A 132,533-nucleotide genomic window follows, 5' to 3' on the forward strand; every position below is an offset into this window, starting at 1 on the left:
AAGACGGAATATCAGATTAACCTTTTCGCGCTTTAAGGTGGAGGTTTACTCATGAGGTCTTCATCGACGCGGATCACTTCCACCAGAAAACACTTAGATTAATGTTCCAGGTCAGTACCCGGTTAGGATGAGTAATGTTTCTATCATTACAAGTGTAATCTGTGAAAGGGAAGCAGAAATGGATGTATAAATAACAGTATTAGACATTGCTTCCATACCGTATACAGGTATGCCGGGACCAAATTTATTATTATTACTTACAATAACAAGGTAGAAAACAGCTTTAATTGTATGTGTGCTCACATGCAGTGTGCTCAGTGCCAGTCAGCTCCTGCACAGCTCATGTAAGACACAATGCAAATAAAATGTAGATACTTGGTCCAACCCAAGTGAGCTTCTGCAGCCGGAAGACCTTGCCTGGCCCCGTATAATGTTAAATCAGTTAGATTTTCTTTATACATTATGCAGGGCCAACTCAGAACTTTATGTTGGACAAGCTTGTAAGCGATAGACCTTCACAACGAACACTGTAGCGAGTGAGAACCACAGCTCTACCGACGATTGTCCCATTTAGTGAATAAACCCCGCCGCAATTTCTGCAGAACTAGTGCATGTGTCTCCAAAGATAAAGGGTCGCCTTTAATGACAGGCTCGCATTTGTATTGACAGAACATCTTTCACACGGCGCTCCAATTGTGAGCAGGCAAAATATTTACATACCGCGATTCTAATTATGTTTTTACAAAGTGGAAGTCTTCTTTTTATTTTTTCTTTTTTTTCTTCCTTTCTAAGATGGTAATTGGGCATAATAAGCGCGAACACAATAAAACTAGTGATTTGTCCAGTGGAGATTGTGTCAGCAGCTCAGAAAAGACACGCTGTTACAGCAATGAATTACCGCATGAGAATATTTTTACACCGAAAAAAAGCTTATTTTTTTATTTTTTTTTAAAGTAATCCGAGCTTTTAAAGTTTATTTCGTTTGAATAAACGCATCGTTTTTCAGCGTTTTAGTGTTTCCAGTTGTATTTTCAGTTGGACGATCCAAGCAATGTCTTCTCTGTACATCGCAACAAAAATGTTTGTATAGCGTACATTTGTTTCATTCTTTATGTTATGCACATATTTGAGGACCCCCTTCAATTGTAGCATTAATGTTACCTTATTTTAAATTTTCTAGAGAATTACAAGGGTCGTTGGGCTCTAAACATTTTTTTCTAAAAAAAAATCGCACTTTCCACCCTTTACGGTTTACACTATATCCCACTAGTAGACCGGTGAAAGGGTCAAAACCACTCTGTGGTCAACAAAGCTCTGATCCGAGATAAAGTACCAAGCTTAAAACATTTAGGAGCATTGTCAAGCACGTAGAGGTCGGGGCCGGCACCAAAGGCTCATAAATGGTGATGGGAGCCTAAGGCCAGGAACTGAATTCATTGAGGAACACTGAAAGAGAAGGAGGTGGGTAGGGTTTGCAGCATGAACGCACCGATCAGACGTCACTTTTGGGGGATAGAGTAAAGCCTGACGCCATGACGCATGTCATACTCATAGACAACATTTGGCTGCATCTCAGGATAAAGTTATTGGAGAGATTAGCACTGTTGAGACTCTGTACCTACAGGTAGCTATCAGAACCCTCTGGGCTATTCTGGTCATGTAAAGTAGGCACTGGGCAGGCTAAGTAAGGCTGGGAAACGTTGTTCCTATAGCGTATAGTTTCCATTAAACGTCACTTGACTGCTCATGGTGCTTAAAGAAAAGTACCCTACAGCATGGCATCAGTGGGCATAGGACAAGGGTTGCCCCTAGATATGAAACTGAGCATAAAGGAATATTCTTTTAGCATATAACATAAAAAGAAACAAAACAAAAAAAACAAGCAGGGCTCTATCAAGCTTTTTTGTATATGACAAGCTATTATATCAACAGAACTTAATGTTTAACCCTTAGCTGAACACATTCCCAAATTTAATTGCATATATATATATATATATATATATATATAATGCAGTGCTTTCAAGTTTTTTCTTTTTCTTTAAAACATAAATAATTAAATCTTACCTTCCTTAGTTTCATAATTATTGTTTTATTAGTGTTGAAATAGAACAACTATAAATATTTCATTTAGAACCCTAAGAAAACTAGAGCTGTCCCTGGCATTAAGAATTCTCCCCTCGCTCTCCATGGTTGGTAATATTCCATACATGTTCAAATGATTTCTCCAAACCATGTATAAAGCAAAGCCGCTGTGCTTTACAACAGTACAACAACAATCATCCTTTAATAACAGGTTCTCATAAACATTTTGTGATAGTCGTACAGCGCCGGGTACCGCACTTTCTGCGATACGGAGCATCTTTTCAAAGAAGTGCAGTTCACGCAAAATATTAGTCACATAAAAAGATAATTCCATGGCAGTGACAATGACTTTTTCTGCAAGTTTCAATTCCCTTCCCTACCTTCATACAATGACACCTAGCAACTTTGCTTTTCTATGCAGCAAAATAAAAGAACCACTTATAGACTTTTCTGAGTGCCATGTCCTATTCTAGGTACTCAATATAAAGCATCATTTTCTTTAAAGGAACCCACCATTTATATTACTAGAATAACATAAAACAAGACTTTTCCAAAAATATTGCTTTCTGTTTTAAAACGGTCCTGGTTTTTAGCTAATACAACATTTTCAAGCAGTTGGATATTGGCCAACTATACGTGTTCTAGCTCTGCTATCTTAGCCCAATATACCAGACAAGCACCCTGATCTGTTATATTACTGTCTGCGGCAAACAGAATTGCTCGGTTTTAATCACCCAGTCAGACACACAGATTTATGAAGGTTTATGGGGAACAGACTTCATTAGCATTTTCATAAAGAATCAGCACAGTGGGATGTTTGAGTAGGGAAAGTCACCCAAAAATATCACAACTGACAATAAAATCAGATATTGGAGACAAATGAATGAATCAAGTTTTCTCATGCCCTTTAAATTTCCTAAAAGTCCAATTGAAGAGGTTTATACAGTGAAGAGGGAGCTATGTGAAAAAGATGTCACTTTACTGCATCTGTGAGGAACAGCCCAGCGAGAGGGCAGAATCGATCTTCCATAATGCATTATTCATCTGATGAGCTGAAAATTACTACAAATCGACTCGGCGAGTCTGCAGCTCCAAAGGTGCAGGAGGGGGTCTCTAGGTCTCAGAAACCCCCCAGATGTACTGGGCTGGATGAATAAAACCAAGAGGATAAAATGTAAAACGTTACAAAAAAACCCACTTTTGCTGGAATAGAATTTAGTAAAGAAATCACAAGGACCTTTACACTTTCATAGCATACGCTTTGCAACATGTAACTCGTGCAGGGTCTGTCCACTAAGAGCTATTTGACAACTTGAAAGCTGTAAGATAGACATTTAGTACCAGGGAAGTATAAATAACAAGCGCTGGATGCCTTTTGCACTCAAAGGGTTAATGATAATCCCGCCATATCATAAGACAAGGACTTCCGACGTGTGCTGGCCCTATCTGGCGCGAACAGCTGCTTGGCCGCTCGCTCAAGCGTTTCTGCCCGTTGTGACATAGAACGAGCACTTGTGGCATTTTCCGTATCAAAATAATCTACTAAACTCTCGTCCTGAGAACCGTCAGCCAGAAAGCTGCCATTTACAGAGTCACCGGTTCAAGAACAAAATCAGCACTTCTGTGAAACGGCAGATGTGTTATCAAAGATGTGATGCTGCCGTCACCTTGCTTGCTCTGAGAACGTTGTTCAAGTACACAGGACTCGTGGTCTGAATGCAGAGTCTTCATGTTAGCCCAGCATTTACCAATTTCCTTTAAGATTCCATTAAATTGACCACTTCTGGTAACTCATTCACCGTCAGACTACTGATGAGTAGAGTGTTGTTGCACGGTGGTAGGTTTGAGTTGGTAAGTTTTGACGCTACTGTCATAAGGAACACATTTTACATGCACTCACTCACTCACTCACTCACATGCTTGTTCAGCCTCTCTTATGCTCTCTAAATGTTTCCCTACCTTCTCCGACGACCACTTCCACTCCTGCCGACCACTTCTACCTCCGCACATCCCACTCTATGCATCTTCTCTCTGCACTCTGCATCTGGTCTCTGCTATCTTCATCTCTGTGGACACAACCCAGCGGGAACCTCCGCCAAAATGGCAGCGCTTGCGAGGGCATCCGCTTCCTAGGCCAATTGGGGGCATCAAAGACGTCCTTTGTAACCAACCCGTTGAGCTGCGAGACACTGGAGGGAATGTTTACCCAAGAGAGGAATCTGCCCTCCAGGATACTTTACTGGTCTCTAAAAAATACCCAAATAAGCTGTTTTAGGGAAGACATTTTTTTGATGGAGGAGGTACTCATTCTTCTGGTGGTTTGGGTAGACCCAAGATCTTCAAAGAATGTATCTGCTGGTAATTTGGACATTAGGGTAATGAGTTGACCCAACAAACTTACCTTTTTTGTTTCAGAGCTCTGCATTAATTCCCAAGGTTATTTCAAAGGTATCAGATTATACCGCGGGTCTTTAAGGGTAATATAATTTTTATATAAATTGTGCAGTGGCGTTTACCTCTTAATGATATTTTCTAGACAAGAAGGCTATTCATTGTTAGTTGACATGTTAAATATAACTATTTTCTACTAAAACATAATAAATGTAAATTGCTATATGAATATTCGATATGGATATCCATTCTCATCTAATGGGATACATTCGATCACATCTTTTTAAATGAGAAAATATCACTATGTACCTGCATTTTTATCATTTTTAAAAGGTTTTTTTTACTCAATAGTCCACAGGATGGACAGGTATATAATAGTGAAAAATAGGAGTAATTTAACCTTTTATATTAAATTTGTTTCATATGAGCTTCCATCTCGATTTTACTTTTTTGTGTTTGACAGTCTGAAGTAGCTGAATTTTCATAATAGTATTTGCCATGTTTGACCTCAAAGGATATTAAAAAATAATTTCAGATCCTGATGCTCTGAATATTAGATTAAATTATGAATTTTGCTCGGTTATGACAGCTGCAATTATTTTTTATTTCTTTCCTGTTCTCTCATTTTCGGAAAACCGGCTCTGAGCAGATATAGAAGACAAAGAAATGTACCTGAGAGAAACCAGTAATAAAACTGTGGTCAGCATAATAAAAACACAATGAGAGCCTCATTGTCCAGTAGCCAACCGAATTACACCAGGGTACCCCAGTTCACTTACTTAGACATGGGTTACAAAGGGGTCGTCAGGCATGGGAGTTTTTACCGTCATACCCCGCATACAGTACACACATCCATGCTTTACATATTACCCTAAATCACACATTTTTAATAAAATGGCTTGGGGTTTGGGGGGGTAGTGATTTTTTTGTAATTTTTTTAAATGGACACTTTTTAAAATATATTTATTTATTTATTTTAGTATTTCCCCTTTTTTGTCTTTGTGATTTTATTTGTGCGCTGTTTGCAATGCAGTAAGGCTGGAGATCCCTTTGGCTACCTCTCATACATTTTTTATGCCAGTGACATCTTTGGGCTCCCAATAAATTTTTATCTTTTTTTAATTTATTTTATTTCATTTCTCCCCTAATTCTTTTTCTATTTTTTTTCTCTTTGGTTCTCCCTCTGCTCCTCCTGATCTGTCTGTGTTGATCACACTGTGATCAGCCAGCAGGGGGAGCACTGGGAGAGCCCAGCAGGAAGGGCATACCCGATCACGTGATCGGGCATTCCTTGTATGATGGTGTACCAGCGCCCAGTAAAACACTGGGCTATCTCTTTAAAAATAATGAAGCTTTCATGCAGTGGGCAGTCCTTTTGGACACTATTATTGTAATATTTTTGCCATTTTATGTGTATTTAAATCAAGATGTCTAAATGGTTAAGTCTGGTTTACATGTATTTTCTCCGACAATATAAATGTAATAAATATGCAGTAACATGAAAATCCATTCTAGAATGCTTGCCTTGCAATTTTAAAATATAATTAGAGACAACAGAGTCTTGAATTGTGAAGAAACATGAAGCTAGAGAGGATTAAACAATGCCCCACACATGCTTTTAAAGCTCCTTTCTAACATCTGATCATAGATAGATGGTGTCTGGCTTTCAACAAATGATTTCTATACTTTGTCTGAAAGGAGATTGTCAAGGAACAAAGCACCTGTTGAACGCAATTTTGAATGATCATTGTAAACATTTTTATATGAAACACTTTTTTGATAATGAAGATATCACAGCTATCTATATGGGAAAGTAACAAAGTATTATGCCAGAACCAGGCATAAATAGTTATACTAAAAAACAAAAACTGTCTGCGCTTCTTACCCTAATAAAGTTGGCAACAAATATATAAACATAATATAAATGAGAGGTTTTGGTTATATGAATTGGCCAAAGCATAATTAAGCTCACCCGCCACGTCAAGGCACACTCTCAATAGGGTGAGAACCTACTCTCACCTCCTACATAGTGGACACACAAAGCAGTTTATACTGCTACCAAAACCTTAAATAGTTATACTGCAAGACCCTTTTCATACGGATTTTTATGTATATTTTTACTTTTTTTTATCACCGTGGTTTGTGAGGCTACAGTACTAGTACATGTAATGGAGTAAGTGAGTGTTTGTATTCAGGGCTGGTGCAAGGATTTTTGCCACCCTAGGCAAAAAATAATGTTGCCGCCCCTGGCTCCACCCCCACAAGTCCCTCCCCTTTTGCCACACCCACTTATACCCCACTCCTCCCCATAGTGACTGTGAGCCGCTTACTGAATGACCTTGGCTGGCGGTTGGCGGCTGCAGCCTGCACTGCCTGCGCGGCTGCCTGCCTCCCATCAAGTGACTGCGAGCCGCGCCCCCTCCAAGTAGGCGCCCTAGGCAGGCGCCCACTTTTCCTATAGGTGGCGCCGGCCCTGTTTGTATTATAGATCTAGTGTAGCCCCCCAGCCCAATCTAGAGTCACAGCTACTACTTCAATAATAATCAAATAGCAATGCTGCTACGCAACAGTATGGTTGCAGTCAAGAAAAGTTAATGTTGTGTAGTGTAGCTCTGTGACGTCCCACAAACATTCTAAGGTATTGCAAAAAAGAAGCACCTGAAGTGCTGTTGTTGCATTTTTCATGATGTTCATACAACTAAATGTTCCCGCTCCCATTGATTTTAATTGGAACACTTTCGTGCCGCCAATTGCAAGCTTCAAGCAGCCAATCAGTATTGGCTGAACCATGGAGGAAGCATGTTCCAGAGCTGCAGCTTCTACCTAAGTGTAGTGCTTTTACTTACAAAGTTCTCTAACAGGCATTCTTCTTCTTCTAGTGGGTCTGTCAGGGACATTAAACCGTCCCTTTAAGCAGCTTTTTTGCTAATATTTGGCTCGTAGGGTTGGAACGTAGAGTCGAGAATTGTAATGCTAAATTTACAGTGCATTACAATGTTATAAAAGATTTATTTCCCATTCTAATTCCAACCTAATCCACTGATGAACAATTTTATGGGTGAGTGTCCCGGCTTTTGTTTAGCAGATTACACTCTATTGTACTGCAAATGTGATTCATAATGCCTTCTATAAATAATTAAAAACTATATTAAGCAGCACCGTTGAAGGGCCCTATCATTTTATTTCCATAATCCCTTTTTCAATATTTTTGGATTCCTACTTCACAGCCACTACATTCTGAATATTAAATGTACACTTCCATAAAACCACAGTTGTTTGCGTAGTACTATTTGTGCAATAAGCAATGATTGTTATGTCAGCGAACACTGATAACTTTTTTTTCACGTAATACGGAGGGAACGTTTTGCTTTCTCCCGAAACCAGTTGACTCTTCCTATAAAATCATATAATTTGGAATACTAGATTGAAATTCTGTACAACAACAAAAAAAAAAGTGCTATAAATGGTCTAACTTAATTAAGCAATTTCTCCAAAGCCTTTCACTTTTTGTGACTGTTCGTTTCCATTCTGTACAAAATACATTATTTCGCTTGCCAATCAGAGGGAAAAGATTCAAAAAGTAACAATTTTCTAAAGTGTTTGTCACATTAACTTCCTTCCTGCCGCAGCAATTTAGTGATGATGTAAGTTAATGTAACTTACTGTACTCTATAATTTACCTTATACGTGAATTTCATTTCCTTACCGCCTAAAAAAAGAAGTTCTACTACAGAACATTACTTTTTCTTACCTTATTAACTATTTTTCTATGTATATTTCAGACTGTAAACTAATTATTGTAAATAATTGGGATGTATGTAATAATAATAAAAATAAAAATAATTTATGAGGTGATATAAATAATATCTAATATTATCTAGTTCTCCTGGCTAATGGTTGCGTTTAAAATGTTATAATAATTCTAGAATAAATGCTAGATATGCGCAAATGGGCAATTCAGACAAATCTTCGTTTCGGTTTTTTGAGTGAATGTGGACCAAAATTCTGAATTCTTAATTTTTGTCTGATTTGTGTGGGGGTCTGGCCTCGTTTTCGTGGGCACAAGTTTAATAATTACATGCTTTGGTTGCTGTGAGACTTTAACAGAGTATGATGTCATCACCTAGCAACCTTAACCTCTAGGAGTATACCTGGAGCTCTCAGTCTTCTAGCAGAGTGGCTTCATCAAGGGGCGGGGCTAGTCCTATGAAGGGGCAGGCCTTGTCATGTGTAGGGGTGGGGTTGTCCCATATAGCTTTTAGTGGGAAGGAAGTGGGCGGGGAGTAGTTGGAACAGGCAGGAAGTGGACACCTCCAAATGCCACTCCTCTCCCTGGAGATAAAAGAAACTGACCTGGAGACGCTGGAAAGCAGGGCTTCATCCAGAGACTCTGAGTCAAACCCGGAGAGTTCCAACACATGACTAGGAGCATGATGAAACTTTTCGGTAGAAATCCATCCAACTGGAAACAAATCTCTTTCTCACTACTTTTTTCACCACCAGAAATGACTCCATCCCTCTAGACCAGGGGTTCTCAAACTGCGGCCCTCCAGCTGCTGCAGGACTACATCTCCCATAATGCTCCTTCAGCTAAGGGGCTGGCTGAGGAGTATGGGAGATGTAGTCCTGCAGCAGCTGGAGGGCCGCAGTTTGAGAACCCCTGCTCTAGACCAAGTATTAATCTTAGAGAGGGACTTAGCATTTTTTTCCGCTGGAGGTGGCCAGAAAGGTAACTATGTTAAAAAAAAAAAAAAACTGGAAATAAACGAGTAAAAAAAAAACAAAAACGGCAAGTAGTAAGAAACGTGATGATTTTCCTACATCACCCTTTTATCAAGTGATATCAGAGATTCTACTTCGATATTTTTTTTCAATGAACCCATACATCTCTTTGTAAGTAACAAATATAATTTTAAGTAACTCAAAAATTACATTTTCTTATTAAAATTATAGATTTATTTCCTTCCGATATTCACTGGAAAGCAGTCAGATGTCTGAATCACAACAATTTTCTGCCTAAGGCAAAAGTCATATATCTTATAATAAACAGCAGGACCTTTAAAATTCTGCAATGGAATTTCACCAAAAAAAAAAAAAAAAACCAGCCGTGCTCTTCTGCGCCCACATTTCCTCTCCTCGTAATGCTAAATCATTATTTCATTTAGTTTATGCCAGTCGTAACACGCACAGTATAGAGCACTAATTTACTAACAATTTGATTAATATGGAATGCCCTCGGTATGAAATATATGACTAGTTATCAAAATGGTTACTCGAGGGCTAGTTGATTAAACTCCCAAGTAGAGTTCATGCTCAGCCACCAAATGATATAAAGTTACTGAAATAAAGTATTTTAACACCCAGATGTGACCGACGTTTGCCATCTGCTCTCTATCTCATTGGTATTGTGTGCCTATATTATTTAATGAAAAACCTGGCTGCTTTTATGAACCGAAGCTCAATGGAAAACTAGTGAAAGTGATTATATGCGACCCATCTGCAGCAGGGACCAATACTAAGGAACCACTGGTATAAAATATTGATTTATTTTGGAGTTGCCAACAACATATTAGGTTTTATGAAGCTCATTAGTTTAGGTTGATATAGGTGGCGTTGCGTTAGCGCTAAAGAGGAATAAATCATAAACAGTGTATGCTATTTTTTTTTTCTTTAAACCTTAGAATTCCAGCTACATATGTGATACATTGCTGGTCCAAGATGGGGTCCCCTCTATATGATCCGCGATCGCTTGTAGCATGGAAAAAAACTTTTCTGTAGGGTAGGAGAGGCTGCCGATTGGTTCCTGAGCTTACCAGTCATTACTTTTTACTTATTTGGTTTGGAATTTATGGGAAAATTATAGGTGGAAAACTTTCCCCACTGCTCTAGGCCTAACCTAACCTAACCTAGCACACCACTCTCTACAGGAGTGAGGTATGACATCATATCCCAGCTCTCCATTATTAAAGGAAGCGCGGCACAGAAGCAAATATGGAGGACTTTGCCAACTCAACACGGCCCTCCATAGTGTTAATGAGCCAGCTGGAGAGATCAGTGATCTAATTTTTAACCGGCCCGTTGAGTAGTGGAGTTACTGGGAGAGGAGCTACCGGACCCCCTGGACCTGCGCCCGAGGCCTTGACCTAGTCGGCCTAGGCCAGAATACACAACTGGTTGTACACATCACCTTCAACAAGACTACATGTATTCAGACTGAAGATGAAGGTCTAATCATGGCTTTGGTTGAAAGCTAGAATTTTTTATTTGTTAATAAAGCAGCATACACAGTTATAAACAATAATAATAATATTATATATTTTTATAATCGTATTTTACATTATTGATTGATGTCCTTTAACGTTCCCCAAACAGTAGTGGGTTTACTAAAATATTTAAAAAAAAAATTTTCATTAAAATGGTTTTATTTGTGCAGCGGCTATACCCCCTGTTTTTTTTTTAATTAAACAGCTCTTCTTTGTGCCTGCTTGAACATTTTGTCGTAGACACATTTTTGGTTTGCGCACAACGAGTTCAGTCATTCCACAGAATGCATTTTTCATTTCCAATGCTGACACTGATGTTTATTTGTAAAAACAGGGCTCCTACAGGGAAATTTGTCATAACTGTCGCCGTTGGAAAATTAATTTCTTGTGCACAGAATTACAAATGACATTTACTGGTATTTATTTGCATCTTTGCCTTTGTTCCGTAAGAATCATATTAAGATTTTAAATAACATTGTGCTAAGTCGATCAACAAAAATCTTAATACAAACTGCGAAAATTATTTTTGCCACTCTTTGAGCTAGGGTCAAATCCACTCATGGTTTTAAACTCATGCCTTCTAAATCTTGAATGGTTCTAAATACATATTGCATAGTCTGATAATACTGAAATGTTCTTTTTATCTTCAATTTGGATGAATTATTGCAATTTATTTTTGAAAAAATAATTAAGCTCACAATTTTCCAATTAGACATTGTTTTTAATGTTTTCTAAAGGGTTATTCCAATTGTTATCTAAATTATAGCATAAAATATTTTGTTATTTTTTATTATTATTTTTTATTATTATTTTTTATTATTATTATGTATTATCTTTTATTATTATTTTTTATTATTATTATTTATTATTATTATTTATTATTTTTTATTATTATTTTATAATTATTAGTTTTTCATTTTTTTTTTTTCTTTGTCAAAAGTAATGCCAAACAGAACCAAACGTTAATTAATTGGCTTTTGTGGTGTACAAACTGTTTCGTCTGCTAAGTGCCGCTTGAGGCTAAACTGACCTCATTAAAACAAGTCAGTATCGATGTGTTCAGTGGAAAATCTGCTAAAAGGTCCTGTGTTATCCTAATGGAAACCCGGGAACTGAAGCCTCGCCCTGGTGAAACGTGTTTTCGGGGGTAGCCATGTGTCTTTCCAGCTATGGACTCTTAATTTTTACATTAGTATAATGCTAATGAAAACAATTACTGCCATTCCGAACTTTAGAACTACTTTACCTCTGGTAGCTGTTGTCTCATGAATACAAATGTCAATGTCTCCCAAAACGCTAATAAATCTCGACAACCGCTAGTGAGATCCAACACAAATGACTGAGAAAAGGCAACGAGTGACACAGCTTCAAAGCCATTATCTGGAGTGCTGTACACCAGAATGACGCAAAGTATTTGTAACACGTTATTCCCAACAATACATGTTGCAAGAATACTCTTAGTTCAGGACAATTACATTGTTACTGTGCTGCTTTTTGTAGCACTGTTTGTGGCAGAGAGACAAGAAAAAGTTGGAGGAACATTTCATTTTCTCTTCTACTCCCATCTTCTCTCTCCTGTTCTTTTTTAAACTGCCAAGGGTTAAAACAAAAAAAAATCTAATTTTCCTAAAATGTTTACATGTTGTTTGTATCAAAAAACATCCTAAATTTGTTTACACATTGTTTACAGCATAAAGCATGTGTTGACCGGCGCGTCTTAATTTACATACAGAAAATATAGAAATAATGCTTGTACAAGTACTAACCGAAAAGGTCAAGGACCCTGATCTCTGCATTAGTTATAGCACAGAATTTGTTTTACCCTTCTTTGTTTATATTGTCTGAACAACAAACTCAATAAACATTTACTTACAGATAAAGAATTCAAGGAACTTCTCAAAAAATAACCAGAAAAATTTTTAGTCCATTAGACATCTGAAAGCATTCAAAAATAGCTTTATTCTGAAAAAACATGCTGTTCGCAAATATGGTAAGGAGTTGAGTGGGTTCTCTCTGTATTTGTGAACATATTTTTAGTGTATTTTAAGAAAGAAAAAAAATATTTGTATCAGAGGTACTTATCTTAATGTTCCATACAGCCTAGAGCACTGAAAGTGGAGCAGTGAGTAGAGAGCTTACTTGTAATGAAGTGCGATACCGTTTAATCAAGCTGTTCAAGATGTTTTGTAGATGTCCTGCTCTGTTGTGGTGAAAAGTTAAAAATCTCAAATATTTATATATCTTGCAAAAGTTCCAAAGAAAATATAAATATAAGTATGTTGACCAATCAGCTGAGTCTCACAAAAACTTATGAAGTCCATTCAGTAAAGTTTTTTAGTTCATAGCTTTTCTGCCAAAATAAGAGTAACTTGGTCTCAACTGGGATGCTGATTATTGACTAAATATTTACTGTTCACCAACTTGCTAAAACAGCCATCAAACTTGCATCGCTGCTAATTTAAAGTCCAGCTGCTCACCACAGCTGTTAATGGACTTTCAGGGACTTCATTGAGAATGGTTGGCTGTTTTGGGCTTGCTGGGTGATAGTTCATCTAAAGTTTGGCACCATGCCTGAGGCCAAAGAGCATTTTGAACCATAACTCCATAGTGCTGCATTTGCTCACATTACTATGGAACCTGGGTCATCATTAACACATGGGGATTAAGTGAGAAAACTTATTGGGTACGTTTAGGATTTTCTTCTAAATTACAATACAGGATCATCTTCGATATGAAGAAGCCCCAGAAGCTTATGTCACTTCTTTTTCTACATTGACCCAACCAATGGTACCAAGAGAATTATAGAAGATAATGTTTAAGAACCGCAGAAGAGCTAGCTGTTCGCCACCCCTAGTATCTAAAAACGCCCTCAAGGTTGCTAAGTTGCTAATTTCCTTCAAACTGCCATTTAATAAAAACACCTTTTGGCAGAAAATATAAAAGAAAAAGAGTAGCAGGCATTAATTAACAGAATTCTCCTGTGTTTATAAATGTTTCCTCCATTAAGTATTGCTTGAGGCTATACTGACCCCATTAGAGCCGTTTTAGTATAATATGTGCAGCGGGACGCCTACAAGATTGTTCTATTATTTGATAATGAATCGTCAGCAATTCTTTGGCGAAAGAGGACTGCGCGAGTGAAACGTCTTTTCCAGGGGTGACTGATTCTTTTCTGCGTTCCAAAGGTCTCCGTGGTGCCGACAAAAAACAGGTGTAATTATTATAAACCGAAGCGATGCCTTAGTATCATAGAGGTCAGAAACGCAATACAACAGATTATCCCTCCCAAAAGTATGATAGAATGTAATAACGCACAGGAACCAGCATCGGTGCAACACTGTGGGATTTGCCGTTCATGAATAAAGAAGAGTAATGTTCACAGTAATAGTAATAATAACAGTAATAGTGATAATATGCGTCAGGCAGAGACACGTACATTACTTTAACCTACACCTTAATCAGAGGATGTCTTGCTCTTCAAGCTGGTTTGGGTTGATAAGAGACCCAAACCACCCAACTGGTGGTAGAGTATTGTTGAAGTGCTGACCACTAGCTGGTTGGTGAATTACAAATCTTATGACGCTCTGGAGATACTCCATTCAACAGTACTGTTTGAGTTTAGTTTCTCTGCCCTGCTTCGGAAAATTGGCTGAAATGGAGCAACTTGTAAAATCAAGAGAGAGCTTGACGGCCAACTTGACGGGATTTCACACTGAAGCAACTCAAGTCGCATCAAGTTGCTATGACAAGCGCTGTAATTAATCAATTCTAGGGAAGTGAACTTGAGTTGAGTTGGCATTTGAGTTGAAAAAGTGTTCCAACTCAAAACAAAATCACCCATTCCTTGGCAGGAGCAGCATTGACTCGGGGCTCCATCAAACACAACGGATCTGACAGATTCGATGACCAGCTGCCAAATCAATGTAATGGTTGACATATAGGCTTGTGTGACCAACTCAACAGAAGGAGGCTAAACATATCTAGTTACCTCTGTAACTCGACTGACAGTTGGAACTGTAGGAATTAGGTCTATAGGTATTACAAAGAAACTTAATAATAATGGCATCCATGAAAAAGCTCCTGTATATTGTCTTCTTTGTTGGAGCAAAACACAAACAAGCGCGTAGGTTAGTTTATAGGGTGAAATCCAAGGTCGAGCAAAATAACTATATAGTTTTGATTTTTTTTTTTTAATCTCCACCTCTCCAAACCCTAAATTCTTCCTGAAACATTGCAATGTTAATTTAACAACGCATGACTAGCAGCAGAAACTCTGGCCAAAAAAACTGGGTGGAAAGTGGTATTTAGTACCATGTTTATAATTTCCGTAAGTGTTTTCGCCCACTTCTGTTTCTCCACTGCCAATCCCAAGTAAAATAAAGTTAAGTAGGTGTTGCTCCATCAGAACCAATGGGCTAGAGACCATGGGGATACTAGAAATGTGTTCTGAAGAGCCAATGGAACCACACACCTTCCTAGTTCCCCCTAGGGCATAAGGTAAAGTTCATTAGAGCTGCAGAGTGTCTGGGTCCCCTAGTCGTAAGTGTGCCACCGGCAACCCTTATTATTACGCTACGGATTGTCTTAGTTATATGGCGTCTGATAACGTGAGCGGCAGGTGATTTTCCAAAGAAAGATTCTGCGACTTAGCTCATTTATTGAAGAGGTCGGAGTACATGCCTTGCTCATGTCTTTCAAGAAAAATAACAATTAACCTTCTAGCCGTGCACGCAATTGTTTGAAAATAGACACCAAAGGTTTCCAAGGAAAGAGCGTAAAGTTAATTAGCTTGTATGTAAAATGGTAATTGTTATATTATCATCCCCAGCAGCTGCTAGACATGGCTTACAAATTAATCAAGCTCCTAATATGAACGGCACACAAAAAAAATTTCTCCTATCCCTTTATCTGTCTCATTTTTCTATCTATTGATCGGGGTGAAGAGATTGGTGGTTTGTGTAGACAATTTATACTCCGTCTATGTTAAAAGGTTATAAAAACGTGTTTTTCTTAATGGGGTGCAGTTTCCAGTTGGGGTGCACGATCTCAATGCTTTCTCCGTTAAAGGCAGGATTAATAACACTTGTTTATACCGATGGCTTACATATCAGCTCATAAAAACACCCTGCTGACTATGTAGTGCGGACTGTTAAACAGATTGATTTCCCAATTTTTGCCAAAAAACTTTTTAAAAAATCAGTAAAGCTGTGAAAACTGAATCAGGAGAGTTTCACCAAACAATTGGTTTTATTCAAGAAGTAGAATAGTGAATCAAGTTAAGGGTTAATATGAAAGACCACATTTAACTGAAGCTGGACTCCTAACCACCTACAGATCATTGAATAAACCCCGATGTAGTTACCAACTTTCCAGTGTCTCATACTGGGGCACCAGAGCAAATATGTATCACATGCGCAGCTTTGTGACATCACACCAAATACTCAATGGGCACCATGGGTTGTCACATCTGTGCCAGCACCATTCATAGTTATGAAAGAAGGACTAATAGGCATGTTATATGTGTCAACAGACGTGAGCTTGAACATGCACTCACAACAATTGATGTATATCCTAGCGGTTGACTGCCCAAGCCGATGTCTTGAATATCGAGACTGTTGGCAGCTACACATATGCAATGGTCACGGTGTGAAAGTAGCATTATCTGGATTTATCATTTCATGTTACAAAACCCCTAGGATTCTAGTTATAGATATGTAGATAAGGACACAATGTATTTCATCTTTTCATTCCTTAGCTGCTAGAAGCCAATGCTTCTGATTACAAGTTATTCACTTAACTATTACTTTGCCAAAAGGGCTAGCAGCACATCGTATGTAATATTGAGAACGCTACAGACATTCAAAAAGTTTGGGTTTTTTTTATTGCTAGTTTTAAACACTATGATCATTTTTTTCTCCACTTTCTAACAGATGGGTGCCATAAAAGCGCCTACTTTTACAAATTAATAAAAAGGAAATAGTAAAAATTGTTTACGTTTTTAATGTGTAAAATTGAACATAAGGTTTAATTTTATTAGGTAGATTTTTTTTTTGTGTTAGACGTTTCCCCAAAGCATTGATAGACACAGAAGGCATGCAGATGTTTATGAATATCTAATAAACAAGATCTGGGAGCAGAATGGCTCGATATTTTAAGTTAAAATAAACTTTATTTCTGCAGATAATGTGAACTTCATTTGCTTTGCATGACGAAAACTAATTTTGTCTATGACATAACCTCATATACTGTATGATGCAATAACTTTTTTGTTATTTAGAAAACCCTTTGCTCTGTAATTACAATATATATATATATTTTTTTTTTTTAATTTAAACAAATGCAAATAATAGTTACAGCTGGTATCTAAACGCAAATCTAGTGAACAATTTGGGGCTATACATTAAAAAAGGGAATCTAGTGCGAGGTTTTGTAAAGTGTTCTTATCCACATACGAACCAATTTAATGGTCCAATCAGCAGGGCCATTCTTCTGATTGTCGTGCTGAAAACACCTCTTTTCAAGTAAGTAAACATCAAAGTTCCAAGTAAACTTCCTAGACTTCAAGAAAAGAGCCTTCTTCTTTGGGACCAATGTCTTAATATGTGTTAACTTATTAATTTTATTTTTATATTTTGTGAACTTCAATTTTATTTTTAATTTTCACTCTCCCTTATTGTAAAACCACTAAAAAAATCATAAAAAGTAATCAGTAATTCGTTAAAGATAAAAACTTATGCAAAGATGATTAACTGACACCTACCCAAACGTAGGAGTCTGATATTCAACAAGATGGCCATCGCTTCCTGAAGAATTCAGTTTGATAATATTCCCCAACCCATAGATATTTCAGTCATAAATGTAAATTGTATACTGATCAAACTAGCTTTGTGTCTGCGGCATTTTCGATAAAGCAGACCAAGTTCTTTTCTGGAGCCCCATTTTTGGAGCATTGTAGAATACCAACGGGTGTGGCCAAATTTAAGCCACACCCACAGTCAATTTGACCTATACTCTATATCAAAACTCCCATACACTTTTATTAGAAACACTTTTATTATTATTTTTCTTAAACTGTAGAAGGCAGGGATGTTTAATCCATATAAACCCATCAATTTACCTCTTCAGGTGTCATCTGTCTAACACCGCATGTTTTGTTGAAGAGTGCATAGCTTATGAGTTTGAAAATTAAGAAATTATAGAGTAACCAAGAACGATACATTTTCAAAAAATTCAGATTTTGACCTAATTTCCAAAAAGTTAAACAATTTAGTTATTTTTTTATTCTTTTTATGTATATTTTTTTGAGAGATTTCAATTTTCAAAGTTTGCTTAGAACCGTTTTGCAGAGCCTAGAACCATTTCCAAAAAAGAAATAGTTTTACGAATGAATCACGAACGTATTGCTGCGTAGCCTTTTGCATATGCGTTAATTACCCACGTATGCTTCACCACTTAATAGTAATATATTAATGATGAATTAATCCTCGTTGCCTGTTTTACAATACAACGTGAGCAGAAAATAATCCAGAAGCACGACCGCCCATAAGATGCCAGAGTTTTGTCATTCTTATTTGTTGTGACATAATAATTATTAGCCGGAATGGCCAGGACACATAACATTTTCTTTCAAAGGCCCATTCTTTTTTATGTAATTCGGTGCGAAGGGAACATCAGAGAATCAATTTCCTGACTGAATGGGATCAGTAGATTACATTTCAAGTACTTTGTTAACACGTGGACAGTGAGGAAAATTTATGTCGACTCCTGTGAAATCTACTCCGAAAATTCAAAATATACCTCAGCCGACTGAGCCTCCGAGAAAAAAAAAACAATTTGCCTTATTCTAAAAAAAAGGCAATTATTTATCTGGAAGGAAAGGGGATAGATAGACAGGTAGATAGTGTGAGGCACGGAGAGGCAACTCCTACCTCGCCTCGGGGACCCTGTTATTGCTCTTTGCCGCCTGCCTTGACCCCGGATTGTGACCCCAATATTGGTACTCGCTGCCTGCCTCGACCTCTGGACTGTGAACCCGATACCGATCGTTTGCCGCCTGCCTTGACCCCGGACCGTGAAACCCGACTTCTCTTGTGGATTCGCCCTCTTGATTAGGTGTTCTGCGCTACGCTCCACATCACGGCCTGATAGATAGATAGTGGGCCAAACTTCATTTTTTCTTAGTTTTTTGCAGTTTTTTTTTAGAAGGGGTTAATACGGGGTTAATGCAGTACGCACTACGCAGCAGCTTTGGCATCAGGATTTTAAAGGTCCGTATGCGCAACTCTATTGGTCGCCAGCAGGGGCCTCCTCTGTCATCAACCAATAAAGTGCACTTCATTGGTTGATGGGCAGACAAGGCCCCTGCTGGCGACCTTTAGAGCCGCTCGGACAAACTTTTAAAATCCTGGGGAGACCATTGTTAAAGGTCTGTACGAGCGACTCTATCGGTCGCCGGCAGGGAGCTCCTCTGGCCTCGGGCGCAAAAGGAGCTAGCTATGGCTCTGCCTAGAAAGAAAAAAAAAAAGAAAAGGAAACTTTAAAAACATTTTAAGCAAACATTAATATAATACGTTAAAAGTTATTCAACAAAGCAAAATAAAAAAAACACACTCAAATTCCCGTTCCAAATGGAATCGCCAGTATTTGTTATTTATGAAAGAGCTGATTGTAAACCCTCAGAGGCCGTTGATTGCATGTTTTGATGAAAATTAAAGACTTTATATGAAAACACCCGTCTTTCACATTGTGTTGCAGAAGAATTATGTTTCTAACTTTCTGTCGATTGAAAATAATATATTCCAGGTTAATTTAATAACAATGTACGAATTTCACAGGTATTGGTTTTGGACACAATGCTTTCTCCTTCCTACAACACTTCCAATCAGCGATATTGATTGCAGAAGGTGTGATGGACATTATTACCCATTTTATTTCTCCTTCTCTTGTGTTTAACTGTTTCACAGTCATGTTATGCCAACTGACATCACTGTATACAGTGCTGGGGGTCATTACTATATACAGCGCAGGGGGGTTATTACTGTATATAGCACTGGGGGTATTACTGTATACAGCGCTGGGGGGGTATTACTGTATACAGCGCTGGGGGTTATATTACTGTATACAGCGCTGGGGGTTATATTACTGTATACAGCGCTGGGGGGGTATTACTGTATACAGCGCTGGGGGTTATATTACTGTATACAGCGCTGGGGGTTATATTACTGTATACAGCGCTGGGGGTTATATTACTGTATACAGCGCTGGGGGTTATATTAGTGTATACAGCGCTGGGGGGTTATATTACCGTATACAGCGCTGGGGGTTATATTACTGTATACAGCACTGGAGGTTATATTACTGTATACAGCGCTGGGGGTTATATTACTGTAAACAGCGCCGGGGTTATTCCTGTATATAGCGCTGGGGGTTATATTACTGTATACAGCACAGGGGGTATATTACTGTATATAGCGCTGGGGGGTTATTCCTGTATATAGCGCTGGGGGGGTATTACTGTATACAGCGCTGGGGGGTATATTATTGTGTACAGCAGTGAATTTCAGGCTGAAGCTGATTTTTTTTATATGACTTTCCCTTTAGAATCAATGCATGCATATTGTAAAATATATCAGTTTTACAAACATATGCAAATATATTTTAGGCGAAATAGCTTGACTTATAATTAGATCTGTTTACACTGAAGCTTGGATATTTGAAGACAAATATAAGAAAAGTGAAAGGACATTATTAAACAATGCCATCTGGGTGAATTTATCAGAAAACTTGAACAAACCAGCCTAATATGTTTAAACAACTAATGAATGTATTTACACATATATTATCCATATGTATGCAAATTTGTACATGAGGTACTATATACAATGCCTGACAAAAATCTGAAGCATTCAATAGAATACCTAAACAGGGTACATATGGAACGAAAAGCCAAAACTGTTTAAACACACTAATAGATTATCAAACATACAAAACTTAAATAAACAAAAACAAACTGTGTTGTTGGCTGTTACATAAAAAGTAACATTTTAACTGGATATGTTTTTACCTGTTTTGTACCACTAGAATGTTAGAGTTTTTATGATTACTATTTGTTTCTTTTTTTATTTAAAAATTTAAATAATATAAATTAAATTAAAAAACAAATAATAAACAATAATAATAAAAAAATATAAAAAGACATCAGTAGGCTGAATCTCTACCCTTCTTTACTTGTGGCAAAGTGTTCTAAATTAGAAAGAAGAGCCCTGGAAATGTCATGGTACAGTTATTGTGTACAATATGTTTGTGAGGTCCCAGGCCAATAAGTTCTTTACGGCCATCACTCATTAATAAACACCATACCACCGTAATCATGTCCATCCCCACAATCTTTTAAGACTCACTCATAGTGGCCACTCTATACCACATTGATGCAAGTGCGCTCAACCATCCCGATGCAAACATGCTGAAGACCTCTCAATCACATACATCAACCTACCACACACAATATTCTCAAATGGCATACACTCAAACATACACGCACCAAATGTCCATGTTACAGCAATACCTCATGTCGTCTTCTGTCTTTGGAAATGCATAACATTCCCTCAGAAATCTCATGGTGCTGCCACAACCACAAGGGATTCTGGGTAGGTGCATGCAAATAAGGTTAACAATTATTGCCTTTGCCTCTATATCCACATGAATCCCTTGAAAGTAATTGCCCGCTGTACAAGGGATCCATGTATAAAGTGGATATAGAGGCAAAGGCGATAATTGTTGACCTTATTTGCATGTGCCTACCCAGAATCCCTTGTGGTTGTGGCAGCACCTTGAGATTTCTGAGGGGAAAACAAGCCTTCTGGCTTGTCTGGTGTATATGTATATCCCTTAGCACTCATTTTATAATGAGTGTGTACTTGAGTGGGGGTGAGCTATGTATCACTTATCACTCTAGCAGTAAGCAGTAAGCAATTGGAGGGCTCTTGCTGTACCTGAGAACTTCCCAAGGTTGGCTAACTTTGCTTTTCCATCAGGGAGCGCTCTCTGTCTGGTGGAGTGGCTCCAGGAAGGTGCTGGTCTAGCCACACAGCAATAGCACGAGACATGTGTAGGGGTGAAGGTAACACCGGGAAGCTTTTAGTGAGTGGGATTTCAGCAGGGGGAAAAGGAACTGGGCATTGTGAAGAATGTTGATGGCAGTCAGTGTTGCCAAATGCTGCTCCGCTACCCATCGAAGAAAGAAACTGACCTGAAGACCTAAGGAAACAGGGCTTTACTTGGAGACTTGTGAGTTTGCACTCATGATCTTCGTGATGTATAGAGAGATACCATAGAAAGTGCCAATTAATAGTTTAGGGGCAATGGACATTTTTCACTCCAGAATCACAGAGTTTCAGAGGTTAAATAAATACACAGGGCCCCTCATCTCAAGCAGCTTAATAGTTTGTGGCATCCTTCTGCTCCTGACAGGTTTAAATGATGTGACTTTATGGGCAGCCATTATTCTCTGGGGCTACCCACCATGTAGAGGAGGCTGGGACAGGCAAAACGTTGCGGTATACCGGTAGGACACCCAACCATGAGGGCCGGTCATACTTAAGAAAAAAACACATTCTGGTTGTTACTATAAATTCACACATTATAGCAAAAAAATCGCCCCGTTTCATCAGCCCACATATCTATGATTGGCATATTGATTACAATCAATGTAACGGCAGTAAGTAACACTTAACAAAATCCATTTCTTAATGAGCTTATTTTTCTACAGTAATAGGGGAGCTGTTGAGGGCTTTTATAGCTTATTGTGTGATATCATAATCACATAGATTCGGAAAAAGGGGCCATTGTTTCTTTGGATAATTGCTTTTCATGTATTACTTTATTTCTTATTGTATAGAGTGGTTTAATCAGCTGAGCAGCATTGAGCAGTTTTAGAAAATTCACTGTGAAAAGAAAATGAGTTTGTAAGAGCCGGTTCTATCAATCACCTTTAATCTAAAAGTGACAAATTAATACTTATTAAGTGACCTTACATTTTACCCAGATAGATGTCCTTGTTGAAGGGAAACTCATTAGAGAATTAATATGTTGCATGTATTACAAGCAATCCATACAAAACTCAAGGAGCCATCAATGCTTTAAGAATCACGGCCCAGACAGATGACAGTGCCGGAATGTAATAGTTGGGGAAATGTTACAAGTCTTCGATTCAATTGGTTGCGTTGGATGGAGTATTTTAGGTCACAATGTCATAATAATCCATCAGAATTAAGCATGGCTTCGTTGGAGGGAAGCATCAACAATTATTCAAAATCAGGTAGTTATTGATGTACTATGTGAAGTTTGCAGCATCTTTAACCCCTTTATGACAAAGCCCGTACATGTACGGGCTCAACATGCATTCTTTTTAATGGGTTTAGGGACCGCCCATTGTCCTTAAGGGGTTAATTTCTTGAAAAATAACGTTGTTAAATAGACATACATCACTAAACAAACTAAGCGATGGACAGAAAGGGATTATAGAAACATCGGAGGGTTATATATAATATGTAATTCCAGGGCAAAATCTAAAAAGTGATCTCTTGGTAGCAACCAATAAATATTCCTGCAATGTAACCATTCCATCTTTTTCAACCTTTGTACCAGGATATACACAAAAGCATAGAATTTCACACCAGAAAAGAAGACTTACTCTAGCGAGTAAGTGTGTGAGTGTATGTGTATGTGTATGGTGTTAGAGTGAGTGCTTATTACTCTGTGGCTGCAAAGTATGTGTGTTAGTGTATGGTGTTAGCGTGAGTATATGGTGTTAGCATTTGTGTTAGAGTGTGTATATAATACTGTATGGTGTGACTAGTGTTATCTGCATCACTAAACAAGTTTCTTTTGTTAGTTTTGAATGTTTTTAAGAAGTCTGCTTTCTCTTTTCTGGTACGGTAAAAAAAAAAACGCACACACACATGCCCAATGGATTAAATTACTTAAAAATGCCTTTATTTATTGCAACAGTGAAGTAACAGGTTTCTTTGACATTCTCATCACGCGTATTCTTCAATAACCCAAACTTGCGATTGCATTTGCTCATAATGCTGTTTTTCTAACTCTGAATTAAAATGTTGCAAGAATAGAAAGAGTTATGGTAATAAAGCTATTGATTCTAAATGTGTGGTATTGCCAAACTTTTAAATGCATCTAAGTGTATACACTATGCAGTAATGCTGATGTCATGTGAATATATCGGTTCATCTGCCTTGGTATATGAATGCGTGCTATTGCTAGGCTTTTAAATGGGTAAAACTAGGCTAAAACATCTAAATATTGCATTTAACATGAATGTGTGCTGATGCCAGGCTATTAAATGTATCTACTATCTGCTTATGTTGATGAGATATCTACTAAGAAAGTTAAATATATACCTATCACAAAATTCAACAGTATCTGTCTACGCGTTCCTTTCCCAAGGCTCCAGGTAATCAAGTCCAAGGTGGCCAAAAATGTCTTCTTCTGTGTTCGCTTTGAGGAAAACATTCTGAAAAACAAGAGTTAACAGATGAGATGCAGTAAGAATATATAAATGTTCTCAGGCACTGAAGGGAACCTAAGGAAATATCACAAATGGAAATGAATTGTTTTGTTCACAACAGATACATTTGTGTATTAAATCGAGATTCTAAAGTTGTGTGGCATAAGGTTCTCCCCTGAAGATATGGATGTCTATGAAACAAATTGTCTCAGGTCATGTCAGTCTGGGTTTTCATGCAGCGTTATGTGGGTCCTAGGGTGCTCTTTTCTGTGGCGTCGCATGTGTATGATGTCACGCCCAACATAATCTGTGGACCATCATGGTGCTCATGGTAAACCAGTGATGTCCCAGTGATGTCCTATAGATGTTTCCGATTCATAAAAGCTATCCTTGACCAATCATGATCCTGCTGAAAGTCATCTCTGCCCATTTGGCACTGGTTGAATAAAGGGGCTCTGACCACTAGACCTTTGTTAATAATGTAAATATAAAGAGAAAAGTGATCAACACCAGAGGTCTCCAACATGTATCTGGCTCTACTACTCCTTCTACTGCCCCCTAAAAGAATGCCAGGATAGAGATTGTTAGTGGTGGTGGCCGAGGGGATGTATCTATTTTATCTAAACCAGCATTCACAAACAATAAATGTAATAAATGAAATTATTCATTTATACAATAATGTAATAAATGAAATATAACATGAAACATTTTTCTAATGCATTTCTCCATAAACATTTTTGTAGTAGCTCTACAAACGTTTTATTTGTAGACAAGACAGAAAGTTGTAGATAGAGAATTCAAAGTGTAACTATATAATATCCCTTTATTCTGAGTTCCATCTCTCTGCTTCGTACTGGGAGTCTCTTACTCATTCCTAGCTACTTCTCCATAAGAACAGACGGGACAATAGACAAAACCGATGGAGTTTGGAATAGGCTGGACCACGAATAAGTTGAGATTGCCTTCAATGGAACCTTAAAAATGGCTTACTTGGGTTTGATAGCGTCTAAAGTAGTGTGTATTGACATCATGTATGATATAAACACCATTTAAGTAACATGATCCCTCTCTAGACGGAATTATTATAAACTGGTCAATAAAATAAATATCCCTTACAATTCTTCACTACTTTTTTAAATTAACATTTTAAAAAACGGATAGAGAAAAAGAGCAAAAATATTTAGAATTCATTTTGGTTCGGGTTTGAAAAAATAATATCAACTTTTTCCATATTTGCCTAACTTGATCAAATCATGAGACTTTAATTTCATATTTTTTGTTAAAAAAGAAAATTGTACACATTATCAGTAAAGCCCAATATTATAACATTTTGTATTATAACATTTATGTAAATGTAAACATGTTTCTTTTCTTCTACTATTTTTTTCAAATATGTATTAGTGCCAATAACCAATTTTTTTTCAAAAACTTTTTTTTGGAACACATACTCTTTAAGTACTTTAAGTTACTTATTTACGGCCATTCTGTTCTATTCAAAATTCTTTTAGATGAGCTCCAATCAACATCAATCAAGCTGATGTAAAGTACTTTAAAGAAGCTCCTTTGCCTTCTCTGAGCTAATCAGTTCTGATATTTAAATAACTGGTAAATAGAGGTTTTGTGGCAGAAAAACCGTATCGTTAATTACACTTAGTGTAAGACAGTCGTACAGAAAGGAATTGCTGTCTGATTTGTAATCTTCTATATTTTTGTTGACATCAATAATCAATAATAAACCAGAAGCAATGAAAGCCTGGACACTGCCGCTTTTACTACATGATACGTACGTTCTAATCATGGCTCTAAATGAGATTGAGATTGATTGCTTAATAACGTACTATAAATATTTCATTCTGTTTATAATGTTTCCATAACTCATAATTTAGAAATGTTGTTAGCCACATGAACAAACTGAATAATTATTGGAATTAATAACTTATACTATGTCTCTTATGTAAAATCAGCTTATATGAACAATAACAGAAACAAAGCTTTAGAGCATAGGCCATAAATGCCATCTCCAATTGTCATTGTTGGACATTCCATCGTGTTCTAACCGGTGTTGTGTGTATTTTTTACCCTGTCGTAGACTTCATCCAGAGCAGTGTCCCCGACACTTAACTCTGAAGACAGCCTTCTTTATAGCGAGTGTTTGGATATGGCGGTCCACTCATGTGGTGCTGGGATAAGGCTATGGAGACCATGCCAAGTCCCAACTGGCCCATTGGGGCAGATGCACATCGGGGAGTCTGATCAATCATCAGGGCAACTTGCCCCCAGTTTTGTGGGAGTTTAGAGGCTGCCACTCCAATTACCTGCCACCATTCCTGGGGACTTCTTATGATAGTTTACCTGGAGCTCTCCCTCTTTTGGGGGAGTGACCTTGTGTAGAGGGAGGGACTAGCCCCATGAAGGGGTGTAGTTAACCACATGCAGGGGTGGAGATTGCCCCAGACAGCCAGTAATGGGAGGAAACTGGGCAGAAGCAGTGAAGAGTAGAGGGGACATGGTCAAAAAGCAGGCAGGGCCACATGCTGCTCCCCTCCCATACTGGAGAAAGAGGAAAATGACCTTGAAACCCGGGGAAGCAGGCCTTCATCCAGAGACTCTTGGTCAAATCCAGAGAGTTCCCAGGTATTTCTGCCTACTTGGCTTGGACCAGAACATTACATTAGTAAACCCCTTCCATGCAGACATTTTCCATGGGATATTTGTAAATTCTGGGTTATCTTGTTATTCCTCTTTCCAAGGTAGACATATTGGTGGTTTTACACGAAAAACGAACATCCCAACGACTCTTCCTGCTGATCGGAACCATTCCATTGACTGTGAGAAAAACCATGTAACAAACTGTGCATCGAAATATTTTTTTAAATGTAACCCCCATTTTATTGGCATGCTACGTATGTATGCCTTACATTTTGGTAGCTGCTCCAAAGGATAAAAATAGATAAATCATATCTAGATAGATACATCATAGGTATATTTCATATTCATACTGAATGCTTAAACTTTGAGCCACTTAGATTTATTCCATTGTGCTTTTTACTTAAAACATTTAAAAAATATATATGACTCAACCTATAGTTAGCAAAAACACCGAAAGTCGAGTGTTCAGAGGGAACGTCAAACGTTCTTATAAATATATATAAAAAGATGTTCACTGGGACTCTGGTTTTTTGGTTCCCGGTTGCTGCTGCGTCCAAATGGAGAGCAACTCAGGAATCTTAGATTTTCTGATTAGACCCAGCATGCGACAAAAGCTACGGTGGGAAAAAAATCTCAAATAACTGATAAGTGCCATCTTCAACTTTCAGTTTCTGTGTTGCGCATGTGACTTCTTTAATGTCATCGTTAATGACTTTTTAGATATCAGACTGTGACATTAGCGGCATTTAATGGTTGTTGTAAGATTTGTTTTTTTTCCCAAAATTTTTTGAAAGTAAATATATTTAGTGGCTACTAATACAAGCCGGCAATGTGATAACGAACAACAGGCCCAGACTGGCCAACCGGCATACTGGGCAAATGCCAACTGTTGGCCAACAGCGCCACATACTCACCCTACAGAATGGATGCCGTAGTGTGAAGCCGCTGGCTGGATATGCCTGACCCCATGCTATGTGGGCATAAACATTTAGCATATCCGGCCGTCGTCCACACTGACATCATCAAGTGGCCACCAGCCTTAAAGCGCCATGGCCACCTCTTCATCGCCAGTCGAGCCCTGCATAGCAATGTCCAGACAGAAGTTTGTTATTGAACCAGCTTCAATCACAGACTAAAAGTTGAACTAATGAACACCTTCAGCATGACAAGTGTCAAGTAAGAGAAAAACAGTATAAAATTATTATTATTATAATTATTATTATTAATTATTGTTATTATTAATTCATAATAAAGTGTCATTAGAAAAATGCACGCTTTGTCTGAAATACAAGCATAGCAAACAATTACCCGTCATGTTCAATATTTGCTGATATTATTTTATTTTTTGAATTATCTGAAAATTAATGAATAATGCAAAATTGTACATGATTAAATAATCCTTTCTGGGAATTGTTTGGGTAGAACAAGGATTGATGTTCCTAATGCTGCGTTCAATTATAAAAGTGTTAAAGGGGAAACAAATTCTCCTCGAGCTTATGGCAACGGAAAAAAATGGTTTTATCTTATTTTATTCCGATAAACTTCCTTTATCTAAAGATAAAAGGGACAGAACGCGTAGAAACAGCTAATGGTCAGTAGACTGAAGATATTTTATTACACCAAAACGAGAACTGCGTCTAAAAAAAGAAAACAGCACAATATATTTTTAAAAATCAATATATTTTTGATAAATCCTTAAATTGATACTAATGATACAAAACTGGTTGGGCATTCCCTTTAAATTCACTCTGTTGGTTGAATAGAATGGCGCTAACCTTCCTAACCAACAACCCAGCCTGTTTCACAGGGGCTTGCATTATTAAGTAGCTTCCAACCATCCAGCCTTTCGGGAGGCAGTCCTAATTTGTGGCCATTATCACTCTGTACTGTCTTGGTGGGGCTCATGGGCTAGTGGGGAGCTGACTGGCCCAGCAAGCTTTGACATTGGTGGGTCCCTGGGGCAACAGTGTTACAAGGAGTCCTATATATATATATGTCACTGCACAGAAATTACACATTGACAGCAGGGGCCCTGGGGCAAGTAGCCCATTTTCCCCATTTTTAATCCGCCCCTGACCCCTGTCATTAATCCCACGTGGCCACCTAGTGGTGCATTTCAGCCTCGCACCGGGAAGCAGTTGGACATGGAAGAGAGGCAAGTGGCCCAACCCTGCCCCAACACCAACCCTACCCCATCCTACCTCCAACCCCACGTCTAATTACCCTCACTCCAACAGAAGTGTCCTGAAAATCGGGCACCATAAATGTTGAGGAGGGCACGTAGTTGGGTGCTGAATCCATCTGCAAGGGAGAAATTCATCTGAACGGTAAGGCTAACTTCCAGCACCTTGTCTGCGTGTGCACAATGATATATGCACATGTATGTCTGGATGCATGCGCTTATAGAAGCTTTTCACGATGCCACATATAATTGACACATTAGCAAATAGCCAATCTCTTATACAGAATCTGTGACGCAAACCTAGTTCATTATTCTTATCCCTAAAAAAAATATTGGTTATCCCTTCCCCTTTAATGGGTTTTAGAGCGCAGTACTGCCGATATCTAAAGTAATAATAATTAGAGCGCACGTGGATAACTTTAATCTAAAGGGCTGCTTTGTGAGCTTTCATGGTTTTCTCACAGATTCCAAGCGGTATTCCTGAATTCTGAACGCTGTGAGAGGTGGATAATTGTGGCAGCGAGAGGTCAGCTGGAAATCAATACCGTAATCTGGGTCTTCCATTGGCATTGAGTATTTTGTGCTCCGAGGCAAAGGATTTCTAACCTCTACATTTCGCATGCTGTAAAGTGTTGCAAATCAATGAATGCATAGAACAACTTCTTCTCTCCAAAGTAACGGTATATATATTTACATTCAGAGCTTTGGCGGACACACATTGAGTCTATGAAACGCTCTGTTCTTTTCGGGACAAACTGGAAATCAATAACTAAGAGTTTCTCTATAATTATATGTTCAAGTTAGTCGTTTTGTACAACCCTGGACATGCTATATTACAAGCGTCAAAGATTAGGCTCTGAGAGCCGCAGTAAAGTCTTGGTTATAATGTGTTTTTTTTACCAGTGGGTAGTTCTTTATGTTATGTTGTAACATGTTGACATTCATACACACACACACACATACTGACATATAGTAAACAAACACACACTAACATGCTAACATACATACACACATCAACCCCCAGTAACACACAAACACACCCTACCTTTTTTGGCTTGGGGTGGATGGTCCACTGGCCGGTGATGACAACATCACCTATGAAATGACATCATATACTGACAGTCAGACCCAGTCAGCGTGCTGGACCCGAAGGATCATGGCCCGCCGGCCCAACGGTCTGCATGGCCTTAGTGGGGGAGAGGGGTCTTGTGGAACCGCCGGTGGGGGCCACCATTGGACTTGCCCCCCACTCGCAATGCAGGGGGCTGTAACAAGACTTATGTGCCTGTCAGTCCTGTCTTGTCAAACAGGGGGCGCTGCTCAAAAGGGTTATCAAATATGACGAAGAAATGAGAAATAACACCTGTAACAATAAAACCTGTGTTTTTTTATATAATATAGATTTTTTTCCCCGAATCCATCATACGTTTATAGAAGTGGTTATACACATTCCATAGGGCAAATTGCCCATAAACCTTGTATTCAAAATAACTATTCTACATGTCTAATGAATGCCTTTGTGCATGCTTGGATAGCTGAAATTTGCTGTATAATTTAAATTAATTGCTTTCACTACAGATTCCTGAATGTGTGGACTGCAAATCCTCCTTGTATAAAATTACAAGTCATTGTGTGCGCGTGTCAGACTATAACAAGCTGAATGGAAAAAGAGAATGCGTGTAATTTCTATAATTAAAGATTCCGTGTCACAAATGTTTCAATAGCAGGATCGGTTATATAGAAAAGAGCCGGTACGAGATATGCCTGAGAGAGAAAATCTCCGGAAATGTTAGTATTAAAGCAAAATTGCCATGGTTACGGCTTTCACTATAACTTAAATCACTTATGGAAGCTGCTTATAGATCATGCCTTTTGGGGCAAAAAAAGTCAAATATGGTACAGTTAGTATTAGAAAAATCAATTTCCAGTCCTGGAGTCTTCTGCTTTCTCCTCTCCCTGCCCAAACAGAGGCAACCTGGACCAATCACAGACAATCAGCAACTTTATAGGGATAACCTAATGGGAAATATAGTAATGTAATTATTTATTCTATAGAACCAAAAAATGCAGGATTTGAGAAAAGTGGCAGATCTGCTTTAAATAATTTTAGAATGTGAAAAATATCAATTTTCAGCTATTAACGGCAACCTTCTATGTTTTACACGCTCCTTTTCAGCATTGATTCATTCTTTCTGGCAATTGTCTGTTCTTTTAAATGGTATTTTTCAGTATTTTTTTTTTTTAATCTTTAATTATGTTTGCAGGAAGAAAATAAATAAAAAAAAAGGAAATAAATATGAGGTTTTAGTTATAAAAGTCATCCAACCATTATTTAAGATGAGCCATCGCATCATCGGTTAGCTCAAGTGCTCTACCTACCGCTAGACCTATGAAGTGTACATAAAGCAATAGGGATGCTACCAAAAGGATTGAGTTTGACCTCAAGTCGTAACCATGTAAAGAGCTGTAAAGCCCTGCTTTTGACACAAGTAGCCAGAGAATCGTATGGTTAAATATAAAATAATATATAATGGAATGCTGTTTTTTTCTCTTCCACTCCCCCCTTACTTTCATCTCTTTAATTTCATATGTATTCTTTGATAGCTTGGCTTATCATTAACTTAGTATTCCAACGTCACCAGAATCAGGGCCATCTCCAAGCTTGGCCTCCATCTACGCTCAAGCCACTCCATAGAACGCTACGATATTTGCTGCCGGAGAGGCTTTAAAATGTACATGCAAGCAAGCAAGCAAGCAAGAAATTTCTTATGTGTTCAAGTATGTCGTGGACAACATTTATATTTACAGCAATACCGGCAGATATTATCAGAGATCTCGAAGACGATGAAGATTTATGGTTTTGTAGAAGGTTTGAGGAGCTCTGTAGGAGAAACAAGTGGTGCTAGAGGGAAAGCCCCGACCGATTCAAGAAGTTTGGGATCTATAGTTCTATTAATAAAGCAAATTAGAAATGTCCACATTCAAAAACATTCTCTTTGGCAAATGAATGAACAACACGGGGCAATGCATTGTTCTCACCTCTGACACTCGAGGGATCCAACCTACTTCTGGACTGTTAGAATAACTCCGGCATTTTAATTTACAAGATGCAATTTGAACTCCCGGATCATAAATAATAACTTTCTCATATCCTTATAGCCCCGAGAAATGCAATAGTTATTCATACGGCACAGATCCCCAGCGACAAATAAAAGAGCTGCTGGTAATGTGCTAAAGATGCATGTTTTTTTTTGTAGAATACAATTTCAACACACACTCTACGCTCAGTCCTACACACCTGCGACGCGGTGCTGTTTTGGCCAAGATGCTGTATTATTTATTTTTATAGTGTTGTGTTTTTTTTCTCTAAGGAAGATAGGATTTACAGAATTAGACAGTCTTTTATTAAAGGCGCATGTTTCGGGTACGTAGACACTCTGTTATAATGGGACATTTCCATTGATGGGTTACACATTGGCGTAACCATTGTTTGGGGGAGAGCTTGGACACTGCAGGTCCATACATGTTCCTCTAGAATGTTTCAGGAAAAATCATAAATTATTTTCTGTTATTCTCGTACCCTTTTCCCAACTGAACCCCATATGGCATCAGTCCAGCAAAGATTATCCACTAAACCATGAGCAAAAGCGAAACTTGACCTGCGTATTTTTCATTAGTGATGGCCAACTCTGGTGAGTTTCGCCTCCTGGAATTGTTCCGCATAATGGTTGACTAAATCTCTGATAGAAAACCAACAATATAAGAATATTCTATGTAGGGACCTTCTTGTAAAAGCAACAAGATCAGCTGGTGCTTATTTATTTTAGTATATAGTTTTGCTCTATACACATTGACCAGCATTATCCCTGCTTCCCACACTTCCATTATAGAAAAAAAGTAAAGAAGGAACATATGAAGTTGACAAGTGCACCCCCTCCCCGACATCATCTCTGTGCATGCGGAGAAATTGTAGACTTGGGCACTTTACAATTTCAACTCTAATAATATCTACAATTCAACAAAAAAGCAGACACCAAAGTAGTGTTTACTGAATCATCCACATTCGGACTGAATGTACTCGACAAACCAAAACTCTAAAATAGAACAGATCACCGCTCTTCTGCACCGATGATGAGGATGCAGGCAGAGCCAAGCAATTCTACTTAAAGTGTAAGTAATTGGCAACAAAATTGAATTATTTCAGACAGAGACTGGCCAGTGGCCAACATTGCCACACACTCGACTCGATCTAGATCGGCCAGCAGTTGGATATGCCCGGCCACACGCCATGTGAGCATAAAGACTTAGCATCAGGCCGCGCATATCCAACCATTCGCGCACCTATGCCATTAGGCGCACACAAGCCTTAAAGTGCCAGGGCCACCATGACAGCCACAGTCAGGCCTGGCCAGACTTCAGAAAGATAGTCAGTGCTAATCACACACCCTATAAAACAGTCCAAAGCCATTATTTGGTGGGACACTCACAGGGGACCCTCACAACCTATAGCATATCTAAACTCATGAACGAAAACTACCCATAAGTTCTACTTTTTGGGTTTCTATCAGCGTAATTGGCTTTGGAAATATCTAGTTAAAAAATGCATTATTTTAGATGACAGAAGCTGAGATCGGTGGCAAAAGTGAGAAGACAATCATACCTAAGAGGAGGTTCTCTCTCTTCTTCTGACTCATCAATGGCTGGCTGAACCAATCAATAACAATCAGCAACTTAACAACAGGGGAGAGAAGGTATGAAGGAGAAGGTCAATAAGGCAATGAACAAGAAGATAATTGTTTCCATGTTTGTAAGCACATTTGCGTTGCTTATTTTATTGTATAAATGGAATTACAAACTTTGACCATTTTAAGACCTATGGAAATATTTATTTATTTATTTATTTTCAAGCAGAAGGCACTTTAAGTAATGGAGCACTGCCGTTTCCTTGCTGGTACAAGCTTATTTTTATCAGTCAAAGCATATTTCACATGATACTCTTAGTCAAATGAAAGTCTTCGGGAGCACATCGGCTGTAAAGTAATGATACACTGTGTTAATATGGCCAAAGCAGATTTAAAGGGAATTTCAAATAAGATCTGGAGAAGAAAGTATGTGCTCTCACGGGCATGAAGAGTTCTTAGTTATTAAATGTAATTTACACTGTCAGCCAAAAGCTATCTTTCGTTAAGCCTAAGGATGGTTTTGAGGGGAAAAAACGAGAAAAATAAATGGCTATAAAGTCTGAACTTAGACCCCTCTCTGTTTTTCAAAGCTGTGTGCTGAACGGTAAAATATTGTACAAGAATATACAAAACTGTAAAAATATAAATGGGTTTAGCTACAGGGGAGTCGCTTTAAAAATCTCAGAAGGGAGCAATAAGGCTTCCTCTCCTCAAATGATTTAGTATTATGCTAAACAAATACAGGGTTTATGTTTAGAGATTCTAAATGGAGCTGGATTGTATTCATTTTAGTACCATGTTATATAATGTTATTTACCATGTTATTTATATAATACAGTATATATATATATATTCTAACAATCAATTAGTCTTTTAAACTTAAACTTGGATCAGCGAACATAACGTGCCATTGGAACACAGGAGTGATGGGAGTGATACAGGGCCATTGGAACACAGGAGTGATGGGAGTGATAAAGAGCCATTGGAACACAGGAGTGATGGGAGTGATAAAGGACCATTGGGACACAGGAGTGATGGGAGTGATAAAGGGCCGTTGGGACACAGGAGTTATGGGAGTGATAAAGGGCCAATGGAACACAGGAGTGATGGGAGTGATAAAGGACCATTGGAACACAGGAGTGATGGGAGTGATAAAGAGCCATTGGAACACAGGAGTGATGGGAGTGATAAAGGGCCGTTGGGACACAGGAGTGATGGGAGTGATAAAGAGCTATTGGAACACAGGAGTGATGGGAGTGATAAAGGAACATTGGAACACAGGAGTGATGGGAGTGATAAAGGGCCAATGGAACACAGGAGTGATGGGAGTGATAAAGGGCCATTGGAACACAGGAGTGATGGGAGTGATAAAGAGCCATTGGAACACAGGAGTGATGGGAGTGATAAAGGGCCAATGGAACACAGGAGTGATGGGAGTGATAAAGGGCCATTGGAACACAGGAGTGATGGGAGTGATAAAGAGCCATTGGAACACAGGAGTGATGGGAGTGATTAAGGGCCATTGGAACACAGGAGTGATGGGAGTGATTAAGGGCCATTGGAACACAGGAGTGATGGGAGTGATTAAGGGCCATTGGAACACAGGAGTGATGGGAGTGATAAAGAGCCATTGGAACACAGGAGTGATGGGAGTGATTAAGGGCCATTGGAACACAGGAGTGATGGGAGTGATTAAGGGCCATTGGAACACAGGAGTGATGGGAGTGATTAAGGGCCATTGGAACACAGGAGTGATGGGAGTGATAAAGGACCTCTGTATGCCTCTGAAGAGATTCCATTCAAAAACAGCTGTTTCCAAAAATATAATAGCATAAGAGGTAATGTCTGCAGCACAATAACACGGAATGTGATCACTCATCACATTTACTTTAATTACTCGACTCCGATCCATTAAAATCAAAGAGTTTAAGTTTTGCAGAAACGTCTGTTTAGATTGTTAATAATAATTCCATTTCTTCGTCGTTATTACTAATGTAGTTTGTTTTTTTTTTCCTCCAAAATACCTGTTAACACCCTTTGACATTTTATTAAAAGTTTAATTAATGAAAGCCAGCGCACACTAATTAAAGTATATTTTCATTACCACTAATAAGTTAGTTTTTCCTGTACTCACATAAGATAGCGTTGACGGGTGCAAATGTCTTGGATGATTAATGATTACCGCTAACTCATTTTTTAATGATCTTGGGAAAATACTTGATCAGATGCCCCTGCAGAAACGCGCTAAAGGATACAACAACAAATGAGATTCGCCGATCTGAAAGCAGATACGGTATATTATACCATGTGGATTATTTTATATTGTACGTTTTACACGAAAAGCGTGTTTTTTGCTATTTTTAGATTATATTGTGGTCATAGAAACATAATTTGACGGCAGATCAGACCCATTTGGCCCCATCCAGTCTGCTTGTTTTTCCAGTTGTAAAGACTCAGACCATAATTAAGTCCTTAATGTTGTCTTCAATTTGGGAGCCATATGCCTATACCAGGGGTGTCCAACCTGCGGCCCTCCAGCTGCTGCAGGACTACATCTCCCACAATGCTCTTTTAGCTAAGGGGCTGGCTGAGGATTATGTGAGACGTAGTCCTGCAGCAGCTGGAGGGCCGCAGATTGGACGCCCCTGGCCCTATACTATGCATGTTTACATTCCCTCACTTTATTAGCCTCTACCCCTTCTGCTGGGAGGTTGTTCGGCTTATCTACCCCCTATTCAGTAAAATAAAAACTTCCTTACATTACATTTGGTTGACCCATGGCAATAAAATGATATAACTGAGCAGGTGATGACTGTGGGTATAGACCTATTTTAGAACCCCTCTCCCCATTGTGCACCGGTTGGGGTAAGAAGGGGGTAACGAAACACCCCCTCCCCTCTTATTGGTTAAGAACCCTGTTTTGTTTGGTAATTAATGACTGTTAATGTTAATGATGTTAATTTTTTTTTAATGTCTGTTGTACTATTTATATTGTGGGAGTGTTGTGGTTTGTTTTAACCATTGATTGGCCATTCAACTCCTTAGTGAATAAACCCAACAACCTTCCTTTGTCCAACTTAGCTACCCTGACAAAATATCTTTAATATTAGGATTTATCGGCCAAGGAGGCTGTTAAAAAACATGCTTATAAATAATATTTCCACAATACCAATAATGCACAACTGCATATAAATATATAATATAACATAATATAATATAATATATATATATATATACCGGTATATAATACATAAATAATTACATACATAAAGGCAGAAGTGGCTTTGTAATAGCAAGATGTATTTTTTACAGCAGAAAAAAAGATGAACTGCATTTATATTATATTTTGAATTTCCATAAACACGAGATATGAAATACTTATAAAATATTAATATCATTCACGTCCATCTTGTTTCAGTGATAAGAAAGATTCCAAGAGTCAATAATAATACCCATTTGGCAATATGTTTCTGTGTAATTAAATTGTAATCTTTGATATTTTATCATTGTCACTGCATCTGCGATATTTTGCATTTCCATTCCATTTTGGATGTATTATTGGAAAGTATATGTTTTTTTTTTTTAACTTTGAAGTCTCCTTGACTGATATTATCCAAGATGCAAATACTGGCACTAGACAATGTTACAATAAATGGGTAAATTCAGAATAATTTTTGTTATTGTTTTTTGGTTTTTTTTGCCAGAATTAGTTTCTATGTTCCTTAAAATGTTTCCTTTTTTTTTTTTCTTTTTTTACTGCTTTCGTGACTGTTGCTGTTTTATAATTTGCTACATTTTAATGTGTAAATGATTGTTGCTGCAACACAGCAAGCGTACTCTCAAAAGTGTGAGTGTTTGTGATGTGAAAGATGTTTATTGTACAGATCATATGCCTGTATACACGGGAATTCTATCTTCTTAAAATCATTGGGATTTATTCTAATAGTTCAAAATTTTTTAAACAGTAAATATGTTCATTGCTAGCGTTTTAGACACCAAGAATTAATTCCACCCCAATATTCACAATAAAGAATTTCCGGTATGATACTCAATGTATATTTCTTTGTAATAATTAGCACACACATGCTTTTGTTGTATCTAATAATTCCTATGGATAATTTTTCTGTATAGGGGTAGACTTGCTTCTTGTCACCCATCAAAGGTTCTTTCTGGCCCAGACTGGCGAATCCCTGGTGGGGCAAAGAGAGCGACAGGTATACCTTTATTGCCACCTGAGTGGTAGATCTGATCCTTTGGTGAGCAGTTGGCTACTAGGGCCGCACGATATGAGAACGTAAAGGCGTAGCGTGGCCCCTGTGTGTATCCAGCCACCAATTGCTCATACGCCATTTAATGGCCACTGTTCTTAAAGTGCCAGGGCCGCTTTTCTTGCCCTGTTTGGCCCTGGTTTCTATGTTACTTGCAAACAGTTAGAGCCACAAACTAGGTATGAACGTCGGTAACTCACCATCCCTGACAGATGAACGCCTTCTGAATTGGAATTCAAGAGGCTCCTTAAATCATTTGAAGTTCAATCTCCATAAAGACTTGCCTATGGAGTATGACTCTTGTAAGTTCAACCAGTTGCCAAGAGGTTTGTGCCAAGTTGTTTTGAGTTTTCACCTTGTAAGTCCACCTTGTAAGCACCACCAGCAAAGTCCACCTTGTAAGCACCACCAGCAAATTTCATTTTTAACCCTTCTTATACCCAGGTTAGCATGACAAAGAACCGCGAGAATAACCCAAGGTGACAATCCTTTTGGTGAACTTTCCTGCTTGGCTAAGCCTCTCGAGGGCAAAATCTTGTTCTTATATCTCACTTATGATGTATACATCCAATGATTGATATATTGCATGGGGCCTGATGACAATTTTTCTTTACATACTTTGCTTATGATGCAATATGATGCAATACGGTGAAAAATAATGAATAAACAAGCAAATTCACTGAGCCATATGGAGTTATTCTAAGTATAATAGCCCTTTAAATGTAAACTATATGTTCTTTTTACCAGATATATAGTATGTGTTTACTGGGAAGCACCTTTTCACAAAACCTATGTTTCAGGCAAAGGTTATGTTTGATTCATATCAGCTAAAGTTATTAAAAAGCACGCAATAAGCAGAAATATTAAATAGAACTTTTATATTTGTTTTGACATTTTTTTTTCTAGCTTCTTCTTCTCCCTTAAATTATTTCCTCTGAAAAAAAAATAGATGTTTTCTACCACAAGACCTTTTCTGCTGTGTAATAAAAAGGATCTACTGATAGTGATAAAAAATCAACTTAGTTATAAATAACTGAAATCTCAAAAGGACAAGGGTAGAACATAAAAATTAAAAAAAATAAAAATAAAAAAAAGCACCACAACCCAATTTATCGCCAGCCGAGACATACTATTGATTGATATGATGTACTAGCAATAAACATTTTCCTTATGAAAGGGCACTAAGAAAAATTTAGGAATGTGGTTGGAAATACTTTGACAATCTCTTGTTGTATTAAATTGTGTTCACATATAGACAGTTAATAAATCTTCTTTTTTATACCTTTTCACTTAGAAGTTCAAAACTTGATGGGTTAAGGAGACCAGTAGGCTCCAAGCCTTATGTAAAAACAATTAATTGGGGTGGTTGTAAAGCTCAATAATGGAATTCAGCTAATTACTATCTACAGAAGATCTCGGTATCCTAGCACTAAGTCTTCACCATGCCTTTGATAATAAGATTTGTATTAAAAGTCTATTGGAACAATGGAAGATTCATGCTTTCTAGCCAATGTTTTAGTGTGGAGTATGGACAACACTAGGAGCTTTAATCATACCCGAGGAGCTCACAGGCTGGAGGACCTGGAGAAGTCCCATTCTTGATCCATACGAGAGCCTTGGCTAGCCTCTGATATATCATTAGGCATGGAGTCCACAGACCTAAATGTCATTATTCCTACTCAGAGAATCTCTACATACCCAGGAACTCAATGGGAAGCTCCCCAGGCATCCCCTGGCTCATAAACCATGGTATAGATAGTAGTTTAACATCTGATAAGAAGAAAATTCTAATAAAATAAGTGTATTATTCCAACACACATTATGTATACTTTACTTCCAAAGTCCTCTTTGAGAGGGACAGTTCCTCTGCCCTTCTGCCCCTCTTTCCTCTTGCGATGCTTCTCTTTTCTAGAAGCTCGGAATGTTTCCCTAACGCAAAAGTCTCCTTCTTTTGCCATTTAAAATACTGACGGAATGCAAAACTTATCTTTTCTGGTTGTCAATATTTAAGGTCTAATTTAAAAAAAAACAAATCATAGATCCATCTCATTTTCTTTAGAACTCCAAAAGAAGAGCCTTTGTGCCATTTTATTACATATACAGTACATATAATGAACAGCTGAAAATAATTATACTTTATGATTATTTAGAGCAAAAAAGGTCCAAAAGCAAAAAAAAGTGTTATTATTCGGCTTTTCCACACCAATCCCACACACCCACTCAGTGTTTAAAACCCCACGGCTGGCTTCAAGCAGTGCAACATATTAGAACTGCATTGCAGGCTGTTGCGTTAAACTCCCGTATTACACATTTTTATACTTTGTCTGAAAATTCAGAATCTCTCCGTGACGAATTAGAAATGTACGTGATTAAGAGGATCAGTTAATATTCATGATGACTTTTTGGGATAGGAGTCGATATATATCTCTGTCGAGTAAATAAACACCAACATCAATGCATGCTTTGAAATGCAAAATTTCGGAAGACAAATGAATATTTTTTTAAAGCATTAATCAGAAAATACATTCCTAGCTAGCGGAATTACATAAACGGCAAGCCTCTAGGGGGTGAAGAGATTTTATTTTACAGGCTTGCTAATTCTCTGGAAAAATCAGATTTATAGCAGAATTCTTATCTGGAAGATTATGTTCACTTCGGATTCTTACATGAATATGCACTCTTCTAATTGTGTCTTTTTTAACTCTTCAATTTAATATTTCTGTAAAGAAATACGTCTGTTATTTCCTGATGTGTGTTATGCATGAACCGCCATCTTGCTATTACAGAGGAATTACATTGTTGCAAACAGTTTCTAACGCGCAGTTTGCTGGAACGCAGGAAGTGGGTAACAGCTTCCTGTTTGAATGAATCGTACGATTCCAGAACAACCTTGCGCTAAGGGATCGTGGGAATTAAGTCAGCACATGTGATAGAGTCACATACTTACCGATGGTGCCCCTCCATGCTGGATACACGCGGCCACAATCTGCTCGAGTATAAAAGCGGAGCATGGGTTTGCTCGTATGAGCACAAGAGGCCGCTGGCCTTAAAGCGTCAGGGCTGCCCCAGTCCAACCCTGCACACTGACGCTTAGCCGAAGTTTGATCAAGGTGCTTCAAGAGGGGAGTTGGGTCAACTCCAGCTTAGCTTGAGGCTCTTCCAACTCAAGCATAGATGCTGAGATCTACACTAGATTGACAATCTGGATTCTTTAATGGATAACACCAAAAGTTACCCTAAAATGAGATTGGTCTGTCCATCACACATTCATCAGATAATAATTCCATCCCATAAAGGCTATCGGGGTGGCTGCCTTGGTCACTGAGCTGCTGTGTTGTAACCAGCTAGTTCTTTGCGATGTTAGCAAGCAGGGGCATGCAAGGTAGGCTTAGTCTGCCTTGGGAGCTGGAAACCGAGGGCCGACCCTGTGCATGGGACATCAATAAGCAAGTACGGGGTCATCGTCTTACAGAGTACAGAATGATGGCCTAAAATCAGGTGACCTGGTTCATTTTGTTGTAGAAAATAAACTCCTTTGGTAGTTGAAAGGAAAAAAAGCCAAAAAATGTTGTAATGCAGGATACATTTGGTATTTGAAAGCCAGGACAGTTTAAGAGACACAAGTTCAGGAAACTGCTATTTCTGTGAGTGGAAATTAAGTAGAAAAGGCTTAATTAACAGGCTATCCGATATACAAAATTAACAATGGCATTAACGTACGTTAAGACATACTGATAGAAAAAGAGCGTTTAGCCCTTAGTTCTCACATCCTGAGTGTTTCTGGTTTTCTGTTACTGACCTGCCACCAATTCTGTCGCCACAGCTAAAAGCGATACAACTGCCTTCCTACGAGACACTAAGAAACACAGAAATTGCCTTAAATTGACACGATTTCCTTTTATGATTATTTGCGAAATCACTACGCTCCTAAAAGCCTTTCGCATTTAATGCACAATTAACGAGGCGCTGCGTCCAGAATGGTAATTTTTATATCTTCCAAAAAAAAAACAAAAAAAATAGTTTCCAGTTGGCAAAGTGGTCATTTTTTATTCAACTCTTTTCTAAAAAGTTCTCGCTAAAAGACTTCAAGTTTATGGAAGTAAGCGCTCTGGTGCATTTTAAGTCTTTTAAGGAAAAAAAAAATAAAATAAGCTAATTATTTTAAAATTCTTGTCGACCGGCTACAAAGACAGGGAAATAAATCAAGCGGGCATTTTGCTAGCTGCGGAAAATGATTCTGGGCTTGGAAATGCTATGGAAATGTAATAATATGCATCTGTTATTTTATTTGCAAAGAGGTAGTGTTTAATTGTTGTAATGGCTACAGTAACAAGCCTTCTAACATCGGAAATCAATATTATAACCTCGGCGTCTTAATGGCTTGTCGGAGTTGTTACCGCAGACATCTGAAGTAAGTTGTACAGATGTAGAATGTTTGGTACATCAAGATGCTCTCCTTGTTCGCGATTTCCCTGTTCTAACCGTATCATCTTAGCACGGCGTCTGCCAAAATAAGGCTATTACACGCAACTTAAGAATACATAAGAAGGCCGGTTTAACTGTGCAAGTAAACAGCTTTTGGCAAACTAATGTGATAAAAGATTAGAAGAAACCAAGATTCTGTTACCACTTAAAATTAAACATTCAGCAAATCGGATCATTGATATAGAATACAGAACTGATATATTTTTATAATGAATTATAATTAATTTGGGGTTTTTTTCCCCAAAATGTATAGAAAATAAGGGTAATTTATGTCTTATAATGTATGTTTTGTGTAACCGGTGTGAAATGTCTGTAGATATTATAATAGTGATTGGATTTGGAACTAAGGAGAAGACTACCGTGTGACTAGACCATTTTGGACCCCATCGCTGGTATCATTCTTAATTTAAAAGTATGAAAGTGAACATTTCATTTTAACAATACCTTGGTTTTGTCATAAAGCCCATGATTGTCCAACATCATCTTCTTCTCGTGGGTGGCATACCTCCGCAAATCCCGCTCAAACTGCTGTTAGAATGAAAACAAATAATGCTTAGATTTTGCCCCATATTATAAGAAACTATATAATATATAATATAATGTTGACAAAGGTTTTACTTCACTGGGAATTGATCGTGAATGTAGCTGTTTGTAACATATTTCACCAAGATCTACAATTATCATATGAGCATGTATAGGAAAATATTTAAATTAAATGAAATGTAACAAAAGACAAAAATCTGAAAAATTTCTAGTTTTATTAAATTTGGTAATGTTGATACCTTTCTTGTCTGGCGTTTAATGGAATGCAAGCTATCTAGTTCTGTTCTTCAGGTTTTTTTAAGCATTGTTTGTGGAAATATGTGTACATCCAGCTGGTAAATCATTCAGATAAACCGAATTATAATAATTTGGATGAAAAAATGTTACTAGAAAAAACAGGTCATTTAAACACCTGCCAATATTCTAATTGGCTAACTGTATGTAAATGCTAAGGAAGTATTATTATACTTATCATCCTCTGATCACCGGATCAATTTGTAATATAGTATAAGGTAAACATTTATTACGCCGTTAAAAATATATGTGGCAGCCCTATTGTAATTTTTTTTTCATTGGATTGAAATGATTAAATACAGATAAAATAGTTGGAATTATTGTACAAAATACTTCCGTTGCTTTAGAATACTATTGTTAAATCGCTCTTCTTAAGTATAAATTTAAGAGTTTAGCTAAAAATTGTATATTTTTAATTTAGATTTCATTGAAACATAGTGCGGGGTTAGCTTGTATAGAGCCTAACTCATATATATATATATATATACATACTTAGTGGGACACTCCGCTTGACCTTCCTGGTTGGTTTGACATGGGGTTTTGTGGTTCCAGAATTTGAGATTTAGTTTAAACTTTATCTGGTATTTATTCTGTGCTTTTGTTATGCCAATAACCATTACCACCACTCAACGTTAGGCAGTTGCACCAGACAAGAGTGTCCTGTGTCTCCTCTACTAATGAGTTTGGATTAAGACCAATTTATTCAATGCATTAAAAACACCCCTTACATACATGGTAACATGTAAGACTTTATACCCTGAAAACATCTATAAAGCTAAATAATGTGGTCATTTATCTATAAAATGCTAAAAATGGTCATCCACCATGATACCAACACTTTTACGCAGGTTCTAAAAAATACCGTCAATTTACCGTTAATATGGATACCACTGAGACCCTCAAAGAACAGATAGGAGTTTTAATCATGGACTTTATATTCATGCTCAACACCACTTCCCACCTCGCTTCTCATTAACATTTGATTTTTTTGGAATGCTTTTGGCTCATTTTAGTTTCATAAATGGGAATCCGCTACAGTCAAGCTAGTCTACGCTCTACATCCACGTCGTAAGCCCCCTGTAGAATGCAAAATTGTACTAAGATGAGAAAATACGGGGAGATTCTCTATGCATCAGCTCCATCTATACAGGTATTATACTTTGATTATTGTGCTAAACCTGGAAAAATCACAACACTGGGTTTAATATATTGTGTAATATATCTATACATAGACCTGTTTATGCAAATACGAACAGAAAGAAAGATAATGTATAAAGACATTTATAGAGTAAGGGAAGTTGGGGAACAGACACATTGATATAATGAGGACATGAATATACTGAACTGAAGATTTAATTTAAAATGCAATTAATTGCAAACACGACGTAACCTCGTGAGTTGAAAGAGAAGGTATGCGGCAAATTCCTGTAGGCAGAAAGGGTAACGGAAAACGCAAGGATTTGATGGATGATTCGTCATTCAGTAGCGTTTACTGCCAGAGAATGAATATTTTTTTTCATGCTGTAAAAGGCAGTACATTGAAGCGTGATATCCTTATGATGAGTATGTTCTTGCATAGAGAAGCTTTAATTTTAGGAAGGTTATGCATTTATCATTCCAATTTCTGTAACAACCTAAGCTTAAAGAGAATGTTTAATGTCCCGGACAGTCTCGCCAACAAAAAATGCTTTAAAAAAGTACTTTAATACGCAATATTTAAACAGGTAAAAAAAATGAAAGCAATTGTCTTAGGCAGAAGCTGCAGCTTCCTAGCTACTTCGCAATCCAATGATTCTCACCAGTGACTGGTTGCTTGAAGCAGCCAATCAGTGGCAGAAAAGCACTCTCACTGAAATCAATAGGCGAGCACTTTCTATGTATGCCCAAGTGTCCCCCAAGCCCGAGTTAACTGACTCCTACGTGGAGAATAGCTACGGGTTGGATTAGAGGATAATGCATGTGTGTGTGTGGTTTTTTGGGAATGCCCCAAGAATTTGTAAGGAGAACACCATGTAACTTTAAAGGGACCTCTAAGCTATTATATGTATTAAAGTGCATATGATGGCTGGAGCACATCATAAATACTAAGTTGCGTAATAATATGATTAGGAATGACTCGTATTTATTTTGAGTATTTAGAGTATTTTGTTGAATTTGTCTAAACTTTCTTAGTTTAGAATTGCGATAACCATGTAGGGGATCATGGGAGGACTTGATTGTTAAAGGTTAGTGGATAAGCACACAAGTTTGTCTTCCGTTTACTGCCGGGTGTTTTTGGAACCCATTTGACCAAAATCCACAGTATGGCAAAGGATGCCTCCTGATGCTAATGTGTAATTACAAGCCTACATCTGCTATGGGGATAGAGTATCTTTTTATATGAGTAGCTTTACAGTTTTAAATTGTACTTGATATTAACCCCTTAATGACAAAGCCCTAACATGTACAGGCTCAAAACGCATTATTTTCAATGGGTTTTGGGATCGCCCATTGTCCTTAAGGGGTTAATATAGGGTAATACAATGCAAAACGGGACATCATAGAAAAGTTTAATTTTCTTCTCAGTTTAGCTTTGAAGGTAAAGTATTTTAAAGACCAGCCATGGTTTCTGAAGCACATCATTTTCTGGAGCTCAATAATCTGTCTCCTCTAAATTAAATGTTTACAACGCATATAATCTTGGGACCTGATCCTATCGAACAAACAAATCCTCATAAAATATAATCATATAATGTCAAAATACATAATCATAAATCCATAAAAGTGTTATGAAAATTTAACCCCCTGTAGGAAGAGTGCAATAAGCAGTATATTGAGTTGAGACCCAAGATGCGCCATCAGGTGCTAAAAGGGTTAAATCAGACACAACCTTGATTAGTTTTTTTTTGTTAATTTATTTTCCTAGAACCTGTGTGTAATTATTAAAAACTTGTATCACAATAATTAGCTACGAAAAAGCACCAGTTTGAGCTCAACAGTGGCAAGAAGCAGCCTTTCCAAAAGGATTTGTCATGTATTATAAATGATGCACTCGGCAACATTCTAATTACCCTACGATACATAATTGCTTCTCTAAAATCAAATCGTTTATCAGTTTAAATAGAACGCAACCTTAGCTTAAGCATAGAAACCTAACATTTGGTGGCAGATAAAACGTCTTTATGCCCATCAAGTCTGAACATTTTTTTTCTTACCTATAAGCGAGACAAATGTACAAAGGGCTGAATTTTAAGCTCGCCCAGCCGTGTCTATTCTCCACTTATACCACACCAACCTATACCATCACCAGAATGCCTGTAAGGTTTGTAACTTCAAATGATTTCTGGACACAAGGTCCTGCTCTAAGAAATCAACAGTGTTCCAACAGACCAAGTGCCGCTACTTGAAGGCTAATGGACTTCAGAGGTTTTACGTGAACTTTACCTAGTGCGTGTCATTATGTTCCATGTGGTCAAGGCCATGTATATTAATGGATTTGTTGGTTTAGTTTTAAAAGTCGAATGTAAATCCAGACACAAAGGCTGGTTGGTGTGGCCAATTTGTTATTGCTAGTACTGTCACCCATGATGGAGCGTGGAGAGAGTATGATGGAGCGTGGAGAGAGTATGATGGAGCGTGGAGAGAGTATGATGGAGCGTGGAGAGAGTATGATGGAGCATGGAGAGAGTATGATGGAGCATGGAGAGAGTATGATGGAGCGTGGAGAGAGTATGATGGAGCGTGGAGAGAGTATGATGGAGCGTGGAGAGAGTATGATGGAGCGTGGAGAGAGTATGATGGAGCGTGGAGAGAGTATGATGGAGCGTGGAGAGAGTATGATGGAGCATGGAGAGAGTATGATGGAGCATGGAGAGAGTATGATGGAGCGTGGAGAGAGTATGATGGAGCGTGGAGAGAGTATGATGGAGCGTGGAGAGAGTATGATGGAGCGTGGAGAGAGTATGATGGATCGTGGAGAGAGTATGATGCAGCATGGAGAGAGTATGATGGAGCATGGAGAGAGTATGATGGAGCGTGGAGAGAGTATGATGGAGCATGCCACATTCTTCTGTTAATATGTTTCTAGTAATAGAGATACAGAAGATTACCAAGGGACTTTAGATATAGAACCTCTTTACTTGCACCATTTTGCTTCAACAGTAGCCAAGGGCCACAGTCTGCAGGCATGACCACATAGTATTTAGAGTGTTCATTAGCATTACCACCTCCCAAAGTGAGTAGGACCAACAAGTTTATTTTCTTGAACATTGGCTTCTTTTGTTTGTTATTATTTTAACCTTTATACCAGCGCTGATTGGTAGAAGACAATGTACTATTAAAATAGTCTCACAAACAGATGTGCCTTCTTACCCTGGAGCCTGTCCATCCAAGGAGGGCAAATGCATATTGCTCAGACGGTGTTATCACAAAGTCCACTCGAATTGCCTTCCAGCTTTTGCTTTCCGTGTCTTCACGATTACCGGTGCCCATGCTTATTTTCGGAAGTTTGAGAATCGTAAAGCTCTTCTGAAAATGATCAAGGGCATCCACTTTCCTACTCGGAAGCTTTGCCTCATTAAACGTTGATTCGATTGTGTCAGAGTAAAGAAGCAGTCCCTAAAAAAAGAAAGAAATGTAATTTGTTTAATCATATGGTCTTCTCTGCCCTTCTAGGTCTTGGGCGGCAGGTGTAGAGGGCCTTATTAGCCGATCAGGCTCCTTGTAATGCCGCTACTCAATGGGCCGATCCAAAGGGAGTTCACTTCTCGCCCTAGTGGCCCATTAACACCATGGAGGACTTTGCCAAGTCGGCGGTTTCCATAGGTTCCATCTGCCTTGCACTTCCTAAAAGGGGAGCTGCGGGGTATGACATCATACTCCAAGTAATAAGGACAGCAGCGCAGAGAGGGCAACGGGTGGCACTGCCCTGTGTAAGGCCTAGGAAAGCGATGAAAGTAAATACCCCACTGACGTTTGCCCAATTAACTAGGGATCCTCAGTCGAAATAACCACCATGACTACCAAAGCAGAAAAGAGTTAAAGGGAGTATTCTTTCTAATTACCCTCAATTCATATTCTTCAGCACAGATTCTACTCATTTTGAAAGTGTTTAACCGACCATGTTTACTGTTTTCTTGTTAATGTGCTAGATACGTTATCGAGCTGGCATCGCCAGTAATAATAATGGCTGCCAAATTTAGGCCTGGTTGCATGAACATAAAATAAATGCATAATTACATCAAGGTGTAATTAACTGATATGTGAAAACAATTAAAGCTATAAATCAATCATTTCAAGCACTAACACAGATAATATAGATATATATATGAATTACAAATCACATATTCGTCCAGTCACACATACACAAGGGCCGACTAGTGGAAAAAAACTAAATTGAGGGATTATGTACTAATTTTAAAGCTTTCATCAAGGCCTGGCAATTAGGTTGTTTGCCAATTTAAAATACGTCACATCAGGACACATTACTGACTGCGCTGCAAAAATTGTGTATACTTGCAATATGATTACATGTTCCTAATGTTTCAAGGATACGCACACACAGCATACTAATTATTTAGCATTTAGGAGCTGATTTAACACCGACGTACACGTTTTGCCAAGAAATAATCTCTCAGTTGGCAAACACGTCATTGAACAATTGTTTTCAGCTTAAACTTTAAGGGAAAACACAAGGAACTGCAAAATAACCAAAGAAACAATGTAACCATTACTATTATCATTATTATTATTATTATTATTTTTTGCATAATAGCTTCCTTTTAGCTTTTATCCTCAAAATATAAAATACATCCCATTATTATGGGCTTGTCATTCATAGCCATGACACACATGCTGCGGTAGCCATGTCACTTGCTTTAAAGGTGCTGTTCCACTTGTCTGCTTAATTTAATTTCTGTTTCACTGAGAAAAAGTCCTAAATTTTGTGTCATTTTTTTCCAGAAACATGTGACTGCGGACTGGCAGTTGAGTATTGTGGGTAATTTATTTTGGAACTTTAGACATTTATCTGAACATTTTGCCATTTGTTTTTTTTTTGTTGTTTTTTTTTTTTTTTTTTTTTTTTATTTTCATAAAACATGATATAATAATTTAAATAATTATTTGAATAATTCATATTTAAATAATAATAACAATATTAATAATAATAATAATAATAATATTATTAATAATAATAAAATAATTCATAAATATCTAGCCAAACAGAAACAGGGCAACAGAAGAAGAGATAAGAAAAATGAGCACAAGTCTTTTATTATAAATAACTTTGATAAAACGGCCATATGGTGTGTTTTTTATTTTCACATCTTACGAGCAGATTTTATACTATGTTTAATAACAATAATACGTTTTCTTAGATGACTGAGTCATGCAACACATGGTTATATCCAGAGAACGATTCCTAATATTAACTCCACGCCAGACTGGCACACAGGACTTGTATGCTCTGAAGCAGATACATTTTATTACTCATAGCTTCAATGACACATTTTGTAATTTAAATAAAAATATAAAATATATTCACACACTCCCCCCTTGGAATAGGCGCATAAGTATATTTGATATATTGGTGATATCATCTAATGTTCATCACAACAAATTTTGCTTTTATCTTGTGCTGTTAATCATCCGTCGTCTGTAAGCCATCAAGATATCTCCTCTTCATTAGATTTATTTTATTTATTTTTAATTAACCATTTTTATAATTTGTTGGTTTTTACAAATACTTTCTGACCAATTCTGTCACTTAAAATGTATATAATTAAAAATATTTTGTTAATCAGGGCCGCTACCCTGGGCCAGGGCATACCATAGGAGCCCGTGGCAGCTGTCCATTTGGCCCCACCAGCACAGGCCTCATCATTAACACCAATGCACCATTTTGTTGGAGAGCAGGCCATGAAGGAAGCATTAAAGGAGAGGTCGGTAGATGCTCCTTCACACCGAGGCACATTTGGGCTGAGGGAAGGGCTGCGTTTTGACCAGGCCTGGACTGGCCACCTGGCAAACCGGTCAAATGCCCGGTGGGCCGTGGCCGACAACGCCACACACTCACCAGATCTGCTCTCCAGCGGTAGATCAGGTGCCAAAGTGTGAGGGCACTGGCTGGATTAGCATAGCCAAACTTTGGCCGCAGGCGGCCGCCGGCCTTAGAGTGCCAGGGCCACCTCGCCATCGCCAGTTCGGCCCTGGCTGAATGGTCCTTATCTGCGGTCAGATGCTTGGTTTCTATGTTTCTTTTGTTACTTAATAGCCGTGGAAGGTAGCAGGTACCGGCTGACATTGTAAGTGTTTCATAAGGAGAAGAGAGAAGATTTTAGACAAAAAACAAACTAATTATTATGTTTGTCTTGCAATATTTAATCATCTTCTCCAAGGTAAAGTAGTCACTTACCTTTAAAGAAAATACCATTAAAACAATTCAAAAAAAATAAATAAAAAATACAAGCTATATTTAACGATGCTGGAAGCTGTGAAGAGTTCCCTTTTATTTATTTATTTCGTTTCCAATTTGATTTATTTGATTATTAATTACGTGGAACCATATGGCCGCCAAGAATAATTTAGGCTTCTCCATCAAAGTATCCAGCACCGAAAGGTAGCATTTTATTTGTTGTATGTCCCTCTGGCGCTAAATGTGTTATATTATTCAAATACTTGAAAATGTTAAAAAAAAAAAAAAAAAAAAAAAACTCCACATAAAGTTATTGATGTAATCATTTTCATACCTGATTTTTCAGGATAGTAAGCATGCTGTTCAGAATAGTCTTCTCTTTTCCTTTCCTGGGACAGGTGATTAAAATGTCCACATCATGTCCAATTTCTTTGCCTCTATGGATTACAAAAAAAAATTAAAAAATATAGTAATATTTTATTATAAGTGAAATAAATGTCTCCTTTGTTTCTGCGTCCTCCATAGGTTTTTTCTTAAGACAAATTATCTTATTTAATAGTAAAATATTTTTTTTTCTTTACGTCAGATAAATTAAAAACATCCAATGACCTAACACTTAGGGCTTTACGTTTTTTTTCCTAAAAAGGATAATTCAGCCATCCAACACTAAAAATGTAAGACGCATTGTTACACTATAAAAGCAGACATAGATCGCAATCATGCCTGTGAACTCTCCAGATTTGAGTTCTGGGTGAAGCCTCCCTTTTCCATGTTTGGATCCCTTTTAGTCAGGGCCAGGCTGGGGATGATTAGTTGGCCTTGGCACTTTAGGACCAGCGGCCGCCATATGACGTAAAGCATGCGCCTGATATTTTTAAAGTCACAGAGTATGTGGCCAGGCATATCCAGGCTGCAGACCGCGGGAGTCTCGGAGTCGTCCAGCCAGCAGTCCACGGCAACAAAATTTTAAAGAAATCTCATAAATTTAGTTATACTTTATGCAGGGCTGTCCAGACACCCTTCTCCCATTCAGCTTACTGGGGTTGGCCCTTCATGGTGCATAGTAATATCAGTGAGTCGGCACCACAACACTCATGCTAATGAGTAAAAAGTATGTGAAGGAAAATAAAACAGTTACTAGAAATAGAGAGATAAAACATTTAATATCAATATATAAAATAATTACGCCCACTAAGTGTTTAGAGAGGCAGTTGTTTTACTTGGGGTGCTTGAAATAAACATATTGCCCCATATGCTATTCTTGCTAACAGAGATATTCTCTATTGATTAATGTTACATTTTATTATGCTTTTTTTATTATTATTATTTTTGTATTATTTTATTATACTTTTTTTATTATTATTATTTTTTATTTTTTTTATTATATTTTTTCTTTTAGTTGTTTTTTTATTTTTATGAGCAAAGGGGTCTTCAGATTGCCATCAGTCCAGCAGTTGTTGGGTGCAGCGACCAAAACATTAGTGGACTATGCCTTTCCCCAACCCAAAAGCCGATACAGTATTTTAGCGCTTTCCGAATGACGGAGACGAGTTGAAAATGATGACAAAGGATTGGGGTTTATTTTACGGTTTTTACTCCTAAACGGTCTTGTTTTGCAGAATCAAATTTCGTGTCATGTTAGAGGCAGAACAATAATTGATTGTGATTCCAAAGGCATAAAAGATGCTAAAATGTAATCTAAATGTGTCACTTGGATAATAAATAAAAATATCTGATGCTATAAACAACCTATCCCCCTAAGGAAAACATTATGTCGGCTTAAAGGACAACGCGCCATCTATCATTACTGATTATATTTGGCTATTTTTGTAAGCCTTCAGCATATATCTGTACTAATAATTCCCACGGTATGGTGCAAGCCATTTCAGATCATCCCGCTGGACTACAATGCCCATCATCCACTAAAGTTGACTGATGATAATGGAGGACAGCTCCGAGTCTCCGAGTTATACATCGATGCAGTAAACAAGTTATTCTATTTCTTTGGGGTATATTATATGATTTTCCAACCCTTTAAACGTCCGTTGGACAGACTACTATTTGTTAGACCAGGAGCCGGTATAAAATAATATAAATTGTAACTCAATGGCTACATTTTTACAAGAAATAGAAATAGCTGGGAAATTAAACTCCAAATGACAGATGTAAAAATAAATGTATTTCTGAAATTCTAGCGAACCGAAAAGGGTCATAACTTAGACATGAAAATGATTTTATATATTTTTTTTATCACAGCAGTCTCTTTTTTTTTCACAAATTCCCTGTTATTTTCAAAAGTGCAATTATTATTATTGTGCGTTCAAATGAGTTCATTAATCACAGGTGGTTGACTTTGCCGCACAGCTGGTCTCATTAAGAAAAGCCTGGTGTTCTGATTAGATAAATAGTTATTAGATCTTGTGAGAAAGTGTGTTAACGCCTGTTTCAGCCGAATGCGAGGGGGTGTCCACCATGGTTAGACCTCACATGGTTTAGACTTCCATCACATCAGATGTGTTATGGTTGTAAAAACTGCGTAAAAAAATGCCACTGTGTAAAAAAAAAAGCTGTTGAAATGACAACAAGTTGGCGAGAATTTTGTACATACTCCACGAATTGAAACATTTTCCAGCTAGGGATGTAGGAACATGGTAGCCTAGAACTTGGTGGAAGACAAGAACCACTTGACCCATCCAGTCTGCCCATTTTGTTCCTGATGTAAAGACTCAAATCTTAATCAGGCGTTGGTCTCGTCTTAGATTCAGGAGCCATATGTCTATCCCATGTACCCTCACTGTATTACCCTCTACCACTTCTTCTAGGAAGCTGTACCACTCATCTACCACCCTCTCTGGGAAGTAACATCTTAGAATTAACCAACTGATGTGCATAGAGTAGGATGTCCAACCATAACAGACTTGGTCTGAGAAGGTTCTTGGCGACTAGTTATTTTGTGTTTTCTTCTAGACTGGATACATTAAACAGTTACATAATATATGATATGATACTATTGGCTATATAAAAAGAATTAAGCATAGATATATAAATAAAGGATATTTTCAAGGCTGGGAAACTAAAATAATAATAATAATAATAAATGCTTGAAGATGAGTTCCTGGGGGAACGTTTCCTCTGAAACATGTGCTTCATCTGGCAAAACGATCGGCACCATTGCCTTGCAAAAGCACATTTTCAAATCAGATTCACTCCAATGCAGACCATTTGCTCTTGTAGCATCTGAAAATAATTAGAATGTGCTATTTCTAACAAAATTATAGGTTTTTTTACATATAAATAGAAATTTAACCATTCATGGATGGCTCATTCTACAACATGAATTCTAAATGGTTTAGAATGGAAAGATGATGGCCATATCAGATCTGGAGTGGTCTTGTTGGCGGCATCTGTGTTATATGTGCATTGACATATTTCCTGAAATGGCTAATAATGATTTGATTCCCCTGAAATGATATAATCCTATTGGAAAATATATGCATACTCCTTGTTTTAATGGTTAATTGCAGTAGTCTGTTCCCACCAAGACCTGTTGGGCCAGGGGTGGCAAATTAAGGGTGGGGCAACAGCCTTGCTTTACCGGGGTCCGAACGTCCTGATTGGATTTTTTTAGCATGCCTTGGTTCCTAATGGACTAGTTGGACATTAAAGATCTCAAATGATGTCATCTTCATTTAGTGAATTGGGAAATGATGTCATATCCAAACTATCTGCATTAAAAAGAAGGGACAGACACCTGGTTGGTCTAGGAGAGGTAGGGACAATAAGTCCTAGGGCAGTATCGAGGACATTCCTTTAATGCGTCGGTTATAACACTTTTTCTTAGAAGATTTTTTGACCAACCGCCAACAGAAATAACCAACATGTATCTCCTGATGTGAAGATATCAGGGCCCCTTGTAATGAATGCAAGACAGTTGGAACTTGGAACTGAATGTAAACCACTTTGTCATTCGCACGGGGAAGCTGTTTATCGTTAATACAAAGGAACAGAATGCTACAAAAGCGTTTCTATCAAATTGTGGCAGAGATAAAATAATTAACCAGATTAATAGTAATGAACGAGTCTGTCTGGGCCCGTTTACCAATCTTTCTTCCTGTAAAGCGACATGTTTGTTTAATATGAATCGCTAATGGTTAATTCATATGAAAAATCAAGCGGAATCTCTGTTCATGCAAAATGATTCATTCATTACTCCTGAAAAGTCTCTGGAAGGTGTAATAGTGGCCTTAGGACTTATGGTATGGAAGATCTGAGAACTGAGCCTGGAAGAACTCATGAGCTTTCTCAGTCAAGGTATTGCATTGGATTGTGGATATGGAAATCCTTTTTTCTTTTCTTTTTTTCCCTTCTTTCATTCCTTTTCTTTTTCCTTTCCTTTCCTTCCCTTCCCTTAAAACCCTCAAAGCAGCTTGCAGACGCATGGAGACTTATGTTTGATCTGATGGAAGCGGCTGCGAAGAGTTAATTTTGGTATTATGGGTGATTTCTAATGGCGGTGGGTTGTTTCCGGTATGCTATGGCATACTTACTTTTTCTATGCAAGTGAGTGACCACCTGCCTTGTTTTCATGAAATACGGGGCTGGTGTTCAATTATTTCCATGGTCTTAATCCAAACCATAAAAAATGCAGTTCGGACCAAACATTAGGGTTAAGCGCCCCCCTCCTGCCACACAAGAGCCTCATTAATGGTGTCCAGAGAGGGCTTTAAATTGCTTGAAAGTCTTATTTGGGTTAAAAATGCAGCGCAGTCCCACTGATTCAGCTCCTTGGTAAGCAATATAGCCATGAAAAATTAGACGAACTCGCCAAACTTGGGGTACCTTAATTTAGTGGTGGGATTAGCCGCAGCTCGTTATTCCTGAGGACCCTCGCTTCACCTACACTTAGACAGCATATATGCGGCCGTCGGCTGGATACACATGGACACAAGCCCTTGAGGCCGTCTGTCTGCAGCCATCGGCTGTCCGTTAAATCAGCAGATTTGCCACGCAAGCAGCAGCAAACGTAAGAACAGCATTAGTCCAGTTTGCCAATTGGCCGGTCCGGACCTGGTAGATGCTACTTATTGTAAAAAAAAATAATTATGATGTTATTTCTGGACATTTAGACATTAAATGAGCGTCTATTGCATGTATATTGCTTTTTTTTACTCTGTAAACAGCATTACATACATTCATTTAGTAAACAGAATGGGAAATCCTGCATTCGGGAAAAAGAGACAGATCCGCTTTAATGTAATGTAAAGTTACTAAGTTATTAAGTTATAATATCAGCAGTTTTTTGGTTCTTTTTAGGGAAGGTGAAGTTTCAAAACTTGTTAGATTTGCATGTTTTCAGAAATAGATTATTAAGTTTGTTTTTTTTAGAGCGCTGTTGATATTTCTGCTGATTTAGATATCAGGGGACCAAAGCCTAAAAAAAAAAAAAAAAAAAAGCTTATAGGCAACAAAATTCGGTTGCGTGTTTTTTGTTAATAAGAGACTCTTTCTGCTGAAACGCTATCATCAATCCTTAATAATCTTATACTCTAAAGAGTTTTCTTGCATTACAGTTTGCAAACGACATGGGAATACAACGTAGATAGTATATATAATAAGCACTGGCGCAGTTTTCAGGTTTTAGTTCAGTTCGCGTGAATCAGCCTATTACAAAACAGGTATAAATTACAATTTAAATTACTTGCTTTTTTTGCACTTTGTGATCCAGTTTTGCTGTCGAGAGGGGTGGCCCGGGGGGGGGGGGGCAAGTAAATTTGAGTGCCCCCTGAGACCCTGCTCCCCACACACCGACATGCATCCACTCTAGCACACACTTCTGTCATAGACTTACACACTCATGTAAATTCACACACTTGCTAGATCTATCACACACACACTTGCTCTATCACACACACTAATTCTATCCTACAAATACTCACTCTAACGCATTTTCTTTTAATCACACACGCACACACATTCATTCTATCCCACACACTCGTTCTAACACACACTTGCTCTATCATAGACATCCTCATTCTATCACACACACTCACTCTAACACACACTTGCTCTATCATAGACATCCTCATTCTATCACACACACTCACTCTAACCCACACTTGCTCTATCATAGACATACTCATTCTATCACACACACTCACTCTAACACACACTTGCTCTATTATAGACATACTCATTCTATCACACACGCTGACACACACATGTGCCCTAGCACACTTAGTCTCTCTTCATAGCTGCTCACACAACCGCCCTATCACCATGGGGTCATGTAACATAAACCCACTGAGCTCTCGCCTCCGCAAGATATATTATAGCTGGGCAAGCAATGCCTGGCTGAGCCCTGGCTTGTCAAGAGAGATGGAGAACAAACCATAGCCAAGCCAATTCAAGCTTATCCCCTCGACTGGGATTTTGGTCCATATAGACACTCGCAAGTACTTTTCCCTTTTCTTGTGGGCAGCCCATCAGATATATATTATATTAAGGGAAACATCATTAAAGAAAAAAGAAACAACCTATCAACATGAACCAGCTTAATTTACCTAGTCGCTGAACTATATTCAGTCCACAAATTTACATTAACTATGTAGCGTTTCTTCCGAAATGTATTGTACCTGTCTAATCCCCAATTAATCAAAACCACTTTGCAAAAACCTTGCTGTGAGCTTATTATCTTAAAAAAAGTGTGTTTTAAAAAAAAAAAAATAAAGACCATGATTTCAATATCCTCTTAAAAGTTATTAATGAACCAGTTGGAAAAGTGCGGCTGCTGAACTAAGCTGTGGGGTACTCCAAAATCGTTATTTTAATGTATTGAATGTAATGAGTCTAATAGGAAAATCTCTGTGATCCCTACGATTAACCTTCTTTTTATGCAGGTCTAAAAATTGATTATTAAATTATTATATTATTATTATTATTATTATTATTATTATTATTATTATTATTATTATTATATTATTATTAATATTATAATTATAATAATAATATAATAATAATTATAATATTCTTATGCTTATATATTATATATATATTAAATTATTATAATATTATTATTAATATTATTATAATTATAATATAATAATTATAATATTCTTATTCTTATATATTAACATTATAATATTAGGTTATTATAATTCTATGTAGTAAAAACAAAAAAGGGCAAGGTGTTGTACTTGACCACAGGTGAGGCAGATTCCACGCACTGCTTTTTGTGATCAGAGGTGTATTTACCTTCAGCGAAGACCTAACCGATATGATGTCATATCCCAGAGCGCCACTTTTAAAGGGAGCATCAAAAATAGAATTTTGCACAATGACTTCTACTGAAATACAACATTCTTAACCCAATTAAAATGAATCGTCGCTGAAATACTAAACATTTCTGGTAAATATTACAAACCAATTAGTTTAAAAACCACTTCCTTCTCGGAATATCTTTTTTTAATATCTTTCTGAGCTAAAATAACTTGTAACCCCCATTTTTCAGCCTCCTAGAAAAGAGGGACACCACGGAAGGGATGGGGGGGCAAAGGGGGACGCTTGAGGGGTTTGCTATGGCACTTTCCTTCTAGAATTTAAGAGACATATTTGAAAGTGTTTTGGCTAGCCTTTGTGGAGCGGGGCATCCTTCGAATAAAGTGTTTTTTTTAGTATTTTTCTATAGTTGACACATCTGTGGGAATTACAAAAAATCAATTTCAGAAGATGAATAGGAACACCATGGTATTTTAAAATGCATTTTCTCATTACTTTGGATACTTTTTCATTATTTTAGAGTTTAAAGTTGCACCGAGATGATTGCTAGAAGAGTAAAGAGATTCCGGCCATCTTCAATTTCACGTATTTGACTTTCCTCAATTCCCTTTGGTTCTCTTTCCACTTCTATTTAACTTTTTCATTTTCTGAATGGTGTCTTAGGACTAGGTAAGGCTTTTCTATTTCTTTGGTCAATATAATCCAACTTTTGAGTCTATTCACTAAGGATCTAGTGGATGGGGTATAGATACAATCGTTGCAATCGTTGGCAGTCAATGGAGCCCATACACGTATCGATGGGCTCCATTTCCCATTTCCGCTTATATTATTTTTTAGACGTTCTGGAGTCTAATGGGTACCAGTCAGCCCGATGAAGCAGAATGGATAATTCTGTCTATAGGCATACCAGATATAAAAGGTACACATAATGTATCCCATTGATCCAGATTGAATCTTTCGTGACTGTCGAAATGATTTACAGTTACATGGTCAGATGGGCAATGTGGTTCAGCGGAGGTTTTAGACAATAAAAATGGTTTATGTAATAAGTAGAATTTTTGTGGAATACATAATGATTTAACAGCACAAGGAAATTCAAAATGATAATTCCAAGAATAGTTATTTTCTTTTATTAAGAAAATTTTAAAAGAAAAAGGGAAATATAGTGTCTATTTCTGTTTTGGCATTTAGAGTAAGTCCAAATATATCAAAACAACAGTTAAATGCGTGATCAGTTTTTTTTTTTATGAAATTGCTTTTATGATATGAATAACTGAAATGATCCATTGCAAAAAATAAATGATATCGTCTACAGCCAACTCCCATAGGTGTAAGACGCACTTACTCGAGTCTGACAAAGAGATAAACATATCTTAACCCCTTAAGGACAATGGGCGGTCCCAAAACCCATTGAAAACAATGCATTTTGAGCCCGTACATGTACGGGCTTTGTCATTAAGGGGTTAAACAGCTATAGGGAAGGGCAGCGTTGCTCTGTCGTAAGATCATTTTAACAGGAATCTAGAATGTTGACGTATCAATCGACAAGAATACAAGAAATACAAAATTGCATTCCTGCTCTCTGGAGACCAAGGGTCAGTAAGTGGAAAATTGCTCATGTGAATTCTACGAGCTATCAAACCCTCTAATCCATATTTCTAGAAGAAAAAAAAACATTGACTAGCTAAATTTTACATGTGCCTTTGGAGACAAAAAAATAAATAGTTACGAAAAAAAAAGCACATGAACTAGATGAATAAATATTTGGAGCACTCATAAATACATTATTTCTGTGATTTATTTCAATGCACGGGAGAAGCCAGAACGTCGGTCATTGTGACCTCTCTCGGGACTCTTTGGACAAATGGTTAAGTTCTAACGTCCACCCGTAGAATTAATTTTAGGTCATTGTTGTCCGAAGTTCCCAAGCAAGAAACAGATTCTAATTTCATTACATTGTAACAATTCTTTTCTCAGTGTTTTAATGGTCTTCATGTTTGTTGGCGTGGAGAATGGTGGAGAAGGGTATTTTTAACATCAGAGGTAACAATTCTAGTGGTTTATAGTTTTTTGGTAGTATAAAGTGAATTTTGATTATCCACCATTGTAGTCAAGGCCGGACTGGAGATCACAAGGCAGCCCTGGCACTTTAAGGCCAGTGGCCGTCTGGTGACGTAACTACAGCCGATGGGTGCCAATGGCCAGCGGCCCACAGGGCATTTGCCTGGTGCGCCAGATGCTCAATCTGGTTGAAGGTAATTCCACCAGCTGGACACTTATGATGGTCAAACCCTGGTGAGGTTTTTACGCAAGAGTTGAGTTGGCCCCCTCTCTTGTTAATAATAGAATTATGTTAAAACAGGAATGATCCGTTTTCATTCTAGCTGAGAAAACCAATTTTCACCTTTTCCTCTCTTTCCTTGCTATTATTAGTTCAAATGATTAATTTTAAGAGCGGTAACTTCTTCTCATGTCTCAGAACACAACCTCCAGCCCCGTTCCACCCATCTCACTGTACTTTGTGATACTTTCTGAATATGTTACATCTCGGGAAAAAGAAACCGTGCCTCTAATTATGTTAGTAAAAGGAAATCTATGCCATTTGCTTATTCTGCTCAGCGGGAAGGTTCACGAAGAACAGAGCTGATTTTCGCTTGTACGCTGCACTGTCAGTCAGTTTAGAAAATGCCAAGACGGTAATTAACACTGAAACATCAGTCTAGCAAAGTAGGTAGGATGGGATGAACACTCATTTGAGAGCATTTTGCACTTGCCATTGAATATCAAATTTCTCAAGTGGCACAAATGAGGAGAAAGCTAAATGGAAGACAAGCGGTTGAAGGACTTTAATTGCTTTTAAAGGAAACAAAAGTGTTCAAGAGAGGCAAGGTGAACTTGTCCCTTGAAAATTATTCCCTTGTCCTTACACCTTGTCAGTAGATATATAATGAAATATGCTACTGTATTCTTCAGCAAGTATGTTATTTGTATTTCATTACCTTCTACAAAACGTGCATTTTTGTAATTTCTGCTCACGCTGAGATCCACTGGCAGAGGACACTCATTACTTTAAACATAGATATACGAAGGCATGATAGGAAGTAGCGGTGGATTACTGGCTGAAGGACACGCATTCATTCACATTTATCAACAAAACAATGAAAATGTATCCAGCTTCCTAAACAGATACATTAAAGGGACAGTCATGTCATCTTTTAACAATGGCGGTAGGGCAGTCCTTAAGGTGCTACACTTGCTCTTGGTCCAATATATAAGGGTCTGCATTTTTTGTTCCTTTATGTAGGGTCTTCCTTGTAGACCGTATATGGGTCTGGATCACAGACTGCAATGGTAGACTGCGCCATACTGGGATTTAACCCCTTAATGACAAAGCCCGTACATGTATGGGCTCAAAATGCATTGTTTTCAAAGGGTTTAGGGACCGCCCATTGTCCTTAAGGGATTTAAAAAAAGATCTAACGTAGCGTACACTAGGATAGTATTTCTCTGTCACTACACTATTGGAACGTGTTCTAAATGTTTCTCCTCCTAACACCAACATAAGAGGCAATAAAGTGGAAGTGATTAATGATATGAACAAGGCGGCATTTAAATTTTTTTTAAATCCTATTTTAATGAGGGCGGGTAATGTAAACTTTGTGATATTAATTCTTAACAACGTGTCATAATTTCTTTTTAATCTGTTCTATAATAGTATATTTTTAGCTTTGCCATGGAGACCAACTACTTAGGCTGCTGTTGGTACTTATGGTTCTTCTGGTCATAAAGATTCTTCAGAAACACTCGAAATTCTACGATATCAATTATATGAATTATAAACAGTTTAACACATTTATAAAGGGTTAATAAAGGGGATTAAACGTGCAACTCATCAATTAATATTAATATTGGCATCTTGTTTGATATCATAGTAGACCCGAAGTGGCCACCTAGCAAACCGGGCAAAATGATGTCTAGTTGGAATGGACAACATGTAGATGATTTTATTTTAATAATTAACAGCCGTATGTTAAATACGTCACATCTGTTAAGTGTAAGATGTGTTACACATAAGCGTTTAATATCACTTGACAGATAAACAATACTCAAGGATGAAAGCACGGCGTTGTCATATAAAAATATTTTAATATTGTTAGTTAGCACTTATGGCTTTTGCTTTAATTGAGAGATTCCCTTCCAAAATGATTTTTCCAGTAGAATAATGAGACAAAGTAATATAGAAACATTATTCAATCATTTGGGAGAGGATTGTTACAATGTTTGCATCGTTCTACTGAAGGTCTGAGATCTTCTCAGTTAATGCTTGATAACAATACCAGTAATATCTAAGTAATCTGGTTGTAAATCCAACCCTCCCATGTATTCATTGTAAGGTATGGATGTACTGGTAAATATGGATTATCTAAAGGACAACATAGTCCTTACAATACTTTAGATCTCTCAGCCAAGTAGGCAGTGGTGTAACTACAGAGCTCCCCAGGGCTCACAACTGCGATGGAGCTTGTTCTTCTAGGGTCGTGATGATTTAAAATTGTTCAGAAATGGCCCTTCTGACCGGCAAAGGGCCCTCTCCAAACATTTTTGTAACCGGCACGGAGGGCCAGCAACACAACAGGGTCATGTTACGTTACATCACCGTGAAACCGAGACAGAATCAAATATACAGGAGGGGTAAGGAGTACCTGTCTTTGTATGTGAGCATGAATGTCTATGTATATGTAAATGTGATCATGAATGTCTATGTATAAGTGTACTATCATGAATATGTAAGTGTTTGTGTGTTAACATAGATGTGTATATGTAAGTGTTTGTGTGTAAGAATGTACGTGTAAGTGGTTTGAGATGGAGTGTGTGTTAGCATGAATGTGTAAGTGTTTGTGATATCAAATGAATGGATGTGTATGCATTGTATTAGCATGTGAGCATGAATGTGTATTCACATTACACGTGTGTGAATGTGTAATGTGTGTGTATGTGTTAGAATGTGTGTGTACATGTGTGTTAATGAGTACGAGTAAGTTTATGAGTGTCAGGATTTTTACATTTTTATAAGGGTGTTTAGGTTTGTGTGCCAGAGTGTATGTTGCAAGGGGCAAATAAGGCACAAACAAGCTGTTTGGGTGGAATAATGGCACAGACAAGCTGTCTGAGGGCAATGATGGCAAAGAACAAATGTTAGGCGACAAAGATGGCACAGAAAGAGTATCTGGGGGTTAGCGTGGCACAAACTGAAAGTCAAAGGATCAGGCATTGTGTTACAATGGACCTATAGATTACAGATTAGAATAATCAATAACAGAAAAAGAAATGTGGTTGATGACCAATATAAGATCTTTTTAAAGACAGTTGGCAAACAGAGCATTCTTTACTGATGGAAATTTTACGTTGAGGGCGATTCCTTTTATTGGGGCAACAAAGAGAAAGAGGTCAAATAATATAAGCTTTCAGGACCTTCTCTCCATCTCAACAAAACCCTATGTAATTTTGCATATTTTCCTATGTTGTCCCTATCATTACCTGGAACTAATTCAAAACTCCATGCTGCGCACTCTGACCTCAGAACGGCGAAGAATATTTTTCCCAGTTGTAAGAGATTTTTTTTTTTTTTCCCTCCGCTATGCCTTCAAATATTTGCAAAACACTTAATAAAGCCATCAAGATATCGTTGTTGTCAGATTTTATTTATACTGCAATATCAATAAGGTAATAAAACCAGAACGTAGTTCTGGTTTTTATGTAAATGTAATAAAAACGGAACATAAAAACATTTCATCAATACAAAAATAACATAAAATAGCAATTCGGTGTTCCAAGCAAGTGATTTTAAAGTAAGGAATGTTTACCTTTAAATTTTACTAGATAAAGAACACTAAATTTAAGGTCCATAAAGTTTTAAGGAAGTACATGGGCAGCTGATCAAGACGGCGCCGCAGACTCGAGGCATATGCACTAGAAAGTCACAGCTGTCGTCAAATTCGTTCGATGTTGGCCAAATAACATTTTTTTTCCCCCAGATGCGTTATTCCGCCAGGCACTTTCCGATGCCACGCTGCAATTTATGGCCCATTAGCTGGAATGGTCTTATAGAACAGAACTAATCAAAATGTATGGGTTTCGGCATTTTTCCAAGCAATGGGAGCGTTGGTGCCATTTGGATCAATGTAGCAAAAAAAAATGTGGGTAACAACACAGAAAAATTACCATTTTTACATAGGGACAATGTAAGCATTTTGAGATTTTTAAACGGGAACGCTCAACACCCTGCTTAATATATTTTTTATAAAAAACACGTATAAAAAAGGTACAAAAGTAATACACACTACGTCAGGGGAGGGCTGGCAGCCTAAGGCCTGGGGGGCAAGTCACGTGAAGTGGCTCCGCCCCCTCGCACTCACCTTTCACCCCTCACCTTTCAGACTGCTGGAAAACTGATCTAAACGGCTGCTGGGTGCTGATGCCACCGGCCGGAGCTACTTTAATCCTTTTTTTTATTTATTTAATATGCCGGATCGGCTTGCCATATTCAAAATAAATAAATAAAGAATTAAAGTGGCGCCGGCCGGCAGCATCAGCACCCAGCGGCCGCATAGTGATGGGAGCAGAGTGAGGGGTGAAAGGTGAGTGCGAGGGGGCGGAGCTTTCACCCCTCACGCTGCTCCCATCACTTGGCGGCCATCGCATACGGCTGCTGGGTGCTGATGCCGCCGGCCGGCGCTGCTTTAATACTTTTTTTTTTTCATTTAATAGCCGATCCGGCTTGCCATATTACATTTTAAAAAAACGTATTAAAGTAGCGCTGGCCGGCGGCATCAGCACCCAGTGGCCGTTTAGATTATATTTCGGGCGGCCTGGGGGGCAATTGCCCCCCTGCCCCCTGGCCCATCTTAAAACCTTCTTAAATCAATAATGTTACCGTCCTTTTATATTTGACTCAAGTAATCACCTGTCCATGAACCCTTCTGTCTTCTCCTCGTCGCATGGAGGAACTTTGTGTTTCCAGCTCACTGCTTCACCGACCTACTAAGCTTAAAAAACACTAAATTCTATACTGACTACACAACAATACCCAAAAAAAAATATAAATCTAGGGTCGTTCCTCTATAAGGAAAAACAGAACTAAATTAGGAGCTTTAAAAAGAATGAAATACTGAGATGGATGGACTGTGTTTGAACGCATCATCAGTTTGCAAGCAGTCTAACCGTGTAGAAGGGTAAGAAACACAACAGATTTTAGGAATATAATGCAATACACCAGTGTCTAGACGCTTTGTTAACTCTAATGACCGGAGGCAATATACCAGAGAACATGAATTGGGTCCATCTGTGCCTTTTTTTTCTCCGTAAGAACTGCCAAACGTACCTAAGGTCTCTTGAAAGTAAACAATGTGAAAACAGTGCGATCGGCTCGGATACGAGACTCGAACAAGATCCCCGAAGTCTAACTGGAAGTCAGTTCTGCCCTTTCGGAATCAGCGGAAACACCGGGCTCTGTTCCTGTCCTGAACAACCGCTCTGCACGCAGCGGAATGCTTTGTTACGTATAATACGACAATAAATGAGCTTAATAACAGCAAGACAATCGGATTAAAGGAAAGGTCCCATGGAAAATATTTATCTCCTTGAACATAAACCCCAGCGCTGTATGCAGTAATAACCCCCCAGCGCTGTATACAGTAATATAACCCCCCAGTGCTGTATACAGTAATATAACCCCCAGTGCTGTATACAATAATAATCCCCAGTGCTGTATACAGTAATATAACCCCCAGTGCTGTATACAATAATAATCCCCAGTGCTGTATACAGTAATAACCCCCAGCGCTGTATACAGTAATATAACTCCCAGCGCTGTATACAGTAATAACCCCTAGCGCTGTATACAGTAATATACCCCCCAGCGCTGTATACAGTAATATAACCCCCCAGCACAGTATACAGTAATAACCCCCCAGCGCTGTATACAGTAATATAACCCCCAGTGCTGTATACAGTAATATAACCCCCAGCACTGTATACAGTAACCCCCCCAGTACTGTATACAGTAATAACCCCCAGCGCTGTATACAGTAATATAACCTCCAGCACTGTATACAGTAATATAACCCCCAGCACTGTATACAGTAATAACCCCCAGCACTGTATACAGTAATATAACCCCCAGCACTGTATACAGTAATATAACCCCCAGCGCTGTATACAGTAATATAACCCCCAGCGCTGTATACAGTAATAAACCCCCAGCGCTGTATACAGTAATATAACCACCAGCGCTGTATACAATAACCCCCCCAATGCTTTATACAGTAATAACCCCCCCCCAGCGTTATATATACAGTAACAATTTCCAGTGCTGTATACAGTAATAACCCTCAGCGCTAGATATATAGTAATACCCCCAGCGCTGTATTCAGTAATGTAGGTCAGCCATTGTTAAGTTCTACGAAAATGAGTATTTACTCTAACTTCATGTTTGTACACTCATGCAATCCATGAGGTCCGAATACCATAATCTTACTTCTCAGGTTCATCGGAGTCGAACATGATACTAATTTGTGCAACGAACCCGGTATTTTGCATCTGCTAGACAATGAAAATATAGAAATCAGTATGAATTAATATCACAAAATGTAATTAATTAATTACGCATGCAGGAAGAACATTTTTATTATCTTCATTTTAGGAGACAGTTTTACCGTACCCTAATTAGGCGATCCAGATGTTCAGCCTACATTTCGTATGGAAACAACTTCACGTATCCTCTCCTCTATTCTTTGGGCGCCTTAGGCAAAGTTCTTTAAAAATCTGTTCTCGCACGAAGCCACGCATGAGTATTCGGGACAGTAATACACTAGAAACTGAGTTTCCATACAACAATGCTGCTAGTCTAATGTATAACAATCACTATCTTCTAGATTGTAAGCTCTTTCGACCAGGCGCCTCTTCACATTTTGTTTCCATAAATATACCGTATTGGCTCGGATATAGGCCGCCCCCGTATATAGGCCGCCCCCTAAAAGTTTGGTGCTTTTTTAAAGAAAAAGTTTTTTTCTTTTAAAAAAAGCACCAAAAAAACATGCTGCCACTCTGCCCCCCCCGAGATATGCTGCCACTCTGTCCTCTCCCCCCCCGAGATATGCTACCACTGTCCCCCCCCGATATATGCTGCCACTGTCCCCCCCCGTGATATGCTGCCACTCTGCCCCCCCCCCGAGATATGCTACCACTGTCCTCCTCGCCCCCCCCGACTTACCGGAGCAGACTCCCGGGTGTCTTGCGGGGCCGGCGGGGGACATCTACGCAATACGCGTATACAACTTCCGGTGCCGGCACATCCAGTGCCGGCACCGGAAGTTGTATTGCGTAGATGTCCCCCACCGGCCCCGCAAGACACCCGGGAGTCTGCTCCGGTAAGTCGGGTAAGATGTTGCGTAGAGGCTGTCTGAGCGTATCGGAGAGTAGGATGCAGGTCCCCTGGGTCCCCTGCACCGCTGCGGGGGATCTGTATCCTAACCCCGCTGCCTGCCCGGCGCCCGGGACTGCATGTCCCGGGCGTCGGGCGCTAGACCCCGAATATAGGCCGCACCCCCACTTTAAAGACTTAAAGTGGGGGGGAAAAGTGCGGCCTATATTCAAGCCAATACGGTATATATATTGCGGGGAACCGCTTGATTTGTCCTGCTTACCCGTTGTACAGCGCTGTGCAATATGATGGCGCTATATAACTCAGTAGATAACGTACAACATGAACAAAAATAATATTTTAATTATCGGATTTCATATTAAAATAGCATAAATATGTAAAATATTTACTTTACCATAAAGGATGATCTAAAAGCTGTCTATCATCCTTAGTTAAATGTATTTAAATTAAGCGTAGGTTCAATACATGGTTAGGGCATAGTCTTTTTTTTTATTTTATTTTTTTAACATAAATGCATATTTTAATTATCGGATTTCATATTAAAATAGCATAAATATGTAAAATATTTACTGTAGAATAATGGATGATCTAAAAGCTATCTATCATCCTAATTTAATTGTATTTAAATTAAGCGTAGGTTCAATACATGGTTAGGGCATAGTCTTTTTTTTTTTTTTTTTTTTTTTAACATAAATGCAGGCGCTTTTTCTGCATTCCAGACTCAGACATCGTTATCCGTGAGAGTGCCTTTAATGGAACCGCTATAAATTCTCCCCGTAATGCAGAGAGAAATCATCGGAATCCAAGAGGGAACATGTTTCCTTTGGAAGTCAAATCAAAAGAATGTTTTCAAAGGTGTGATAATCGCTGGTAACATTAAAACTAGAGTTAAGTATTTTGTATGTCAAGTGAGGTCTCCGGTTTGGTAATAGTGATTTTTTTTTTCTCGCCTTTGGGCTTTAAAAGCATCAAAATTCCTCTGAGTATAGATTTGATTCAAATGTAGATTCTACCTCGGAGATGCTTATGACAGCGTCCAAAGGTTAGCTTAAAATGCTTTAGCTTAACCCCTTAATGACAAAGCCTGTACATGTACGGGCTCAAAATGCATTGTTTTCAATGGGTTTAGGGACCGCCCATTGTCCTTAAGGGGTTAATGTACTGTGTACCTTAACAACATTCTATAAATCGACCTTTAGAGCTTTCCTTGTTTTACCCCATTTTTTTGTACATCATTTTTTCGTGCCAAGTGTCGGAGATATTTTTTTATTTTTTTTTTCATTTTTTTGGTACTACAATTTTTTTTTTCAAATACATTGCGAAATGAGACCCATGCTGAGATCAACGAGATAAAGATTTAAAGGGCTGTACTTTAAGTGCTTTACAATACATTAACCCAATGTTCCTGGACACGAAGAAAGGTGGACACTCGGAGACGAATTCATTTTCTGCAGGAAATACATTAACAGCCGCTCTTCCAGGTTTCCCGGCATCACGCTGAGCGCATGAAATAAGCAGTAGGAACCCTCCTCAGCGGGAAGGCAGAAAATAATTACAATATTCATACGGCGCAGGGTACAATGAAAGGAGTTTGGAGTTATTTTTTCTGAACTTTTTCCGCTTGGCCAGTCCCCTGTTCTTAAACTATTCATTTAATAAACATAAAATCTTTCTTAATCAAAAGGTAAACGGGACATAATATAGAAAAATAGAGATATAGAAGACTAAATGCAATATAGGTGTTTGTAAGTATCCAATAAAGCAACAAAAGGCTATATATTATTCAATGATTAATAGATTTTTTATGAAATTCTAAAGAATTATTAAAGTATATATATATATATATATATATATATATATTGTGCTAAAACAACTATAAAAAAACAACTTAAGTAATATAAAAAAAGAATTTAAAAAAGACAGTATTATAGAATAAATCGTATGTACGTAATATAATATAAAAATAATAGAATAGTATATTTAGTGGATTAAAGTATGTTTTTTTAACACATTTAAAAAAATAAAAAGTGTAGCTTGTGGCTTACATGTTTCATGTGATTGTAATGGAGTTGGTGTTGGAGATCTCAGATGTACATGAAGAATTTCCAAAATGTCTATGATGTCTAGGAAGCTAATGTGAGCGTGCGTCTTGCCCTGTGAACTTGGTCCACTAAAAGGAATACAGTGGGACCAGAACAGTAATATCTAAATGCTACAGAATCGAAGGAAATTGTGTTGCCATTTTCTGTTCCACGACACAATTTATATATTTTTTTTTCAATAATGTTTACATTTCTTTCACCTTTTTGTGTTTAAAGTTTGTCAAAGGATGTGCCTTTTTCTACTACTTTTCTACTCAATTTCACAAATCGAGAAGGCCATATTGCATCAATTTCATTTGGACTACCTAACAAAAATATCAGTTCTGCTTTAAAAACACTAAAATATGTGGCCCTTAGCATTTAAAAGCAGCATGCAGTTGGGCAGAAACATTATTTTCTTGTTTATGTATAAATATCTTGCTAAAACATATTGTTTTTGGTAAAATACTTTCTAAATAACTAAAATATCAAAAAAAAAATGGATAGTGCTTAATCCAGATCTTCCCATTTTCTACGTTTTGCAATGGTATTTAGAATTTATCTACTAAAAGTTCTATTTGTATTAGACAGCATATTATTAGTGTACAATGGGAGCAGCCATGTTAACTTCCTGTTTCCAGTTTTTAACTTCCTGTTCTTGGGGTCTGCGCCATCTTTCCTTCCTGTTAATGTATCTATACGCCCTGTCGTTAAGTTGCTGATTGTTGCTGATTGTCTCAACATTGCACGCAAATTATCTATTATACATAACCCTCAATATTTGCAGCAATATGAATTGAGTTGAAATCGCTTTAAATCTGTACATTTGTTTTAGATAAAAACATTATTTTATTTACCCAGTTATCTGTAATAAAAATAGTGGCTTTTAAATGCTCTTTTATTGTCAGACACGGTGATTCTTCAGTTCTAAATTATATATTTCCCCAATGCAGCTGTTCTTTCACTAAGTACATACAGGCTTTCGCTTGAGTACTATAATTTTTGTTTCAAGCCACTAAGAAACATCTAGCAGAGCTGAAGAGAACATTTTTGTTTTTAGTTTTATATGTGAACTGTAAAAAAAATAAAAAATAATAATAGAATCCTAAAAAACACTTTTAGAAGCCTATTAGAAATGTTGCCTTTGTAGTCTGGCTGTATTATTCTACAGTTACATAAAATGCTATACATGTTTTATAAAAGTTAGAATATATTTAGATATTGTTATGCAATAATTTATTAGTAAAGGCATTACATTTGAGCCTCTCTATTACATTATATATGGGGTTTTTGTGTACAAATAGTAAGTGGACAAAAAAAATTAAATCATTATTAATTAATAATTAATTTACATTGCCAAATCTCAAGATTGTATCGGTTTGTCTTAGTCTGTCAATTCTAGTCTTGTCAGACCCCTTGAATATATGTATTGTATTAAGCGCTGCGTAAACTGTTGGCGCTATATAAATAAAAGATAATAATAATAATAATAATAATAATAATAATAATAATAATAATAATAATAATCAACAATGCGTCTTTACATGATTTGGACAGACAACCAAGCCTTTTGAAGTATAAATTAACAATTTTATATAGAAGTATAATCCAACAACCTTTGTTATGGAACAGACTGAATGGTTCCTCTGTCCTGTTCTAAGAACCGTGGGCTAAGCAGGTTGAAAATGGGTGGAAATTGGTACTTTCCGTCCCTACCATTGGAAAACCATGAAGCTTTGTGATATGTGTCAAGTGGCCGCTCATGACATTATAATGCAGCCAACCCTTGGAACATTAATAGAAGTGAGAAGGGCCTTGTGGCCTTATTACTCCAGACTCCAAGTTGTCCCACCCCTTATTGCAAGCCACGGCCAGCATTATTAAAATAATTTACTCAATCTGAAAATCATTGGTTTTATTGTATGTTTATTTTGTATGCTCCAAATTGCCAAATTGGACAGCAGCTTTTCATAAAATGGTCCAGCTGTTAGAATTATCAGATATGGGGTCAAAGTTAGCTTTTTGTGCCCTAAAATAATTTTCATGAAGGAATATCCAACACATTTTGCAGATAATATTCTGTAAATTATAAATAATGTATAACATGCCTTTACCTTGTTGGCCTTACATTTATATTTTGGAAACATAACACTTTATAGTTGCTAGGATATTTTAGTAGCTAACGTCGTCCTTGTAGTAATTGTTGATGTTTTTATATTTTCTGAATATTTATATTTTTAAAAAAACAACTTTAGAAGAAAAATAAAGTTGTGCAGTGAAACCAAAGAAAATATAATGTTCCCCGAGACCAAATTATGTTTTTCATGGTATAGATTATTGTCAGTTCATCAAAAAGTAGAAATTTAGTATATTAAATATAAATTCTAGAAATATGCGTATCGTGAATATGATAAACGAATACCTTCTGAAGCCACCGGTTAAAGTCACAACAGCATCGGGAACCAGTTTCCATACAATGTCCTTTACAAGCTTGTCGACGGCGTAGGCCTCTGTCTTCGATACCAAGCTAACAATATCGTCATAATAAAGAAATCCTGAAAGTCAGAAATGTAAATGGAAAGATGGTTGGGAAACGTATTTTTAAAAACAAACTTTTTTTAAATATTAAAATATTAAAATATTTTTGGTGATAAAGCACTAATTTCGACTTTTTTTTTTTAACCAAAATCAATCCTCATGCTGGGTTTTTATAGTTTCCTTATGTATGGAAAAAATATCTATAAATCTTTAGTATTGTTAATCCTGAAAAGGATTTACCAAATTTCTGCATTTTTGTTAACTTTATATCTTGGTTGTTTTTTATTTCTTCTAGGGTTCGAAATCCCATTCTGTACCATTTCTCTGCCGTTTTCAGACCAACTCCAAACACAGAAGTAAATAACTGTAAATAAAAAAATAAAAAAGTTAATAAAAAAAAAGAAATGTAAGCATACATACAAAACATAAAAATCTCTATATATCAAAGATAAAAAAAAATATATTAAATGTTACCATACAGGGACACCGAGTGGGTTACTATCATAAAAAAACCATATTAAAGAACATGTAAAATATTGCAAAGAATGTAAAAGGATCCATATAGATCATACATACATGAAACACACAAATAGATATATTCAGTGTAGGTAATTAAAATAAAAAAAATCAACTTAGGGTTTCTTTTTCTAAGTTTTCTTCTTTCTTTGTGGCATTTGAAGAAAAAGATCACAGTATAGTGACCTCTGTATATTATGCAGTAAATGTCATGTCTCTGACACTGGACCTCTTAACCTTAAACTGGTTCCAATCAGAAAAACACGTATTTCTACTCAACAGCTGGCCCCAACTATAACCCCCATCAAAGTGCTTTTCTCTTTCCGGTGTTCGTTGGCTGTTTTCTATGCATCTAAACCATCCATAAAATGGCTATTGTTCAGCTGCACTCACTTTTCCTGTATAAGTGTATCTGGCTGTAAATCCTGACTATACTTTGTTTATTGCAAATTTAATTTAAAAAAATGAATTTTTAATTTTTTTTATGTTATTGTGCATACTGTATATAGCTGAAAACGGCATTATTTAGTATAGTGTAAACTGTAAATAACTAAAAGTGAATTAAAATATAATTTCCTATTTTAACCATTGCCTTGGTCTATTTATGTTGTAGATAATAATGAAATTATAGTATTATTATTATTATTATTATTATTATTATTATTATTATTATTGTAAATTATGTAAAAAAAATCTACCTAATCTGCCATTAAAAAAATGTATCGTTAAAGTAAGGACAACCCTTGTAACTGGAAATAAAATATAGTATGATGTTATTTAGGCTGTATGCCTCTGGAATTCTGACACCTTTCTATGTAATTTAATTACATTTTTGGGCAATTTTCCTTCTTGTACCAGAAGCTAGGAAGCATTTCTCTTGACTCTTCTGATTGTAATGTGGGCAAGTTATCTTGTAAAAGATTCCTTTACTGGGATCATTTTCTGCTGTTGAATGATTGTCTGTCCCAATTATTTTTTTCCCAAAAAAGTGGGTTTTTCCAGGTAACTTTCAAAGGTTGGTGGGGAAATTTTAGGAGAGATGTGCTGAATATTTGCATTAACTGTTACTCTAACTTTGTAACATCATAGTTCATTGTCCTTTGGAAGTCCAGTGGAGGTGAGGGACATTAATGTATCCAAGACCAATGTTAAGTCGACAAAAACACACATAAAATATAGGCATAAAAAGCAGTCAATTTTCGGCCAATTGAGGCAAATTGAACGAGACAAATTCTGAAAGATGACAGATCTGCATTTAAATTGTCCATCGTCTCCTTCATATATATTATATAAACAGATATGTGCATCAACAGTTGTAATTCTATGTAATTTAACTGGATAGGGCAATCTTTACTGTACATAGCAGCTGCTATATCTGTAATTAATGTAACAATTTGTATTTTTAATAGGTCATTTGCAATGTAATTATGTAGCCAATTATAAAATACTTGGAAACATGTGAAATCTCATTGTATCACATTCACGAGATAAAATAACTGTAATTGTTGCTGTAGGACTCTATAGCGAAAATCCAGTGAAGCATGGACAGCCGTGAGTGAACGTTGGTTGTTAAAGGGACTCTTAACCCCTTAAGGACAATGGGCGATCCCTAAACCCTTAGAAAACAATGCATTTTGAGCCCCATACGGGCTTTGTCATTAAGGGGTTAATCAATCGCATTCCCTTACATATGATCGGGGAAAGGTCCCTTTGCATTTTCGTGGGGTCCCCCACTGAAAAAATATGGGGATTCTGCATATACAGCGCTGGGGGTCAGTATACAGAACTGAGGGTTATTACTATATACAGCGCTGGGGGTCAGTATACAGAACTGGGGGTTATTACTATATACAGCACTGGAGGTCAGTATACAGAACTGGGGGTTATTACTATATCCAGCGCTGGAGGTCAGTATACAGAACTGGGGGTTATTACTATATACAGCACTGGGGGTCAGTATACAGAACTGGGGGTTATTACTATATACAGCGCTGGGGGTCAGTATACAGAACTGGGGGTTATTGCTATATACTACAGCGCTGGGGGTCAGTATACAGAACTGGGGGTTATTGCTATATACAGCGCTGAGGGTCAGTATACAGAACTGGGGGTTATTACTATATACAGAGCTGGGGGTCAGTATACAGAACTCATGTAGAAAAATATTTTTCCATGGGATTTCCCCGTTAAGCATAACTTTATCGATGAGTCTGGAAGAGTAGCAAAGAATGTTGTCAATATAATAGACATTCAATCTGTATTATGAATGTACTTCTCAAATGCGGTTGGCATGGTTCCAAAAAAGCATTTTTTTGCACCAAAAGATTGTTACTTCTGTACCGAAATAAAATATATTATACCTGATATAGTTTTATTTCTACGCTCTGAATCAATATGTATGATGAATAATCATTGAATGCAATTCTTTTTTTTCTGTTATTTCGGCTACTACACTATCCATTAATATTGAATAGGATTTGAAACATATTCCTACATATATATGTTTGTACTTTTTTATTAAACGAGATTTATATCATCTATTTGTAATTATTTTCTATGTGTTATGAAGAGGTTGAAGTATCGTGCGGAATTTCATTAACTTTAGATGAATAGAGGAAGATATTGAAAATACTTGTATCAAAATATGGAATCGTCCATATAATAGATTCCATTAAAGCAATATCTGAAATTAGAAATTAATATCATTTTAGTATTTATTTAGTGAAGTAGTCTATAATTAAATGTTCCTTTTTATCATGAAAATGCTGCGGAATCGTGCAAAATGAATTTTCATAAACCTACAGTTTTTAGACCAAGCTTTAATTAAACAAATATGGCATTTGGTAGAATCTAGCTATAAATTCTTTAAAAATGCCATTATGCCACGATCCCAAATACAATTCGCCTTCAGATGCCCTGTAATAAGTGCTGTCAATGATGGTTTTGCATAAAGGGTGACTCTGGTGCAAAGTGGTCTTATCGCCATAGCAACCCATGGAATTGTCCTTTCTAAGACCAATTTTCCCAACTGGGTCACATCGTCAGAATTACTTTTTAGACATAATAATGCATTTACTGTAATGTTCATGAATCATTCATAGAGGTTAAAAAGAAAGGTTTCTACCGCCTTTGATTTTTTCATGCACTCAGCTGCGATGTTATAAAATATTTTATAGAATATAGAAAAAAAGAAAAAGCCGCTGAAAGCCAGCATTTTGAATTTTCATACAGAACACTGGAAAGTTAACTTTCGCGAGAAAAAAATGGACTTATGCTTAAACAGTAATTACATATGTTTAAAAAGGACTGATTCATTTCCAGCGGGAGACGTCTTGATTCTAGCCTTCTGGAAAAGAAAGGTGGCTGATTAAACATTAAAAGTAGACATAAAACCGCTTGACCTTATAGGAAAACTCATGGGATTCTCTGAAAAAGATGAAATAACTTGAAAGCGTGACATGTGCAGTCGAGTTAAGTGTTTATGGCTGTAGGACTGATGTTAAGCCCCATCTCTTTTGTCCCATGTGGCGCCACCTAGTGGCCGTGTATATACCACTAAAAAAAACAGCCTCCGCGAAGCATGATAAAAAGGCTTTGGGCTGGAAGACTGATTATTTCTTATTTATAATGGGAAAATGTTGGCAAACCGTGACTAGTGCTGTATATAAACTCTGTTTATAAATATCAATGTAGTTTAATCTACCCTGGATGAGACATCTGGAACTTCAGGTAAAGATTTCCATTAGGTGGGCTTTAGGCAGGGGAGCAATAGCCACATGCACTACTCTATTTCATTATTTTAGTCCATGACCTGAAACATATTTGGGAGGTTTAGTTGTCATTCCTCATATGACCACCAGGGTGTATAGCATAACATCTTCTCCACTATGACTGGATCCTTACTGTGCTCTGTTTAACATGAATCCCTTTTACGTGGGAGTGTATCGTATGTTGTCTGCCAAATGTAGTTTTGGCTACTTTATTACTAGTTGTTGACCCTTAAGCCTGGGGTCATTAGGCCTTCCCTGATCTGTATATTTCTAAGTCATAGGCTGTAAACTTATGCAGAGTTTTTACTATGTATCAAAATTGTGTCTTTCTTATTGTTTGTGTTATTTTATTCATGCTAAAATAATTTTGTGTAGCGGAAAAAGAAACAAAACTAAATGCCTTTAAAAATACCTTAAATGCTTTATAACGCTCCCCGTTGGTCACCTCTTGGACCGTGGAGCACTTCCCATCTTCAAGAATTTCCTATGCATGAAAACAGCACCTTAGTAAAAAGTGTAGTATATACCCAAATAAAAATATACACATTCTTATCATTTTCAATAAATGACATTTACGCAATTTATTACTAGATTTATTTAAATTTGCTAAAATTAGTAAACATTTTTGTCTATATGTTTTTTTTTCTCTGGCACCTGATATGGATTAGAACCATCATACAGTAAACAATTGACTGTTGTCCTGTTTGGCATTTTAAGTATTGAAAAACTTAAATTAACTTAAATGAATTTAAAAAAAAACTATAGTTCCAGTGAAAAATAGGATTATCACAATTTTGGGTTTTCGTGTACATATGAATGATAGACATAAAAAAACAAGTAAAAATAAACATATTACACGTAATGTTTCGATAGATCTATAAGAGAGCTTTATTATTATTTTTTTATATTTTTTATTATTATTTTGTATAAATGTATGACATTTCAGAAAATATATCACACACTTGACATCACAAAGTAACCTAATCTATGATGTATCATTACCTCAATAATACTTTTCACCTCTTTCTCTAACAGAGGCAGCCCTTCCAAATCGTTCATTGTTACCACCGGGAAAGGAAGATATTTCAAAATAGACGACGCTCTTAGAAACTTTGCGCACTGTTCTTTATTTTCACAGAATTCAAAATTTTCGGCCAGAATTTCGAGCGCATCCTAAAAATGAGAATTAAAGCAAATAACAATTTTTACCGTGCTTACGTGCGTGTAAAAATGACTTACAATTAGTGAGAAAAAAAAAAGATATAAAAAATGAGGCTGCGGATGAGAGCTATTTGGCCCATTGAGCGTTTTAGTTATGTTTTTTGTTACCGATATGTCTGGATTAGAGATTATTATACTTTTTGAGCACCTTTTGCACACATTTTGCTGTTTCGGGACTCACACTGATCTCTTAAGCATAGAATATATATTTAAGAGAGCGATACAGAGAAGTGCAGATACCTGGGCGAGAGGCAGGAATACATATTACCCTGATGCTTCACCTTTACTATCGTAAACATATGTTTTACAAGCACCAGGCGGTCCGGAGTTCCGTGATATGAATCACTGTCTCACAGGTGAAGGGAAGAGTAACCTTTTCAGCGGCTGTAATTTGTCACCTTCCACAGGGCAATGCTAATCCGGGACTTTTCTTTAGACATCTTTTATTCCTACATTTAAAGGGCGTAATGTTTTAAGGAAAGCTCATTTATATCTACGTCCATAATAAACATCATTACCAAAGCATTGATCCTGATGCACCCATTCTATGTATTAAACTCAAAGTATATATATATATGCAGAGCCGGCCTTAGGCGTTGTGGCGCCCTGTGCGGACTACTCCTCTGGCGCCCCCCCTCACTACCCCCCCTCTGTCCCTTCAAACTACACCCCCCCTCTGCCCCTTCAAACTACACCCCCCTGCCCCTTCAAACTACATCCCCCTCTGCCCCTTCAAACTATACCCCCCCTGCCCCTTCAAACTACACCCCCCTTCTGCCCCTTCAAACTACACCCCCCCTCTGCCCCTTCAAACTACACCCCCCCTCTGCCCCTTCAAACTACACCCCCCTCTGCCCCTTCAAACTACACTCCCCCCTCTGCCCCTTCAAACTACACCCCCCTCTGCCCCTTCAAACTACACCCCCCTCTGCCCCTTCAAACTACACCACCCCCCCTGCCTCTTCTGCCCCCCTCCATAGTAGTGCAGCGGTGTCTAAGTCTATATTAGTTACTCTCCTTAACTAGGGGGGGCTTTTCTTGCCACTCAGACAAGAAGATGCTAGGCTCTCCTTAACTAGGGGGGCTTTTCTTGCCACTCAGACAAGAAGATGCTAGGGACATGGGGTTCAATAAGCCCCCTAAGGGAGGAATGGACTCCATCCCTCCATCCCTCCATCCCTCCCTCCCTCCCTCCCTCCCTCCCTCCCTCCATCCCTCCCTCCATCCCTCCCTCCATCCCTCCCTCCATCCCTCCCCTGAGGGATTGAAAGGGTAGGTATTTTTATCAGATATACAAGAAAAAGTTTAAAAAAAAAAAAAGTAAAACCATACAAACTGCCCCCACACCTCTATGTCCACCAGGTAGGTAAATCAGTCCCTGTTTGTTTCACACACTCTGGATCCAAACGCAGACAATAACGTCCATGACAGCTTATTAGGCCAGTTGGATGAACGACTGGAATGATTAAACCATCAGCTGTCAGCCATGTCTAGACTTAAAACGCAGACTGTTTGTGGATATAGAGGTAAGATGCCCCGCTATATAATGCGGGTTCTTCAAGAAATATCACGTAAAGATACATTAAAATAATGATAATTAATATATAGATATAGAAGCTAGCAAGAATAAATGAACAAACGTAAAAAAAGAAAATATATAAAGCACTAGCCGGACTGATATCCGTGGACGAGCAGCTGGGCCAGGCAATTTGAAATGTGATGGAAAACAGAAGCAGCGGCCATGATAGTGGATTGAGCATCTGTAACCTTTCTGCCTAAAGCCAGGGACCAGACTACGGAAATATTTCTGAATTTATAGACAGCGAGGATCCCAGCTGTGGCGAATCAGCTAAAGCATGAAAATAACGAAACGTGGCCAGAACGTCTGCCAAGAGCGTCGACACAGAATGCAGGGATCTCTCTACGTCCAGCGCTGATGAATAACGAGCGTACATATGCCCAGAGAGTAGTGCGCTCATGATTTCAAGAGGGAAAAGGTTGCTACGGTGTTAATGCTTCTTGTACTCAGCCTCGCTAGTGTCACGGTTTCTGTGTATATGTGTAGTAATGGAATGCTTGTGATGTAACATTTATGTATGTGTGTAATTTATATCCGGAGCGGGCATGTCCTTCTTATTTATACTAATTTCTGGCATCCAGGGGTGAAAAGAATAGTCCGTAAAGTTGAGTGGTTTTTGAACAAAGAGGTCACAGGAAGGTGATTGGTCGAGGCTAAACATCCACTAGAGTTGCTGTGGGTTCTCCGAGTTTGACTCGGAGTCTCTGGGTGAAGCTCTGCTTCCCTGAGTCAGTTTGTTCGTTCTCTGGCCAGGGGAGAGCGGTGTTTGGGCACACTAACTCCTTCCACATGGTCTACCATCTCCCTGCCAAGTTGCCTCCCAATAAAGGCATCTAGGGCTTACCCTGTGCCCCTATGCATGACTAGTCGCAGCCATTTGTGAGACCAATCCCCCGGAAGATGAAGAGCTCCAAATAACCTACCCTAGGAAGTTCCCAGGTATGGCCGATAGCACCCCACTCAGGAGCAGATCGGGTCCTGCAGCATGTAGTCGGGCATAGCCTGCCATCGTCCACATTTATATCATCAGATGGCTGCTGGCCTTAAAGTGCCAGGGCCGGCTAGTCATTGCCAGTCCACCCCTGTTATGCTTTATCAGAGTGCTCCCCTATAGAAGCAATTTTATATTGGAGATGATTTTGAATTGAAACGTCCATTGGACTTGGAACAGATATGGTAATTTCTGCAATTTTTTTTTTTTTTATCTATGTTTTAATTCCGGGCCAATTCAGCGCCTTCGCAATGGCAACCAACATTGGAAGAAAAAAAAAAACATTTCTGAATAAAACAATTACCATACCATAATAACGAATCGAAAGTACACAGCGGAATTCTAAACTGATTTACCATCAGCATTTCTACTACCGGATGAGAAAATTGCTCTTGTCTATATAAATCAGTATTTATTTGTGGAACAAGCCACGCATGTTGTGACCTCAATATCCCAGTCTGGAACGCGTTTATCAGCTTTGCATACCAAGTTCTTTGACAGCTTCTCGCCAAAGCACGAGACTCCCCAAAGTAGTAATCTTAACGATTATCTGCGGCTGAATCAGACCCTCCTCCGGGGACTCAATAATAGCAAAACGAGTTGGATAAGCGTAATAAGTAGACGTTTGAAAAGAAACAGAATTTGATGTTGTTCAAATAAAACATCACCTATCGACCAGAGGCGAATCGGAATGTAATTGGACTAGCGGAGGAAAACTGGAGGAACCCATTATCTCCATGAGATTTGTATCATGTGTTAGATGTATTAGCGGCACGTCACTATTAGGGCTGAATATACAAAAGATCACCTTTCACATGGAATTATCTTTTTAAAGTACATCTTACTCAATGCACAAATTAAGTTATATGGGAGGAATGTGGATTTTAAAGCGCTACCGGCATCCAGCATCGATAAGAACGTATTCAACGATGCCGGTTATTTCTCGATACGCAACCAGCCGCCATCGGAGCTAAAACATGGTTTGGGAAACCGTGATGGAATACTTTGTTACATACAAAAAAAGTAACCGCTGCGTTCTGTTTTCCATAGCACCGGCTGCTATTACGTTACTTCTCGAGCCGTTTTCAAGCTTATGTACCTAATAATTATTACCGTGAATACTCTGTTGATGTCTTGTAAGGTTGTATGTCTCTGGCACGCGTATTGTGAGACGCGAACACATGATGAAGGCAGTTGAGGATTGAAATTGGCAGAGCAATCTTTCTGTACCTGAAGGGAAAAATACATACAAGGACAATTGCAATGTTAGAAAAGAATATCAAGCTTTTTTTCACCCTTCTATACTGGAATTCACAGATGCCTGCTTTACATTTTACAGAAAACTAATCTTGGATGAAAAAAAGAATAACTACAATTATAATCCCCGTGGTCCAAACCCGAGAGGTCTGCAATTTTATGCAATTAGCTTTATTTGCGCGGTAGAAGAATCGGCACTGATTGTGTTTCAATACATTCCTGCTGGAGATTTGAAAGGTGGCATATTTTATTATTTAAAAAGTAGCTCGAGAGAGAGTAACACGTTGGAAACAAGGACGGTTTTTAATATCCAGTACATTGTTAAGTCATTATTGACCCATCCTTGTGAATAATTAACAGCAGATGTTTTCAAGAATGATGAATTCTAAGGAAACAGCCGCTAAAATAGCCGGTGATAATTGTTCATAAAACATACCCTGGTGCTTCCAATTGACAAACTAGCCAATCAAATACTGTATAGAGCTGCCATTTTGAAAAAAAAAAAAAAAAGACATGGTTTTATAGGACCTTGGTTCTCATGGAGGAAAAATTAGGTGCTTGATTGGTGAAAAGGCAAGAATACATAAAGGGTTAAAACAAAGGGAGGGAAGTACCTTTCAAAGGAAGGGAAATGTTAAGAGAAGGAAGAAGAAGAAGAAGAACAACAACAACAACAAGAAGAAGAAAAAGAATAAGAAGATGAGGAGGAAGAAAAAGAAGAAGAAGAAAAAAGAAGAAAAAAGAAGAAGGAAAAAGAAGAAGGAAGAAGGAAAAAGAAGAAGGAGGAAGAAGAAGAAGGAAGAAGAAGAAGGAAGAAGACGGAAGAAGAAGAAGAAGAGGAGGAGGAGTAGGAGGAAGAAGAAAAAAAAAGAAGAAGAAATCCCATTGGTTTAACTATACACGGTACTGGGCCTGCCAAGCTCTTCCTGCTACAGGTTGGACCTTTACAATGCAGTGGCATATTCTGGCTTAGGTGGACTAGCCCTAGGATGGCCACATAACAGGGAGCCATTGCCCTCTTGGATGATCGGTCTTACTATAGGGTTATTGCTCAACGGGCTGTTTAAAAGGGAGATCATCTACCCAACCGGCCTATTAACACTATGGAAAACTATCCTGTGTTGGCACCGTCTCCATAGTTTGTTGTCATCTGGTGCCGCACATTCTTAACAAACAGGGAGGTGCAACGGTTGGTGTTGCCCAGGTTTAGGCCACTGTTACAATGTATCGTAAAGTCAATGATTTGAAACCACAGCTCTACCGGAAACAGTCCTGCCAACGTTGCTTGAATACACCCCATCTGCTTCTTTATGACAAGGTATGACATCATATTTCAGTGCATGCATTTGGATTTATTAACTAATCAGTGAGGTGCTGGTATGATTGCAGTAAAAAACAAAATATACTACCATATTAACCCCTTAAGGACAATGGGCGGTCCCTTAACCCATTGAAAACAATGCATTTTGAGCCCGTACATATACTGGCTTTGACATAAACCATGTTGTGAATATAATATATAAATATATATATTTATGTTTTGTAAGATCCATGAAGATTTAAAAAGATGTTTATCGACAGCGTATAAAGCTCTAAACTTTGTGTCAAGTTCTTTTTTAATACTTTTTGCCTTTTTTTCCCATTTTTTAAACATCCAATTAAAAAAAAAATCTATTTAACAAGAGCTTATTCAAAGACCGGCGCTGCGACCAAAAATAATGATTCCAAGGATTAAATGTATGCTGATCTGTACCGTAAAAATTTCTTTTCTAATCGTATTATCAGCAAGAAACACATACGAGTGAACAATCTTTCTGCAAAACAAGTTTTGCAAGTTTCTGGAAAATAAGAGCATTTGGTATAGGTTTCTGTATTTGGCTAAAGGCAATCTAATCATGCAGAAAATCACGAAGGTAAAACCTTTTTGCTAATAAATGGATGAGAAATAACAAAAACCCCTTAAGGGGCACTTCAAATCTGAGTAATAAACTATATTATGGATATTACTCATGGCTACATGCTGCTTTGGTACAAAAGCAACAATGATAATTTAGTGAAGATCAAAGAATTCCGAACAAATCTTCACATATACTGGGGAAAAATGATTAAAATTATAACCTTCTAAAATAACAGTCATAAAGCAGGAGAGAGAAAATGCGGGATACGTTGCATAAATAAAAAAAGCTGACCTTTAGAAGAAGAAAGTACTAAATTAAAACAACTTAACTGTATCTTGCACAGATTCAAGGTCATCATTCAAGGGCAAAGTGATAAAGTAATTCCATAATGGAAAACACTTGCATGCGTGGCTTTATTTAAGGAGGATGAACTTGTTTTGTGTTAAATTGTAGCAAGGATTCGCATAACGAGCTGTGATGTCCATAAAAAGGAAAGACTGGGGTCCATTTGTAACTTTAACCCCTTAATGACAGAGCCCGTACATGTACATGCATTGTTTTCAATGGGTTTAAGGACCGCCCATTGTCCTTAAGGGGTTAATAAGCATCTTTAAAAACACAAAATCAATTGCCTTTAGGAGAAGCTGCAGCTCCAGTAACATTATGAATTAACATTATATTTTAAATCAGTATTATTGTCCTCTATGAGACATTTGCTTCCCAATATAAGTTACTTAAGTGTCTTTAAGAGACTTTTATGCTATGACAACAGGCAATGTTTCTCAAGCTTAAAATATTACTTAAACCTGGATTTTCTTTGTAACCATTGCTCTGCATTTGGTGTTACTCCATGGCATTTAATGTTGCTTGGGGTGATCCTCTAATCGTTACTTCTAGCTTGCCCCTGACATCTCTGCCCATTTGCTTGACCTTGACCTTTGGCTGGATTCATAGATGGTCCTCTTCCTCTCCCTACTTGGATTTGACTTTTTGGTTTGGGTGGTTTTCATCATGCTTTCCATGGGATTTTTAGCATTCAGGACAGGTTTTTAGTTAAGGCATATGGTCATCACATGTTACTTGATTGATTGAGATGGGTACCATGGCTGGCTCAAGATGACTACCTAGGGCATTGCGGAAGTTGCCATCTCCAGTTTCCCTGCTATGCCAACAAGCAATTGCATTTCGGAGACCCCAGAGACATATTTCGGCAAGGCCATTAAAAACCCTTGGCTGGCCCTTGTTAGCACCAGAAAACAGTATACTGTCCATTAGTTGCATGTTATGATCTGTAATCTGTATATTTCATATAACCTGTCAATTCCATAGACAACTAATGCACCATAAACTTAAAGCCGAGTAATGTGCAGAGACATGTTCCGTTCCCGTAAAAATAATCTGTAATGTTTTACTGAGAACTTCATTAAGGTAAAACTTTATTAGATTTACCTTTCAGCCAAAAATTGGAGTTTTAAAAAAGAATTAAAGAACATAATTGTTGACATGTTAGTCTTATGCTCCCAGCTCGGCGTGCAGCTCTCCAAAGTCAACCCAAATGTAAATGTAATGCCAATACGGTGCTGTGACAAGGATTGTGAATGCTGAAATGCAATCACTTACATTTACAGCATACAAAGTACTAGATCACGCTGAGATATCCGTGTTACTTGCCTTGAAAACCTTAATATATTCATCGGAATTTTCCTCCATTGGTTCTTGAAACATTAATTCAGATTTTGAACAAATATTCAAAAGCAGACATAATTATTTAAAAAAAAAGATTTTTTCTATGCTGTTTTATCTCTGTTCTCCAAAGGTTAGATGCCCTAGTTTGTAGGTTTCTAGCGTGTATGAAAGCACCCGATGAAAGCAGTTCTGGGAGTCCCGTAGAAATGTAATATATTTTAGGTCACCATTGGTCTACATCTGCATAAGACATGCAAAGAGCATGAATGGTAATCTACTGGATAAACTATCCTTGTAATCACTATCTATCTATCTATCTATCTATCTATCTATCTATCTATCTATCTATCTATATATATATATATATATCCTCCTTTCCCTCCACACTCCACAAACTTACAATATTTTTTCCCCAACCATGTGCAAGCGGGCAAAAAATGAATCGGACAAATTCGTCAGTTGGTTTTTGGCCTATCCGTTTTCGGGCAACAAATTTCGTGGCCTGCCCATTCGGTTCGGCTGGAAATTCGGGAGGAGTTTTTGTTTCAGGAGCTAAATTCATTGCCCAGTGCCCACATTCTCTTTCACACTCTCATTCTTGCACACTCTGTCTCTCGCGATCTTTAAATGCTTCCTCTGCTGGCCACTTTTGCTACTACTGACCTCTTCAGCTTCAGCTCATTTTATAAGAGGCAATGCTGGGGCAAAGTTCTAGGTATAGATCAGTTAACTACGGAGACGATGGTGAACTGCGATAGAACACACATTATTTTCGATACAAGAGATACACCTCAGTTTCTGAACATTCCAGGGGTATATCCAAATTTACTTTGGATTCTATTATTTGGTTTTTCTTTTGTCTTGAAGGATCCATAGAAGTCCACGTGTCGTCTGGGAATTATCAAGAAACCAGCTTGGCTTGCCCTGCTTGCTCACTCACGTTGATGCCTTTACCATGCAATTGCCCTCAATGAGACCCTTCTGAAGCCATAATAAGAATGTAACACAGGAAGCATTAAAGTAAGATTAAAATGACACAGTAAGGATATTTAAGGGGGGAGTAAAATACATATGAAATGTTCAAATCCAGCACTTCTTAAATACTATAATTCACCGCAATGGGTATTTAAGTGTGAAAGGCATGAAAGTATATGGAAATGAGCAAAAATAGGTGGCAGAGAAGAAAACACAAGAGGTTTCAGGATTAGCATAATTTCAAAGCAATGTACTTTTTCCAGCCCTACAAAAGACGTTTGGTAGATTTAATTTACGACTCCTATCACACGAACCAAAGAAAAGAAATCTATGTTAAAAGAAGAGGAGGAAAAACAAGTTTCTTGTAAATGGGCGCATAACTCACAAAGCTTTTCTATTTTGCACGTATTAAAAAAAAAATATACAAGACTTTTCAGCATATAATTTTTAAAACAGAACACATTTTCACGTCCCAAAGGCAAAATTCGAGTAATTCATTACTTTCCATAGAAGCTAGCAGCTAAACCTCTTTAAGGAAAGTAGCTTATGATCCTGACACTTAACTAACATCAAGGCACAGTTCCATAAAATCCCTCTTTAGGATTCTGATAGATCACCTTAACTAGATGCGCTAAATCCTCTCTTGGAACTGTTCCACATTTATAGATATTAAAGAGGAAATTGCGCTTAACTTTTGCTTTAGGGATTTCCAGAAAGTGCTATAAAAATCTACTGTTTTACAAGCAAATGGACAGGGGAAATGAATATTGCGCAACCGAAGAAAAGCAGATAAAGCAGTATTTAAAAATAAATATTAATTGTTGGTAACAGGTTCATTTTTTCCAGTAAGATACGTTTTGTTGTCCTTATTTAATTGAACTTCTTCTTTTTTGTGACGGATGAAGTTCATCTGATAAATAACCAACTAAATGCATTACAAATACATATGCTTAGAATCGGGTATTTTTGTAGGAAAGAATGATCTCTTTTATACAACAGGCTCTGATACAATGTTGCAGTTAATATATTTATGCATTGTATTTGTCTGAATTGAAAAGTTACGAATTTCGGCGAATCGTATAAGCCATAAAAACGAGGCCAGACACCCCACGAAGCAAAAAAGCTCAGGATTTTTATGTACAATTTGCGGATCCTTCGAGGATCAGACAAGAGGACGTCCCTGGAGGTTATGTCCCCTGGAGATACGGTCAAAGATAGAAGAGAAAAGAGACAGGATGAAAGGCAAGCTGTTTGGGGTCACTGACAAGCTGTTTGGGCACAAAGATGGCACAGATAAGCTGTTTGGGGCACTGATAAACTGTTTGGGGGGCAAGGATGGCACAGGCAAGATGTTTAGGGGCACACATTTCACAGACAGGCTATTTGGGGGCATTGACAAGCTGTTTGGGGCAATGCTAACCAGTTTGGAGGCAGGGATGGCACAGACAAGCTGTTTGGGGCACTGATAAGCTGATTTGGAGCAAAGATGTCACAGACAAGCTGTTTGGGGCAAAGATGGCACAGACATGCTGTTTGGCGGCAAAGATGGCACCGTGGGACATGTTGCTTGGTGAAGTCAGGAGGTCCTGGGTAATTTCCTCAACGGGCCCTATAGTTTCTAGTTGTGCCTCTGAGGGTAGCTATACCACTGGCTCCCCTACATGCATTAGCACCAGTACAACCATCACTATTATTTTCTATGCTTCTAAAATCATTTAAAAACATTTAAACCCAAAATAAATACATTCTTGACCTCACCTTAGGAAAGAGGTCATTATTAAAGTTTCTCCGATTAAATGCATACAGAATTATTATTATTAGTGTGAAAAAGCAGTACAAGAAAATCACAAATGTAGGTGTAGCGTGGGAACCTCGGTGGAACGGCATAACGACTTGAATTATTTATTCAAGAAAGCTGTTTCTAAACTATCAACTAAAATGTCCCTGTTTGAGACATTTGGGAGCTAAGAGCTTTTTTTTCCTGCTTCCGAGTATTTACCGCTTTTTCCTTAATTGTGACTGACTTTAAAGCAGACTGCAATCTGCATTTGATATAGTTAAATATCTGATAGCTGTCAGTCCGTGTTCTCAGCTGCCTCTGTCCCCGAACACTTTGGTATCGTAGCTGCCGTTCTTCTACGTGTCTCAGTCTATATGTGTTTCTCTGTATCCTTTCCGCCTTTCTATGTGTTTATATCTTATTATTATTATTATCATTTATTGTTTTATATTGCAGTTTTTTTTTCATGTCACACAACCCTGGATTTTTTTTTATCCTAAATATGTATTTTTTCGTATTTATTATATTGCCAAAAGCTGCCATTTTGCAGTTGAATACACTAAATAAATCACATAGTAATGATTACAGGTGTGAAAACATCACATACATATTAGAATCATGCTTTATGTGCATTTATGGAGGCAGCCATCTGGATCTGGATGACTGTTCCTACCAATAAATCTCTTTGCTGTTCCTTTTCATAGAAGCTTATTTCAGAAGATTACTTAAGATCCGAGGGACAATTCCTACCCAACCCAGTCCAAATTCATCAAACGGGGCTGGTCCGACTCGGGCCGGCCTGCTCCTGGAAGCAGGTCTGAGTGGGCACATGTGCGAGCTGTTTTGAAGGCAAGCTCGGGCTCTGTCTAAGGTAAGTGTGTGTTTTAGTGCGTGCGTGGATGTTAGAGTGAGTGTGCGTGTGTTTGAGCAAGTGTATGTTATGTCCGGTGAGTGATGAGGGGCCACTTGGCTTTGCATGCCCCCTAGGCCACAAGGTGCCAGCCCTTCCCTGACTTTAAATGTATCCCATTGGACAGTGCTGCAGAACATGACGGCGCTATATAAACAAATCACTCATGAAAAATATTATATATATCTTATGTATATCCAACGTTAATGCCCAAAACAATGCCACTGATTAAAATTAGTGTCTAATTAAAATTAAAATCAGATAAAAAAGCTGTAGGAGACCATTGCCATTTAAATGCGTCGTGGGAATATACAGAAATTATTTGGTAGAAAATTCCCCGTAATGCGTATTGGTTCCGGTGACCTTTCAAGGTTACAACGTATTCAAGGATGTATAGACATGATCTCTCCATCAAATGCTAAACCTGAAAACAATATTCAAGCGTGCCCTTTACAGTGGTGCTAAAAGCATACATGCGGCATATGTTAATTACAGCAGAAAATCACATCTATCATACAGCAAAGCAAAGAACAGAAAAATAATTATTCATGTGATGACACATTCTGGCCGTTAAGATTTATTATCCTTGCAATGTAATTTATAGCCTCTTAAGAAAATCTTTGACTATTAAAATGCTGATAGCATTCACTTATAATCCAACTACGCAATAAAACGGGGTCGTTCGGTCATTTCCAAATGGGCTCCGTGTAACATTTTACTTTAATCTTCATACGCATTAAGCTGTAAAGTTTGTTTCTGTAAACTCTAAAGTAACACGATTAATCAGCGATATATGTCTAATTATATTTAAATACAAGAAGAATACTAAAGTAAAATAAAAAAATTAATTCTTAATTTATTTTGTGTATTTTTAAGCTTTGCCATACAATACTCTTTGTACATCACTATACCCATTGGGATATGCAATAATTAAGTATTGCTAATGTGCAGAAAAGCCTTTTCTGGATACTCCGTAAACTGTAAAATAGTGAATCATGCTGAGCACCAGATATGATGTCATATCCCAGAAACAACCTATCACACAAACACATATTAATGCTCACACACATACACATTCATGTTAACGCACACAACCACACACATTCATGCTCTCACACACTTATACATACACATTAATGCTAATGCACACTCACACATACACATTCATACTCACACACACACACACTTACACATTAATGCTAACGCACACTCACACATACACATTCATACTCACACACACTTATACATACACATTAATGCTAACGCACACTCACACATACACATTCATACTCACACACACACTTACACAAACATGCTAACCCACACTTATACATACACTCTCACATACAAACGTTTATACATACAGTGCATACATAATCTATCGAGAGTTAAAACCTGTCCAACCCACTCTGTACTTTACGGACTGGATCCAGGAACACACATGGAGGGTGCCATTGATGTTGCTTGATGCTAATTTGCTGTGCAAAAGACACTTTATTGTTTGCCAGGAACTGCCTTAATTTCCTCCAAAATAATGGCTTGTAGAGGACGCTAAGAAGTTGCTAATCCATCTTGATAAGCTCCATCTATCATGACATTTATTTCAATGGTTTATGAGGAGTCCAAACTAGTAAATACATCTTTTTCTGCCTTGAATCATGCATTGTAGTCAAGCAGCTATAGACGACAAAGTATTTTTGCACCGTTTGTCCAGGAATCTGCATTTTAACCGTTATTGTCATAATATATTGTTATTGTGGATTTTTGCTCTCTTAAGATGAATTAACCCGGCCATTATCTTTATAAGACAGGACTGAGATTTTTCCCAATAAACACAACAGATGTAGAAACAAGCACAAGAAGACAATAAAAGTATTTCTTCGGGTTTTCTTTTCCATGTTGGCCGGTGGCTGCTTTGTAATGAGGCTCTAAACAAACTCATTTTAATAAAATTGTGATGGTAAAGCAATGGCCACGTGATGTGTGTTTCTTAACCCTCCAATATGTAGCTCACAGGAAGGTTTAACCCCTTAAGGGCAATGGGTTGCCCTTAATCCCATTACAAACAATGCATTTTGAGTCCGTACATGTACTCGCTTTGCCACGAAGGGGTTAAATAAATAATATAATGTAATGTTTTTCCTGGGAGATACTAGTTTATTATAACAGTAACAGTGTCCTGCAACACAAGGATTTGCTATATATTCTTCCACATTCAGAAATAGGAACAAAATTTGAACTATTTGAAGCAAAACTCCATAACACATCCAAATGTACTACTTTTTGTTAACATAAGTTTGAGCTGAGCAGGCCTGGGCTGGATATCCCTTGGTCACTACCTAAGACTAACATCAGGCTTGCATGGTTCCATAGATGGGGCCAAGAACACATGAGAGGGAGAGACAGAGAGTGGGAGAGAGGGGGAGAGAGAGAAAGGGGGAGAGAAAGGGGGAGAGGGAGAGAGATAGAGATAGGGGGGAGTGAGGGGGGAGAGAGAAAGGGGGAGAGAAAGGGGGAGAGAGGGGGAGAGAGGGGGGAGAGAGGGGGAGAGAGGGGGAGGGGGAGATATATAAGGAGAGGGAGAGAGATAGAGATAGGGAGAAAAAGGGGGAGAGAGGGGGAGAGAGGAGGGGAGAGAGAGAGGCGGAGAGAGAGAGAGAGAGAGAGAAAGGAGAGAGAGAGAGATTATTTTTATTTATTTTCGGCACCGCATTTTCTTTATATTCTGTACAATGAGTTACAATGCAGTCCATGACAAGAGATTATGTTATAAGACGAAACCTCCACGACAGAGTTTGTCATCGCTGCTTGGGACTCCTGACCTTATTTCCATGTTAATAAGGCCGGCTGTTCCAGGGAAATGAAGATCCAGTTTTCATTTGCATTACAACACAATTCCAGACTTCCACGGCATTCTCTGCGAGCGTTCAAGATGTACTAATTATTTCAACCATTTTTCTAAAAGAACCTCCAACTACGCTTTCAATACAGATTAGATATTAAATTAATGATGGGATTTTTTTTTGTAGTTTATTGTTATACAACGAACCATGTGCTACCTCTTACAGAATCACAAAAGACAGTCTACGGGCGTCTCAAGAGGTCTACGTGTATTTACGGACAATGCTTCTAGGATTTCAGCTTTTTATTCTTCCTCCGCGTTAATATATTTAAACTATTTTCCCCCGAAGCAAATCTTACAAGTATTCCGATAGCAGCATTAAGCGCTTTCCGTGGATCACCATAGCGAGGGCTCCATCTGCTGTGTTTCTTGCTGTTTTGTAAGCGTGAAAATAGCTGTGAACGAGACCGTTCCAATTGAGCAAGAAGACCGCATACACGCCGATGGCTTTTATATTTTATGCCTGTATGCTTATTTTATATCTATTCGTGTGGATTACCTGCTAAACATGTTATGTTTGGGAACCACGTAATAAAAAAGGTTAATTTTAGTTAAAGAGGGTTTATAAATAGAAAGAGACATACAGACAAAGCTTGCGAAGAAGAACAAGAGAAGTCACACATAAGGTGGAAATAGACACACAAAAAAAAGTTGAATGCGTTAATGTGGAGCTGACACCTCGATAAGTCGATGATCAATTAATATGCCGTTTTAGACAAGCTTTTTTGGGTGTTTGTATGAGATTTACCCACTTCATTATGCATGACGTAAGGTCAACCCCTGAGAGCTGGCGAGACTCCTTGAAACTAAACTGAAAATGTAATTATACAGCACTCTCCTTGTAGGAAAGGTTTTCTACTGTTGACGCTCCTTAATGTTTCACCAAAACCACGTTTTGTTTGAAAATTCACCCTCAAAATTCCCCCTTTGATATATTTTTGGTTTAATATTTGGGTTGGGGGGCACCGTAACAAAATGCAACCATTGTTCCATCTCAGAAGAATGATCTTACCCTTAGCAGGTGTCTGCTTTGTATTTCAACAGGGCCCCCGGCCCCCATGCATTCTGTAAACCAAGAGATATCCAGGATCTGGAATTGGATTTTGTTGCTGAGCTTCTTGGATTCCAGCCATTCCAAAACTTCGGGACCAGAATTGTTCTCAGCCACAACATGCGTGACAGAATCTCTGAAAAAATTAAAGTGTTTTAATGAGCGTAGTTTACTAACGACCAAGCTGGCCCAATAACAGTCCCAAGATGAAAACATTCTTCCCAGGATATTATCTAAAAGAGACAACTTTTCCCTTTCTTGCCAGGTAAATTATGATTTCCTGCTAGCTTAGACCACAGAAATTCCCATTTTGATCGATGCTCTGCTTCCATCTTTATGCCACCCGTTTGGGGAAGGACCTTTTCTATTCCAGCCCCGGCTCACAAAGCAAGCTCCATAAAGACACGGTTGGATGAGTTTGGGGTGGAAGAACTTGACCGGCCGCACAGAGCGCCGACCTCAACCCCATCGAACACTTTTGGGATGAATTGGAACGGAGATTGCGAGCTGGACCTCCTCATCCAACATCAGTGTCTGACCTCACAAACGCTCTACTGGATGAATGGGCTCCAATTCCCATAGAAACTCCCCAAAATCTTGTGGAAAGCCTTCCCAGAAGAGTGGAAGCTGTTATAGCTGCAAAGGGGGGACCAACTACATATTAATGTCTATGTTTTTAGAATGTGATGTCATCAAAGTCCCTGTTGGTGTAATGGTCAGGCGTCCCAATACTTTTGTCCACATAGTATAAATATATATATACAGGAAAATGGATCTAGCCATATTAGCCAAAGAAAAAATGTATTTTTTAGAGTTTTTTTTAAAGAGTCTTTAGTTAAAGGTGACTCCTTTTATTGAGCCAATGCAGAATAAGATGTAAGATTAGACAAGCTTTCAAGATGTCTTTTCAAATATTTCTTCCTTTCCATGAAAAAAAAAATGCTTTATCACCTTCTATTTTAAAAACCATAGTTACAAGCCTCATTTAATAAGAACGCTTCCTGCGCCATCATTATTTCCATTTTTATGCACCTACAAATTCTTATTAAATAATGAATAATTAAAAACACTTGAGCAAAGAATGGATTCGTGTTCAGATCCGAGGCTCCCAAGTTCCGGTTTAGTGTTGTTTCAGTGAATTTCCAGTCCTCAGACTTGTGCGACTTTTTACTGCGAATTTTTATGTTTATTATTATTGCTAAAAAAGTTCTACTTTATTTCTGACGTTTATATACAGTAAATCTAACTTGCCATGGAAAACAGAGTGTGCACATTCCTCTTTATCTTAATGAGTTCATAAAAAGTCATGAAAATATTAATATTTCAAGACATATTTATTTCTCCAAGCAGCACTTGCAAACCTGTTTGGAAACATATTTCTCCCTGTGTTTTTTTTTTATTTCCAGCTAGTTCTTGTAAGTCTTCTTGTTCCCCATTGTCCTTCAGAAAAGTTATTATATCATATATATATATATATATATATATATATATATATATATATATATATACAATATATTATATATTATATATTAAATATATAATATACCATCACTTCCATTACTCCTTGTTCCTTATGATAGTTCTTAATGGCTGTGGTTATATGTTTGGGGGGCTTCTGATGCTTCCAATATGGGGCCGATGGTATTGAGTGATGGATAAGTATCTGCCTGTATTTCTCAGCATAGAAGAGACCATTAATTCTGACCAAATCCCCAACTCCATTTGCTTCGCCTGCTAACACTCATTCTTGTACCGTTTTCCAGCCTTTCGAAGAACAAACTTCCTTCTGCCGCAGCCAAATATTTCAAATTCTGGCCTATGAGTCCAGAGAACCTGCTGCCATTTTTCTTCACCCCAGTTCCTTTGGTCCTTCACCTTTTTTTTACGATAGCAACTGATATCACAGCTGTTATATATTTTTCATTCATTTGCAATTTGTACAGCGCGACGCATTGTTCCAACTCCAATGAATCTCATAATAAGAGTGGCAATATTAAAGTGACCCTTCTGACCGCTCAGGAGTCCAGCTTACCCTAGCGATCTGACCCAAAACTGACCCTTGTGTCCTGTGATTTACACGTAACCTTTTTGTCTCATCGGCCATTTTTTGTATTTGTATATAATTGAGAACAAACTCTACCTCTTTTTATAACAGAATTAAACAGCGTGAATTTTTTTAGTCCTAATGCTTACCTGAGTAGATTTAATATAATATTGAACATATAGATTTCCTGTTTTTCGTTAATATACTTTTTTTTCCCTTTCATTTTTAAATACCACAGCCCGTTATTATTATTTTTTTCCTGTGTAAAAAAGAAAATCAGTTGGAGATAGAACGTCTGCTTCCTGTGGTTTATCGAGTTTATATGAAATATTCACATTAATTGATGCCTAAACTGCAAAGCTGGGAATTGAGCCATGCAGACTTACTGCTGTAATAGAAGAAGCCGGTGGAGACACGCAGTATAGGGTTCCCTTGATACCCAAACAGCTGTGGCTGCCTCTTGGCACAAAAATCAACAAATATAGGACTTCCGCTGGTTTACGTTTCAAAAAAAAAAAAAAAACACAAAACAACAAAAAAAAAAATAGAACGCAACAGAAAAGCTCTTTGAGCATGAAGTCTGAAAAAGCACAGACAATAATTGTTGGAAGATGCATTTAAACGTTGGCACTATAATACCCTTTTTTATATATATTATGACCTGTATATACTTTAAATAAGGTACATATATATACCTATATATATATATATATATATATACACAATACATTAATATACAATACATAAATATACAACATTACAGATATATATATATATATATATATATATATATATATATATATATATATATATATATATATATATATATAACTGCCGAACTTCACCATTGCTAACCCAAGTGAACTGGTCATAGAAGATGGGTTGAGGTGGCCATGCATTGGTGATTGAACTATACATTCCCTTACAAAAACATTACTGCAGTTTTTCTGAAGTAATACTGCAGTTTTTTGGACATGAAAAAACTGCAATACTGCACTTTTACTGCACATTTACTGCATTTGGACTTCACTGTACTGCAGTTTTACTGCACATTTACTGCACTTTTTTTTATATTGCAAACCTACAGTTGTACTTCAATATACTACAGCTTTATTGCATTTGTACTTCCGTACAAAAATAACTCCAGTAAAACTGCAGTACAGTGAAGTACAAATGCAGTAAAACTGCAGTAAATGTGCAGTAATACTGCAGTAAAAGTGCAGTATTGCAGTTTTTTCATGTCCAAAAAACTGCAGTATTACTTCAGAAAAACTGCAGTAATTTTTTCGTAAGGGTTATGCAGGGCCGGCTCAGCCTCTCTTGCAGTAGAGGATCACAGGTATACGTCCCAAATGAAGAATAAAGTTCTCAAACGTGAGCTTTAAACTCTTGATTTTACTCATACTTTTCTACATTGAAGCTGTCGCCGTCTTCAAAATTAAAATTCAAAAAATCTCTTAAATTTCATTTTATCTTCCTGTATTATTTATAAAGTTACTGGCTTTGATCTAACGTACTTCGCGGCCCAAGCAGTCCCTTTGCCTCACGTTTAAATATTCAGGCTCCTCATAGAGCTTAAGCTCACGCGAACCGCTTCTCCTTCTCTACCAGTGCGTCTTACATTTATTCATGTTATTGTTAATTTAGTATTTCCCGCTCTCGTTGTCATTGGGTTCTGATGAATTTGTCTGCAATCTATCAATAAAATGTAATTTAATGTCTGTGCGAAGTATGCATAGAAAAGATATCGATTGTCTTTCCCTACCGGAGCTCACTTTCCACTTGAAATCCTCTTTTGCATGCGAGTTCCATCAAGAATCTCCTCCGGCTTGTCCCCATTCTCCTCTCCAGAAGGTACAAGACTATTCCTTTATATTTTACTTCATAATTGCAAAATGCGGGAGAAAAATCCAGAATTTTCTTTTTTTTCTTCATAGGGAGCATGGGTGATCTTCTCACCATCTCCATGACGATGCCCAATGTAGGTTCTACTATAGAATGTCGGCGACGTTGTGGTGCCACCTCCTATGGAGGTCTTATTCCTTTGTCTCGCTGGTGGTTTCTGTGCACTATTTTAAATACATCTGCAGATGGATAAACTGTTTGAAACAGGAAAAAATATTTGATATAAATGTGGTATTTTTTTTTAGGTTTTTTTTTGTAATTGTCGAGACAGATGTTCTTTCACAAGAATTCAAACTGGGACTTGGTTTATACCAGATTAACTTGATTGTATAGAAAAAAAAAAAATTTACACATTACGCATTACAAATATTTCTGGAATTTCTTTAATTTTATGACTTTTAAGACTTTAAGAGGCAGTTTTTGAACTTTCCGCATCTTGATTTGTTTAATGAATTATTAGAAGAAAAAATATATTACTTTGATTTTAATTGCAATATTATATTTACCATAACATAATTATTTTAGCAAAATATTTCCCACAAACACCAAAAAAACGACCCTTCTCCCTTCTCCCTTCGTTCTCTCCTCGTACCAGCGCAAAATTGTTGAGAAAGGGCCCTTCCGACCTGAACTGCACTGAGCCTGGGGTGAAACAGAGGTTGCTCGCAAGCAATGGAAGAGGAAGCTGCAGGAGCGGTGAGAAGTAAGCAGGGGCGGGCGGCATTTGGGATGTATGTATATGTGATTGTATAAGTGTATATATGGATGTGAGCATGAATGTGTACTTGTGTGTGAGTATGGAAGTGTACTTGTGTGTGAGTATGGAAGTGTGTGATAATGGAAGTGTTAGTGTGTGTGTGAGAGCATGGATGTGTAGGTGTTTGTGAGCATGGATGTGTAAGTGGGGCGAGAAGGACACGTGTAATTGTGTGTGCGAGCATGGATGTTTACTAGTGTAGCAAAGAAGGAACAGACAAGTTGTTTGGGGCAATGATGGCACAGACTAGCTGTTAAAGTTGGGAGGCCCCCGGGGCAATATCCCCCCCCCCCGGGCCTTGTGGTTTCTAGTTACACCCCTGCAGAAAGCAAGTAAGGAGAAACAAAAATGATTTCTTTTAAAATCTGAATTCTGATCCAGAGAAAGCTACAGATTTTGACCAACGAGTATCAAACCCACCAATGGAATTAATTGGCATGTCTTGAAGAAATGTTATTAAAAATACCGCAGCCCCCTGAGTGAGTACGTTCCGGTAGCTTTGACGTATTTTACCGTAATTAAATTCCTGTATCCAACCGCTTATAGGTTATACTTTGTTTTGGAGACGTTTAGCTTTGCGGAGTTATGGTATCTAGCGAAAGATTTCAGAACTTGCATCATCTAATTAACGTTCCGTCTCGAAGTTATCTGCTTTATCCACAGTAGGCAGATTCTGAGAACGTGAAGTTCTGAGTGCTGCTCCCATGCCATACTATTATTATTCTAATAATATAATATTTATTACTTATTTTTGGCTATCGCTCATATCACCTTGCGAGCCGTTTCCCACCCTGTAAGAACTGTCTATATGTTCCTCTTCCCTTATGTTCTGCATCTGTAAAGCATGCAATGATATACAACGTATATATTTTCGACTACCCATAGAACATCCCGCTATCTCCAAAAACATATAAAAAAAAAAAAAAGAAATCTAGCAAAAAATGAAATATCAAAAATCTTCTTTCCTATCTAGTACATATATTGTGCTCTACGATGATTCATTTTTAGAGGATAACATTGTTCAAAAATGGCACGTAGAGGTGGAGACGTCCTTAAAGGTGCTTTAAAGAAATATATATGTTCTAACCTTTCCTACGTATTGACAAATTGTCATGTAGTTATAAGATTGATGCACTTGATATTTTTCTTAAGGAAAAAGCACGGGGTTTTTTTTTACAATGTGTTGTCCTTGTCACTTTATGAAATAAAGAGCGCCTCTTCATCTCGGAGCTGAGGCTTCTTTTTTCTCTCCTGACCGGTCTAACTTAGTACATTGTGTCTTTTATTTATTGGCCCTCGGGGAGTGTTAAGACTTGGAGTGTGAGGTCTGTATCGTATTTGCAGTTAAGTATTTTGTGCCTATTATTGTTGCACGCTCTCTACGGTGTCTGAATGTTTAGAAATAATTTAAAAGTTCTGCCTCGTTCTTTTGGGAAATGTCTCCGCAGGATAGATTTATAATCAAAATGAATGCTAAAACACTACCGGTATTTGTTTCTCCTTTTTAATGGATGGAGCACAACGTATTCCTAAAATATATATAAAAATAAAGCGTTGCCACAGTGGGCTGACAAAACGGAACGTTCCACTCTTTAGCTTTTTCCCCCATATAATGAGTATTGAGGGTAGATGATAGGGGGGCATTATCTACATTTTATACCCAATGATCTTTTCTTGTTGATCAGATGATCTTGTTATTTAATACATTATTTGCTTATTCAAGAAATCTTTTATTCTTGCATCAAAATGCAGCTCTGGATGTCACATACAGTCAAGGTTAAGAGGGTGACTTTTTAACATCATACAGAAAAAAACTCAATTTTTTTTTAAAAGGGAGCAAAAAAAAATACCCCAGACCTCTCATTGTATTCTCATTCTTTTAATATTATTATTAGATCTGATAAGATCAAAGGAAAACTTTTAATTGACATTTCTGCAGGTCATTGCCACAGCAGAAGCTCATTACGGCAAATGTGTAACAGCAAATAACCTGCTGCTTTATCCTCTAAATAATGTTTTATACGTTATCAGTCTGAGCCCTGCATCCTATATTAACCCTGCGCACACTGTCTGGATGACCCCTTTTGTGGTTTACTCCTGAGATTCGTTCCAGTAGTGTTCTGTTCTCTAGGTTTTTGCTCTCTGGTATCCTGATCCGGTTTGACCTGATCCGGTTTGTCTTGTCCATGTGGTCTACACTGCTGTCTGGTCCCTGGTTGCCAGCCAATTCTGCAGGGAGGGACACTAAAATGATAAATGGTTTGCAGGATTAAAATGATCAGGAAAGACTAACGGATCCTGGAGGAGAGAAGAGAGGATGAGATAGAAACATTTAACTACATAAAGAGATTTAACAAAGTACAGAAGGAAAGTTTTTTTCAAAGGAGAAGAAATGTTAGATAAAGAGGTCATAAAACTAGAGGGTCAGATCCTTACATCTAAAGTAAGGAAGTTTTACTTTACTAAGTGGGTGATAGATAAATGTAACAGCCTCCTAGTAGAAGTGGTAGAAACAGATACAGTGAGCAATATAATAATTTTATAGATCTAAGTCATTTTTAAATATCCCTTTTTTTAATTTTACACAATTTATACATTAGTTGGTTATAAATAACTATTATAATCGTTTCTCAACAGAAACAGTTACCTTATGTTACCAATAGATGGCAGCACTCACACAGCAGACCGAATTAGACCTTAATTAATAATTATTGAGGCTTAATTAGTAGGAAAAAGGTCATTTTTGCTACATTATAAAATATTAAACCATATATCTCCCGTCCAAAGGTTACAAAATAACAGGAAATCTTACATGTCCCATGACGCAATTGGATGCTGAAATAAAAAGAGACTGTTGAGGCCTATGTAATCCCTATTGTTATGAAACAGGCATAAGTCACTAGTTCCTAAAGTTACATTAGTCTGTACTTTACCCAGAAACATATAACTCAATAAGTATGCAAAAACCTCAGCAAGTAGAATAAACTTAATTAATAAAAAAAGATTAACCGCCTCTCATCAAACCTCAAGAAAAAAACCCATAAATAATAGAACTTTTTTAAAATCATAAAGATGTTATATGGGGAAACCGGAATAAGAATAATTACCTGCATTTGCATTTTTGGTTATGCGATTATAGAGAAGATCATAAGACAAGGTTGTCCACTTTGATCTCTTTTGTTTCCTCGGAGCAAAAGTAGCATTTATAGGGGATCTGTTATTTTCCCTTAATCTATACATTAATAAAACTGTTATGTGATTATGTTTCGAGATATAAACAAGCAAAAAATGTGTATCTAAGACCCACATAATATGAATACCATATCTTAGCTCCTGTTTCTCAAAATCACCATGATTATTTTCCCCACCCCCATCATGTTACCTCTCATCTATTGTTCATGGACTGATTATTGGTGAAATGGGAGAACTTCAGGACAGGACATTGATGCTGACCCTGCCACAGGCTGCCACCTTACATGACTTGGAATTTCAAACTCCATTGTCTTGAAAAAATGTACACTGATCAACAAAAAAAAGAAGAAGTTTTAAAAAATGCATTTAGTTATGTTAAAAGGTGTGATGGCAACAGTTTCCCTTTGAGATCATTGGGATATTACTTACAAAAAAGCAATAGGAGTCGACATTAATCTTTCACGGACCTATTGTAAGGAATCACTTTAAAGTGCCCCACGTAGACGATATAAGTGCCTGATTTGTGCTGCAGCCACGTGCGCCTTTGAAAATTGAATTTTTTTAGAGCCGAAAAAATAGTAATAATTAGCTAATTGACATCGCAGGAGATTTATTAAGCTTTTACCAAAGTAAAAAATCTTTTGAGATTAGACATTAAAGCAGAGTTATTGCCGATATACATTGGTCAACGGACCATAAAAACGGTGGTTTTTAAAGTTTTATGATATTTAGATAACAGGCTTGTGCATTATCGTTGGCGCATGATTTAGAGCGTAATATTTAGCAGCTTGTTTCGGGTCTGCAGTTTCTTCCCGGTGTATTTTAATCGTTGTCATACATTTTATCACTGGTGCTAAAACCTGAAATGTCCCTGGCATAAAGAGTCCCAAAGCAGGTGGGTTAAAATCCATTTAACCCTTTCAATCTCAAAGGCTTGTCCTTTGTCCAAGGGAGAAAAAAAAAAAAAGAAGAAAAGTAGAGATTTACTAATATATTAAAACTTTACTTTTATTTAAATGAACCCCTAAGAATGTGGATAGCCGATTCCTCTTGTTAGGTAGGGGAACCCTGATGAAGCTAATGCGAGTCGGGATATTATTTCAATCTCGGGGTTCACGAGGAGCACAATGTCCATTTTTTTAGCCGGTTCTCGGTTCTTGGGGTCAACACCCAAATCTTCCAGGTCGCGGGAGCGGGGTCCTGATACGCCCCACTCCCTGCCAATTTCCCCTTTAAATGGAGTTGTTTCCCATGATGCCTCAATGAAGAACAATGTATATTAAAGTACTTTGCCCACTGGTGTTTCAGGTGTCACTAGTTCATCCGGACCCGCTTCCTGCACAGAAAATTGATGGATAGTGGGAAAAGGGGCAAATATATATGGGGGGGGGTCGGAAGAAACCCCCCCTTACATTTTCCAGGAGGGGGGGGGCAACCCGTAAATTTAAAGGGACCATTAATGCATTAAAGTGCATTTGATGGCTGGAGCGTCCCTTTAAAAGCCAGTGAACCGCAGTACACATTGTGCACAAATTGACGACCAAAAATACCCGAAATGAGCGATTTTTCTTAGCGAAAGCCCCCTCTGCCACAGACGTTTCTTCCTCCTCACCCTCCTGTTCCTCCAGTTATAAACTCATTTGATATGAAGACATATGACTCTTCTCCTTGCACATTGAGGCGGGAGATTAGCACCAGATGGCTTCCAAACAGAAGATTCGGAGGAAGGAGGGGGTGAGATCCAGATTGCAGGATGTGAAATTCCATAGGAATCAGAAATAAGTTTATCTGCTTCGCGGACTTTCCTCGTTCTTTTCTGTCTTCGTGCTGGATGGAAGTCGTTGATGTAAATGAATTGAAACAGAAGCCCAAGGCAAGCGGACCCAATGGTTTTAAGTAAAATCCGGGGCCATTTTTTTCTTTTATTCAATTATTATTAGGAACCATTTGATGGAATGTGCATTCATGGACGTTGTTCTACTCTGCGTGTTATTATTATACCTCCCAAGTATCTCTGGTTTTCAGACCTGGGAACTTTCTAAACGAGCTGACCCTGAGAGTCTTCAAATATTAACCCTTTAATAGCCCGTGGTGAAGTTTCTACGTAGTGACTCGCCAAATGTGCTACTCAGACAGCTTGTGGAAAGCTTTACTCATCATTATTTCAAGATACACTTCTTTGAGTCACCTGCCTTCAAGCAGGGATATCAACCGTAATATACTGGCACCAACTGGGAGTCTTATAGATGATCGTAGTGGGGTAGAATAGGAAGGAGTCAGCTGCAGACTGCGCGGACTGCCGTTTCTCCCTGAGATTGGGGCATAAACCCCAGGAAGGCTCATTAGTACCCAAAATCCTACGTCCCTCCTTTCCTTTTTTTATAGAATCTCAGAATGTTTGCTTGGGTTGAATGTATTCAGAGCCCGTCTAGTCTGCCCGTTTTCCCTGCTGTAAAGACAGCAGGCCATATGCCTATCCCACGCATGTTTAAATTGCTTCACTGTATTAGGCTCTACCACTTCTGCTGGGAGGCTGTTCCATTAAATTATCACCCTCTCAGTAAAGTAAATCTTCCTTACATTACATCTCAGGCCTCTAGTCTTCGCCTTTGACCCATTGAATGATCCTATAAAATTTTTGGGGTTTTTTTTGCAAAATGTCTGCAAATATTTACTTCTGAATATTTTATATTAATTTTCCGTTTTTTCATAGTGCCATCAATGTTATTACTCTAATAGCCTTTGTAACGAGCATTTTGTATTTTAAGGCTGCCCAAAATAAATCACACAATTCTTAAAAAAAAACTCGACTTTAAGTACTTGGCAGACAAAGGAGGCCTGAGCAATGCATTTTATTTATATTGACCTCTTGACAAACTCATGGGTAATACTCTATGACATCATCATTTAATGATTTCCATGATAAACCCATTGGTAGTACTGTATGACATCATGGCTTTCATTAATATATAGTAATATTGTTACTCTGATATGAGTGACAAATTATAACTTTTACCAATTATAATATTATTATTATTATTATTATTATTATTATTATTATTATTATTATCATTATTATTGTTATTATTATTACCTAACATTTGCAATATTTTATATCAATTATACTTTTATATAATTAAACTACATCAGCTGAAATCCACGTAGAATCTATGGGTTGACTTCCAGATTTTAATTGCAGCTGCCTTTATTGAGTAGTAAATAATATATTTAATGGGACACGACCCCATGAATAGCTTTTAGACGAACTACATTTGTTAAACTACCTATAACTTGTGATTTTTGTTTAGAATTCAGCGTAATAGTTGGAAATAGTGGGTATATTTGGTATATTTGCCCCCCCGCTTCAGTAAACACCTCCAATATCCTCATCACGTAATTATAATCTCAATCGGACGTTAAATATCCCCTAACGTTCTGAGGGCATTGTGCAACTTCAGAAACACGAAGCACGTAATTTACATGTACTTCCTGAATGCAGTGTCATAATATTACGCTGACGGTTACAGGGGGGGAAGGAACGTCTCTATAAACTTCCCAGTATACCGGAATATGAATAAAGCAATAAAAATATATATATTTGTATTTTTCCTAGTGTTTTTTAAATTTTCTCCATATATCTTGCCGAAATAAGTATTTCTGTAATTGTATGGAAATCCTGACGCGGGTTCTGAGCACTCCCTTAATATTATCGGTGACGTGACGGCGCTATAAGGCTATAAGGGTCCTTAAACGCAAATAATTGATAGTGGTATTCTAAAAACGTAGCCGTATACAGTCTTTAATACGGGGCACAGCCTAAATTCGGTAGATTTAAAAAGTAAATTATAACATAAAATGTTCTCATAATCAGAGCCGGACTGTCTATCGGGGCCACCAGACAAAAGCCCATTGGGCTAATGTCCAGCTTCATTATTATTATTATTATTTATTGTTTTATATAGCGCCATCAAATTCCGTAGCGCTGTACAATGGGTAGACAGGACGAAACAAGTAGTATAAAACATAACAATTTGACCATTAATGCTAAATAAAATATAAGTAGGACATAGATGGTTGAGTATTGCTCCCCTGCCTTCAACACGACCAGAGCAACAAAAAGTTTAACACATAAAAGTATAAATAAATAATCCCAAGGAAAGGTAAAAATAAAAAATATAGATTTATTTGGACAAAATCAATTGTAAAATCTACCAAAAAGTAGAAGGGCTGGGCTGTGAGTCAAATACAATCGACGGTAGTAACAATCTTCTAATGCAGGGGTGTCCAAGTTTTTTCTGCAGTGGGCCACTTCATCAGAATTGTATACGTGCGCGGGCCGCACTCATTTTTCACTGTGACAAAAAATATGGCCTTTAATAAAATATGCAGATTAAAATAAAGTAAAATGACACAAAACCTTTACTCTTCCTCTCACTGATTTCTGGGCCTAGAAAGTTTTGGGACTATAAATTCAGGATTCCCTAGATTTATTCTAGGGATGAACTAAAATGAAAATTCTGGACCAAAACATTCAGGGTTCACTTAGCCAAAACCGAAAATGACACCCACCTTTAAAAATAATAATAAAAACTCATTTTTAATAAAAGTAGGTAACACACAACTGGACAAAATTAGCAATATGACTTGGCAACCAGTAAATGCTGGCAACCCAGGCATGATGGGACTGTGCTCGCTGTGATTGCTGTTAGCAATCACACTCCTATCATGCCAAGTCAGCCAGTACATGCTGGTACAGGGTGGCTGTAAGTGATGTGCAGACCCCATACTGCTGGCAGCATCACTACACAAGGGGGGCAGCTAGCTAGGTTTCAGCATGTACTGGCTGACTTGGCATGATAGGAGTGTGATTGCTAACAGCAATCACAGTCCCATCATGCCTAGGTTCCAGCACTTACACATCCATCCAGTAAATACTGGAACCTAGGCATTATGGGACTGTTATTGCTGTTAGCAATCACACTCCTATCATGCCAAGTCAGCCAGTACATGCTGGTACAGGGTGGCTGTAAGTGCAGACCCCATACTGCTGGCAGCATCAATACACAAGGGGGGCAGCTGGCCAGGTTTCAGCATGTACTGGCTGACTTGGCATGATGGGAGTGTGATTGCTAACAGCAATCACAGTCCCATCATGCCTAGGTTCCAGCACTTACACATCCATGCTATCACACACACACACACACTCATTTATTCATATAATCATTCATTCACAGATTCATTCCCTCAATCACACACACTCATTCAAACACCCTCCCCACCCCCTTACCTGCACTGCAACTCCTCGATGCCGCTTACAAACTTCAGCAGGGGGCGCGGCCTCCCTCTGCCTTCTCTGCTAAAGCACAGAGGAAGTAGGATGTCACGTGAACTCCGCTTCCTCTGTGTGCAGTCCAGAAGACCCTCCCACAAGTAAGTAGCAGGGCTTGAGGTGCGGCTCGCGTAAGATCGGTTGCCCTGGCTGCCGATCTTACGCGGGCCGCACCTCGAGGTCTCGCGGGCCGCATTTGGCCCGCGGGCCGCATGTTGGACGCCCCTGTTCTAATGTAACAAAATATTTGCTTTATTCTTTTAAGTGGCAAGCAGTGTATTTTGGCCCCAAAAAGCTTTTAGGAACCTATAACGCCACCTTTTGGTTCTTGCTATACAGTTCATTTTAAAGGGACACTCCAGCCATCATATGTGATTTAATGTATGATATCTGAGGACACCCCACTTTCAACTTATGGGGTGTCCTCCTTAGAAATACATTGGAGGATTCTGCAGGATGAAGCATCCAATCGGTGATTAGAATCTCCACACCATGGTGGGGGGGCTGAAGCTTTGTGTCTGCAGCTTCTCCCTAAAATAAGCATTTTTTTTTATCTTTGAACAATACAAAGTACCTTTAAACGCATTGTTTGTTCGGGGGACTCACTGGGACACTGGAATTTCCCTTTTAACCATTGTTGAAATCAAGATTAGACATTTTTATCTTCCGTACCGTTCCTGAATTTTCACTAATGGTCACCCACGTACCGACGCGGAAAATATTAAGTTACAATTTGGGGATTTTCTTCGATAGTATTAACCCTGGCTTTGTGGCCCCATACAATTTGGCTAATGATATGTTACAATGGTTGTCCACATGCTTGTTTTATATTATATACTACGTGTGTCTATCCATTGGATACCGGGGGGTAACAGTCTTTAGCCGGGCCCGGAGTAACTGATGGGTAAAACGTCCATGGTAAGTCGAGCGGCAGTCCTAATCGTTCAGGAAGGCTGCTTTGGGCAGAATTGTATTACTGATGTTTGTGTGCTGACAGCCTGTGGATGTTTACACAATAAGTGCAAAGTGAACATGAATCATACTCGCAGCCCGAAGGGAAACACTTACACATCGTGCCGTAGGGTGAGAGATGAACTTGCTGAGTATGACACACATTTGGATGCGATTGCGATGCTGGCCTCCTTCTCTGTCTCTCGTTTCAAAATCAAGAAAGCAGAACTTCGCTGAGAATGGAGCATTCATTATCTTTATTAAGTGTTTGAATTTTAAATATTAAAAAAAATGTTACGTTATAGGACAGGGTCGGGCTGGCGATGACTTCAAGGCCAGCGGGCGCCTGATGATGTAAGCGCGGCCATGCGCTACGTTTACGTAGAGCGCGGCCAGCATAGCCAACCGGGCAGATGGCCAGTAGAGCTCAGCCAACTAAAACATACGCATTCCATCCAAGTTTGGGTCTAGAAGAACATTTCCATGTCCACAGGTGAGCCCAACTTATACACAGATGAGTGGGCCCTCATTATGGTCTGACTCAGCCCCAGCTTGGCTTCTACCACTCCACTTGATGGCTCTCCCAGTCCTTAATGTCATAGCAACCAAAATGCTGGATTTAGTGCCGAGTTGCATCAAAAAAGACCACAAAATACCCCTCACGCTCTTAAAAAATGGAAGTCTTTGGGAGTGGGAAAGATGTCGGAGGAGCGTCTTGGAAGGTATGGTGGGAGATCGTCAAAACGGGGTTGAGCATCATAAACCCACCTCCCCATGATTTCTCTTCCAATGAGATCCCTTAAAAATAGGAATTAGCATATGGGGACACCCAGCACATTACGTGTTCACCTCCCAGAGCATCAACACAAACCTTCAGAGACAAACACCAACAATCAACGTGATTGACGCACGCATTAGCTAAAATATTAGCTCTGACTGATTTATACGTGGCTCTTAATTAAGCCATATAAATGTCTGTCTTTGGGAATGTTTAACGCCGATGGATTCTGGATTCTCAGCGAGTTCATTTCTCAGAAAGACGTTAGATTGAGAAAAGTACAATTCAATAACGTCCTTTGGTGGATTTAATTATCTGACGTATATAATATTTCTCCCTCGATTAATCCCGCGGTGGCAAAAAAAAAAAAGATTTCACCTAAAATCATCGCGCCGTATCTGGTTTCCCAAATTCACCTTGAGATATTAACATTTCCGACAATGATTTGGGGACTAATATTACGGCTGCATCCGTAGAAATTATCCAGACTGCTTTCAGCTCAGATTGTTGAAGCGTGCACGTCGTAGTTAGCATGGTAATGCGAGAAATTCATTCTTTCGCTATTGCCAGCTTTTATAAGTATTTTTATTGTTAGGAATGGAGACAGGTAAATGCAGATCCGTCTAACAGGAGAAAGCCGTGTAGAAAATGCCTTGTTTGGTACGTAAAGTATTGAAAGGGAGAACTCTGAGGTCAAAAAGTTAGGTCACCTTTTTTTTAGGGACATCACTAAATAAAAAAAAATACTTTTTATTCATTCTTTTATCCTGGAAAAAAAAAGAACTTGCTTTAGGAAGAAGCTGCAGCTCTGGAGCTCGTTAAGCTCTCTTTAATTATATTCTTTTGTTTTTATATATATATATATATATATATATATATATACTTTGTAGCTTAGTTTTTGCTTCCTTTTTGATAGAAAATAGATTTTAATCTTATGACAGTTTCGATAAAGGTTTTTTTTTTTTCCAAAACAAGACATTTAGACAGCTTTATAAAGAGCGAGATAAAATATAACTTTTACTACATAAAATATTGGATAACAAATCAAATATACATAAACACGCACATGTATGTAAATAAGCATCGGCAAACCAACGGGAATTCAACGCAATGCTAAGGTACTACTGAGCCACCGTACAAATTTCCCTTTATTTAGGGAAATATCTTTAGTCAAAGTTAATACCTTCTATTCCCAACATAGAAAAAGATGTAGGTCTCTTCTTCAGATGCGCATGTAACTTTACTTGTTGATAAATGTATCAACTTTGGAACTCCATCATGGAATTCTGAGAAAGCAGCGTGCACTTTAGAAGTTACGAGCTGCTTTCTCTGGACAAACAGTAAATAAGCTGACCGGATTTCGCAAGCAGAATCTTTCAGCATTTTTATTTTATATATATATATATATATATATATATATATATTTTTTTTTTATTATTATTATTTTTTTATTATTTTTTTATTATTATTATTTTTTTATTATTATTTTTTTATTATTATTTTTTTTTTTTATTATTATTATTATTTTTTTAAACAACATAGATTTAGTGTCCCGGAACGATAACATTTGGTAAAATGACACGTTTGCTTTAATGATAGTGATGTAGTTATCTGCGTGTAGTTGTTTGAAGAGATAAAGTAATGAATGGGTTAATATAAAGTTCTACATAGTTTGCGAAGGGCACTTCCTCTTCGACAGTTTGTAAATCTGTGAGGACATAATGAACAGCCACTCTATCCGGCGCTGAACACAAACTCCACGTCTCTACAGAATACAGCATGGCATTTAAACTCCCGATCCGGGAAGATTTTGAGACGTGGACCACTTCGCAGGTGGCGGATCTTTTAATACAGGTCGGTGTCATATCCTATACCAAAAAAAAAAAACTTGTGGTTTTTGTGTTAGGAGAAGTTTTGGGGGGTTTTTTCCCCCAGGAAAAATTCTAAAACCAACCCAGATTACGGCCATTCGTGCAGCCATTAACTGTTTAACTGCTGTATCCATAACCATGGTTGATTGCCCAAGAATCCTTAAAAAAAAAAAAGGATGGTTTAATCAAAAGCCCTTTTTCCACTAGGGAGTAAAAAAATTTTAAATTTTTAAAGGGAAATTATCAATAGTAAAAAAAAAAATCATTATAACAGGAAACTAACAGTTAACCCTTTGAATCCAGAAAAATAAAATAAAAATATTTAAGGACATAAATATCCCTCATTGTGGTTTTTTTTGTAATGCCGTACGAAGAGGAAATGACCTATTAACTCTTTCCTTTATTAAAGTGCACTCTCTAGTATGAGAAGTAAGTAAACCTTAGCAGATCTGCCCTTTCTATTCGCATTTAATTACATTAAAATAAAATAGATAAGTTTAAGAGGCTTCTTCAGTTCCTATGGTCAGTGCCGTCTTTTTTTTGTCACATGACAGATTTTTCCGGCATATTATGTGACTGTAGCAAGATTTTGCATGATTGAAGAATTAAACTTCCAGGGAAATGTTGAGAGATCCAGCAGTACGAAGAAAGCTAACCCCTTAAGACTTGCTTCTTAGTAATTAGTACAGTAGATGATATACATGATGGCACAATGTACCACAAGGGTGGTAGTTACGTGGAACAGCCTCCCAGCAGAAGTGGAGTCTAATAAAGTAAGACAATTTAAACTTGCATCTCGACGGCCCCTTTGCCACAAAATCAAAGGTAAGTCGCACTATCGGGGATCAAACTCTCTTGTGCTCCGCTGCTCAATCAGCCGGTTACAATTTTGACAACGTTATCCCCAAATTCTATGTGTTGTTTCGAGAATTTGCATACATTACAAAGAGAACGTCCGCGAATAACGAGCAAACGTGACTGTACAATAATTCATGCGCAGTAAGAAGAAAAACCTGCCAGTAAATGGGGTTCTTCTTTTTTCATGCATGGTCAGCGATGAATAACATTTTACAGATTACTGAGTGATTAGACATCGGTGGGAAATTGCAACATATGACACGCAGACGAACTCTTTCTTCCGTCCTCCTTCTGATGATTGCACTTTTGTTTATGTCTTAAAAACTAAAGTCGCCAGCATGAGTTTAATTATAATTTTTCTTAAAGTATCATTTCTTTTTTGAATGTTTAAATCCCCAAAAGGTGTCAGTAACAGATTGCTAATAACTACAGAACTTAGTTTGTTAAAGGAATAATGCTATGGAAGAAAAGGGCTTCAACCGCTTAGGCGACCTCTCCCCATTCCGCAATAGAGGAACCCTTTTGAAGAAGTGCTCTATGAGACCTGGTCAAAAGGGCTAATAGTGTTAGTAAGAGTGAGTGTGAGTAAACGTGAGAGCATGAGTAAGAGTGAGAGCATGAGTAAGAGTGAGCGTTTTAAAGTCTGGAGGTTACCAAATATAAGATCTGCCCCAGGGGGGAAATACTCTAAATACACCCCTGCTTTATTGCCCTTAATGGAAAGAATCCCTTCCTTTATTGTCTATGAAATCTTTGCTCTTCCAGTCTCAGAGGACGACCTCTTGTTCCTTATACACTTCTGTTAATGAACAGCTCACTGGAGAGCTCTTTATATATATCGGCCCGCACATATTTTATATGTCATTGTTATTATTTGTACAGTGTTATAATTGTTATTATTTAAATAATGTTATAACATTATTATTTATTCAATGTTATAATAGTATTGTTATTATGTATTCAGTGTTATAATGTTATTGTTATTATACAATGTTATAATGTTATTGTTATTATACAATGTTATAATATTGTTATTATTTAAATAATGCTATAACATTATTATTTATTCAATGTTATAATATTATTGTTATTATGTATTCAGTGTTATAATATTATTGTTATTATACAATGTATAATATTGTTATTATTTATACAAGGCTATAATATCATTGTTATTATTTAAATAATGTCATGACATAATTATTATTATTTATTCAATGTTATAATATCATTACACTATAAATTATAATATCTTTCAATATTTTTGAAACAATAGCTGCCATGCATAATTACCTACAATCCAAATGAGTATAATTAGGGCTGTTCAGTACAGTCTATATTGCGTGCTGCTGCGAGATTAGCACTCCTATTTATTTATTTATTTGCTGCCCCTCTTTGGCCACCCTTACTCTGGGGGAACCTTGTTTTAAACATATATATATGGGTTAATAAATACTTTATATATTATATTATATGGCTGGCCTCTTTTCTTTAGTTAGAGAATGGACAGATCTGAGATAATATTTTAGTATTGTTTGTGGTGTGAAAGAGGAGTTGTCACCTTCACAGTTTTTAGCAGAACAAAATTAATGTAGTAAACTTAGCTTGTGTTGCGTGTTTGTGAAATCATTGTAATTACTTTGGAGAGATTAGAATTAAGTATGGTGAGCTCTGTGGCAAAACATTGTCAAAACACAACAATACATTTCCTGTTCCGATTTATACTCAGCCCCGCTCGTCGAAGGTGTGAACACGACTACACGGTCTGTTGGCGGTGGGGAGGCCAGCGGAATCTAATCTAATTTACTATCCTTATATTATCTCCCTTCTACTCTCCCCATCCTTCCAAAGGGTGGCTGAACCAATCAGCAAATAACTTAAGGGGGAGAAATAATCATGCAGATAGTGAGAACAGGAAGCTAAACTTGCTCTATGGTGTATAGCACAAAGTATAAATGTACACACACATATATATACATATATATACCATTACATAAGTTATGGTGGGTAAAGGTGATGGAAACCCTTCCACTAAATTTAAGGGGTAGTAGAAGTATTATTAAACACTCATCTACAGACACCAGACAAGCCAGAAGGCTTGTTTTTCCCTCAGAAATCTCATGGTGCTGCCACAACCACAAGGGATTCTGGGTAGGCGCATGCAAATAAGGTTAACAATGATCACCTTTGCCTCTATACCCACTTTATACATGGATCCCTTGAAAGTAATTGCCGCTGCACACGGTGACTCCAGCATTACTGCCAGGGCAATTTAACACCTCGGGCTCCATGCCAGAGAATCAAATGCTTCCACCCTTCCCATAGAGTACTACACTTGATCTTAGCCAAAATGCCAAGAGGCAATCACTCATTAACTGCTTTTTTTTTTTTGGTAATCTCTTTTCACACTTCTTATTTTACACCAAGAAGCCTCAGGATCCCAGCTTTCTTTACTATTCATCCAAGTCAGGAAGCTATATACAATGGGTCCCTTCTAACCCTGTTAGCCTTTCATCACCCCAACCAAAAAAAAAGAGCCTGGCTGAAGAGTTACCAGGCACAGCTTTACCACAGGTGCCCAGCCAGAAGGCATGGCTGAAGAGCTAAATGTAGCAGTAAGAAGCAACCACAAACATAGAACTCATTAGTATGAGGTTATAGTACTGGCCTAATACTTGAGGCTTGGGGTAGCCAAGGAATACCCTTACATAAGTTATGGTGGGTAAAGGTGATGGAAAACCCCTTCACTAAAATTAAGGGGGTAGTAGAAGTATTATTAAACACTCATCTACAGACACTAGACAAACCAGAAGGCTTGTTTGTCCCCTTAGAAATCTCATGGTGCTGCCACAACCACAAGGGATTCTGGGTAGGCGCATGCAAATAAGGTTAACAATTATCACCTTTTGCCTCTATATCCACTTTATACATGGGTCTCTTGAAAGTAATTGCCCACTGTACAGGTTTTCTGGCTTGTCTGGTATCTGTAGATGAGTGTTTAATAATACTTCTACTACCTCCTTATGTATGTATGTATATATATATATATATATATATATATATATATATATATATATATGCACATATATGCATATATTCTGCATAGAATCAGCAATATATATATATATATGTGTGTGTGTGTGCTATATATATATATATATATATATATATATATATATATATTCTATGCAGTATATGGGTACATTGTGTGTGTAGATCTGTAAAATAGAGTGTCTTTAAAACAACTGTTAAGCATTTTCTCACTTTTATTAAATTGCTGTAAAATCTCATTTATTGTACGCTTAATTTGTATTCATTTTCGGAGACTTTTAGAACTGGGTGCATATCATGAATGGGAAGAAACGTATATAACCTGTAGGCGGTGTTTTCATTCACCCTTACATTTAGCTTGTGTATTATTGATAAGTTATTACGCTACTAAGAAATCTGATTATTATTCAATAGCAAACATACTGATCAATACGTGTCTGACTTCTCTTTCAGTGTGGAATGTACGATTGTATTTCAGTCATCGAAAAACTGGGATTAAATGGCTTTATGTTTTTGGTAAGTTCTCTAACACACTCGTTTTGTTATGTCATGGAGATTTTCACATCCAGATACATTGCTGCTGATTAGAAACAAAACAATTTTCTGATTAGTTTTTATACAGTGTGCCAATCTATTGATTCAACCATATATATATATATATATATATATATCTTATCAGAGTGCTAAAGCAGGGGTGTAACTAGAACCACAGTCCCCCAGTGCAAAAATTGCTCCAGGTCCCCCAAACTTCACAAAGCATAATTGCCCCAAACTACTCATTAGCGTCGTGCTACCCCCAACCAGCTTGTTTGTGCCTTCTTTGCCCCTTGCAACATACACTATGGCACACAAAATTAAACACACTTACACAAATTTACACGTTAACACACATATACACTCTGTCTAACACACACTCGGACATCTCTTATACATACGAACTCATATACACACCCATGCTAACACACAAACATTTACACTTACACACTCATGCTAACACACACTCCATCTCACACCACATTCAAATGCATACTCAAACACAAGCACTTACACATAGACATGTTTATGTTTATGCTCACACAAGTCTATGCTAACACATTCACAGACATTCTTGCTCACATACACTTATACATAGACATTCATGCTCACATATACTTATATATACACATTCATGCTCACATATACTTATATATACACATTCATGCTCACATACACTTATACATAGACATTCATGCTCACATATACTTATATATACACAGTCATGCTCACATACATGCAAACATACAAAACATTCTCCCTAAAAAAAAGATAGTATTGTTATCATAATTATTATTATTTTACCTTTCTGGTGGACTGAGAGAAATTACTAATGGTGAAATGTGACATCCAACAAGTTCCACAGAATCTCCTTAATATTAACTTTCTTAGTGGGTGTATTGAAACCCTGCTTTTATCTGCTGTCACCTGAACGTTACATTCAATGTATTATTTGTAACTTTGTGGTCTGGAAGGCTCAGGTCATTCACACCTGAAAACCATATTTTCTCTTGTCTTCTTCTACTTTTACCTTTTCGTTTCCTATATTTACCGCGTCTAAGATTCCACTTTTGCACAACAAGTAGCAACGAAAGTTCATCCTGAAATAACAGGAACTAGACTACGGCGTTACAGATGCTAAGGATCTTTATTCTAGTTAAATCATCAATTACTGTATTGATTTTTGGGGAAACGGCAGCACCGGGGCTGTCACAATGTTTCCCTTTACTACCTGAGAGATCTGTATTACACTGTAAATATTGAGTTCATTTTGTTTAAATGGATTGGGAAATCAATAGTGAACACCCTAGAATAACAGCGTTGTGCAGTATGATTAATTGCCAGATGTATATTATCTGTGTTCTGACATTATGCTTGCACTTCTTTCTGTTTTGTAAGCAGTACAATTTACAACAAATGATTATAATTTTAATGTAATAATAATATAATTTTAGTCAGTTACTATGTGTGTAGGGGCTAGACCCACAATAATTTTAATAATCCCACTCCGGTATCCCACTTTGTGCCATAAACAGTGAATTGCATTGTTCAAAGCTGCAAACATAAAAGGGAAAGATCTGCTTACATTACTTGGAAGCTGCAGCTCCATAGCTGCAGCTTCAACCCACTTTGCGGTTCTGATGTTCAACCACAGCAACCAATCAGGGGCAGGAAAATGCTCCCATTGAAATCAATGTGAACACTTTCAACACATATGCACAGGGGTGTTATTAAACCCCCACATGGGGCATTTGGCGAGCCAGTGTTGCAGCTGTAACGGGGGGGTAAATATGTATTCGAGGATTCTGCAGAATTTACAAGGGGGACATCATGGAAATGTTAAGGGGCTTCTAACTTGTTATATACATTAAAGTGCATATGATGGCTGCAGCGTCTATGTAAACATATATGAACAGATTGATCGCACATTATTTTAGGGCTGTAGAAACACTCATGCCCAGCGAGTAGCCTCGGCCGTCGATGGGACATCAATAAGGATAGCCAGAGGAGCATAAGTCAAAAAGTCCATTATGGAACAGTCACTGCATCAATTGGCACAATCATATTTACTAAACTCTTCCCAAAGCCTAACAAACCCAAACGTCCTTTAACAGCCGCCCCTTGTGAGAAGTTTAAAGGTAACATTAACATTTTAATTCTTCAATATTAATGTCCCGTCAAAAATGTGCAGGGAAAATTGCTTACAAAACAAGCAATTATATATATATATATATCTATTACTGTGTTATTTCCTTTAGCTCACTATTTGCGTATTTTCTCAGCAGCGGTACGTTCCCGCAGCCCCTGTCAACAGAGATCTTTTCTAAACAATTCCCAGGCTCCAGGCTTGCGAGGACTATCTGCATTATACAGGCAGCTAATATAAGCATTTACCAAAAGAGCATAAACTAGCCCCCGCTGACCTCACGCTACCTCCGCAAGGATAAACAAATACTTTGCTTGCTCACTGTATCGCAATTGAATGTCAATTCTTGCCAAGACATATGGCGTATATACGAAAGATCACTGTCAGTTTATTGTAATCTGTGACAAATAATGTGTATTAAGTGGCAAGCCGGTCATAACTTTTCCTTCCTGGTCACGTAGAAAAAAATAATAATAACAAGGATTCTTACCGCAGGAAAAACATACAATATACACAAACTTAAAATAGAAAATATACAATATATATCTGGTTTTTTTCCTTATGAAGACCCCCATGGGTCAAAACTTTAAGATTTTCTTTCTGTTTTGTTGAGTGTGCTATATAGGGGTTAACGGGAAAATAATGATTTTCATTTTTTTTACTCCAAACGGAACGATAAAGCTGATAACACCCATCACACATGAAATAAAAACATAAAAAAACTCCTGACATACTTTTATTTCCTTTTGTTATTGTTCTGTGGTCGTAAGGAAAATGTATGTAATATTTGCCCCAAAAAGTCTTGTAAATAGTAACGTTATCATTCATGCCTCTTTTATAAAAGCACACACCTACCCACGATTCTCTGCTATTTGACAGGCTTGTTCTTGCGACTTGGAAACCTCTAGGACAGGGGTGTCCAACGTGCGGCCCTCCAGCTGCTGCAGGACTACATCTCCCATACTCCTCAGCCAGTCTCTTAGCTGAAAGAGCATTATGGGAGATGTAGTCCTGCAGCAGCTGGAGGGCCGCACGTTGGACGCCCCTGCTCTAGGAGATTAAAACACAACACTCATTACATCACACACGACACAGCTGCAAATAGCTTTAAACATCCTTACGCAAGCTGCATATTGTCGGAAAAATAATAAAATGAATCTGGCTCCACACACGGCGCTCTCGACATTAGCCCTTGTTACCGCCGCCCCCTAGTGTCCGAAGTCTGGTTAAGGTAATACCCAACTGTGGGAAACATACGTGGAAACAGGAATTAAGGACACCTATTGAAAACGGTATGTCAGTTCTCCTGCTTTAAGTAACAAAAACCTACTTGGCACACATTGCAAGATACCCTACTGCAACGCCGGCCCCAGGCCCAGGATGACATGCTGCACACCGGAATTATTCCCACATTATGTTATATCATGATTATTACAACTACCCTTACGAAAAAATTACTGCAGTTTTTCTGAAGTAATACTGCAGTTTTTTGGACTTAAAAAAACTGCAATACTGCACTTTTACTGCACTTTTACTGCATTTGTACTTCACTGTACTGCATATTTACTGCACATTTACCGCACTATATTTTTATATTGCAAACCTACAGTTGTGCTTCAATGTACTGCAGCTTTATTGCATTTGTACTTCCGTACAAAAATAACTGCAGTAAAACTGCAGTACAGTGAAGTACAAATGCAGTAAAACTGCAGTAAATGTGCAGTAGTACTGCAGTAAAAGTGCAGTATTGCAGTTTTTCATGTCCAAAAAACTGCAGTATTACTTCAGAAAAACTGCAGTAATTTTTTCGTAAGGGATAACGTGAAACAAAGGGACAAATATGTGAAACTTATCATGAAGGGACAAATAACCAGCCAAACACTGAAACTAATACATCAACACTCATTGACCCTAACACAACAGCACACACACACACTCAGACACTTACACACACAGTAACATACACAGACACACATACTAACATACACACTAACAGATCCCCCCATAACGTGACGTTACATGACCGCGCTAAACCCCGCTTCCTCATTGAAATTAAAGACTTAACTCTTTGTGCCTAAGACCGGAACATGCTGCAGCCTTTCTCGGCGGGGGCATTTGTGCTGTTGCCCCCCTCTCTATCCACTCATGTATCTGAAAGAACATGCCTTGGGGTGTCAAATTGCAGCCACTGCCATTGACCCACGGGCACCCATGTAAGGCTCAACTCTGCCCTACTGACAATATAAATGTGTCACGTCCAGGAAAAAATGCAGGCATTTCTGTTTAAATTTATGTTGGATTTGTTGGTTATTTGGATTATGAAGTTTGCCTACTTCATTATATCCTGCAATGTTTACAGAGGACACCAGACCGACAAACTAATCCTACCTCTAATCGAGTCATCTGTGTCTACATCAGTCAACCAGATTTGTAACAATTGTTTCCAGGCTGTTTAACCCTTTAATGACAAAGCCTGTACATGTACGGGCTCAAAATGCATGGTTTTCAATGGGTTTAGGGACCGCCCATTGTCCTTAAGGGGTTAATAAAGAGGAATAGGACACAATAACAATAGATTCTGCTATGCAAGTTGGCAAATTATCATCAACAGATGGGAAATGCCGTTTAATCCCATCATACACACACACAGTATATAAATTGTGGTCGTTGTTTTCCATCATCCTCCCATAAAGTATAAAACATTAATGATTGATTTATGGGAAAGATACATTGTCTGTCGATAACTTAAAACTCGTCGGTAAAAGCATATCGTCAAACGTTTGTTTCATTAATTTTCCATGAGAATTTGAAAATTCCAATCGCAAAGCAATGAAATCATTCAGATACAAGGTTTTTAAAAACAACTAATTTTATCATCTTAAACATGTTTGGTAGAGTAGGGAAAGCGCAAATGCCGAAAGCATAACAGACTGTGTTTATTTCTCCTCACCGATCTGTGCGATTTTCGAATACAAACATTTGTTCGCTCTGTTTTGATCTCCAGTAAATTTTAATGAGAAAAATGTGCCACAAATATTGACAATAACTTGAAACTGATTTTTAATAAAGTACCGTATTAAAGCAATAGTATTAGAGGAAGAAGCCGCAGAAGTTATTATTAATTTCCCCATATGTTCTCAAGTATACATTTGCTTCTCAATGTAACTTTACTGGTCCGGGTTTAGGAAAATGTAAAACTCTAGCATTTCAACTACCCATGAGGTGTCTATTTATTAAATGTATGGTTTGATGGGGTAAATTGAATTGGCCGGGTTCAAAGATGTCCCAAATATGGCATAGGTGCAGACTGACCAGATGTCAAAATGAATAAAGAACACCTCCCAAATGTCTCAAATTTAATAAAAAGTGAGAAACATTTTTCACCAGATTTTATTATTTTTTTATAGTATTTTATATGATACAATAAAAAAATGGTATTGAAAAGAGCCCTTCTTGTTCTGAAAAATATATATATAATCTGTGTGGGTTCACTAAATGAGAGACAAGAAAATTACAGCTAAACACGAGCGTCGCAAAAGTGTTAAAAATGCCCGGTCTTTAAAGGGTTAACCTTGCAGTTTGTCCTCCATGTTTGTTTTGGTGTATCAAATAATGCACTTTGCCTCCCTAAGCTTACCTTTATATTTGCTCAGATCTTCCTCATTTTGAGTCTCTTTATAGTTCCTAAAAGCTTGCTTCTTCTCATTCAGTATATTCGCCACATCTGCGGGGAACCACCGTGGTTTCCTTTTTCTTTTACTCTTGCTAACAAGTTTAATGCAATATTCTGCTGCCTTAGCAGGTCTACAAATTAGCTAAATACAACCTCAGATGAACAACGACACATGACATATTACACCGTGTCATGATTCTTTCAACAAAAATAATATCAAAATGGAGAAGCCATGTGTAAAAAAAAAGTACAACTTATGATTCAATAGCCCGTAGAACCACCTTTAGCAGCAATAACAGATTTGTTTTCTGTATGATTGTATCCGTCTCTCATATTGTTGTGGAGGAATTTTGGCTCGCTCTTCTTTACGAGATTGCTTCAGTTCATTGAGGTTGGCAGACAGTTGTTTATGCACAGCTCTCTTAACCCCTTAATGACAAAGCCCGCGTATGTACGGACTCAAAATGCATTGAATGGGTTTAGGAACCGCCCATTGTCCTTAAGGGGTTAATGTCCCGCCACAGCATTTTAATCGGGCTGGGGTATGGACTGTGCTTGGACCATTGCAAAACCTTGATACTTTTTCTTTTTCAGACATTCTGTTGTAGATTTGCTGGTGTGCCTGGGACGATAGTAACAATTTAAACACAATACTCAAACAAAGTAATAAAGAGATACAGTAAAATATATGATATATGACTTATTGCTGGACATTATATTTGGATAGTGGGACATAATGAATTGAGTCATATGTTTGACTAATTATAATAATAATAATTATTTGACAAATATTGCATTCTACAGGTTTAGAGGAACAACACATTTAAGGTATAGTAATATGGTAGGAAAAAAATGGAAATTGCCTAGAATTTCCAAAATTGGAGCTAATGACCTGCAATACAATAAGAATTCAATGCAATACGAGCTTTAATTGTTGACGCTGAAGAATTCCAAGCATACAACTCAAGCTTGTGGCAGTATCACTTTAAGGATTGTACGACTGACTGATTAGATTTGTAAGCATTCTGTAGAAAAAGTATATCATTTTTTTTCATGACCAGCATACATTGGAACTCTGCATAAATGATTGGTAGGTCAGGGCATTTAATCATTCATGCGCACACTACTCACTCAATCATCCCACTCCACACCCAGGTTAGCCCATTCTCTGCTGGGGTCTTTCAAACTCTGGAGCTGTTTGGTAAAAGGGAGGAACCGCTCAGCTCTGTATAGTATTTCTGCAAGAAATCTTAAATATAAAAAAAATATGAAATCTTGTAAAAAATGTGGGTATGACTATATATTTAAAGCATTTTGGGGTTTTTTTTTTTTACATGAGTCACCCACGGGTCTTTGTTATTTCTAAAGCATTGACCTTTTCCCCAGGAATGATGAACTGTTGCAATACTTCCAGAAATAATGACTCTTCTCCCAGGCTGCTGTTCACCTGAAATTATTAATACAATTCATCTCGTCCAAGGGAAGCGAAGGTTCCGATATAATAGTTGTAAATGCACATTATATGCAAAGTGGCAATCTATACCTAGCAAGATAGCTAGAACCAATTGTGGTTTGTACACAAGAAGGATGGCGCCCGGGGTTTCTTTTATTAACTGCTATATTTTATGACTTTTTAAAGTCCCAATAACGCGTTTAAATACCCTTTTCATTGCACTAGAAACGTAAAAGGGAAAAGTGCTGAAAATTGATTATATCTGGTAATAAAAGCCAATAAAAGTGCGTGAGATTCTCTAACACCTACAGAAGAATTAGGAACCCAAGGCAGATGTGTACGTCTGGAGGCTATAGGTCTGTATAGGGTTTATATAGAAGAGCAGCTTGCTGGTTGACACCATAGCCCCCAACAATTCTGGTAATCAAATCAGGACACCTGTGTTGGGGGGTGTGGCCGGAGCAGAAAGTGGAAGGGTCAGGTTTGTGAGTGGGTGGAGTCAGGTGCAAAAGTGGGCAGGGTCAGAGAGAGGCAAGGTCTCTCCTGAATAGCGACCTTGTGGCAATGGAGGTCTGTACAGCAACATTGATTTTATAGCCCCGTGGGATGGTCAGGGGAGACCAGAGGAGCTCCCCAAACCCCCCATGATCCCAAACAGTGGGGAGGCTATACGACTACAGGACGCTGCCCGAAAACATGAATGTGCCGTGAAAACTGGGACATTTGGGAAGTACAGGACAGAGTCCTCCTCAACAAAGTTTTCAGGGGATGCTCAGTAATTTGCATTGTACTGCTGTCAATAACCTGTGCATAAAATTTGTTTCCCAGCCTAATCGAGCTTCGTGAATTTGCAATTGTTCTTCCTTTGGAAATAGGGGTATACAATGGAATCCTGCCGCCTGTGATCTAGGAGGGTCCTTGGACCTTACAGCCATCAAAGGTTTCATGATGTCCAAGTGGACCCTATAATGCTGTCGCTAATAATCTCTGCTGCTATAGACATGGTCACAATTCAGCAATTGTGTGTCCCACGACACAGTCACTTAGATCTTAAATAAGGTACGTACATGGACGTGGGGGCTTAATACAGCCCATGGCATCATGAATTATTCTTTGGCCTTGCGGCTCATGTTTAGTAGTACAAATAATATTTTTATTCTTCAGCTCCCCAAATATCTCCCGATGATTCTCAGTTTTCTGTCATTCGTTTTCTCCACTCTGCGCTGTGTACATTAATCAAACAATGTCAGCCTTTGCTGGAAATCATTGTCTCCCACCTTGAAAGTTCATCCCTCCTGTTCTAGATAATCAACTCTGCATACAAAGAGTTAACTCTCAGTTTGACATCACCAGTCAAATTCTAACAGCTTGCGTACGTTGGAAGGGATTCTACCCCCTGCCTGTCTCCATCCTGAGCATAGCCGAAGGGCAGTCAAAGGGTACAAGCTGTGTCTGTTCAAAGCAATATGTACTGCACCTGGATGAGCTCTAACAAACTCAGAGCTACGGTGTTACCTATTTTAGCTTCTACTTTTCAAAGCCTTACTCTCAGCAACATTATTCTCATCATAGTATGCTTTTTTTTTGCACATAATGTAATGGTTAAAGAACAGAAAAATTAAACCAAGAAGAGCTGACCCCTGCCGCCTCACTCCCATCAGATGTTAAGTTGGATGGGGTGGTTACAATAAAAAGACCTATGGGGTCATAGAAATCACCTATGTCCCTTGCCCCCCATCCCTGCCCATATAGATGGTGGGGTTAAAGATGACCTTCTGGAGAGGCATGAATATGGTCCTTTGTAATGCATCATTTGACCACTAGGGGCACTGTTACATGAAAGTGTAATGTGTGTATATATATATATATATATATATATATCCACATATACTGTACAAGCTCCTATGCAACCAGCCATTTTAGAACTTTGCGAGTAGGAACTCAAGTTTGTAATTCACAAGCAACCCATGACTTAATGAATCAAAGTTGGCTGCTTTTTTCAACTCACATAAGGCCGACTCTCTAGCAGCCAAGCGTATGCAAGTCGACTTTTTTTCTACATAGCGAATAAACCTGCCTGTACATAAGATGCCCACAATGAAGACCCCCAAGGCAAATATTAAAAAGTTATACGTCGGTAAAGTTTAAGGAGCAGGCGCCAGGCAGCATACAGTCCATGAGCGAGGCAGACTCCCTTGCCACACACAGAATATCACAGAATAGGGCAAGTTCCTAAATAATAAATGATTGTAGGTGTTGCTCACATTTTTTCCAAGCCTCGAATTGGGGAAAGAAACAAGAAAATAAGAGAAGAAAATAAAAGGAAAGCAATATTTCACGGCCATTGCTTTGATGAATTTATTCCAGTGTCCCTTTCAAATACTTTATCCCAAAATTAGTTATATTTAGCAGATTGTTGTTTCAAAGCAAACCAATCCCGTCGCACTTAAATTCCACCGGGGAAGCTTGCTTCTCTTTCTGTTTGAAATCAATGTTCAGCTTCTGCACAATAACCTATGTCTTATTTGCTTACAATCATATACAAAAGAGCCTTCCGGAGTCTCGGCACAATTTGCAAGACCTTTGCACAATTTTATGTATTGTAAGAGGAAAGCATTTCCAATCTGTCTTGCTATAAAAAAAAAAGAGTTTGATGTGATTGTATAAACTCCCAAATGTCTTCCTTGAAATTTCATTTTATGCGGCATAAGATATATGTCAGCTTATTTCAGGTCCGTAGTGAATGAATAATTCAATGTGGGGTTTTTTTTTAGTATCGGCGTACGACAGCCATGTAAAAGACCAGAGATAAATATAATCTGATTGCGTATTCTGCATTACTTGTAATACGTATTTAAAATATCCATTCAAAAAAGGAATATTCTATTTTTCTGCTTTTGATACATTGTATTCACAGCACAATCACTATTTGTAAATGATAATAACAAAGGACTACAATAGTCTGACGGAAATTATAGGGTTTGCCACTAGGTGTCGCAAGAGAGTTATTCTCTAAAATATTATTATTATTATTATTATTATTATAATTTTTGTTGTAAATGTGCAGTATGTAAATGGTGCTGCTCCCCTTGGACAAATCATTAATTAAACTCTCTAGTATGTTAAGCAAATAGACCTTAGAAGATCTATCATAATAATTAAATTATAATTATATGTATTTATATGGAAACAAAATGATTTTAAGAAGCTTTTTTAGCTTCTATGGCAACAACCTATCAGTGCCGGCTATTGTGCCACATAACAACTGAGTGTAAAAATTATTAAAAAATCCAATATTTCAGACCCAGACTGGCCATTTGGCAAACCAGAAAAACGCCTGATGGTCCAGTCCTAGAAGGAGCAGGCTGCATGTACATTCATTTGGTGACTGTTGGCCTTAAAGTGCCAAGGTCACTTTTCTCCCCCACTGTCTCACCTTGAAGTATTTTATATGATTAAGAAAATATTTCTGTGCGGGCTTTAGGCATTCAGCAGCGCTAGAAATGATGCCTACTAATGCGATTAACAATAATAATGTTAGGTTGAGCAGTATAGATGGAACAGCACCTTTAATCACATGGACTGGGGAAAAATACCTAAAATAATAATAATAATAATAATAATAATAATAGGAAGAGCTTTTCAATATGGTAAAAGTTTAAAGAATGGCATGACGGCAATTAACTAACTGCAAGTCCCACCATCCTCCCCAAAGCCACCCATGCTTAAGAGATAAAGAAGAATTTGGGAAGAATATGTGCAAACGGTGAACCAAACTATTTATATGAACGACAGAAATAACTCGGGCTGAGAGCGAATGCCTTCGGGGTGTTATCTATAGGAAGTATTGGGACAGAGATGTTTCCTGCCTACTTCATTAAGATGACTCATGTTGGCGATGCTAATAAGGAGAAATACAATAAAGTATCAGCTTCTCGGCTCACTTACTTGGGATGAATGACGGCTTTCAGACTCGATGATACCCCAAGGAGAAGCTCAACTGTAAAAGGTAAAGGTGAACATATAATATGATGTGATATATAATATACTGTGTGCACTGTGTATGTGGTACATGCAGACATAGTAAAGAATTTGAAGAAAAGGTGGAAATTACATAAAGTTAACCTAAAGAATTAATAAGTAGATTTAAAAAACAGACTAGATAGCCCATTGGTCCTTTTTTTGCTGTCAATATTTACGTTACTGAGAGAGTAGTATATAAATGGGACAGCCTCCCATCAGAAGTGGTAGAGGCTAATACAGTAAGAGAATTTTAACATGCATGGGATAGGCATATGGTTCCTGAATCTACAACAGGATCAACGATTAATTAAGATCTCATCTGATCTCATCTGATTATATCAGGAAAAATGGGCTGAATGGTTCTTTTCTGTTGTCAACGTCTATGTTAGAGCAAGATCGTCCCCTTTCTACTAACAGCCACCGAGCGGCAATGTTTTTATGCTATAACTGACTGCATTTTTTGGTGAAAAAATTATTTAACTAGAGACGGCAGTGGCTTCACATGTCGCCCTATGGATTAACCACATCATTAATTGGGAATTATAGTCCATCCAGGTATTGCCTGCCTACACCTGCTAATAAAACACAGGGTTTTTGGATTTATTAAGCATATCCTTGGATTTTTCCTTGGTTTTCATTTTGTGATTCTATAATAAAATAACTACTATTTCATTTTAAAGTACCTTTTTGATATTAACCATTAAAGGACATTCCCGTCATTACAGGCACTTTAATGCATATGATATGTGCCTTGTCCCTTTAAATATTTAAACATTCTGCAGACTCCCCCATATGCATTTGCCCCTCCCCCCAGCTAATCAGTGGCAGGATTTTTATTTTTTTTTTATCACAGAGGAGGAGGGCAGCTGAAGCTGCAGGGCTGCAGCTTCCAGCTCTGGTGTTTTATTGTATTCCTAGAGTACTTTAAAATTAATTCTCCTTTAGAGGGAGTGTCCGGCGCATTAAACTGTCCCTTCATGTATAATAAGATCTGTTTTGTACCGTACGGTAAGAGCTGAAATATAGTTAACTAACAACATGTACTTGGAATATTTTTTTCTTTTTTTTTCTTTTTTTTTTCTTTAAAATATTACAAAGTTGTAAAAAAAAAAAAAAAAAAAATAACGTCTCCCCCATCAGACCACAAATGATTCATCAGAACTTCCTGTGTGGGAAGAACGAACATTGACTAGAATGGTCTAGAATGGTCTAGAATGGTCTAGAATGGTTAAGTTTAGAAAAGTAACAGTTTAAGGATTTCTTAAGATCAAATATCGGGTTTAAAAAATGATTATGCAGAAAAGCCTTCGTTGGTCTCAAGGTTATTCAAGTACAAGGAGTCCGGCTCTTCGTCTTCAACCGGAGTGCTAAATGTAAGCACGTTGTTTAAAAACAAAATGAAATAAATCATAGTATGTTTGCCGTCGTTCGCATTACGAGGCAAGAAAACACCCGGCTATCTTTCTTAATCGCATTGCGTTTCTGACAATCTGATGTTCGAAAAACCGCCATGTAATTATTCAACCTCCGAAACCATTCAATTAAGTAGCAAAGTTGCACAATTAATGCGCAAACGGGGGAAGAAAAAAAAAAACGGCCTATTCGGCGATGGCCCAAATATGCAATTTTGAAACTGCTGACTCGTCACGATGTATCGTAATTGTGATATAAATTTAAATTACGGCCGTCAAGCCTGTATCAAAGAAAATAAGGCCGACGCTATCGCGAGCAGAGGCACCGCTTGGTCTGTTTTTTCCACGTCTTTGTTAACAAACATTAAACGGCCACCTGAGATTAATTAAAGTTCCCCCCCCCATCTGTTGTTCTACGCATTCAACCGCTAGAGAATTGGTATTTTGGTACAAACAGCCTAAAGTACCTATTCCCCCGGGTAGCCAGCTGGTGCCGTAAAGGACATTAGTACCCTCCACGTCTCTTGCCGTCTCGGAAAATCTTTTCAACGTAGGGATGTCCCTTTCCGCGAACCAAGAGGTTCAAAAGAACGTTGAAGACCAAACATATGGATATTTAAATAATAGTCATCGGTACGGAATATTTATAAATACGGAATGTTCGGAAGTTACGGAAGTAATTGCCTAGATTCATGTAAATATCATCGTCTATAGGGTACGCACCAAGTCTCATGGCGGCCTCTTCCGAGACTAATTAATTTATAACGAATAAATAACGCTAATAATTAGCAGTCTGGCTGTGGGAAGAGACGAGTCGCTCTGAGATCCCCGCCAGTTATTTGCTTGTTAAAAAAAAAAGGAATTCCATTATTATTCATTTTTGTTAAGTCAATGTTAGGGTTTTTTTACAGTTAGGCAGATATTTTTATAGGGTTGCCTGCTTCTACGTTGTGGACAGTTGGAGGTCTCGCGGTCCGAGATAGGAAGGATTAAAGAGACGGTATCGGGTGACGCTACGATTCCTCTCTATGGCCCCTTCTGTTAGGGATGGACTTGGCCCACCAGGGACAGCGAGACCGCCAGCTTTAGGCGACGCGTGGAGAACACAGAGGGTTTATCTCATAAAACATTCCTACAGGACCAGTAGGTAGCGGTGGAAGGAAATGATTCGCCAATCTTCTGCAAATAATATAACAGGGAAAAACAAAAAAAAGTTTCTTCAAAAAAAGTTTCTGCGGCCCGTTACATCACGTTACATCACGGTTACATCACGTGTTTCCATTACACGCCATGATGCAATGTTTCAGGAAGTCGGGGGGTCTGCGCCCGGCCATCCGCAAACAGTTTCCACCACTTTCATAGGTGTTGGCATTTCCGCAAAACCTACTGCGAAAAAATTTATTTTATAATTACCAAAAATTAACAAACTACATAAAGATGTCCGAATTCGACATGATAAGGCGGGCATGTCATGCGAAGTATTTTTTGAGGTTTTCCAAGAATAATAGATTTTGGCTTTAAACCTGTTAAATGTGATAAATGTTATATTATAAGGGCATGTCTCCACATGCATAAGGGGCTTTAGTGAAGCATGGGCATTTAACCCCTTAAGGACAATGGGCAGTCCCTAAACCCATTGAAAACAATGCATTTTGAGCCCGTACATGTACAGGCTTTGTCATTAAGGGGTTAAATCGCTTCCCTTCCAATATCCCACTGGAAAAAGAAAGCCCCCCCAGGAGCCAGAGACAGGATACTGGAAAATATCCCATGAAAATCAATGATAATAAAGAACGTTCAGAGATCGTTCCGCAAGGCCTGCTGGGCGCCCTACTGAACATTATCCGGAGAGGAAGACGAGCCCCGGCTTTCAGTGAAAGTAGGACAGCTGGACGAAATAACGAAGTACGAGACATTTAAATATACTTCAGAAAAAAACGCACGCGATGGAAAAGTGTTAAGATTTTTATTTTGGATGCGTTTCAAAATCCGGAAAATTAGAACCTTGGATAATATGAATCCCATTGATGATAACAGGTGTGGTCTGCAGCAAAGGATGTGTGCACTATCTATATAATATGTTCCGCTATATAATAATAATATATGTTTTATAAATTATTTGTATTTTTTTTTTCTAGAATATGAGTGAACGAGACCTTAACAAGTTCAACATTCTTTCCCAACCGTAAGTGCCTTTCTGATTTTTTTCTCATTTAATTTGATATTTTTTTTAACAATTATTTTGAATTAAGAAGTAATATATATTGGAAGACGCTGTAAATAGTGGGGGGGGGGGCTTTTGTGTCCAAATGGTGGTCCGGCGTGAGTACCGGATTCACTAAGGCACAATGATTTTTGGAGACCATCACCATACCCATCGTCAGCGAGAGATAAGTGTGACAAAGTTGCTGGAGAACCTGGTGAACCAATCACTCGCTTCGTTCTTCTAGATCCTACACTACCATCATGGCCGGTTGCGTTGGGTAAGACAGCCAATCGTGTGCGTGCCAGCCAAGTTTTTTTTTTCCGCGTGTTTTGGGAGTCCACCAAAATCCACATGCCTAGGGACCCCCTCGACGATCTTAATTACACAGATTTTAAGGAAGATCCGTATTTATTTTCTCCAAACTCTCATGGAAAAGTTCTTATTTTTAAAGCCAACGTAAATGGCGCCGGTTCCTACAGAATAAGGATGATTCGTCGCAAAATACTTTGTTAACTTCCAACACATAATAATCGTGTGGCTTTCAGCCGTCTGATGTCATTCTGTCTAATGGAAATGTGAGTCATCAGAAGCACGGCATCCGAGCGCCGGTACAGGAGAAAGCCCGGTGATAAAAGGTTACGCGGTGGCAGATAACGTGCTTTATTGTAAAGGACACAACTTTATATCCAAACATTAAAGGCCAGTTTCCTATTGGGAGTTTAAATTACATTTACAGGCGCCTTGGGATATTTGTGACAAGGTGAACCGTAGCCGTTCAATGAATTTTAAATAAAATAATTCAGAGGGCTTTAAGTACGGACCCATTGAGCGAGCGAGAATATTTTTAGCCGGTTAGAGGTTCTTTTGTGTTTCGGCTTCCATTGAATTGCTCTGAAGAACGTTTAGAACTATCATTAACGTTCACCGCGGCTCGTACGTGGTACTTAGCCCGGCCTGGCTTAGAATTCTCTCTGTTCTGATCAGAAGTTTGAAAGGTTCTAAAAACTGTTTAAAAGTTACAGTAAAAGTAATAAAATGAAATTCCTATACCCTGGACAGTATGAGGTCATATATAACGCTGGTCTTCTTTTTTTGCTATCAGGGTTCGGTTTCTCATTAAGGTGAAATATGTTATCAAACTCTGTCTTTTTCCCGTTATCCGCCACGAATTCTGTGGCTACGCCTCTCTATAAAACCCTTCATTTCCTTTGTTTCCTTCATTAAACTACAGGACGTCTGCGCAGGTTCACCGGGGACGTAATTGCATTATTTAATATCACGTAGAGCTGAAAAGAATGGAATGAAGCCGAAATGTATAAATTCACACATTAACGATTATTTGATATACTATATACTGCTACTTGTCTGCTTTTGCTCTGTAGGTAACGGATTACAGAATATTATAACCCGCACTTTTGGTCTTTAAGTAAAGAATAGAACTTGAAACTAGACACCGAGTTTCAGGAAACTAAAGCGACGCAATACTCAAATGTAGTTCTTAAAATAACCTTAAAGCAGGTCTGTCACTTTCCCCAAAATGATACTTTTTAGAATTGTGTGATAAATAAGCCTATGGCATGGCGTTTATGTATAAAAATAAGTCACATCTATGCATTAAATGGATATTATTTGTGTATACATGGGAGCAGCCATCTTAACCTCCTGTTCTCGGAATCTCCCCTCTTGTTAAGTTGCTGGTTGTTGTTGATTGGTTCAGGCAGCCTTTGGAAGGGCGGAGTGACGAGAAGGGAGAGAACTTCAGGACAGGAAACTGATTAGATAATGATGGCCGATCATATTAAAACACACATCAGTTTCATTGGGTTGAACTAAATATACCCAATGTCGGTGGGTGGTCTCATGATGTCAGTGGGCGTTCCTGCTGTCAGTGGGCATTCCTGCTGATGTCAGTGGGAGTTCCCACTGACGTCAGGGCATTCCCGCTGATGTCAGCATGGAAACACCCCCATTTAAAGGGAAAATGGGCAGGGAGCTGGGCGTGTCAAGACCCCGCTCCTGCGACCCAAAGGATTTGGGTCTTGTCCCGGAGAAGGGGTGCTTCACCTAGAGTTCCCAGGTATGTTAATGCCACTTTAGGAACCTTATTAATTCAGAGTATTATTACAATCATTGTGAAGGGTTAAAGATGAACAGGGAAGTGACAGAATAATGTAAGTTCTACACCAACCTTTGACATGTTATTTATTTTGTAATCATTGACTCGGTCCTCTGAATGATTGGGACAGAAATTCTAATATGGGCTAATTTTAAGGCAAGACAGGAGGCTTCGTATTTTGCATATCTTCCTTTACTCTCACCAACAGCAGCAAAGAAAGAGTTAACACAAGTGAAAACAACCAATAGAAACAGTACATAGGTGGTATATAAACTCCTTAACTATCTTCCTCTTCCTCTTTCTTTGCTGCTCACCAAAGCTGCAGGTCAGTCCTCTTCCTACCTACATTTATTGCTGATTTATTGAATAATATCTGTTTATTATTCATTACATATTGCTTTTTTTCACCTAATTCTAGATAATTAGGTGGGTATGCACATTTATATACAGTATAGGTTTCTGATATAAATATATGTTTGTATGTATATTTTTTACTTGTCTTTCATTATTTATACTCATTGTTTCTTTGCATCTGTGCATCTTGGGAGGGATTTTTCCCTTCTCTTTTCCCTATCTGGGACCCCTTTTTGTGAGTTTTGGTCGCTAGTTTCTTCAGTTATTTTCTGGATCATTACAGTTATGATGTGTGTGGAAGTGATTTTGAACCACATATAGCTGGCATTACTCTAAAGGGCTCCTTCTTATCTGTGCCTCACTGGAGTGGTTACAGGGTGAGCCCTGCATTACTTTCAATATTCGTTGGGAATATTCTGGAATTGCATCTCCCAGGCTGAGTTCATGTGGTTTTGCACATTATATACAGGCTGAGTCCATGTGGTTTTGCACATTATATACAGGCTGAGTCCATGTGGTTTTGCACATTATATACAGGCTGAGTCCATGTGGTTTTGCACATTATATACAGGCTGAGTTCATGTGGTTCTGCACATTATATACAGGCTGAGTTCATGTGGTTCTGCACATTATATACAGGCTGAGTCCATGTGGTTCTGCACATTATATACAGGCTGAGTCCATGTGGTTCTGCACATTTATATACAGGCTGAGTCCATGTGGTTCTGCACATTATATACAGGCTGAGTCCATGTGGTTCTGCACATTATATACAGGCTGAGTCCATGTGGTTCTGCACATTATATACAGGCTGAGTCCATGTGGTTCTGCACATTATATACAGGCTCAGTCCATGTGGTTCTGCACATTATATACTGGCTGAGTGCATGTGGTTTTGCACATTATATATAGGTAGAGTCCCTGTGGGCTTGCGCATTATATACAGGTTGAGTCCCTGTTGCCTTGCACATTTTATACAGGCTGTGGCCTTGCACATTATATACAGGCTGTGTCCCTGTGGCCTTGCACATTATATACAGGCTGTGTCCCTGTGGCCTTGCACATTAGATACAGGCTGTGGCCTTGCACATTATATACAGGCTGTGGCCTTGCACATTATATACAGGCTGTGTCCCTGTGGCCTTGCACATTATATACAGGCTGTGTCCCTGTGGCCTTGTACATTATATACAGGCTGTGTCCCTGTGGCCTTGCATATTATATACAGGCTGTGGCCTTGCACAATATACGGGC

At 37.9% G+C, this 132,533-nt stretch overlaps 1 protein-coding gene across 1 annotated transcript; it reads right to left on the reverse strand.

Annotated features, from left to right (window-relative positions):
• Window positions 1-23,712: 23,712 nt before the first annotated feature.
• DNTT (DNA nucleotidylexotransferase) lies at window positions 23,713-96,725 on the reverse strand. The gene is made up of 11 exons (XM_053450058.1): window positions 96,436-96,725; window positions 92,588-92,762; window positions 81,281-81,397; window positions 77,379-77,549; window positions 76,789-76,860; window positions 72,331-72,454; window positions 71,975-72,107; window positions 51,089-51,191; window positions 47,712-47,957; window positions 42,969-43,052; window positions 23,713-24,264 (listed from the first exon to the last, which is right to left on the reverse strand). The coding sequence occupies exons 1-11, from the start codon at window positions 96,636-96,638 to the stop codon at window positions 24,178-24,180; spliced, it is 1,515 nt and encodes a 504-aa protein (XP_053306033.1). The 5' UTR covers window positions 96,639-96,725; the 3' UTR covers window positions 23,713-24,177.
• Window positions 96,726-132,533: the final 35,808 nt, after the last annotated feature.

Source organism: Spea bombifrons, chromosome 11 (assembly GCF_027358695.1).
Source record: "Spea bombifrons isolate aSpeBom1 chromosome 11, aSpeBom1.2.pri, whole genome shotgun sequence".
NCBI classification, from domain to species: Eukaryota; Metazoa; Chordata; class Amphibia; order Anura; family Pelobatidae; genus Spea; species Spea bombifrons.

Coding starts and splice junctions, on each gene's coding strand:
- DNTT (XM_053450058.1), bottom strand. CDS start 96,638: ATGGAGATGGTGAGAAGATCACCCATGCTCCCTATGAAGAAAAAAAAG. Junction 76,861..77,378: donor AGGTGAAAAGTATTATTGAG/GTAATGATACAT, acceptor TTTCATGCATAG/GAAATTCTTGAAGATGGGAA. Junction 47,958..51,088: donor TTACTATCCTGAAAAATCAG/GTATGAAAATGA, acceptor TTCTTTTTTTAG/GGACTGCTTCTTTACTCTGA.